The 144179-nt window shown below is 33.5% G+C and overlaps 5 protein-coding genes, 2 long non-coding RNA genes and 1 pseudogene across 9 annotated transcripts in view; 5 read left to right on the forward strand and 3 right to left on the reverse strand.

The window, feature by feature from the left end:
* The first annotated feature begins 598 nt into the window (after positions 1-598).
* LOC111510173 (uncharacterized) lies at positions 599-1203 on the forward strand. Its single transcript, XR_002722739.2, has 2 exons — positions 599-985; positions 1046-1203. It is a non-coding gene; the product is annotated as an uncharacterized lncRNA (long non-coding RNA).
* Positions 1204-2794: 1591 nt separating this feature from the next.
* Positions 2795-68550, reverse strand: LOC111511176 (tRNA (cytosine(72)-C(5))-methyltransferase NSUN6). 2 transcript variants are annotated; one of them, XM_074185131.1, is made up of 7 exons: positions 68418-68550; positions 68225-68356; positions 66898-67087; positions 56485-56641; positions 50218-50425; positions 44181-44480; positions 2795-4296 (listed from the first exon to the last, which is right to left on the reverse strand). In XM_074185131.1, exons 1-7 carry the CDS (start codon positions 68499-68501, stop codon positions 4036-4038), a joined length of 1332 nt encoding a protein of 443 aa, XP_074041232.1. In that variant the 5' UTR covers positions 68502-68550; the 3' UTR covers positions 2795-4035. The 2 variants fall into 2 exon arrangements, with proteins under 2 accessions (XP_074041232.1, XP_074041233.1); XM_074185132.1 differs by lacking the exon at positions 2795-4296 and adding an exon at positions 41044-41197.
* Positions 10221-34507, reverse strand: LOC111511178 (uncharacterized). The gene is made up of 3 exons (XM_074185135.1): positions 34264-34507; positions 18946-19032; positions 10221-10433 (listed from the first exon to the last, which is right to left on the reverse strand). The coding sequence occupies exons 1-3, from the start codon at positions 34409-34411 to the stop codon at positions 10348-10350; spliced, it is 321 nt and encodes a 106-aa protein (XP_074041236.1). The 5' UTR covers positions 34412-34507; the 3' UTR covers positions 10221-10347.
* Positions 68551-68654: 104 nt separating the features above from the next.
* Positions 68655-75830, forward strand: Arf79F (ADP-ribosylation factor 1). 2 transcript variants are annotated; one of them, XM_074185133.1, is made up of 4 exons: positions 68655-68793; positions 69208-69371; positions 69545-69654; positions 74462-75830. In XM_074185133.1, exons 2-4 carry the CDS (start codon positions 69224-69226, stop codon positions 74750-74752), a joined length of 549 nt encoding a protein of 182 aa, XP_074041234.1. In that variant the 5' UTR covers positions 68655-68793; positions 69208-69223; the 3' UTR covers positions 74753-75830. The 2 variants fall into 2 exon arrangements, with proteins under 2 accessions (XP_074041234.1, XP_023022958.1); XM_023167190.2 differs by lacking the exon at positions 68655-68793 and adding an exon at positions 68861-68975.
* An 11484-nt stretch (positions 75831-87314) lies between these two features.
* LOC111511180 (uncharacterized) lies at positions 87315-91202 on the forward strand. The gene is made up of 2 exons (XR_012467993.1): positions 87315-87419; positions 90495-91202. It is a non-coding gene; the product is annotated as an uncharacterized lncRNA (long non-coding RNA).
* A 1781-nt stretch (positions 91203-92983) lies between these two features.
* Positions 92984-94315, reverse strand: LOC111511179 (L-2-hydroxyglutarate dehydrogenase, mitochondrial-like). The gene has a single exon (XM_023167191.2). The coding sequence runs from the start codon at positions 94313-94315 to the stop codon at positions 92984-92986; it is 1332 nt and encodes a 443-aa protein (XP_023022959.2).
* Positions 94316-98823: 4508 nt separating this feature from the next.
* LOC141486689 (uncharacterized) lies at positions 98824-113322 on the forward strand (annotated as a pseudogene).
* A 212-nt stretch (positions 113323-113534) lies between these two features.
* Positions 113535-144179, forward strand: part of LOC111517160 (uncharacterized) — a 55679-nt gene continuing 25034 nt past the window's right edge. The window contains exons 1-10 of the mRNA XM_074185136.1: positions 113535-114054; positions 114104-114324; positions 116108-116303; positions 117673-117973; positions 122726-122898; positions 122949-123056; positions 136290-136441; positions 140763-141048; positions 142807-142987; positions 143042-144179. The exon at positions 143042-144179 is cut by the window's right edge and continues 2546 nt beyond it. Coding sequence (XP_074041237.1) covers positions 113689-114054; positions 114104-114324; positions 116108-116303; positions 117673-117973; positions 122726-122898; positions 122949-123056; positions 136290-136441; positions 140763-141048; positions 142807-142987; positions 143042-144179 — 3122 coding nt within the window. The 5' untranslated portion in view covers positions 113535-113688. The remainder of the gene's footprint in view (positions 114055-114103; positions 114325-116107; positions 116304-117672; positions 117974-122725; positions 122899-122948; positions 123057-136289; positions 136442-140762; positions 141049-142806; positions 142988-143041) is intronic.

A 144179-nucleotide genomic window follows, 5' to 3' on the forward strand; every position in this document is an offset into this window, starting at 1 on the left:
TTCCAAAATTTTGAAAATTTTCTGAGATATTAAGAAGAAACTAAAGCCCCATTTTTTTTCACTTAATTGTTTATAACTTTTGTAATTTTCATCGGCGCGTTTTCGGACCTTTCCTTAAACATTCTAGGCAAAAATACGAATCGAATGACACCTTGGTCGTAATTTTTAAACAGGGCTGAAAAATGTCACCAAAAAGAGCTAAATTGAGTATACATGTGAACCAGACTAGTTTCTATCTTGTAATACATGATCAATTGCGATTTTTATCGTTTGATTTATATCTTGTACATTATGATGCATTAGGTGTCCCCGTATAAATAGTATCAAAAAAATGTGTAACTCATACTTTTTGAGTTCGTTTACTTCAATATAACTATTTAGTGTTTCATTCAGTAATGAACTATTTGTTTAATTGCGAATGGTTTGTTTTATTCAAAGTTTAATGATTATTATCGGTATTATCGGAATACACCAGTAACATCAGATGTGGCATCGAATTATAGTTTATACCACAAAATTTTCTCAGATATGTTTATTTTGATGTAAAAGCATAACTCATTTCCTTAATGTAAATACATATTTCAAAATATTATGCAAAACGTATAAGATAACCCCGAAAATATGTTCTGAATTTCTGATAACAAAATGTACTTACTTTAATTTTTTCACTACCCATTTGATAAATTATCATTATTGTTGATTTCGGTAATTGCTTTATAAATAGTTCTTGCACCGGCATACAGAAGGTTAATAACTGCTCCGTTATGGCAAAAGGTTTTTCATTTGTTTTTGTGTTCATTGTAACATTCATTACATACATTGCTATTGCAAGATCATTTCCTTATACGTGTGATGATCCAATAGTTTGTGATAGATGGGGAAATTCTATGTGTCCAGGAATCGTACTGGAATGTCAACCAGATCAGAAACTTCTACCCACCGGGTACTGTAATTGTTGCCAAGCCTGCTTCAATCTCTAAAACTGGTGAGTTACATTTGTTTTAAATGGAAAGAGCAGTTGATAAAAATGTTATTTGTGTTCCAGGTTTTTAACTGATGAAACTCCTGTCATATCTGTACAAAATCCACAAATCGATATATGAGAACAATGCATTCTTTACAATTTGGAAATTAATAATCACGTCCAATAGAATTGTATCTCTGGTAAAATAAATATTTCTTTCCACTTTTCGTACAAACTAATGATGAAGAATATTTTTTTAAACGTGCATCGAATGATATTTGTTTTGTAGAGATGCCTACAATGAAGATTTTTCACGGAAAAAACGTATCATGATAGTGATAACAAGCTAGAACATGAACTGCAGAATTGATAGACAAATTTCTTCAAAGTTAAAAAATACAAAAACATTGAAAACTACATGATGATACATATATATACAATAGACTATACTTCCAATAAACGATTATAAGATCTTCATCCATTCCAATAAACCCGAATGTTTATAATAGATAAATATCTCAATACTGCTCAATCATGTATTCATATGAAGCATTAATAAAACTGGTCCCAAAATAGATCCTTGTTGAATTCCGTAAGTCATAGAATTGAATAAATTGGCATTTTTTCATAGCCTCACAAAATGTTTTCTATCAAGAGGTGGTCCATTAAAGTGAGTAAGATGAAAATTGCTCTTTTTCGTGTAGTTGTGTAGTCATATAAATATTCATTTTCATCGAATTAAAGTACTTTCGAAAGAACTTTCATATAAACATCAAATTATGTCGGTCAGTCGGTAGCCGGGCGGTTCGACGTGAGTGCTTTATTAACTCAGTCAATCGGCCGATGTGTGAGTCGATGGTTCAAGCCCCAGGCTGAACGCTCGATTTTCACTCGCTATCGTCCAACCCGTGTTAGGAGTCACACTTTAAAAGGTAAGACCTCGTTAGTCCTTAGCTCGCACACTTCTGAGGGTTGTCGTTCGTAGGGGTGCGATAGTTGATTAACGAAAAATAACCTATTTTAAACAAACACATATCTGATAGTAACTTCTATGCATCTTTGTGAACAGTTTATTTCAAACTCAATAGCTTTCTTCCATTGTTGGACAGTTAACCACAATTTTTTATACGAAGATGGAGTAATGAAAGCTAAAAAGCTTATATCTTATTTACATAAGAAATATTCATACATAGGTAATTTCAGAATTAGTCTAATTAATAACAAATATTATTATGTAAATTGATGAAACAAATTGTTCTTCATTGTTATTTTGATTTTTTCTCTGTTGAAAAATTGTTTAACGTCATTTAGTAATTCATTATATGCAATTATTCCTTTGTGAAATATAGATTTTCTGGAAAATGCAGATTTGAGATTTTTTTCAATAGATTATTGAGCTGTCTTGGTAGATGATTATGTGAGTTTCTATGTTCTATAAATTTCATAGTGGAATGTTTTTTATTTTTTCAGAGTGATATCAAAAAAACGCTTTGGTTTATATATATATATATATATATATATATATATATATATATATATATATATATATATATATATATATATATATATATATATATATATATATATATATATATATATATATATATATATATATATTCTCTGTCGGTTCTAAGAAAGGTAGATGAAAAATACATTTAATGGTTTCATTCTTTGAACTTCTCAATGGTTTCAGAGTTGTATTTGAAGCAGTTCCCCATATACTTAATAAATACTTCAGTGTTCTTTAAGTAACAAGCCCTGAGTTTGAAATTGAGGAAGTTTGGATAGATATGGTATTGTGGGCAAGAATTTTCATGATTATCAATACAATACAATACAATATCTTTATTCCTAAAAATGATCACTTCACAATGATATAGGAGTCGTCAATGGTAAAAAACCTGAAATGTATATAAACATTAGTACAACAGTATTACAAAATGCATAAATTTAATACATGAAAGTGCTTGTTTAAAATAAACAATCAAAAGTGTTTATACATGTACATAATAGTTGAAATAGATAATGCCGGACATAATATTAATTGTTGATTGGCAAATGTGGATATTCAAAATATTTATTGATATTGTAAAAACAACCATCTACGAGATATTCTCTGATTCTCCGTTCAAATACTAAAATTGATTCTACACTTTATAGGCCGGAAGGTAGATAATTGAAAAATTTGGAACCTGCTAGAGATGGCGTCTTTTCGAAAAATTTTGTACGATGTTGTAGTTTGATTAAATTCTCGTTCCTTGTTGCGTAATTATGACATTGGGAGTTAGTTTCTAATTCGAGATCGCGTTTTTTCACCAAAGAGCAGACAGTTATAAATATAGAGAGAAAGTACAGTTAATATCTTCCTTTGCTTGAAAACAGGTCTACATGAATCAGTACTACGTAGATTGTGAGGCATACGAATTATTCGTTTCTGAGCAACAAAGACCGTGTTAATATTTGTTGCTTCTCCCCATAAGACCAAATTATAAGATATAACAGAATTCACAAGAGCATAATAAGTATCTAACAGTTGTTCTTCACTCAGTATGTTTTTTAAGCTGCATTTTTTAAAGCTGCATTAAGGCATAGAAACTGCTATTAAGTCTTTTACTCACATAGTCGACTTGAAATTGCCAATTCAATGAGTGGTCGATGTGAACACCTAAAAACTTTGTGGATTCTGAAGGGTATATATTCGTGTTATTTATGATAACGTATATGGAATGTTTCACAGATTTTCTTGGCGAAAACTGTACCAATACTGTTTTTTCTGCATTGACCATAAGTCGATTTCTTTGACACTATATATCACTATTCTGTTCAAAGAGGGTTTGTCTACAAAAGACGTGTAGTATTTAGTCTGATTACCTTAAAAAAAGGTTGTTTTCTAATAAAAAAATATTGGTATTCAAAAGAAGAGACTGAATTCTAACTGAAACAAAGATAATTAAAATTAATTTTTCTAAATCTACATTTTTATAAAATAATATATAATTTTCATCCTCAACAAATTGAAGAATAATAAAAGCACAGCTATTGAAATGCACTTGCTGAAGAATCGAACATTTTCATTTCTTCACGAAGCATGCGAAAAAAAATCCAACAGAATCTACTTCTTGATCTGGACCAAACCGTTGAACTTTTTTCCTTTCCTCCTCAGTTAAAGACGTTCCGATCCATCCCGGTCCACCAAGACACAAATTTGGTTCCACCAGTTCAAGGCAGTCGAACTTCTTCAGAGCCCAAGCAACCATTCCTTCGTTCTCAGACAATGTTATTGTGCATGTACTGTACACCAAAGTTCCGTTGTGTTTGAGGAGTTGAACAGCCTGTATAACAAAATTTACTTGTTACAACAAAATTTACTTTACAGTTACATCAACATATAGAGGAGTAATAGAGATAGCCAGAAGTTTATAATACAACTACTATCAAAAATATTGATCTTGTCTACGTCGATTTAATTGAAACTATTTCTGTCATCGTTCAATCAATGCATTGAAGAACGGAAAATGTATTTTCAGTCTCATATTTCACCGGATAAGTTAAGGATATGTAGTTACTGAAGCAGTTATCAATGTCACATTGAACCATGTAGACGAAGATATTAGTTTTATCAATTTCATTTATTCTTGTGTTACTTATTGCTACATTTTTCTAATACAAGTACATTTTTTATTTACCTGCTTCAATGATGAAATGAAAACAATTACAATGGGGATGGTAATATATAAGCAGAGATGATCGCCCAATGTCTGAGGCCTCAAGTATATTACGCCACGGAAGCAAACAGTACAAAAGTGGACTAAGCACACTAAGCACAGACTGGAGTAGCTTCAGAATTTTACAATATTCTTACAGAACAGGCTGATATCAAGCAAAAAGTCAATGAAACCATTTCCTAAACGGACAGATGGATTCATTTGGGTAGAACCTCAAGGGTGACACAAACAGTACTGCCTTGATAGGATACGAATGCTAGTATAGTCTTGAAATATGGTCTAGTGAGCTGAGTTGGAACTAACGTGAAAAAATTTAAATTCTAGTCGATTTGCCCATTTCAAAATCAGCCAAGTGCTGTTTGTAATTTACTAAGCGTTGGTCAGGCAGAATCCTTCTGGAAGAACGTGTGTGACAATCAGTGATCAATAAAACCAAAGACGTACCAGCTTGAAGCTATCTGAATAGAATGAAACTGCGCAACTCGATTGTCCCAAATGAAGTTTCAAAGTCATTGGTCGAAATATTTTCCCTTATTGTACGGGTACCGAATAACTCAGTGAAAGTCAGAGACTTCGGAAGACCGCTTTCTTTGAGGTCAATTTCAGCAGAATCAAAATTAAGGATTGTGAAGTGTTGAACAGAGATGGGAGAATACCCACTTGGCTTCCGGAAACCTGATCACAGTCGAAATTTTTATAGAGATTTTTAAAAGTACCCAGATGTCAATTTCGTGGTGAAGAGAATTAATTCTTAAATGTAGTTCAGAAAAATATTTGAACTGCCAGTGACATCTTTGAATCGGGTATGCAACAAGTGAAATGAAATAAATAGAACACTCCTCAGTATCGAATGAAAGTATATGCATTGTGTATCTGGTTACAATATCTAAATAGGCGCTAGATGAACAAAATTGAAAATGCTGAGAAAAAGTTTGAATTTTCTTATTTACTTCGGTGTCACTACGGATTCTGATGATGAAATCAGAGTTAATAATGACATTTATAAAATAAGTATCATTTATAAAATAATCAATTTTTCATAAAAAAATTTTTTATATCTGTATAAAGTTTTTTATTGAAATTTTATTATTTTAAATTCCGCCATAGTTGGGAATTCAAAAAGTCTCTCACAAACATTGATTTCGTTACAAAGATGACTTCCATTGAATATTTTATGAAATTTACATGAGTTTTTGAATGTAGAAACGGGCTACATGTAATGTGCAGATCACAATGTAGGTACTATTGAAATTAATTCAGAATTTTTTATTTTTGGAACATCTAGTAAGTTGGTTTGATAGGTTTTCAGGTAGTGTACAATAATTGTAGTTCATTGATAACTCCTATTTCCAGATGGCTTTCACTTGGCTAGCGAAACGCGAGTCGAGAGCCAGTATTTTTGTTCTAGTGTGGGAAAGTTTTCAATAGATCTATTTTACATATCACCAAATTATGTTGGAGTTCCACGTTTAGAAGCATACAGGGTCCCAAATAATAATGTTTTTAAATTGAAAGGGTTATATTATTAGGAATACCTAATTGGGAAAGAAAATGTTTGGCTTTCTACTACTCCATCTTGATACAAAAAATGTGGGAATCTTCCAAAGAAAGAAAGGAAATAATCAATTTTAAAAGAAGTAACTCTATACATAGCTGTGTAGGTCATGAAAAGAATTAACTTTCACAAACTGGAAAAAAAGCCCTCCTGAAACAGCTGCTTCGTTATAAACATAAACGAAAGAAAAATTCTTTCGGAACAAATACTTTGATAAAAAGACTTAACTATACAAAAAACACTTTTCTCTATATGTATGGAATGTTTGGAATACAAACGTTTGTCTACGAAAAAGATATGAAATTTGACCTACTGTCATCCTTGATGGTAAACATTTTTTGAAAGTGCTTTTTTTTTCTTGTAATTTGATGTCCATATGAAAATTGTTGTTTCCAGAATACTTTTTCTTCCAGTTTATATTTGAAAGTATTTCATATGCATGATATACACATCTTTGTAAAGGGTTCATTTTGAACTCAACTGTTTTCTTCCTCCCTTAGGAAGTTTCCCAGAATTTTTTATGAAGATGAAGAAGTAAAAGCCAAAAACTTTTATCTCAAGAACCATTAAATATGAAAGGGTTATATTTTCAGGAGTGACTGATTTTTGGGTAAGAAATTTTTTGGCTTCTTACTACTCCATCTTGATACAGAAAAAAGTGAGAATCTTCCAAAGACAGGAAGGAAGAAATCAATTTTAAAAGAAGAAACTGTATACATAGATGTGTAGGTCATGTAAAGAAGTAACTTTCAGACACAAATCTGGAAAAAAACCTTCCTGACACAGATTCTTTCATATAAACATTGAATTACATGAAAGAAAAATTCTTTCGAAACAAATACTTTTATATGAATTATACAGAAAACACTTTTTTCTACTCAGTTTGTATTCCAAATATAATATCTGATTTAATTTCATAACGAATGTTTGAAATACAAGCTGAATAGCAAAAAGTGTAATTCAATGTTTACATTAAAGTATACAGTTACTTCTTTTAAAATTGATTCATTTTTTCCTTTCTTTGAAAGATTCCCAGAGTTGTAGAAAGCCTTTCCCAAAAAAAACCATTAAATACTTCTGCATGCAGTGGCGGATCCAGAAAATCATTTTGAGGAGGCCCAGTTTACAAGGGAGGGGTGTATAACCCCTTCATGAAGCACTAAGTCCTTGAGGGTTTTTTATTGATGTTCAGTAGTATGCGTTCAGGAACAAATATTTGAAAAAAACATTGTTTAGTTTTGAATATTGTATTACAACTAACTATAAGAAGAATATGTATATTAAAATTAACCCTTACCATCATTGCCATTGAGCGAAGAATTGTTCGGGGTACAAGCATAATGAATTAAAAAGTAGATTATAATGAATATAATTGTTTTTCTGATTGACTCGGCCGTTACTTGATGAAGATCCATAGTAATTTCAAAAACTACACCTCACCCCTAGTTTATAAAAACGCAAGGTAACGAGGCAAGGTAAGGTAAGAAAGTTCAAGTATTGAGAAAACCCACTTGCGTTCTAGATAAAAAGTAAAGTAAGGTAACATCGGTAAGACAAGGTAACGCAAAGTAAAAAGTTAGCTGATTTCAACTTTCTGCGTTGCGTTCTTACCTCCGACTAATCAGAAAGCGCCATACTAGGAACTTTGACGGATATATCCTAATGGTGTAAAGGTAATGTCACCAGATAAACTTAAACGTCACATTGTGAAATTTGATTTTTCTTTTGATTGGATATAAATACAAAAATTGCTGCGATCATGTCAATGGTAAGTGTGTATCTTTTACTCAAAAGATAGAAACGAAAAAGGAGGAGGTTTAATGTCAGACCCATTCTGAGAAGCCGAAAGACTCAGGGGCAATTTCAGTTATTTAAAAGAATGAAAAATGTCAATACTTGTTTATGCATTCCTGTCAACCCAAAAATTACCAAAACCTTACCTTGCATTATTATAAACTAGGGGTCACGATTTGATCTTCAAAATAAAATTTGTGAAGATCAAATCGTGAGGTGCAGTTTTTGATGATGAATATAATTTTGTATACAATCAAGGACAAGTAGCTAGATCTTATTAATGTTCAAATGTTCATTGCCTCTTTCTTTCTATTGAAATTATTCCTGTGCGTCTGTGTTTCTATTACCTCTTTATATATTCTTGGATAGAAATTATGAGTTTTACCGAGTATTTCTTCTTCTTCGGATGAGATAATGTGAGTGCCTTTGTTGCCGGCTACGATTTCTCTTATATTCGTGGTATTTCGTGGTTCCAATGTAGACCGACACGCAGCTACAAGGAATGCGGTACACCCTGGGTGTTTTGCTGAAAAAACCTCTCTAGTAGGTTCTCTAGTATCCTTAGCTGATCTTAGACTCTCTCTGATTGTTTTCATTGCCCCAAATATTGGTTTCACATCGTGTTCCTCTAAAATTTTTTCCTATCCATACTGTAACATTTTTAATATAGGGACAAAAAACTTTTTGCTTAACGGGCCTAGCTGGGGTTACTTTGGCGTTATCTCTTCTGGGTCGTATAGACCGCTCGATTTTTACTTCGCTAGACCCATTCCCTTTGAAGGCAGTTTTTGGTGATTGTGTATCTCAGGAAGACTCTCAGGTTGACAAATACGTCGTGCTCTAAAGAGAGCACGACGTTGGTAAAGACCAACGTTTTAATTACCCCTCTCTTTTATTGTGACTGGTGGTGAAAGTTTTTGTTCGGATACCTGTGTGTGTATATTGGTTTTCTGTACACTCTATGGCTCACGTACCATCTTCACCTCTGTTCACAAAAACATAAGGACTATAGTCCCTTGGGTTTTTCGCTGTATTGTGAATTGAATTTTTTGGTTGAGGAAGTTTAGATGTAATAAAAAATTGTTTAGTGTCTCTTCACCACGTTGTCATACCACGAACATGTCATCAACATAACGCAGCCAACAATGTGGTTTCACGGTCGCTTACTCTAAGGCTTGTTGTTCAAAAATTTACATAAAAAAGTTCACCGCCGCCGGGCCTAATGGACTGCCCTTGTGTTACCATCTGTTTGCTCGTAAAAAACCCCATCCCACTGAAAATAAACTGATGACGAACAATGAGCGAAGAGGGCAGTTTTATCTGCTGGAAAGTCTTTCTTATCAAATATCAAATATCTCATCAATTTGTTTTGGCGACAGGCTGAGTTAAGGTATGTTTCATAGAGATTGGAAAGAATTATTGAAATTTCATTTCAACTTTTAAAATACGCTGTTTTCCCAAATGTTGAGGAATTCCACATTTCAACAATTCAAAACGAACAAAGTAGACTGCAAAAAACAATGGAATGTTGTTTCAGGATCCAGAATATCACTGGCAGTTTTATAAAAATAGGAAAAAGAAGCTTTCCTTCAGTTTTGCAATTCTCAAATATACATCTGCAGTTTTGTCTTATAATTTCTGTAATCGCTATACATTGTGGTCGTACAAAATTTTACTTTCCTTCAAATCTTCAATGAGACGAGATATTAACTTCACAATAGATTTTCCAATTTTCCACATTAACATGTACGTGACGTCACTCATTACAGAGAAAGCGGTGTTAATTTTTCTTCAAATGAACGCAGGAGTCTTCTGATAGTGTATCAATTTTTTTTTCGTCTTGTCTAACGATAACCTTATTAACTCGTTACGCTTTTATGATCACTAGTTCATACTGAAGGAAAACACATAAATGTATCGTTAGCCTACAATCTTTAAAAAATAAAATCGAAGTACTGTCGAAAACTATCTGAAAAACGTGTTACATCTTTACAAATTAAAGATTCTTCATCAATCATCAGAAGACGATCTGGGTAGAGGATTGCAATTTCATGCGGCCATCATTACTGATAATAGCAGTAATACCTATTACATCAATTACTCTGGTAGTAGTGAAGAATGTACTTTTCTTATAAGGAACAATAAGGAATAAATTATATACCACAATATAAACATTACAAGATTTAGAATATTATAAGATAAAAGTAATTTATTAGAAAAGTTCAACACTCTGTAGCTTAAAAATAATGCTTTTACGAACACCCTGTATACTTTTTGGTTTTGCCGTTCATATAGAATAATAGCATTATTTACAAGCATTTACTATTTATACAGAAAAACTGTGGAGCACAAACTGCATACGGAGTTGCCGGGTCGTCACAGGTTTGTCCTTTATCTGCAAAAAAATGGAACACACATTATTAGAAAAAATATAATTCAATATTTGGAATTGTTCACTCCTTACACATCAAGAATAAAATGTTTAAGTCTACAGTACTATGATAGCAGATGATTTCACTACATTTATATGTAATAGACATGACCGATTCTCGATGAAAATTCATAATAAATGTATTTTTGTAATCACTGTGATTTTTTTACAAAACGCAAAGCAATAGCTTCTTCAGCTGAACAACGCAGGGTATTTCCATTTTCTCTTGGAGTTGTTATACAATCTTTTCAGCGACTCTCGATGTTCATTATTTATAGGGGTTCCTTATTTTTTCAAAAATCTAGGGTATGGTCAATTGAGCATTATCATAACAGAAGTTCAATCTTCAAGGTCATTATACGAATAGCTGTCATTAATTAGGTACTCTATTTTCATGTACAGTGTGGCCTCAGCAATTTAGAAAGCCACTATCAGAATCGTTGACAATGACAGGATGAATACTATCTCATATTCACTGAATACAAATCCTCTTGACTAATTTCACAAGGACTTTCAAAGTTCAACATATTGTACGCCAAACCAAAGTGAAAAGTTGCCAATCGAATTGACTCCAAATCCAAATGATCAAACTTGTTGCAAGACTACATCACAAGGAACAATACTTTTTGCGCTTCATGGACACCTACTTCAAAAACTTCAAGTTATTTCTCCAAAAATAATATGAATTCCATAAAAATGTTTAGCCGTTTCATCTAATACAAACCTGCGTAGTTCTCTCATCATCAAAATTATTCTGGTATTCTTCCTATAGAAGTATTTTAAAAATCGGGTACTTAGTAAATGCTCAAAAACATTTCAATGATTTTTTATAAACTTAAGATTTCAGATAACCTCATAGAGATTTCAAAATTAAATTGAATAGGTTTTATTATGGACATTCAAGGGTTCTCTATAAAGCGATAATAGTGCAATCGTGCCGTAACATTCAATTTTTACACTTTTCATTTTTTACTGTTTGAAAGACAAGCTAACCAAAAAGAAACCCTTTTTGCCAGTTCTGAATTGTAGATTGAAACATACCAATGATTTAAATTTCTATTTTCTATTCCCACAAATCTGGGATACCCACTCGTAGTAGTACTACAAATGAATCATAGTTAGAATTATGAAACATATTCTAAGCCCATATGGTTTATTTCGATTATTTCTATTCTTTTCACAGTTAGGTAAACAAATTGACGTAAAGAAGTACTCTTCTTCTTCTGTTCAGTCATAGACTTGTTTTTCCTACCGATTAGAATGAGAAGTGAGGTAGAAACAGAGATATCTACTTTCAGTGATGTCATATTCAGAATCGGTGGGCTCCGTATATATGTTTGACGGAACTGATAAAACAGGTGGTACCATTGCCTGGGTTCTGAGTTGAAATCGATTTCATGAGTGAAACATGAAATTTTGTTCTGCAAAACCACTTGAATCAAATACCACAATTCATTTTAAAGGTAATCGTTGAATATGTGCTCAAAGTAGGTATTCCCTGGTCCAAATGTACAGATGCGGCAGAAGCTGTGTAAGGTAGATTGACAGCACTAGAGAATCATTAGCTGCTAGAGGTTATATCAGATGATGTGAAAATTATTAACTTCACAAAGACTAGGGCTCCAAACAAAAGACTATTCCCAAAAAGTCAAAGGACCTAAAAAATTTAATGAACTATACCTTACGATTTGATCATTACAAATTTTATTTGTAGAAATATGTCACGACATGTTTCTACAAATTTTATTTGCAGAAATATGTCACAACATGTTTCGCTAACACAGTAGTTTTTTCCTAATGAATTACGTAGGTACTATAAGTTCATTCTTGCTCTGATATCTATATACCCTAAGTAATCACAATTGAGACTATATACCTACATAGGTACTAACTCGATTAAATTACCTAAAACATCTACAACTTTTATGTACCTAAGGTACATCTTCAATAATACTTCATCGGTTTCTATGGCTTCCAAATGATTCAGCTTTAAACTTTTATTTTCTATGTGAAAAATTTTAAAATCTTTGTTGAAGATATGATTTTTTCTAAAAGATGATTTGAATATGTTGAATTTGTTTTCTTATTTACATAGGTAATTGATGTTCCTGAATACGATTCCCAAATGTTCTGCCAGTTTGACCAATATATACCTCAGCACACGTTCCGCATTTCAATGTATATTGAACTGCTGATTTCTCGAATTTGGATGTTTTGTCTTTTATATTTTTAACTAACCTTCCCAACCTATTACCTGTTCTACAAGCAATTTTAATATCTTCTTTATTCAAACATGAAGCCACTTTTTCTGTTGTTTGTCCAAAATATATTAAAGCTCTATAATTTTGATATTGATTATTTAACTTATCAATAGAAGAAACGTTTCGAATCGTTTTAGCGTAGACTTTTTTGGAAAGAATTTTGTCTATTATTTCCAGCTTCAAATCGGTTGTTTATTGCAATTTGCTCGATGCTATCAATTTCTTTATTGAACTTATCTATTGAAAGAGGAACATTGACTAATCTGTGAATCATGATATTTTAAGATGCTACTTTGTGTTGATATGGATGGGTTAAAACTGAATAATTTGGAAGCAATGGAAATTAATGAACTTAAAAATTCAAACATTCTAATGAATAAACAACTGGATTCAAACAGATCACCATAATTGAAATTGTTTTCTTTAAAAGAGATGAAGTATTATTATTGATGTAGAATTGATTTAATAGGCTTTAGGTGATCATAATTGAAGATGTACCTAAGGTATATAAAAGTTGTAGATGTTTTAGATAATTTGATCGAGTGAGTACCTAAATAGGTAGTCTCAATTGTGATTGCGTAGGGTCTATAAATGTCAGGAGTAAAAATGAATTCATAGTACCCAATTCACAACGAAAAAACTGTGTTAGCGTAACATTGTACATCCTCTCGAGGAGTTGTCCCTTTCCAGGAAGGTGAACAGGTCACTAGGAGACATCTCCTTTGTGTTGGCAGGTGTAGGCCAAGACTCACCAAACACACCTCTCTCATTAATGATAACTCCGGACTGTCGTATAAGACATGCCTGACACTTTCATCTTCCTATTCACACATCCTGCATAGAGGTGTGTCCACTAGCCACATATTAAAGAGGTGTATCCTTAGTTAACACTGGCTAGTCAGAAATCTAACTGTTAAGCGTATCGCCAGATATTTCTTCGGCGCCAGCTTCCCAAGGTCGCCCAGGGTGATCCTGGCAAGATTGCATCCTTTGATTCCATCTCATCTCTTGATGAGATGAGATGGAATCACCTATTGAGCATAGGTGTGACGTTTGACTAGTTTCGCAATTGTCGAATTCATCAGGCCGTAGGTGCTACTGGGTCCTAAACTTCTCTGTCCAGCCGCTTCCTTGGCTGGAGAGTCGATAATGCGATTACCTTTACTCCTGTCGTGCCATTTAACCCACCTCAGTTTATTTTCATCTACCGAGGCTTTGGCTAAATCTTGGTGGCACTCTAGTACTAGCCATGAGGTAACACGTTGTCTGTTGAAGGATAATACGGCTTGTCTGCTATCAGTGCAGTATGTTATGTTTTCGCCAGAAATTTCTTTCCTGGTTATTTCTTTTGTGGCGATTGAGATACCAGCCAGTTCTGTTTGAACTACGCTGGTATTTTTTCCCATTCTCCATTCAATTCTTAGACTTAGTGATCCGGTGTACACTCCACATCCTGAGCTTTCTTTGGTTTTTGAGCCGTCTGTATATATGCGTATTGCATTTGTAATATCTGACTCTGTGTTATATTTTATTTGTATTTTGTAGGATTTATTGAACTCAAACCTGGGTTCGATTGCATCACTGGTTGCCTGCAGCAGAGGTTGCGCAGTAAGCACTTCTCACCATAGGCTCAGCCTCAATTTACCCATTTCTACTTTGAGGTTCACACCAGCCGTGCGCAATCGAAACAAGGCCATTAACGCAACCTCCTCAAAGTACAGGTCCAGAGGGGTCAGATCCGTAACTGATTCCATTGATGGATTGATGACATAATTTTTGGATGGCCGTTGCTTGTAGAACTTCAGTTCCCCATGCAATGGCTCCGTATTGTAGGTGAGAGTTCCATGTTAGCTTCCTGTTGAGGATATTACTAAGGTATTTCACCTCTTCAGCGAAGTTCAATTTGCTTTTAATTATTTCGGGAGGTTTTAAGCCCGATAAACTTTTTTTCCTGGTGGAAAAGACCATCTCAATCTTCTTGAGGTTGATCGACAGTGAGTGTTCCTTACACCATGTTTCTATTAATTTGAGCCCATCCTGCGCTCTATCGCACAGTGTGTTCACAAATTTGCCGGTCTGCAAGATAACTGTCATCCACATATACAATTGTGTAGAATTCATTATTGTTTAGGGATATGAGGTAGATTAAACAAAGGGTACATCAACTATTCACAGTAGTCGTTCATATTTCTTTCATATTTCTGATGGGTTTGAGTTGAATGATCCCTTGGTGAACAGTTGCAGAAGTATGGTCAAAGTGATTCTCAAAATAATCTTCTCATCTCCGGTTCTAGGTCAGCTACAAGTATTGTTTGTGGAAATCAAAACATTCATCATTGATTTACAATGATTTGATTTACTAATGGTCTAGAGTTGAGAAGAGTTGTCTTCTAAAAGAAAGAAAAACCTTTTTTTGTGGTATAACATGAAAAGACTATAAAACCTATTGTTGTAATTTTAGGTAGATTATTCAGCAAGAAAACTTTTTTCATCTGTCTCTAATGAAATTTTTAGCAACAGTCTTAGTCATTGACTGGAAAGATTCAGATCTAAACGCTCTGTTGTTAAGGTGATAGTTACATTTTTCTTTTTGTAACAAATATACTACAACCCACATAACTATGAACACAACAGATAATTACTACTATGGTTACCTGAAGATGAGTCAAGTACGGAGTCTACAACTTCAATTGATTCTCATGAAAATATATGCTTCCTTTAGATTAGGTAAACTGAGTGAGTTACAGACCTTGTTCAGGTAAATAGTAGGAAGTTCTGAAGTTCTCATATTATGACTGCAATATATGATATGAAAATATTTATATCGAATCAACTGCACATATAAAAACAACTGATTCAAGTTATCACACTAAATGATTTTGTATTCATTTTTAAAGATAAAAATGTCTGCTCAACGTCATGTGGCCTCATTATTCAAAGTGGTATTATTGCACATTAATTCGTAACTATTTTACTTTGTTACAAAATTGGCAATAACAACATTTCAGGAAAATGTTCAATAAATGGGATGCCAACTAAAATATCTAAAGTTTATCAATAAGTTCTTCAAATTATGACATTATTATTATAACTGAAAGTTAGTTTTATGAGGACATCTATTCAGAGGAACTATATTGCAACATACAATATATTTATACTGAAAAACACGAATTGCAAAGATGGTTAGAGGGGGTGGCGTAATGAATCTGGTGAGAAATCATATAAATACTTCCAATATCATAAAGACTGAGACAAACCATACATGGACCACTGTCAGACAATAGATTAAATTTGTGCTGAGTGTCCCAATTCTGAGCCGAACACTTGGACACTATTAAAGAAAACCCCTGTTCTCAAAATAGATAGAGGAAAACTGATGGTTTTGTCTGGGGGTCGAATGGTGAAAACAGCTTATTGATATCTATCATCGTTTCTTATTAGTCAGTGCGCTATGCTTGAAGAGAGGCAGTAAATAAATCTAAAGAAATGAACTTCAAATGTTTAAGCCAGTCTCGGAAATACCTACACAGTACATATATCAGTCCATTCAACCTACTGTGTAGGTATATCCGAGACTGGCTTGAACAGTTCATTTCTTTAGATATCTATAATCGTTTCTGATTTACAGCGTGTTTTTCGAAAAGTTGCTGTATGTTTTTTTCTGTCAGGTTGCTATGAAAAAAATTTCAAACCATTTTTTACGAAGAGCTCAATGGTGTAGAAAACTTATGTTTTCAAATGAGATATCAATTGTTATTGATGAATAACAATGTTTTAATGATACACTCTGTATATTCCTGCACATTTCTATAGAGCTGAACTTGAAATAACCTTTCCAAAAATGTAGCACACTTGATGTTTTGATCTTTGATTTTCAGAGCTTTAAGGTTTTTTCATGTAGACTTTGAAACGCACACTTTGATCAAGTAGATTTTGGACGAAGTTCAATTTTTTTCGATACTGAAATCAATAATTTTTAAGTGAGTTCGTGCGAAAATCGAGTCAATATTCATTACATCTTCTTTTTCAGTCAGCCTATTCATACAGGCCGTTAATTCGTTAGGTGATCCCACTATATATCGGAAACGCTAAGACCAAGGTCGTTTGAATCTGACGAAAGTTTCCTATTTTGGCGAACTAGAATAATTCCTTTTCAGATGGAGAATATCGGTGGTTGTTTTTAAAGTATTTGCTAAAAAGTGGAATTGTCAAATTTCGTTTTTTGGCTCTACCGCCCCCATTTTGAATGCTATAAAAAAGCAAAGGCACTTTCAACACTGTTTCATATTTGTTATAATTTCATATGAACCAATTTGCAATGCGACATTTCGTTCATTTGATTTCATCATTAACTTCATTTTTTCAAATACGGACCTCTATTTTTTTCATCGATTTTGTAGCCACTGTAATGACAAATTCATCTATGTATTACAATACAGGTCCGTGTTGAAAAAATGAAGTTGGTGATGAAATCCAATGAACGAAACGTTATTGAAAGTTCCTTTGCCTTTTTTTATATCATTTGAAATGGAGGCGTTGAAGCCAAAAAATTTGACAATTTTAGTTTTTGGCGAATATTCCAAAAATAACCATTGTAGATATTCTCAATCTGGAAAAACTTATTTCAGTTTTACAAAATAGAAAACTTTTGTCCAATTTAACTGACATTGTAGGTTTTTTCCGTTCCCGAGATAGCAATAGTAAGATTAGACTAAAAAACAGCTTGCCTAATTGTTATTGAATGTTAGTAATCAAGTCCCTAATTGATGAAAGTGATTATAGTTCCATTTATTAACATATTTGTTCAATATTAGATACTTCCAAAGAAGTTGAACACATGTTGGGGTTTTGTTAATTATTGTGTGATAACCTCACAATAAATGTCATTGAACAAAGATCCATTAGATATTTTTCTCGGAAATTGCTTTGTAAAAACTTGAACCCCTCACGGGGGGTGCCCCTTGTGGGGATAAAAGGGGTGTATCTATGTTCGTTTTATGTTGTAGATGTGCAATAAAAAAATATTCTGAGGCGCCCCTTGTGGGGCTAAGAAGGGAGCGTTTTCATATATTTTCGGAGGCTAAAATGTTGTAGGTGTGTAGATTCGTTTTATGTTGTAGATGTGCAATGAGAAAGGATTTTCAAATATTCCAACTGAGGGACCCCTACTGGGGATAGAAGGGGAGTGTTTACATATGAAAATTACCTTGTCATCACTGTTTCTCCATACCGGTATATTTTTGGAGGCTGAAATTATGTATTGTTAGTTCCTTTTATATTTTAGATGTGCAATAAAAAATGATTTTTTTGAAATTTCGACTGAAGCGACATCAGCGGGAAAAACGTGCGCCCATAAAACAAAATTATCGTTTCATCACTATTTCTCCATGCCCGTGAATGTCTGGTGGGTGAATTTATATTTTGAATCATCATTGCACCCGTGCGGAGCCGAGGTGGGTCGCTAGTCCTCTATATACAGAAATCTAAATTTTAAATGATCTACCTGATGGAATGAAATAACTTTTACACAAAAATTAAATATGAACTGAAAAAATAGTTGCTGATTCATCCGTTCGATAATATTGAAAATTTTTCCTGTAGTGAATTTGATTGAGTGAATTATATACTCCAGTTGATATTTCTCTCTTTACCCAAGCATCGAGCGGTTGATGTTTAATGGAACCTGGGAATGATCCAGTATCGATGGAAAAAAAATTGTTATATTGTAAAAAATATCGTTCATTACTGGCAGTGATTTGACTCAGGATGTTGAAATTCGGGAACACGTTCTCAATATCAGGAATCGATGATAATTTTTCCGATGTCTGAAAATGATAGCAGGTGAGCATATATTCTTCATTTGATGATAAATATTATCAAAATATTAGGTTTGATAAGATAACGGAGAAGTTGTTTTTCATCAACTTGTTTTGAAAATATTCGAACGAATAACTGTAAGTAAAAGTATTACAATTGGGAATCAAAGCCCAAACACAAGGCATTTATGATTCAATATTAGCCTTGTTCATCTTCAATTTCGAAGGATTGAATTCTCTGTCGACCTTACTCACAAATGCATTAGAAATTGAATTATTTTCTTCAAATTCAAATGTATGGATTCAATAAAGAAAATTCAAAAATATAATTAAAAGGACGATTAAAGTTTGACTAGTATAATAAGAAAAATCTTATTTTAATTGAAAAGTTCAACTCACCTAGGATTGTGTAGCAGATATCACAACAATCTTTAGGTCCACCTTGTCTCAGTTCTTCATTAGGCTCTTGACAGTCTCCAGTGTTAACTAAAAAATGATAAATATGAAATCTGTTCAGTTGTTCAAAATGAACTGGTAGATGCGATTCCAATGGAACTGATTCAAAATAGTTTATTATCAACGACCAACAGACTACAACGTTAAAAATGTGAATCAAGATATAACAAGTTGTATTTTCAGTATCGATACCACATGTTCACGAGCTCTTAGCAAGTTTACATAAATTATCTATTCACTCATCATCAACCTATTCCAGCCTTACAAAAAAACACAAATTGTGTGTAGATTTCTATATAAACAAAAAATAAATTATCCAAGAGCCACTAAAGAAGAATGTTACCCAGAGAAGTTCAAATAGATAAAGAGAAGTTTTGAGTTTTCTCTTAAGATATACCATACAAATATCCTACCGAAACTAATTAATGTGGTGATCTATTGAAAACATTAGACTCAATAGAGCAGGAGTCAAAAAATTAATTACTCTTTTTAGACATGAAGGTGATAACCAACAAATGGAAAATATATTTCTACAGTAATCGAAGAAATTAGGTCAATTTTCGCCGGGTTCATTCAACGTTCTCCATTCAACGTTCCATGTTGAAATTAGGCCAGCTTGGTACAAAATGCATGGAAGCAGTAGATTTACACAATTTGCACATCTTTTATGAATAAGTGTCGATAATTTATTACTGTTTTGTGATTGATGTTCAAAGTTCTTACCTACTTAGTTCTAGTTTGCTTATTGTTTTTTTAGTGAATATTTATTGTAACGAAATGTTTGAATATTTTTGTTTTGAAATATTAATGAAACCTACTAGAAATCTTGAAGGACACAAACCATTTCAAATAATAGGTTGCGATATATCATTGAATTCCTTTTGAAAAGTTCTATCAAATATCTTCAATTATTGGAAAAGAAAGTTTTTGGCTTTCTACTATTCCATCTTGATACAAAAAAAAATGGATGAGAGAACTTTCCAAAGAAAGGAAGGAATCAATTTGAAAATAAGTAACTCTATACATGGATGTGTAGATCATGCAAAGAAGTAACTTTCAAGACACAAACTGAAAGAAAGTCCTCCTGAAACAGCTACTTTCATATAAACATTAAATTACACGAAAGAAAAAAATTCTTTCGAAACAAATACTTCTATATGAACACTGAATTATACAGAAGATACTTTTCTTTACTCAGTTTGTATTTCAAACATTCGTTGTGGAATAAAATCAGATATCAATCACAGGAGTTCTACTTTAAATCATCGGTAACAATTTGCATTTACGTGGAACACCGTCATCCTCACTGGTATACATCGATGTTTCGCCTTTAGGACACTTGCCCTAAGGCTCTTCAATACCAGTTTGGATAACATGTAAGTGAAATTTGTTACCATTCATTTAAAGTAGAACTCACGTGAATGATTTTATTCCACAACGAATGTTTGAAATACAAACTGAGTAAAGAAAAGTATCTTCTGTATAATTCAGTGTGCATATAGAAGTATTTGTTTCGAATGATTTTTTTTCTTTCGTGTAATTCAATGTTTATATGAAAGTAGCTGTTTCAGGAGGACTTTCTTTCAGTTTGTGTCTGAAAGTTACTTCTTTGCATGATCTACACATCCATGTATAGAGTTACTTATTTTCAAATTGATTACTTCCTTCCTTCTTTTGGAAGATTCCCTCATCTTTTTTTGTATCGAGATAGAGTAGTAGAAAGCCAAAAACTTTCTTTCCCAAAAGTTGATCAGTCCTGAAAATATAACCCCTTCAATTCAAATCTTTAATTATATCGATCCATATATTAAAAAAAAGCTGATGATGGTTTCTTACGAATGAAACTTCGGATTCAAAATATGAGCACTGCGTGTTATAGAAAGCAAAAAATTTGCAAACATTGCCGTTTAGAAAAAAATGTACATTCGTCACTAAAACAAATATTGTAGAGATAGGTAGGATGCCTTGCAATGGTTTCCGTCATGATTTCGCAGAATTCTGTTCTTCGATCAGGGTTATCTTCAGTTAAATTGGTGTATCATTTTAATTATGTATGGATGATACCAATTCCTTTTCAAAAGTCTCCACACAGTAGAAGGAGATACCTCAAAAACATTCGCGACGGAATAAGTAGACTGTTCAGGATTTTCTACCATCTCACCAATTATTTGCACTTGCTGTTCTTCCGAAATGGAGGGATGATCTGGGAGCTTTTTGTTGATAAAAACGAATGAGTTGCCAGTTCGGAATAGAATGTTTTATTTCATTTCCTTTTCTATGACACATTATCCTATTACATATTTCAATCACCAGATGGCGGTAATGTAAAGTAAATCAGTAATATTTTGATATTAATGAACACTTACACCACCACTTATCAAGATAATCTGATATCAATAACAAAATTAAGAACAATAATTCAACCTTGACGTTTTCAACATTTTGAACTCCTAATAATTTTACAAAATAGTTATGTTTGGCACCACTTAAACTTTTTGTTAATATATCGGCAAGCATCTCAGATGTTGACAGAGAAACAATTTTTACAAGACCATTAGAAACTGCTTCTCGTATAAAATGGTAGCGCACATCTATATACTTAGTTCATTTGTGAAATAAAGGGTTTTCCGTCAACTTTTGAGCTCCCTGGTTATCATTGTAAATTACTACGGTATAATTACAATCAACAAAATCTGATAAAAGACTTTTTGAATACATTGCCTCTTTGAATGCCTCAGCAATGGCCATGTATTCGGCTTCAGTACTTGATAATGCTACTGTTTGTTGCTTCCTGCATTCATAGGATACTACACAGCCTGCCAGTTTGAAGCAAAAACCTGTGTAGGATTTCCTATCTAGAGTTTTGAAGCCCAATAAGCATCTACGAAACCTTCTAAATTACAAGTGTCTTTAGTGAACTTCAAACCATAAGACTTAGTTTTTTGCAAATATTTTAACATTCTTTTTGCATGATGCCAATGAACTGAACTAAAAGAATTATTGAATTGGCTAAGATAGCTCACACTATATGATATATCTGGACGTGTTAATACTGACAAATACATAAGGTTTCCTATGAGCTGTTGATAGGGAAACTGTTTATCGACACATTCTGCCTTATCTAATTTCAAATTACATTCCATTGGAGTCACTTTAGTATTACAATCATTCATATAAAACTTTTTAAAAATTTGTCTTGCAAATTGTTCCTGATCTATTGAGATACTATTATTATCATATTTCACTCGCATGCCTAAACAACTTTTTATTCTACCTAGGTCTTCAATTTTAAAATTTGACATGGGCTTTTTCTTAAAATCATTAGTCATAGTCTTACTATTAAAAAAAAATGGAAAAATCATCAACAAATATTGCAATGATAGTTTGCTCATTTTTACATTTTTTTAATATACAAACATGGTTCTGAAACTGATTTTACATAATCCATATCTATCAAACAATCATTTATTCCGACATTCCATGCCCTAGCAGACAGCTTCAAGCCATCAACAGCTTTTTTAAGTTTGAGAACACAATTACTTGGACAATTTAAACTAGGAGGTGCCTGCATGTACACTTTTTCTGTTAAAAATCCATTTGAAAATGCAGTGACTACATCAAGATGAGTGATTTCAAAATGTAATTTCACACTCAATGCAAATAGAAGTCTAATTGTAGAGTACCTTAGAACTGGTGAGTAAGTTAAAAAATCTACTCCATGCTGCTGAGTGTAACCTTTCGCAACAAGCCTAGTTCTATACCTAATACTGTTATTGTCTTCTGGCTTTTTCTTGAATACCCATTTGCACTGTACTACTCTATTTGCTTCTTCTTGGCTAACAATCTCCCACGCTTGGTTGTCTTCATACGCTTGAAGTTCATCGGACATCGCCAGCTGCCAGACTTTCTCCAGACCATTGATAACTTCATCATAAGTTATATCTTCAGCCCAAGAATCTGGTTCAACTAAAACACAAAGATTTATAAAACCATATCTTTCAGGAGGTTTCCTGATACGCTTTTCCACTTATCGAGGCTCTTCAATTTCAGATAGATCTTCTTCAGACAATATCGGATAAGACTCTCCTTCAGTTGAAGTTGCCCTGATTCGTCAATGTTATTTCACTTTCTTCCATAGAACGTTCCTCTTGTATGGATTGCTGTTTTTCTATCTTTCCTTCGTTTATTTATATATGAGCGGTATTTTGTTCCATTACAATGACATCTCTGCTAGTACATATCTTTCTAGTATCTGGATTATACAATCTGTAACCTTTCACGTTCTTGGAGTATCCTACAAATATGAATTGAACTGCTTTCTTGTCCCATTTGAATCTTTTATTTTTAGGAACATGCATCATCACTTGGCTCCCAAATATTCTGATATGACTGAGATCAGGCTTTCGTCCTGTCCATACTTCAATCGGTGTCTTTTGGTCCAAACCTGAAGCTGGCGATCTGTTTTTAGGTATACTGCCGTGTTAACTGCTTCTGCCCAAAAATTTTTATCTGATTTGGCCACGAACAATAAACATCTTGCACGTTCAACTATAGTCCTATTGAAACGCTCGCTAAAACCATTCTGCTCCAGAGTGTATGGGTTCGTCTTTTGATGGATAATTCCACTATCTTTCAGATAATTTTCCATCATATCTGAACAAAACTCCCCTTCATTGTCAGTTCTTGATGTTTTTATCTTTGTTCCTTTTTGATTCTCAACTATTCTTTGAAATTCCTTGAAATACTGTAGAGTCTGATTTTTCATAAAATATACAAATGCCATCTTGCTAGCATCATCAACAAACAATAGAAAAGATCTTGCCTGTCCAATCGATCGAACCTCCATAGGCCCACAAAGATCTGAGTGAACTAAATCTAGCACTTCTGTACTTCTATGGTTTCGTAATTGGAATGGTACACGACTCTGTTTTCCTTCACAACATACTTGACAGTTGGATTTTTGAATATCTACCTTCATATCAAATGATATTCCATCTACAGCACCATTTTTCATCTTCTGCAAATCATTACTATTAATGTGTCCTAATCTTCTATGCCACTGTTTTGCATATGTAGTTTGAACTGCTGCTGCCAACACTTTCTCTGACTTCATGGTATTCAACTTATACACACCATTCTGTAAATTTGCTATTCCAATAAGCTCATTTTGTTGATTGTGTATATAACACACATCACTTTTGAAAGTAACTTTGTTTCCTCTTTGCTATCAACTGGCTTACTGATAATAAGGGTAAATTTTTGTTTTGAGGACACCCGGCGATTTTGAAAAAATTTTTGCGTGTACTTACTTATTCTGATGCGTAGATTACGAATCCGAAAGAAAAAAGCGGCGCGCTCCCTTATTCACAAAGTTACGGCCCTTCAAAGTTCTGAAAAGGGCAACTTTTCAGCCTTCTTTTTCACAAAATAAACTATTTAAAAACACAAGCATCTATTCACTAGGTCACCTTTACACCTTATTCCTTCTTTTTTGACACTTTCTACTTCAATAATCAACATTTTTCCCATAAAAATGTTAAAAATGTACGGAGCTGCTTTCTGGTTATATATCTCTGTATTTTATGTTTATAAGGTTAATGGCATGGTTGGTACGACTGATGCAGTGCATATTCCTAAAGTAAGTCAAATGTTTTTTACCTTCATTCTTTAGATCGTAAATTGGTTTTTGGTGGTGTATTACGAATTTGAAATAGTAGGCGGTGGCAAATACCAACCGCTTTTTTCTGAAATGTCACTAACCTAAAAATAGAATAATGTCACCAGGAGAAGCATTCGTTTTCAAATTGAGTTTTTTATAAGAAAAATGTTAATTATTGAAGTGAAAAGTGTCAAGGAATGAGGAATAAGGTGCAAAGGTGACCCAGTGAATGAATTCTTGTGTTTTTGAATAGTTTATTTTGTGAAAAAGAAGGCTGAAAAGTTGCCCGTTTCAGAACTTTGAAGGGCCGTAACTTTGTAATTAAGGGAGAGCGCCGCTTTTTTCTTTCGGATTCGTAATCTAAGCATCAAAATACGAAAGTACACACAAACATTTTTTCAAAATCGCCGGGTGTCCTCAAAACGGCCTCAATTTACCATAATAAGTTTGTGGTTAGATTAGGTATGTACAGAATGTTGTTTACTTTAATGTCAAACTGAGAATTATTTACAATCGTAGTAATCTGTGTATCTCCGGTACACAACTGGCACAGTCACATTATTTGCAACAATAATTTCCTTCATATTATGTTCTTTTCTCACTTGCAATAAGTTTTCTTCGCATGATGTCATAAGAGCACTAGCCCCTGAGTCGATATACCAGTCTACCTTATTAAAATCACTATTGAAAAATGCAGCACTGAATGCGTTAACTTGCTTTTCTTTCAATTCGGGACACTGGTTCTTGAAGTGGCCAATTTTCTTGCACTTATAACATTTTATAACCTTTTTGACATTTGACGTATAATTTGATGTTTGTTTCGCCCCTTTTGTGTTGAAATTTTGACTAGCCTTACTTTTTAGCTTTGACCATAATGCAACTTCCGAGTCATGGTCACCGATCTCAGAACTCATATCAAGCAATTTTGTTTTAATGACATCAGAATTTATGACAATGCCGGAATGTTCTATTGTCATAATCATTGGGGAGAACTTTTCTGGCAGCCCCGCCAACAGCAATGAATCCAGTCCATTCCTTATTAATTTCAAACCCTGTACCTTTTAATCTTTGTGCAGTTTCCACTATCTGACTCACATAACTTGTCATGGATTCACAATTATCATATCATTTGTTATGTACACTACCGGTAGTTGTGAATTTGGATACAAGTTCCCTCAAATATTTTTTACACATAGGACGATTCGGAAAACGTTCATTGAAAATCCTTTCGGTCTCGTAAAAGTTACGCGTTGCTCCGTAAATAAAAATGGCTTAAATTTTTTCTTCCGATGGACAATAATTGACTATTTTAGAGATTGTTGACGTGGTACCTTTCTACTAGTAAAACCGAAAACTAAATGAGAATATTCTAACTGAACAATAATGTTCATTGTCGTAGTGACATTTTTTGTCGTTTTTATAAATAAAAAATAATTGAACAAACCTTATCTGGTTGTTGGAATTGCCATATGGCAGATAAAAAGGAATATTTCTAGAAATATCGATATTAATGCGTTTGTCTTCAGGATACTAATGAATGTTCTGCCATTTTGCAGTGGGTGAAGATATTGACTTCATATTCTGGGGTTGTGAAGTATTCGTCAGAAGCTTCAAAATGATGTATCACAAGACCCCCCTTTCCTTTAAATTTTTTTTCCCAGTTGGTGCCCAGTCGCCATCTTGAAAGTTTCATCTGTCAATTTCACTTCACAATGAAGTATTCATGCATCAATTTCATTATCCCAAATTTCAATTTTTTGAGTGTACCCGTTCTAAAAATAAAAGAGAGGACATTAAAGAAATGCACTGTGAATGTATTTCAGGCAAGATCATGTATACTAAACATCACATGCTACTTTTGAAAAATTGTCAAGAAAATAACTTTTCCAAATGGCTTTTATCAAAATTCACTGAAAAATTCCATTCATTGAATAAAATGTCGAGTTCAATAGGAAACGAATGGTATATAGGAAAATGAATCTGATTTAAAGCAAAAACAAACTCAATAATTTTGAAGTATAAAAAGAACTCTTAACAAAGATGTGTAGATCATGTAAACAAGTTACTTTCAGATACGAACTGGACTAAAAAGGTTTCCAAAAACAACTACTGTCATTTGAACATTGTCTACGTGATCAGGACTGCGTAAATTTGACCATATTTTCATTTCAGAAAAATATTTTCACAAAAAATACAACATCCGACAATGAATTGTTGCGGTGATTGAGTATCTGGCACCGCAACACCGATGCCCTGAGTTCAAACCCGCGCTTGACCCGATATTTACCTCACAAGAATGTATCATTTGCGGAAAGATCAATTATGTTACGGTACAAAACTGATAAAACTGTTGATAGATATAAACTACCCTAGATGGTTCAGGGGATTATTAACATAGCGTACCCAGAATACGAGCCATAGTAGTCGATGCCGTTGACATCAAAAAAACTATTTTTTTTAGTTCACCTTTAAACATATTCAAATGTAAGTACCCAATTATCTTCTTCACAAATGATATCACTATCAGAAGTTTGATATTCAAACTTGCGTCACTGCTATATTAACAGCGAGGTTATTTTGTGTATTGATAATAGGTAATTACGTATTTCACATCATAAAAAAATAGACACATTTTTGGGGGTTATGAGTCGTTCACGATATCAACGATGAAAAATTTCTAAAATACAATCACAATGAAGTTCTTAAACTACACCTTACGTGTCTCCACAAACTTTATTTTTGAAAAATATCACGACATGTGACTATATGATGAAATTGGCCGATACTTGATGAAAATCCATAACTATCATATTCAAAACACTTTATTGTGAGATTTTCACTAAACAGTTTTACAAAAATTCAACACGCGTTTCGCCATACAATGGCTTCTTCGAGCGTGTTCAGTAAAGACGTGTCTGTAATGAAGACATGCTCACAATGAAGTGTTTTTGAATATTGAGGACTTGTCTTTAGCAATCTGAGTGTTTTCAATAAAAGTTTCAGTTATCTCGTTCAGATTTTCGATGGAATTGGACTGAAGACCACCGAGAAGTGGTACGAGCTCAACTCGTCCACCACCGTCAGGTCAAAGAGATGTCTTACGTTTTTGTTTATCACAAGATCTATTTTAGATGGTGATGCGACGTTCCAAGGATATTGAGTTACCTCAACAATATTATTATCGAGCGAATACTCCCATAAGGTCTTTCCGTTAGCGTATGGATGATTGAAACAGTTCCACTCGCATCTCCTGGCGTTCAGGTCTCCTACAAGGAAGATCAAAATCGCGCGAGGTATGCCCATTCGACAGTGGATTGTAAACAGCATACATACAGGTACCATCAGCGAGCCTTATGCCAGCATGTTCAATGCTGCTAGGTCACTGTGGTATTTGTGTAATGCCGTACTTGTTCATTCTTTACTCTAATATTTATATACCTCATGTAATCACAACTGAAACTACCTAGTCAGGTACTCTTCTCGATCATAATTACCTAAATCGATCATAATCACCCCAAGCATATTATTTCAATTCTCTATCAATAATAATACTTCATCGGTTTCTAAGACATTCAAATATAAAGTTTTTGGAGAAAAGGTGTAGTTTAGGAAAACAATTACACTTATCATAGAATAGCCAGTTAGAAAACAATGAAACAGACCCGTATTTGGAAGATGAGCAAATAAAGCTATGTCGACTTTTTTAATGGATATGGGTTATTGTGCTTAAGGTCGCCTCTTGCTTTAGTTAGCACAAGTCTCGATATGTATGAAGTTGTTGACACCCGTTGCAACAATCTTGTCCCCGATACTACTTGGTTCAGGTTCTCTTCAGTCATCTATTTCTGGATATAATTTGGGTTTCCGTAATGCTTACCTCCTATAATCCGGTACCACACATTCGCATAAAACAAGAGAAGTTGCCTCTGTCCCTTTGTTGTACTGTATGCATCTAAGGTTCGGGTTTCCTGTTGTAATGCAGTATTTCTTTAAAACTTCTTTCAGTATTTCTATGTTTCTTGCCGCCCTGATTCCTAATCTAGTCCCGTAATAGAGCTGGTTCGGGGCCAATATGTGGATCTACCTAGTGTTGACAGCAAGACTAGAGATTTTTGTTTGGTTTTGTCCCATTTTGAACAGGATAAGTCGTATTCAAAAAACACACTTTGATGTGAGAATTCCACTTGAAAGTTTACAAAACTGCAACACTTTCGCTATAGAATAACATCTTCTGACGTTACAATACTCCGTATGCAATACCTAGTATTGTGCGGAAATGTTGAATGATGTCAACGTCCATCCAGATTTGCTTAAAAGAACGAATCATAGGTATATGGTTATGACACAGGCAAAGTCCAAGTGTCCCAATCGAAGAGCTTAGGAGATCCAAGACCAAAAAAATTCGCCAAGTTCGATCTTCATCAGAAGATCTTGCCATATGGTCGTATTGTAAATAAGGAGTATTGTCTTATGCGCCGTTTGCGAGAAGCAATACAAAGAAAATGTCCGGTATTGTGGAAGAACAACACCGTAATCATGCCACCGTTTCCACCAGATTTGACCACTGCGACTTTTCTCTGGTCCCAAGAATGAAGAGGCTTATGGAAGGACGCATTTTGCAACGATTAAGGAGAAAAATACCAAATTGCTGACAGATCTCAAAGACATATCAAAAAGTGCATATTAGAACTGCTTCGAGAATTAGAGAAAACGATGAGGGGGACTACGTTCAAGGAAACAAAATGGAAATTGATGAATGAATAAATATTTTTCAAGAAAAATTAAATTTTACCTTATTTTTCCGAACTGGCAGGGTACATATACCTACACATCATCAATATCTGCATCACTATTTATTAGCAACTATTATTACTATTACTAGTATTATCATCATAATAATCATATTAGGCATCCATTCGAAAAATTTCAATTGATAATAAGAAGTTCTCAGTTGATCAGATTCAGTGAAAATAATTTACTAGGGTTATTGGAAATTGTCCTAGTTACCAGTAGAGTGAATCCTTTTAATTGCTGCGGTTGCCGTAATTGTATTAAGGGACAGAAATTCTTCGAATCATTAAGAAACTCAGTAGGACAAGGACAATTGGGAAGGTAATATATGCGCAAACTATTTCTGTTGAGAAATTAGAAAGATCGGATTTGACTATATTATCGTGTGAATAGTTGAGATGTTGGATAATGAAAATATAGGAATAAAATTATAGTAACAATAATAATAGAGTTCATTGACACAAACTACAATATAAAACCAGTTAGACGGCAAAAAAAAGAGTCCGGTTTTGACGGTAACGGCTCTTCCACACACTAATGAATGTTAACTTTTACTACTTGATAAAATAAAACTTTCATTCCATTCCATTGTATACATTTGAATACAATCTTTATTGCCAAAAAACTTCACCATTCGTAAATACCTGCCACAAGACTTAACTAAATTTTGAGGACAAAATTTGAAAATAGAAAGGTTTTTTCGTTGGAAAATGAAAAGACTTGAATTTGATTCAATTTAAATCAAAGATTCAATTTCAAAAATCAATCCATTCCCTACTTTTCATGCATATGATACCAACAAAAATCCACTTCATAACACACTATACAATAGAACTAAACGCTCCTAAAAAAATGAAATAAAAAACAAACTATCATTCCTTTCCGAGTTAAAAAAAAATGTCTAATAAATTGCTCGAATTATGTAATACCAAAGTCAACTACGAACTGCCTCATAAACTACTGTTCCCGGGTAGAGAGAACTTGATCCTCCGGGAGAAGGAAATAGTTGTTGGTTCACAGATGAATCAAAAACACCTTTCGTTTCCGGTGCAGGTGTTTTAAGTCGCAGACCCAGGACAGAGATATCAACCTGCCTAGAAACCTATGCGACTCTATTTCAAGCGGAAATTTATGCTATTGAATTGTGTGCGGAAAAATTGGAAAAATCCAACCTCATACACAAGTCAATAAAAATATTTTCGGACAGTCAAGCGGCGTTGGAAGCTCTTGTCTCCTACCGAGAAACTCTAAATTGGTAGCAAATTGCCAAAAACGACTATCCTTGATATGAAGACTTAACAGATTGTTTCTGGTCTGGATTCCTGGCCATACTGGCCTGGAAGGCAATTAGGCTGCTGACTCCCTTGCAAAGGAGGGTACTGCAAGCAGCTCCATCGGACCAGAACCTGTCATTGGCATCGCTTTAGGCTTTGCCAAACGAAGATTGATCACCTGGATGGCAAAAAGATTTATGGACTTCTGGCAGAATCTTCCAGGATTGGCTCAGTCCAAGGCTTTTATTCACCCTTCGAAGCTTTATACTAAACAGTTGTTGGAGTACAGTAGGGATGAACGACGATGTCCAACAGGTCTTATTACAGGTCACTGTCATTTGAGGGTCGAATAGACCCACTCACTTTGGACCTAACCTAACCTAACTGAACACAAGAAAAATTGTCGACTTGAATGAACCGACAAATCAGCAGCAGCCGAACATGCTCTCAACAAAGAAAGTACTCACATATTCTCATTCGAAGATACACAGAATCACTATACAAGAGTATATTGAGAGACATTAAACATTCAAAAACACAGGGATAATTTCAGTAGGGAAGAAGAGGCAATGAACATTAATAAAATCTGGCTACCTGTCCTCAAAGATACACAAACAAGGTTAAATAATCCAATTAATAGAAACTGCGTTCGGAACAACGAGAACAACAACTCGAACACCAACTCGGGCACTGCGACCGTTGCCACATCGCATTTGATAATATCTACCGCAGTAGTGAAGGAAACGTCAGGCATAAGAACCTGCATTGAACAATTTAACAATTTTCACAAACTTTTTTATTTCTAGTCGCGTTTTGCTAACACCTTAGTTTCCTCGGTAGCTACCGAAGCGTGGATAATAACACTAATACCTACAAACCACATATACAGGAAATCATGAGATAAAAAAATCAGACTGATCAGACTACCAACATAAAAGAACATTAACATAGTATATAATACTGGTAATTTCTTGAGTAGACTTAATAAGGAACAAGTCAAATATGGACAAAGGTGACAGTGGCTTACAAACTGGATTGTGGATCGTGAATTAAAAAGTTATACAGAAAGGACGTTTGAAAGGAAATAAGAAAACAAAAATAAAAATGAAACATAAAAACCGCTGAAAAAATACAAAAATTACTTGATATTCCTACTGCGAAAAAAATATGTCCAATACTAAAAGTGCAAAAATTTATGACATGAATATTATACACATATAATGTATATCATACAGTGCATTTCTCTAATGTCCCCCCTTTTATTTTGAACGGATCAACTCAAAAAATTGAAATTTGGGATAGTGATATTAATACATGAATACTTTACTTTGACGTGAAATTGACACATGCAACTTTCAAGATGGCGATTGGGCGCCATCTGGGAAAAAAATATATGGAAAGGGAGATCTTGTGACACATCATTTTGAATCTCCTGACGAATACTTCACAACTCTAGAATATAAAGTCAATATCGTAACCTACTACGCAGTCCTGATGACGTGGACAATGTTCAATTGAAAGTAGTTGTTTTTGTAAATCTTTTTAGTCCAGTTCGTATCTGGAAGTAACTTGTTTACATGATCTACACATCTTTGTTAAGAGTTTTTTTTATACTTCAAAATTATTGAGTTTGTTTTTGCCTTAAATCAGATTCATTTTCCTATATACCATTCGTTTCCTATTGGACTCGACATTTTATTCAATGAATGGAATTTTTCACTGAATTTTGATAAAAGCCATTTGGAAAAGTTATTTTCTTGACAATTTTTCAAAAGTAGCATGTGATGTTTAGTATACATGATATCGCCTGAAATACATTTACAGTGCATTTCTTTAATGTCCCCCCTTTTATTTTTAGAACGGGTCAACTCAAAAAATTGAAATTTGGGATAATGAAATTGATGCATGAATACTTCATTGTGAAGTGAAATTGACAGATGAAAGTTTCAAGATGGCGACTGGGCACCATCTGGGAAAAAAATTTAAAGGAAAGGGGGGTCTTGTGATACATCATTTTGAAGCTTCTGACGAATACTTCACAACCAAAGAATATGAAGTCAATATCTTCACCCACTGCAAAATGGCGGAACATTCAATACTATCCTGAAGACAAATACATTAATATCGATATTTCTAGAAATATTCCTTTTTATCTGCCATATGGCAATTCCAACAACTCTATATAGTTTGTTAAGTTGTTTTGTTTATAAAAACGTAAAAAAATGTCAGTATGACAATGAACATCATTGTTTGGTAAGAATATTCTTATTTAGTCAACAATATCTAAAATGGTCAATTCTCGTCCATTGGGAAAAAAATTTAAGCGACTTTTATTTACGGTGCGACGCGTAACTTTCACGAGACCGAAAGGATTTTCAATGAAAACAATGGAGCACCACCACATTACTCCAAACAAGTAATAAACTATTTGGATACTACTTTTCCCGGTCGCTGAATTGGCCGTCGAGTTCCTACAGAATGGTCAGCCCGCTTGCCAGATTTGACACCTTTGGACTTTTTTTATGGGGCTATTTGAAGCAAAAGGTGTACGAAACTGAACCTGCTTCAATATTGGATATACGGCAGAGAATAATAAATATTTGTAGAGATATTGACGTTACTGTGTTCGAAAATGTTCGGCGTGAAATATCGATCTTCTGAACTGACCTCAAGGTTATTACCTCATATTATGTAGTTGAATGTCAATGTATTCAGGCAATTATTAAAAGTTCCGCCATTTTGTAGTAGTTGAAAATATTGATATTATATTCTAGGGTTGTGAAGTATTTGTCAGGAGCTTCAAAAAGATGTGTCACAAGACCCCCCCCTTTCCATTCAATTTTTTTCCCAAATGGCGCCCAGTCGCCATCTTGAAAGTTTCATCTGTCAATTTCACTTCAAAATAAAGTATTCATGCATTATTTTCATTATCCCAAATTTCAATTTTTTGAGTTGACCCGTTCAAAAAATAAAAGGGGGTGGGGGACATTAAAGAAATGCATTCGAGAACTAAAATGTATTATTGTTATTTTTATCTGGAATCCAATTTTCCGTTGTGTGGAAGTTATCCACCACTGAACAAACTCAAAAAATAGAAATATTACTCGTATTTTGGTAAAAAGTACAAAAAAGAACCAAGCAGCATTCAGAACTGCAACTAACAAATACGCTATTGTGGTGAAGATACTGAAAACAATAAATTGTAGTCGTTACTATGTGGTATCAGATCATCATGAGAAATGAGAAATAAAACTTGTTTTTTAATTTTTCACTTGTATTTGTAACTAACTTTACTGCAGTTTCGCTCTATTAGGACATTTTCAAACTGATATAATAAACCACATTATGTCCTTATAGCATGAATCTGCAGTAACGTTGGTTACAAATACGAGTGGTGAAAACATAGAAAGTTTTATTTCTCATTTTTCATACTAAAAACATTTCAATAAATTCGAGTACAAGACTATCTTGATTTTGAGCACTCACCACAAATAAAATTAATAAAAGTTTTATCAATAAGCATCAATTTTTTCTCACCTGGACATTCTGCCAAATCTTCATCGGAACATCTTGGAGTTGTTTTTTCTACGTGTTCCCTTGGCCTCCAAAAGAACTTGAATGCACAACTTTCGCTAAGCACCAACAACAGAACAATCGATGATATCACAATCTTCTGAGCACGCATCGTATTAGTTCAATTATATCCTTCGTTGTGGCCCAAATTTGTTCTACTCACCGGTTCGGCGTTTTAATTATATTTATCGTTGGAAAACACGTGACCTTGTTGAAATGAACACAATGTCGTAATGATTATGTTTCATACAGACTGAATATAACTGCAAAATTCATTATCTGATTAGGTGATCAATTAATGGTAAAATTAGAATGATTTATACCAGTTGATTACTGTGCTGTCAGGATAATGGAAATAATTTTCAGAAATGTTATAAACTGAAGGCGGATTTCCACCAAACGGACGAAACGACAACAAAACAGCAACCGAATCGATTTCGACCAAACAAAAACTTGAGTTGTCAAAATAAAAAACATTTTCATCAGTTCGGACTTCCATTATCTAATATAATATAAATTGATTTGATAACCCTGAATAAATCAAAAAAGATTAACCGAAAATAACCATTTTATTAAACAAAAAACTGAAATTACAAAGAAATAACATACATCAACAACCAAACAAATAAAAATTGAAATATTAATAAAGGCTGAAAAAATTGAAAAATTAAAAATATTATTAACAAAAAATAAAGAAATAGGAATTAAAAGATTTCGAACCAATTTATGTCACAACGGTTCGATTGTTAGTATCCACAATCGTCTTCGGGTGATAACTGGACTTATTCCTCCAAGATCTGACTAGTTATAGGTCATTCGAGTGCTTTCACCTATAAATAGTCAGATCTCGGAAGAATACGTCCAGTTATCACCCGAAGACGATTGTGGATACTAACAATCGAAACGTTGTGAGATAACTTGGATTGAAATCTCCTAATTTTTATTTTTTCATTTTTGTTAATAATATTTTTAATTTTTCATTTTTTTCAGCTTTTAATTATATTCCAATTTTTATTTGTTTGGTTGTTGTTGTATGTTATTTCTTTGTAATTTCAGTTTTTTGGTTATTTTCGGTAAATCTTTTTTGATTTTTTCAGGGTTATCAAATCAATTTATATAATATTAGACAATGGAAGTCCGAACTGATGAAATACACCACGAAACATTGTCAACCACCTTCAAACAAAAGAAACATTTTGAAGACTTTTTGTCGAGGGCGACTGTTTTTATCAACAACGAAATGTCCAGTCGGCAGGCGGAAAGATGAAAAGGTTTCGGTGTTTTGTTACTCTGTTTTTGTAGACATAATTCGCGACAAAAACAAGCAACTATTGATTTCACTATTTTGTTTCAATATGTGAATTCATGTGTCATCATTACTTTGTTTAAAGTGTTAATCTATGGTGGGTATGAATTTCGATGATCCCAGTTCTCCATTCGATTCTATGTCGTCATTTATCAAATCTGCCAGAATAATTGTATCTGTTCCATAATTAATTCGTCCTTTCAACAATGATCTTATCCAGTATCTTGGTTTTCTCGCTTCCATTTCTTTCGTCCATTCGCTCAAAAGATTCGATTATAAGACAATCGCAGGTCAATATAAAAACATCGTCTAGAAAAAGAGTGATGAAAACTGTTCGTATAGTGGAAACAACAAAAAGCACGCGACTCAGACTTGTTTTTTTATTTGTTTAGTGGAATTTTACTTTCTTCTTTGTTTTCGAAACTAAAACAATTTTTTCAATTCTGTTTTTGAAAACGAAACTAGTCGCAAGCATGTACGCCTACTTAACAAGTACGATCGAATGGCTAGGATTAAAATAAAAAACCGCAGATTTGTCTCATCCGTGACATTAAAGTTGTAATGATATGCAAGAAACGCATATGATTTTCATTATTAGTTTGAGTAAGTGCTGAAACTGGCGGGTTGGCTGTCCTTGTTCATATTTCACTGCCTGAATCACTGTGCATGCTGTTTTTGGCGAGTGCATTGGCTTGGGATGTGAGGTTGAGCAAACCGGCCATCGGATGCCTGCTTCAACGTAGCCCCGCTGGATACGGGAATGACAGAATCACTTGTGGTTCTCCCTAACTGAATGGCATCCAACGATGGCCTAATCCAAAGGTGTGTGTATCCTTGTCGAGACGACGAATGACACTGAGCCTATCAGCTGTCTCCACGGAACCTTCGAGATACCGAGCGCCTTCTCGTCATAGCATCGCCTTGTCACGGTAATGCGGGGCGCTGCCGTGATTGACCTTCATTCCCTAGCTACTCGTGGGACTTTTATGGACAGAGTAAACTTGAAAATTCTTTCTGACACTGAGTCTACAGAGAAGATGGATGTGGAGCTTACGACTTCAACTGACCTCCCTGTAAATTTAGATCAGGAGCGAGAGCTTCTCAACTCTCCAACTCCTGATCCAACAACTGAACCTAAAAAAACGGGTTGATGATGCAGCCAGGAAATGACTGAGTCATCTCCTCAAGAGCGGAGTACCTTATGAAACCACCTTGCACCAAATTCTTGAGCGGCGTACGCAGAATCTGTCTCAGGTGGAGGAACCAACCGCTCATGATCTGGTTAGCAAACATTTACGCTCAAGTGATGATTCACCAACACCAGAGGCGAAAATGCCCTGCACGGATGAATCTAAGGCATCGTCAGGTGCAGCTGACTTGCAAAAACCCTCATATGGGAAGGTTGTCGCGGGTATCAAGGTGAGAATCTTGCACATTGACTATCCGACTACCGCATTAACGATGAAACACATACGCACAAACATATACTTTGTGCCTGCCCCGCTGGGGACCAAATCAGGTTTTAGAGTTCGGCAGAGCCGTACTCTTACCATCTGACCTGAAAGACCACTCACCATACAAACTAATCGGCTTCGTTGAGAAACTGGGTTTATTTGGTCGAGTGTGAATAGGTGTAAGCCACAATGAACCCTTGCGGGTTGCGATGGAGGATTGAATAGACCCACTCACTTTGAACCTAACCTAAGTGTAAGTGAAATCAATAGGCGCTCTTTTCATCAATCACGTTTTCCAGTTTCGATTGCATAATGTTTGGAAAACAGACTAAATAGAAAAGTGTTTTCGTGTAATTCAATGTTCACATGAAAGTAGTTGTTTGGAAAAGACTTCTTCTTTCGACTAATTTAAGGTTCAATTAAAATAAGTTGTTTCGAAAGAACTTTTTCTTTCAGTTTGTATCTGAAATGAAATTCAGATAATTTCAAACTAAATGGCTTTCTTCGTTTTTTGGAGTTTTTCCACATTTTTTATATAAAGGTGAATAAGTAGAAAGCCAAAGAATGTTTTTCCCAAAAACTAATTCTCCTTACAATATATGTCTTTTCAAAAAAAACCTGTTAGTAATTGCTAATGGGATATACAATAGATGCGACATAATGTAATCCAGAAAAATATTTGGAAGTATCAGACCCGCACATAAAGCTGCGCTATAAATAGTCAACAATTTGTAATGTGAGGGTCTAAATTTTTTCAAATTACTCAAAAAGTATTAATGAAATTCAATGAGAATAAAAACGGTTTTTGTAGTGGAGAAATTGTTTTATTTTTTGATATTTCAATATTGGCCATTCCAAAAAATATTTCATTTTATTGTATTCATTATCAATTTAGGAATTCAAAAAAATCATTATCAATCTAGAGACGAGAAAAAAAAAGTCAAAATACTCATTTGTCATACGGACTACTGAAACTCAATAACACAAATATTAAAAATAGTTTAAAAAAAATTTTGAGCCGTCACGGGACCACCGGCAGATTTCAAACATCAATAATGATATTTTGTGACCCCTGTGATGATTGTTATATAGGTATTGAAATATTTATAAAAATATGTAATTGAAATATACATAAAAAAATTTCAATGTGGCTTTAATGTACTAGTGAACTTAAGAATCTTAGCTAGTTATTGCAATATGTAACTGAAGATCTTGAATTATTAATATCAATAAAAAATGTTTTAATATAAACCTCACCATCATTAGAAAATTATGTAATTAATAAATGAAATTGAAATCATTAATTAATCAAAAAATAGTATATGCTATGAAAATTGTGTAAATTTGAATCTACTAAGAGAGTAGATTGTACATTTACTGATCCTGGAGATAGACCAAATATACGTGGGCTCAATGCACAAATAATTGCTCACTTCAATTATAAAATATAATATAAACTCACTAATGACTTGATAGTGTTCGTAGTATGATTTTGCTGTCTTTGCAGGAGGCTGCTCATTTTCACTTTCTGAAATATCACTGTTAGACATATGTCATTTTTAATCATGTAATTATTTATAAAAATTAGTTATTTAGTAAAACACAGGTAATACACACTCTAGTAAACACAACTGTATACTCTATAGGTGTCCAAGCTCAATGTGGCGAGAGAGAAAGCGTAACGCCCAACCAATGGAAAGAGAATTGCACAGTGGCTCGTGCATGGCGACCCGTCGCCACGACATGCGTCGCCACTCCAGCAATCTGTTTTACATGCGGCTATAAATGTTTCACATCAAAATTTCTTCTATGTTATTACGAGCTCTGGGATCCCCTGTTAGGTTGTTGAATAAGAAAAACGAATGATCATTTTAATGGAAACGTGTGGATCGCATTCTTGAATGCTTCTATACTTAGACATCTGCCAATATTATTGCAGGTGGATCTACCCATTAGCATATGAAAATCGTGCGGTCTATTTCATAATTGATGCCAAGTAATTCAATGGTCCCTCACAAAACAAATTGCTTCCAACAACGCTTGCGATGTGATTATTACTGATTTCACTCTTTTTTTTAATCTACATTCAGAAAAAAGCTATAAATCAGGTCTATCTAACGTCAAAAAACGCTTACGAGTGTAAGCCCAAGAGTAATAGTAAACTCAGTTCTCTTCACAAATAAGCTGAACAAATTACTGTGGACGAAGTCTATCCAACTTTAAAATACGACAATAAGTGTCACATGTTATTGACTGATTTACTTTGGTGAACTCAACAATATTATCCTACAAGAAGAAATACTCCAACTTAGGCCACAAGTAAGTCGCCAGTAGTAAGCATAGTTCACTTGCCTTACACAAACAAAGTCACGGAGTGAATTACTGTTCAAACGTCACAACATCATAATCCAACTAATCAACTACGCAACAACCCTATTCCTGGGGCCCAGTTTATACCGAAACAACCAAACTCATCATCAACACTAGGATACAAGAACACAAGAATTACTAATGCCTCATTCAACAGGAGAAATTTGCATTCACAGAATATATACTAGCAGAAATAGACCACGTGATTAAGTACGAAGAAACCGCTGTCGTATCTAATTCGAGACGTTACCACGCACGACTTCATTAGAAGGCCATTGAGACCTATAAGAATTCCAACAATTTCAAAAAATAAGAAAGAGGTATACGGGTCAACAGAATATTGTAGCTAGAATTCCAGAAGGCCAGAAATATACTCGAATAGAACTCAGATCGACATTTTACCATGCCTGTCAACAACGTGAATCAATCAGAATAACCTAGTAACAGTGCGGACCAATCGGGAGTGACTCTTTGTCACGCCCCAGCATCATCCCCACCATTCTCTGAAATTATAAATACGAGTAAACACGGAGCTTGCCAGTCGGTCGTTGCTGGGACCGAAACGTTCGGTACTATAAGTTCCATTAGGTCTCGGCCTACCAGCATTTTGTAATATCGCTAGTTTGTTTTTAGAGAGGCTTGTTCGTAAAACCAATGATATTTCAGGCAAATTCATTAGTAACGACAGTGACTGAACTTCAATATCGAATAGATCAGTACTTGTTCTTGTAACAAACTTCAAAATGGCCAAACGGGGAAAATTTTCAAATGATTTACAACAATATCTTGATAGTGATCGAACATCATTCATCCCTCACCTTTGGATTAATGCCACCAGAGTTAATTTATGAAAGGGGTTTCTTTCCTTTGGAAGATCCCCCACATGTTTCTGTTTAATGATGCAAAAGTAGGAAACAATGAAGTTTTTTCCACAAAAAACTCTCCTAAAAACATTTCCTTTTCAATTAAAATGAAATTCCTATGTCTTGTAATGTTGTCCAAAACGGTGCCGATGAGGTGATGAGACAAATATCTTATCCCGAAACTTTAAAATATTGGGGATGATAGTGTTGCAACCAAGTGACATTTTATATAAATACTAATTAATATATCATATTGTGTAGAATTCCTATAAATGATATATATTTCGATTCCATAACTAATGTTATAAGTACGAACTGAATAGGAAATAGTGACTTTTTTGTAATTCAATGTCCATATAAAAGTAGTTGTCGAGAAAGGTCTTATTCCTTTCTTGTACTAAAATACTCAGGTGGAAGTACTTGTTTCGAAAGAGTTTTTGCTTACACTTTGCAACTGAAAAAAAAGCTTTGATGTGTTCTCTATATATCTTGTTAGGGAGTGCGTTAGGATCAGAGCTCCGGACAGCCCTGGACATTATCTTGTTGGGAGTACTGGATGGGACAGCCCTGAATATCACCTGATAAGTTTACATAAGAGGATGATACATTCCTTTGTGTGTTGAAATATGTTTAAGTGGGGCAGTCTGAAACTGACATTGTTGTTGAATAGACTAATAAATGTTATAAAGTTGGTGGTGTTATAAGTGTTTCAATATCGTTGTTAGCCAGTGAGGCATTCCTAACAATCTTCATGTACGTCATTATTGTACTTATTTTTCTCCATTCTTTGGAAGTTTTCCACATTTTTTGTTCAATGATGGATAAGTGGTAAGCCAAAAAGCTTCATTCCCAAAAAACTAATATCTTATGCTCTTCTCGATTCAAATAATGATTTTTCTCTTTGCCTAAAATAAAACACCGGGTAAGGGTCTTCACACTGCAAGTATTATTCAACCGTCCCATATCTCATAGTGTGAAGTGTGAGGGTGGCATAGGTATATCTAAAAATATATTTCAGATCTTTCAGATCGATTTGAATAATATGTAAAATATCTGAGGATTGAGTTGAAACAGTTGTAAATAATAAAGTTTTCAGAATATTCGTTACTACTAAATTCCCATCTGTCCTAATTGATGTAATAATGTAGATTCACCAGAATTTAGGTACGAAAGGCGATTAAATTTTCATGTTTCTGTGAGATATTTCATTATTAATTTTGATAAGATTAGAATGCATCACAATATAGCTCACTCAAATATTGAGTTATCAACAATCATGTTATATAAGTACGTAATTGTTCTTTTTAGATTTCTGCGTTAGCAACGTTTCAAGTAGAATTTTCGATAAAAAATATCAGCTAATATTGAAGGTAACTGTAAGTATATAAATTATCTCAAAACAATCAGCTTTCATTAAAAAAAATTCTTGGGTAGAAAAATGTTCTCCACTCATCTGAATATTCTAAATCTCCCTCTAACCCACTAACATTCCAAGAGATTTCTATGACAACCCAATCAGCTGGTGGTATGTTCAGGTGGGATGTATCTGTCGTCGACCGAAGTTGTGCTATGTTGAGCTCAGTGGAAAATGGTATCACTTAATATGACATGAAAGTTAACGTTGATAAGAAAGTTAACAGTGAAGAAAAAATTAGACATGAAAAATGCAAACATTTTACTGCCCAGAATATTTTGAGAACCGGAAAACTGACCCTGAATACTTCCTCAGACGTTCCTGATAATTTACATACAACAATGTGTGTCAAAAAATAACTGAAATGTGGACTGAATGAAAATACATTATCAAACAACACTTCTGGTGTCAACTCAAAAAAACAATCTTCTTGTATTTTTCCCCTCAGTTTCATTCCCATCTAACGATAGTAGTACTGAAAAACTTTTTGAGTGGTGACTTACATCAACACAACTCAATTATTATGTGTACTGCAACTAGTTTTTTATATACTGTAAACGAAAGAAAAAGCATAAAAATGAACTATTTTGTTCAAATAATAATAATGATGGTATTTATTGGGTGAAATAGGATATAACAACTAACAGGCGACGTTCAAAACTGCAGTGTAGAACACTACACAACCACTTAACCTCCACAGCCAGCTACGGGAACTGACAACAAAATATTAAAAAAAAATACATTATAAACTTGATATCGACCAGCATTCGAATAACAGCAAAAAAGAAATATACATATGGATAAATGAGTAGTCAAGTTTGTTTACCTAGTTGTAAAATTTTATTTTAAAATTTTGACTGAAAATACCAATTTTAAAATGTTATGAATGGGGTAGAAGTTTATTGTAAACGTTGCATATCTGATACGTAAATGATCACTTGAAAAATTCGTGAGTGTGTATCTGAAGAGTTAATAACCCTTTGTGCCGTACACTCAAGTTGTGTAAGTCAGTCCGAAATGTAATTTTATTATATAGATAAGTCGAAATTTTATTACAGATAACCTTATGATAGATACACGCAGAGTGTAGCGACTTTCGGTTTTCCATATTGAGCCAACAAGTTCTTGTCAGCTTTGATAGGATTCTGTTCCTTCTACGTATCCCATTTTTTGCAGTTTTCTCTTGTTCCTAATTGTGAGGCTTGGTCCATAGAGTACATCTGCATAGTTCAAAGAGGAAAGAACGAGATTGTCAAATAGAGAAATTCTTGTGTTTTCTGGGAAGGAATTTATGATTTCCATAAATTATCTTGAGTGAGAGCTGAGCTTTCTATCTTAGTTTATTCACATGGGAATCAAATCGGAGATCACTGACTAGAGTCACCTCAAGATTTTTTGCTTTCTTCACAATTTTCAATACATTAGAGCCTATAGTATTATTGACATATTGTTATACAATATCTCTGTGACTTTCTGGACAAAAATAATAGTATTTTCGACTTGGATGTATTATATATTCATTAGGCACATATTTTCAGCAAGGGATGAGAATGTGTCGAGATCATGACTGATCCGCCTATCAGCGTTACCTACCCTGTGTGGTTCAAAATAATGATAGATTTGCGTATCATCGGCATAGATATGTAAACTGCAATACTGAAGGTATTTCACCAATTGACTGATGTATATCGTAAAAAGGAGAGGGCCAAGAATTGATCCCTGAGGAACGCCCGTCTTTAAACTCAGACGTGTGAAATGTACTTCATCAAGAACAACTTCTGGCGTCTGTTGTGTAGATAGTTTCAAAAAGTGAATTATCTGATAAGTAAATATAATAACAGCTCATGATTGATAAAGTCAAATGGCGTGCTAAAATCTAGAAGAGCCAGGACGGTACATTGATTTCGGTCACTCGCTTTGAAAATATCATCGGTTACCTTCAGTAGAGCTGTATTACAGCAGTGACCACTCCTAGAACCCTACTGTACTGTTGGTAGTATTTTATTACTATCTAAGTGTGAGAAGAGCTGTTGTTCTATGATTTTTTCTATTATGCCTTCTGTCCCTCCTTTACTATTGATTGTGGAAACACATGAGTCACACAAGATTAACGATGAAACACCATTTCGAAGTAAGTCGTAAAAGTGACTTTTCTTGTTTTTCAAGATGGCAGACAACGTAAAAGGAGGAGGATGGCGAAAACCCTCGATTTAATCAATGATTGCGCTTCTTTTTACCCGTCTGGTGACAGGACTCGTGATGGTATGTCAAAGAACCTGTGTTATACTCACTTATTATGCTGAAATGAAAACAGATGAAGTGGATTCATGTACCTATTACTTTTTCAGATAGCGTGAATGATAGAATATTGGCACCATCATGTGAACCATTTCTTCATAGCTGTTCAGTTTTTTCCAACATCACTTCACATTCAGCAATGAATCTCGAAATAAAAAAAAAACAGAAAATCTCACCGTCTCAAACAGTTTCCTCTGCAGTGGAACGTATGACTTTATTTCATTTTTCGATAATCTATTTACTATCTGAGGCCTCTTCCCAAGAACACTACAAGGGGCATCTAGAAGCACCCTGTCGAACGATTCCGGTGAAAATGGAGGTCCATCAGTGACACGTTTCCGCGTAAAGAGGTTTGTCGGAGTAACAATGTTTCTTGAATCAGCCTCATAAATTTGTACTTTGGCGTCGAATTCTTCACAACGATTTTCCAGTTGGGTTACTTTCTTCGCAGTTTTATCAATTGCAACCAGTAGACCCTAGAAGAGGAAAAATTATTTGAAGGTGATTGACAATGTTTCGTGATGAATTTCACTAGTTCGGACTTCCATTGTCTACTATATAAAATGATTTGAAATCCCTGAAACAAGTAAAAAAGAATAATTAAAAAAGAATAGTTGAAAATAACAATTATATTAAGCAACAATAAACCTGAAATGAAATGATAGTGAAATAACCTACAAGTAAAAATATAATAATTGAATAAATAAATTCTAAAGGAATGAAAAAAGAAAATAATAAAAAAATAAAAAAGTGTAGAGATTCCAAGTCACGTTAGTTCACGACGTTTCGATTGTTGGTATCTACAATCGTCTTCGGGTGATGACTGGGTGATGACAGTCATCACCCGAAGACGATTGTAGATACCAACAATCGAAACGTTGTGAACTAACGTGACTTGGAATCTCTACACTTTTTTATTTTTTTTATTATTTTCTTTTTTCATTCCTTTAATATTTATTTATTCAATTATTATATTTTTACTTGTAGGTTATTTCACTATCATTTCATTTCAGGTTTATTGTTGCTTAATATAATTGTTATTTTCAACTATTCTTTTCTAATTATTCTTTTTTACTTGTTTCAGGGATTTCAAATCATTTTATATAGTAGACAATGGAAGTCCGAACTAGTGAAATTCAAGGAAAAATTATGTTTTCGTCAAACATTACTTCAACAATTACATAACGTATTTCCTTTTAAATGCGTCTCCAACCCTATTCAAGAAAAATTCAATTGAACTAGAAACTCTGGTGAAGTTAATGTGTTTTTACTTTTTCTCGCTTTTTATAAAAGAGCTGACATATTTAGGGAAAGAGAGAATACGTTGATATGAACAAAAAAGTACATTAATCTGCTTTGTTGGATAGTGAAGGCACACTCGATAATAATTTATTAGAATCAACTCAAGTGATCAAATGGAAAAAGGATCCATGACCCAATATATGTGTTGATAGACTGCATTCTCGGAGAAAAATTGGTAAACGACCATTATGATGAAAAACTGTAATTGTACGATCAACAAGGGGCTATCCTCGGATGCAACTTAGTCCTTACTCTTAAGGAACCTTGTAATTCGCAAGCTACTGGATTGAGATGATGACTTATTCACTATGGAGAATCAAGAGCTGTTGCGCTTGATATTCTTAAGGCCTTTGACCGTGTGTGGCATGAGGGTTTGCTGGCCGAACTGGGATGCTATGGCTTGTCGGATCATTTTCGTGTATGGCTCTTCAGCTTCCTGAAAGAACTTCCCTGCAAGTGGCCATCGATGAATATCTTTCGAATACTTTTACCATCAACGCTGGTGTTCCCCAGAGATTCATATTGTGTCCAACCCTCTTTTAATTGTATATCAACGACTTATGGGAAAAAACCAAGAATCCATTATATTGCTTTGCTGACAACAGTACACTTCTCTCGTCATTTCATTTGGATTCCAAGACATCGGCTACGAAGGCATATCTTCACCGGCAGCAGGACGTTGCATATCTTAATGAGGATCTAGAAGTCATTTCGAAAAAACCAGAAATCCAAGAAGATAAATGTCTCAGAACCGGATATAATAATGTAAGGTCAGACAATTCCGCTATCTGCTTCGATAAGTTTGTTGGGGGTTAAAATGGACACAAATATGTCTTGGCACAATCATGTCGATGGAATTGTGAAGGCTGCTTCTCAAAAGCTTGGAACACTGTTCCGAATCAGAAAACTGTACACACCTCAGCAACTTTTGTTGCTTTATAAAGCTCAGATCAGACCTTCTTTAGAATATTGTTCTCATGTATGGAGCTCTGTTCCCAAACATACCCTGAAGTTGCTGAATTCCATCCAGAAAAGAGCCATCCGCCTGATTGGAGACGCGAACATCACCTGCAACTTCGATAGCCTGGAATATTGAAGAAAGGTTGGAGATTTGTTTCTCTTCTATAGATACTTTCACGGGAAGTGTTCAAGTGACTTGGCACATTTGATTCCACCAAGAGCGGTACATATCAGAACTACGCGACAAACTGCGGCTGCTCCTCGTTTTGAGGTTCAACTCTGTATACCTCGAACTTCACTGTTCAAGAACTCTTTCATCTGGAGGACTGCGTTTATGTGAAATAAACTTCCTGAGAACTTTTTCCAAATGGATTTAATGTCCAGCGATTCAAATCCAATGTGAATCGCTACTTTCGCACAGGCAACGCTCTGAGAGCGTCTTGAGGATTTTCCTGTAGTTCTTGTGTTTTGTCCTTGAAAAAAATCCAAACCAATTTAATGTAACGTCGCCGGCTATTGCGTGCCGCCGCACAGTGGAAAATATGACCGACTTAGGTGAAAAAAATTGTAAAACGAAAAAATAATACAAAAAATTTAATTATCGGCTCGAAGTGGCGTAAACCTGTTAATAGATGTATTTTAAATCATTTGGGAAACTCTTCTTCCAGAGCGTCCTGAGCGTTGAAAAGTAGGTTGGATAACTGAAATACTAAATTATGGGTCATCTGAATCAAACCAACTACAGTATTTATTGGAAAAACCAGATTTTTTTTCGAAATTTTGTCAGAAAGACGGGAAATTTCAAAGGCCCAATATCCACATCTTCTTGATTATTAATTTGAGCGGAAGTAAGAATACATTTCAGCAAGTGGTCTTGGCGGTTACCTTTGGAAAACTTAAACCGCTCTTCAAAAAATGTCTTCCTCGTGATTCAGAGTTTTGTGTTTAAAAAACGTCAAAAATTGCAAAAATCTTTGCAAGTCATGAAGAACAAATCCTTGCGGTAACTGGAGGTTATATAGTTTTTCGTTATTGAATAGAAGCATACATTTACAAATTGCTAAATTAACTCTGCAGGTAGATTGCAATGTATATTCAATAACTAGTGCGGAAATATAATGTCTTAACTGTCTCAGTAATGTCCATTATTGAATGAAAGCAAAAAGACTTTGTGCTACGTACGTCGACGAAACGCAAGATCTACAGAAAACATCACTGCTGTCAGTGAGAGTGTGCAGGAGAATCCAAGGCAGTCGATTTCGCGTTTTTTACAAGAACTTGGCCTTTCGGAGACCACAAATTGGCGAATTTTGCATCATGACTTGGGCCAGCACTTGTACAAAATTCAACTGACCCAGGAACTGAAGGTAATTGGTGATTTTGGACTGGCGGCGTCATTGGTCCATATTTCTTTGAGAACGACTTTGGCCAGGCCATCGCTATCAACAGCGAGCACTATAGGTCATTGATTACCATCTTATATGATATTGATATTCTTTACGAATAACTTGAGGGCATGTCATCTCACGTGGAGGTGATGCGAACTTCCCGCTGAGATTGTGCGATTTCACTCCGTTAGACTTCTTCTTGTGGGGTTTTCTTGAGTCGCAGGTGTATGCGAATGAGCCACAAACCACAGCGGTCCTCAAAGCCAATATAACCCGTGCCATCAGTCAAATTTTAGCATGATTTATGTGCCAGAGTCATAGAAAATTGGACATTCCAGATGCCCTCCCCCTAGAGAAGCCGTGGCGGACATTTGAACGGACATCGCACACTTTGTTTTATTTAAATTCAAAGCTAGAAAGCGGCCTAATGAATGACCCCATTCAACGAAGATTTTAGCTACACCATGAATAATTTGCGAAATAAATCACTAAAGGCAAGCCAATCATGGGCAACCAAAACTCAGTTCAGACGAATATCAGCTGTGAAAATTGGTAAAGATTGTTAGAATGTTTGTCATGAAAATATAGAACGCAATAATCCTCGGGGTATTGGAAGGAATAGAAAAGTCATAAGTCTATCAATCAGTAAAAAAATTGATTACAGTAAGTAAAAATCCATTTTTCCATTGATATTCACAACACATGAAAAGGATATAATAAAGTGTATTCCTGTTTATGAGTAAATAAACATATAATAATAGGGGAGCCCAAGCGGGGTTTTCGGGATTTACTAAAGCGCGGCAGATTAATATACAGGGGGATACCTGTTAAGTACCTCCACCAAATATGAGCCCTATATATAAGGCCGCCGCCAGTGAGGGATGAAGGATCAGATCACTAAAAAAAAAATTGATCATCAGAAATTCTCGAGTGCGTCAGATTAAGGTAGGGTGAGTTAATTACCAGCTAAAAAGTGTATATTCCAGTAATCTGACAATTTGAGAGTGACGTAAAGAAAGGTGAGGGCACCAAAGTTGTAAAAAAAATAACGTCATTTCGACATTCTCGAGCGTAGCAATTTTTTTTTATTTTGAGGGAAATAATTCAAGAATAACGAAAAATAAATAATCTGACGATTTCCGCAAGTCGAAATAACAAGAATTCGTCGATAAAGTTTAATGCGTGCAGCTGTGTGATACCTATATTTCCCTCTCCGAGTTTCTATTCCTCTATTCTCTATTAACTTTTTCTCTATCTATTACTCTCTCACTCCGCCCCCACTCTGAATTCTGTTGCCATGACGCCATGACTCGATAGTGATGAAGATGAAGATGATGATTAATTATTCAATTAATTGATGGATGTAGCCGTTTCTACGTGGTAGGAAATCATAATGAAGAAAAGAGAAATAGAATTTTCTATGTTTTTTACCACTTTTATTTGTAACTAACGTTACTGCAGTTCCGTCTTATAAGGACATTTTCAAACTTATATATTGTGTAAGTTTGAAAATGTCCTTATATATCCTTACACATAAAAATGGTAAAAAACATAGAAGGTTCCATTTCTCTTTTATTCATTGATTAATCAATTGATTATAAATAATTAAATTTTTTTGAGCATTTTTTAAAATGATTTTCTTATAAATATAAGTATTCTACTTGAAAAACATACACTAATTTATTTGCATGCTATTTCCTGAGCTTTTCAATTAAGTTCAATGAATTAAAAAAAAATTGTTTTTGTCAGATTGAGCGAATCCCTCTAGATAATTGTCAGATTATGAGACAGCACGTCTAAAACATAAAGATGAACCATATATATCTTAATCTGACGCGCTTGAGTATTTCGAAATGACGAATTATAATGATGGCCGCGAGTTTGCGTCAGATCGAAATCGTCAGATTATTGAATGAGAGCTTTTTTTTGTTGCACTTAATACCCCCTTAGAAAATCTGACGGGCTCGATTGAATTTTTTTTTCTTTTCACTTTTAACCTTTACGAACAACCACCCACATAATGCAAACGATCAGATTAACATACCAACATTATTAAACATACGTAGGACATTGATGCTATCAATATCTGACGTGCTCGAGTATGTCCATGCAACAGTTTTTTTTACATATTTAAAAATCTATAGCCGCTTCCCCCACCGATGAAAATGTATATATTATATAACATTTTTTTCTTCTTATCATCTAAACTTTTCAACATAATATGTCTCAATGACGCTGGAGTAAATCCCCATTTTGCATCATGGGCTCCCCTGCTATAATGGAATTTGCTTCACTATCCCGTAACTTGCACAAGTTTCTTGAAAACTGGATGAGCAGCTGGTTAACGATTTATAAATATAGCATCAAACCTGATTGGTTTATCCCTCTCATTGAGTATTATTCCCATTGAATGACTAACTTTTTGTATTCAATCTCTCAGCTTACTTTCAATTAACCACCACATTTAAAGGACTTGATGGGCGACTGTTCAACTCACTTGAAACATCAATCTTCACGAACCTTTTCAATAATATTTCAATATGATTTCGTTCAAATACATTACCGTATTTTGCATGAGCTCCGCAATGTGAGTAGTTTTGTTGCCTGGTGAAGCGCACATGTCTATAACTATTTCATTCGGTTTTGGATTGAGTGCAAGCACACATAACACAGACGGTAAATTTTGGAGTAGCGCCCAACCCGAAGGGATAAAATCGTCTTTCAAAGGAGGGCATCCGGATATCGTCTCTGTTACCTGAACAGCTATGCCACTGAAAATATGGATTATTTTCATAAAATTCTAAAAATATGAAAAGTGTTGAAATTTATTCAAATATTTATACACTTAGTAAGTAATGAAAAAAGTTGTAAATACCAAATAAGTTAACAGTATGACCGTATCATATGAATTTTTATTGATGGCTTCATTGGAAATTTAAACCAACTTCTGCGTCGATTAGGATGAAACTTTACCAAAATTATAGTAGTCAGATGGGTCGCATTAAATGGCAAATGTCAAGTTTTTATAAATAAGTTCCTTATCGAAGGTTATGGGCGGTAAGAAGCTACACTGAGTTCTCAATCTGTCATCTCCTTAGGTAATGACACATTTTAGGGTTTTGTGACCCGACCTGCCTATTCCTTGGGTCTCGTTATTGGTCTTAGCCAGGGTCTCAACCTACCCAAACGAGGACTGATGGTCCACAGGCTCTCATTCAATTCAGTGTAGAAGCTTCATTAATTAATTATGTACATTATAACAGATGGTAAGTCAGGTGGTACCTGGGGGCCCTGCTATAGACTTATGCCTTTTCAGGGTCAAGATTACTTCACAATTGGCGTCTTGGGTTTTGGCTTCTCAATGTTTTCCTTAATCTATGTTGGTACTTCTCGATGTGATAGTGGTTAGTTTTTCCAAGTTTCTAAAAAATGGCAATGCTCTCAATTCTGTGTTAGTAGGGTTAGTTGGTTTCTTCTTGGTCCTTGGGCAATGTGATTCTAAGTGTTCATGGTATGGCGTAGTGATTTTCCTTCTTAGTGGTTGAGTAGAGTTGTCTGGGTACCATAGCTAAAGGTCGATTTTCGATCAGAGTTATGGTTCAGGCACGGCTTGAGGTACAATTTGAGTTGGGATTTGAACTCTAGAATAGCTCCAGACTGTGGGGCTGTCGACCTCCTGATCGCCAGCTAAAACTCGTCGAGGGTATCCTGGAATCGCTGGGATGTCCTCTAGGGCTCCTAAGAGTCTGACTAGGAAAAATGGGGGCTTTTTTCCTCAGAATCCTTCTAATGCTCGCACATGGCTTCCAAAGGGTGACCAGCGTGTCTATGGCTGCCCTGTTGCTGCTGTTCATTGTCCTGTTGACATATCGGCCTCGGAGTTCTTGAAATCTCAGGTTAATGGGTATGAGTTTCACGATATCGTAAAGTTCATTGAAGGAGAAATGGTAGAGGAGGTTGTGGATGTTTTGTAGGATTCTCCACTGTTAATATAAAGTGAGTTAGTTTCGGAGTAGATCATGGCTTCATAGTTCAGGGTCGATGTCATGAACATTTCATATCTGTGTAGTAGAGTCTTACTGGTGCATTTCCGAGCTTGCCTCTGAGTGCTTGTAGGATTTTTTTTTCCGGACTCTGTCCAGGGGTTCACGTAGGTAGCTTCCTAGTTGAGAGACCTCGTGAGGCCTCAGGCTCTCATTTCGTATTCAACGATGTTTATTATGTGGCCTGTTTCAAGATGGTGCTTGAAAAGAGATGATTTAGGGACAACTAGCTTATGTTTATGAATTATTTCGTAAACTGTTTGGTTTGGACGATGGACGTTCTGGAGCATATCGAACATGGTATTTCGTATACCTATGCCCTGTGCCTGATTGGGTGTCGTGTCCTTGGATGTTTGTAAAAATGTGTAGATTTTAAGGCAGAAAAGCTTTTGGATGGTCAATCTGGTCGTCAACCAGTTTGTAGTGTGAGAAAAGGGTATGCTAAAGTTAGATGAACCTTCGGATTTGGGAGTCAGGACAGTTGTTCAGGACATAGTTCTTCATGGATGGAATCACATACTCAAGTGTTATCCCGATGTACACCCGTTTCGTATTTCACATTATGACGACATTTTGGAAAGATCTCACCATATTCATGTGCTCTGCTTAGTAGCTGAACTTGAAACTCACTCGATGAGAAGAAAATGTCTCTCGAGGAATATTATCTCAAGGAAAAAATTTGAAAACTGTCAGTCAACTGACAAACTGGTTACATGTCGTTCAAATGAATAAATGTAAGTCACAAAAAATATCCCATTTTCTAATGAAGTGTGAAATTCGTTACTTGTCTTCTAATCAAACTTTCATAAATTTGTGTTGACATGTCCCAGCTCCCGTTAACATGCATTAGCAAACATCAAACAAAGCACTGCATTCAGCTCTAATCATTTATTTGCGTAAGGATTTATTATGACGATATTCATTAATCCTTAACCCAACCATTATTAACCACCATAGGAAAAATGGTGAATCTGAAATGCTAAGTTTCACACTGGAAATCCTGAAATATATATATTTTTATTGTGATATAATAACAAATTATAATTATGAGTCTAATAATACAGGCCGTTTTTTAGCCACGAAAACGGTAAGACCCACAAGGTCGGTTGAATTGAACAAAAGTTTTATATTTTGGTGAACTATACTAATTTCTTTTCAGATCGGAAATATCAGTAGTTGTTTTTTCAATATTTGCCAAAAACTAGAATTGTCGAATTTCGTGTTTGTACTCTACCGCCCTCATTTCGAATGATATAAAAAAAGGGAGAGCGACTTTCAATACTGTTTCATATTTGTTATAAAATGATATGAAACTCTAGATTTTTTCATCGATTTTTGTAGCCACTGTAATAACACATTCAGTTATGTAGGTATTACAATACAGATGTTTTCCAACGTTTGCAAATATACATCATCAATATTTGTGTAGTTTCAAAAAGGTAAAAACCAATATTTCAGAACTCAAAGTAATATCAACTCCACACATATTTTGAAACTTTGCAAGTAGAGGTGAAGGCCCATGCATTTCAGGGCTTTTGAATAAATATGGAAAAACTATTCAGGAGCCACATGTAACCCATTGTACTTCCTTCCGAGGAGTTGTCCTCCTAGGTCATCGTCCATCCTGTCCTTTCCAGGAAGGTGGACAGGTCACTAGGAGACATCTCCTTTATATCGGCAGGTGTAGGCTAGTACTTGCCGAACACACACTCTCTAATTGACGATAACTCCAGACACTCGCAAAAGACATGGCTGACAGTGTCAACTAGCCCCTTTAATATGGAGGTGTTTCCTTAGTTGACAGTGGCCAGTCAAAAATCTTACTGCTGAGCGTAGGTTTTTCCTGGTCATCGCCAGATATTTTTTCGGTGCCAGCTTTCCAGGGTCGCCCAGGGTGGCAAGACTGCATCCTTTGATTCCATCCCATCTCTTTAGGGATTGAGCATGGGTATGACGTTTGGCTAGTTCCGCAATTGTCGTAGTCGATATAGCATAATGCTATATATATATATATATATATATATATATATATATATATATATATATATATATATATATAGCAAAATGCTATATCGACTATGTCAGTTCGAAAAATTTCAAGAATAAATGAATTTGGACCTCATAAAGTCAGAAAAATCCACCATTTACGTTTAACGGACTATCATGGGAGAAAAAAAATGTAGATAGCTTCTCAAACAACACCGTCTGGATAATGAAATCTGTAATAAAATGTTATGGTGTGATGAGAGAATATTCACGAGTATCGGATGGTTTGACAGAAATATTCATTTTCACTGGATACAAGAACATTATTTTCTACATAAAGCTAATTTCCACAAGAGACTTGGGCTTAATGAAATGAATTTGAACCTCATAAAGTCAGAAAAATCCACCATTTACGTTTAACGGACTATCATAGGAGAAAAAAAATGTAGATAGCTACTCAGACAACACCAGCGTCTGGATACTGAAATCTGTAATGAAATTTCATGGTGTGATGAGAGAACATTCACGAGTATCGGATGGTTTAACCGAAATATTCATTTTCACTGGAGACAAAAAAATTATTTTCTACATAAAGCTACAAATTTCCACAAAAGACTTGGGCTTAATGAAATGAATTTGGACTTCATAAAGTCAGAAAAATCCACCATTTACGTTTAATGGACTATCATAGGAGAAAAAAAAATGTATATAGCTTCTCAAACAACACCGTCTGGATAATGAAATCTGTAATAAAATTTTATGGTGTGATGAGAGAATATTCACGAGTATCGGATGGTTTAACCGAAATATTCATTTTCACTGGAAACAAGAAAATTATTTTCTACATAAAGCTACAAATTTCCACAAGAGACTTGGGCTTAATGAAATGAAGTTGGACCTCATAAAGTCAGAAAAATCCACCATTTACGTTTAATGGACTATTATAGGAGAAAAAAAAAATGTAGATAGCTTCTCAAACAACACCGTCTGGATAATGAAATCTGTAATAAAATGTTATGGTGTGATGAGAGAATATTCACGAGTATCGGATGGTTTGACAGAAATATTCATTTTCACTGGAGACAAGAAACTTATTTTCTACATAAAGCTAATTTCCACAAGAGACTTGGGCTTAATGAAATGAATTTGGACCTCATAAAGTCAGAAAAATCCACCATTTACGTTTAACGGACTATCATAGGAGGAAAAAAATGTAGATAGCTACTCAGACAACACCACCGTCTGGATACTGAAATCTGTAATACAATTTTATGGTGTGATGAGAGAACATTCACGAGTATCGGATGGTTTAACCGAAATATTCATTTTCACTGGAGACAAGAAAATTATTTTCCATATAAAGCTACAAATTTCCACAAGAGACTTGGGCTTAATGTTTGGTTTGGTGTGCTATACACCAAGATTATAGGTAGGGAGATTGTTTTTTAATATTCTGAGAAAACTATTTGCAGAGATTTCCTTAGTGCGACAATGCCAGAAAGATGGATAGGAAACAATGATCCTATCAAATAGTCACAACGTCCACCTGACCCTTCTGGACCATAAAGACAAGGTAATTCAGCTTAACTTTTGGCAATATTGAAGAATTGAAAGAAACAATCAAGAGAGCTTGCATGGCGATAACGCTACAAATGATGGAAAATTGACATAAAAATACTAGTGCAAGAGCGAATACGTGTTTGAGGGATTATGGTTGAGAGTATTTTGACATTATGTTTGTTGCTTGGTTTATTACATGTTTTTCCGATATGTAGAGTTCATGTATATCTTTGAGTTCTAGACCCAAAACATATTGGTCCCTACTTTTTTGAGGTAGCTCTGACCGGGAATTGTATGACCATATAGTGGTGATGAGAAACACGTGTACTGTAACACATAGCTTGAATTGCTATTACAGTGGCTACAAAAATAGATGAAACAGGTCCGTAATTAGGTAAAAAATAAAGTTGATGATGAAATCTATTGAAAGAAACGTCGCATTGCAAATTGGTTTATTATAAGATTATAAAAAATATTAACGAAAGTTCATCTGCCTTTTTTATATCATTCGGCCTGTATATCGTCACTCGAGAAAGTACTGTATAGGATTATATACCTAGTTTTAGTTTCAACCCAATTACTTCGGGTTGAGGTATCAAACCAAGCGAGAAATAAGCTTTTTGACTTTCTATTTGTCTTTATACAAAAAGATAGAATTCTTCCAAAGAAGGAAAGAAAGCAATTAAGTTTTAAATAAATCACAAAGAAGTAATGTAGATCATTCACATGAAGGAAAAATTACTTTTGAAACAACTACTTTCACATGAACATTGAATTATACGAGAAAAAAATCTGGTCGAGACTACATTCATATGAGCATTGCATTACCCGAGAATCTCTTTTCTCCATTTATTTTGTACTCTAAACATTCGTTATGGAATTGAAACAGATATCTTTCACATGAAGAATATTTTGAACTAGATTGCTTCTTTTCTTCGGAAATTACCCAAATTTTTCTTTTCTTATGAAATTTGTGGAGTAGAAGGCGAAATGATTTTTTCCCCAAAACAGAAGTATAAGCATATCGTCTACATTTCAATTACAAATCACTCTGCATCCAAACCTTCCTGAATTTTTCGTCCTAAATGCCTATAACTTTATTGATACACTTTTAATTATGACGAGAAATTTGAATTTATCCTGAAGATTTTTCGAAATACTACAGTTCTCAATAATTAAAATGACTCGAACCCTGATATTTGTCCCTTTTTAATAAATATAGCTTTCAAAGAAAAACTTACGTTGGTATAACATTTTCTCCGAACAATTGATGCCTCCGCATCTTCACAATTCCATTTCCGATGAAAATCTTTTGTTCCTCAAACTTTTTCTGAAGTCCTTTTTTGCATTTTTTCAATGTGTCGGCATATATACTGACCTTATCATTCAATTGTGAACCTACAATGATAATAATTTATAATATTTCAAAATTAAATCACTATATACAACTTTGAAATGAGAAAATGTTCTGTCGCAGAAATTTGAAACTGAAAGTTAATTTTTCACATACATTTTTTTGTAATGATGCAAAGTTGAAAAATCAACCATAGTTTCATCTAACATTCTAGTTTCGAGTATATGAGTATGAATTACACAGTGAAAGAGAAGCATTTTGGTTTAGTTTAAAGAAAACGAACTAATGGAAATATGTATATACAGTGCGGTCCATATGTATGGAATAAATTCATTTTTAGCGTTATTATGTACTATGTGAAAAAAACCTGAAACAGGTCGATTTTTATTCTTAGAGTGACAATTTACAGTATGCAAATATTATCCCCATCCAGCACCCCTTCTGAATTATATGCGCCCCCTGGAAAATTTTAAATAGCAAAGGGGGTCGTGTGGCACCTTGTTGGAAAGGGATTTTAGTCCTCTGTTCAGCAATATAAAGTTTGGTGCAATCATAACTGAGAAAATTGATTTTTGGGATGTAAAATTTTGATAATGTCTCTGGGTATCACAAAACTTTACGTAGAATGAAGATAATAATGCCACATAATATTTAGAATGTTTTTTTCAATGTACTTTACAATTAAATTAAATGTTCAAAATGACCACCATTAACTTCTTGACAATAACCGAGGCGATTTTGGAATTCTCGTACAACATTTTGTATGACTTCGGGGGTTATTTTCTTAATTTCTTCCGTTATCAGCAATATTGTTTGGTCTATTAAAATATACTTTTAATTTTAAATAACCCCATAAGAAGTAATCGAGAGGAGTCAAATCGGGGAATCTATATAAACCTCACCATTAACAGTGCCCTCAAAAAAATAAGGGCCAATAATTTTATTATTAATGATACCAGCCCAAACGTTAACTTTATTAGGATATTGAGTGTGAGTCGCACACATCCAGTGAGGATTTTCTCTGCTCCAATATCTACAGTTCTGTCTGTTAACTGTTCCGTTTAAATGAAACGTCGCTTCATCATAAAACACAATTTTGTTTATGAACTGCAAATCTGCGTTCATTCTGTCCACCATCAATTCACAGAATTCTTCCTTCTATCAGGATCATCTTCATTTAACTTCTGAACCAACTGAACTTTGTAAGGGTGGTATTTTTCTTTATGCAAAACTCTCAAAATAGATGATTTACTCACATCATTATCGGCGGCAAGTTCTCGAGTTGTCTTATGCGGATTTTCCTCAATCTCTAGAAGTATATCTAACTTTTTTTCATCAGTAAATTGAACATTTCTACCTGGTTTTCCAATATTTTTTACATGTCCAGTTTCACGAAATTTTTTTCAATTTTGCTAACTGTAGACTGCGACACGTGTTGACCAGGGTATTTATTATTAAAAATTTCACAAACCTCCTTTTGAGTTCTTGTTTTACCACCACAACCAATCATAATTGAAATGTCTATTCTTTGAGTCTCGGACAAATGAGCCATATTTAAATTTAATACGCCCACAAATATTATAATGACGTCTTTTAGTAACTTTAAATACCTAAATGACAGCAGCCTACTAAATTCATATCAATTGTTTATTTGGCTTTTTGTCTAATATTTTAGTATCTTCAAAGATTTTTTCCAGGATTCAAGGTTAGTAAGGAGCGTGTTACAGGGATGGTATGTTTAATAGATCAGGTTATTGTCAAGAAGTGAATAATGGTGGTCATTTTGAACATTTAATTTAATTGTAAAAATTAATTTTCTCAGTTATGATTGCACCAAACTTTATATTGCTGAACAGATGAACAAAATCCCTTTCCAACAAGGTGCCACACGACCCCTTTGCTATTTAAAATTTTCGAGGGGGTGCTTATAATGCAGAAGGGGTGCTGGAGGGGGATGATATATTCATTCTGTAAATTGTCAATTTAAGAATAAAAATCGACCTGTTTCAGGTTTTTTTCACATAGTACATAATAACGCTAAAAATGAATTTATTCCATACATATGGACCGCAATGTATATAACTATTATAAAAATTTTTAGCATTATTGAATTTTCAAAATATTAGAAAACTAGGTATCGAATTGTAAATAATTTTCGAGAATATTTTATTTCAAGTCTCATACAATAAAACAAAACGAATAATAAATCCTCCACCGCTTTTTCTTTCTTTGATAATATCGACACCCCCAACGAACAAGGTTGTAACTCAACTTAAGGTACTTTTGAGTTTTAACGATAGGCATACTCAGCACAAAAAGACGCATCTGGCAATATTAAAGACGTATGTCTGCATACAATAGTTTCGCTAATACGTAGTTGAACATGGTTGTATGAGATATTACATTTTGTGATTCAACGTTAAAAAGAATGTAATAAATAATACGTCTTTCTTCAAATCTGATATTATTATCGAATATTTGGAAACAAAGATGTTAAAATAGATACAACTTTGTTCTTCGCATAATTTTTGGGACTATTTTTGAAAAACAAAATACAAATCGGGTCACAACCTTATTGCATGAATTTCTCCTTCAAATTCTTGGATGCTTGCGGAGTTACTGCTTTGTTCTCACCAGACCAACATTCGTTTACCTGTTGACAGCGTGTGTGATATTAGTTTTTTCTGTTCGTTTTTGGAATTGTGATTAAATAATATTTACAAAATGCATTGCGGTGGGCAGCTCAGTAAGAAACTATTAGAAATGGCTCTAAAGGACAGTGAAAAAACAAGTTATTCGACAAGTAAGTAGTTTTTCTCATTCTTAACCTCACTTTTTTCATTTTATGTTCACACTTTTTATTTTAATATCGTATCGTGAATGCATACATTGTCATATTTATTTTTGTTTTTCAGAAGTGAGTTTCGGTGCCGATGACCAATCGTATTCAGATAGAAGTTCAGTTATAGACCCCGAAACAATCATTCAAAATGGCGAGGAACTATTTCAATTTAAATAAAATCTACGACCACGCCGCAGTAACTTTCTATCTGCATATTGCGAATCGGCATCTAGCCGGGAGAAAGAACCTTTTTCCCCAGATGTGTCAGAGTATGTTCCGTCCCATGATGGTAAGACAATAATTATTTTATTCTTCCACTTCAGCTGATTGATCTATTGGTTTTCAGAAAATGGTGGTTCCGAAAAAGACTGCTGGCAAGAAGAAGAGGAATTAAATGACATTCCCGCAGAAAGTGTTCGTGATATTATTCAGCCAAGTACAAGTTCGCCTTTGAATGCAGTGGCGTTCACTACTACACAAGATGACGATGCGAAAAAGAATACTAAGAGGAATATGTCAAAAAAATCTAATCCTGGGCGTAAGAGAAAGAGAAATCCTGAAAATTGGAAAACTAATATACAAAAGAGAAAGAAACATGCAGGAGAGGAATTCATAAATAAGGGTGGTAAATTAAAAAATGTGCGGCAAATGAAGCAAGGCTGTAATGAGAAATGTAAAAAAAAATGCTCTGAAAATGTGTCTGTTGCAATGAGAACTAAAATATTCACTGATTTTTGGGCCCTTGGTGATCATAACAAACAAGTGGAATTTGTAAGCAGAAATGTAGAAAAAATGTCCAAAAAGTATGTTCTGCTGCAGAAAATTGAAACATCCAGGCGTCACTGGACTTATAGGTACTCATTTTGTATCGATGGCAAAAAAATTCAGATATGTAAAAAGATGTTTGTCGATACTTTAGATATAACTGATAAATGGATCACTACTATTCACACTATGATTTGTTATCTGAAATTTCCTACCAAATTGATTTAGAAAAAAAAACAAGGCAAAAAATCCTCCAGGAACTTGGCAAAAACACAGAACTTACCTGATGCTACCACTATTATCCCCTCAGCCTACAAAGGTCCCCTACCTATTTCCAAAGCTAAGTACAAAGATTTAAACAGCCTTTGCAATTCAAAAGCCATTCCAGAATTGTACCACAATTATTACAAGAATTTAAAATATATTGATGGAGTTGCCCAAGACCCTTCTTCAGATTCAGAATAATGTTGTTGTACTTTAAGTAAATGTTAGAGTTTAAGATTTTGTTTTTCCCAGAAGAATGTTTTGTTTTTGTCTGAATTTGTTGGTTTTTAATAAAACATCATAAAAACAGTTTTACCTTCTATCTAAACCAAAATTTGTGAAAATTATATCGCACGAGCCAGAGTTATTTCAAAGAATACAATGTTTAAATAAAACATACAACCTTTTAAATAGTCAAATTTGAAAACACAGATAAAAATGCTTTTAGAAAGGTTGTATCAATGAGTTACAACCTTATTCCTCAAAAAATCATGAAAACAGTGAGGGTTGTATGTCTGTGAATTTCGCTTTTCTAATGACTTGAGAAATATTGAAAAATATACAAACACTTGGAAATAATCCATCTAAATAATATACGGTTGTTCCAAAGCGTTAAAATTAAACATTTTTTTATTATAATTTTTACAAAATATTTTTTACGGTTTTTTGCCTTTCCTCGAAAGTTGTTGAATATGAGTTACAACCTTGTTCTTTGGGGTGTCGATATAAACCTAACTCTAGAAATATATAATTCATCTCACACTATGCAATTCACAATCAAGAGAGTTGTATAGTAAGTTGCCTATATTTTTGAGTGTATGGTGTTCCTGTAATTTGTTCATTCATATTCATGCGGTTATTCAACTATTCAACGTTACTCTTGTGTTCACATTAACGACCTTACATTCAAATATTCTACAGGGTATGTACAAGATGTTCCAGGTAGCTTCAGGCTGGGGTCATCCAATTGAATAATAGACGAGAATAACCTGAGCATACATTTTGAATTTTTGTTATGATTCATTCCAATGCAGAAGAAAACGCATTTAGATAACACATGGGCGGAAAAGTCCCGGGCCTAAGAGAGAAAACGCGTTTTGTTTGTTCAAAATTGGCTTTATTCATCAACGTAATGTCTATCATGAGCCACACAATCATTCCAGCTCCGCTTTAACATTTCAATACCACTTTTGTAGAACGATTCATCTTTTGCCTCAAAATAGGCCACAGTTTCAGCAATAACCTCTTCATTCGAGCGAAATTTCTTACCGTTGAGCATTTTTTTAGGTCGACGAACAGCCATGGCAGTAGTCGCTGGGAGCCAAATCTGGCGAACACGGTGGATGAGGGAGCAATTCAAAGTTCAATTCATGTAGTTTTGCCATTGTTTTGATTGATTTGTGACACGGTGCGTTGTCTTCATGAAACAAAATGTTTTTCTTTGCCGTATGCGGTCGTTTCTTTGCAATTTCGGCTTTTAAACGCTCCAATAACGCTATATAATATTCACTGTTCATGGTATTTCCCTTCTCAAGATAGTCGATGAATATTACACCACGCACATCCACAAATACCGAGGTTATAACCTTTCCAGCCGATTGTTGTGCTTTCGGGCGCTTTGGACGGGGTTCACCAGATGATCTCCACTCAGATGACGATCGTTTTGATTAAGGAGTGAACTGATAGATATCAAGGAAATTATTTTGTAATATTACAAACTTTCTCTCGTTCATTGGTGGCGATTCAGGATACATTTGATTGAATTTTCTGCAAGTTCTGACAATGATTTGATCACTTTCTCCATGTGTAGTAAATAAATTCACAAGAACTTCGTTTGAATAATCGATATTTGCATTAATTTCGAAAGATGTTTTGAAACACCGTCGTCGATAATTATTTGTGAATTACTTATAAAAGTAATCAAACCCTATACCTGCTACCTAAAACCAAATTCTTAACAAAACAATGTTTCCAGAAGAAGTGACTGTATTAGGAAAATTTCATGATTTAGGTATAGGGACATGATATATCATCTTGAAATATTTTTCATCATCTTTCAATTTATCGAGTAATATACAGGGGGTTTCGTTTGAAAAATGAAATGTTGACCACTTTTATGCATAATGGAAATAATAGTAATTTTAGCAAGCCCTGTATGATATGGAGTAGATTTTTGGTGTTGATTAAATATTTCGAGTTTGTCCATACTATCATCAAAATACTAACTTTTCATCAGTTGATAATACTGATATTCTTGAGTACAATTAGGGCTATGTTTTGGACTATATTTAGCACAATTTTTTTTATCTCGAAAACCGATAAAGATAGGTATAGGACATTATTAACAAAAAATTATTATAATAAAAGAGCGATTACAAAAATGTTTAATATACGAGGTGTTCTATTTAAAAACATCGAAGACTTTTTGATGGAAGTAGCAACGCCGCAATGCTGAAAATATTTTAGATCGATAGAACACACTGGTAAAAAAATTTCCACCGGTACCGGTGGCAATTTAATTACCGCCCATATTAGCAAGAAATTACTTTCGTGTGTGATCTCACATTCCATGCGGAATATTATTTTGTAATTCTACCCCGAAGACAAGTGTGGAATTTTTCAGTGTAATTTTTCATTTTGAGTGTACCTTTGTGTTGAAATAAAACTTTATAGGGTAAATTTGCGATATAAATTTATATCGAGATATTACACTCTTGACAGAATTTTACAGTAGAATTTTACACTCTTATATAATGTCACAGTGGAATTCTATACTCTGATAAAATTTCACGGTGTAATTTTTCATTTATGGGTTATATTACCTTGGGATATTCCGTTCTAAGAAGGTGCGTATTCAGATTAGTTTTGAAGACCATGATACCTCAGTCGTATGTTGACTCTTGACTCTTAAGTGGCCATTTTTCCTTATAACTTAGATAATTGAATGCACAAGACATATTACACAATGATATATTAAAGAAAATATGGATAGATAAGATAAGTTCATGTACATTCTTGAAATGAAATTCTACAAAAATTTTTTTTTTCATTTTTTCAAAAAAATCAAATAACAGTACAAAATATAAAACCATTTTCTTCAAATTAACACATTTTCTTTCTTGCTCATGGTGGTGCTCATGGTGGAAAGAGAAATGAAAGTAATATTTCTTTTTCTTTTTTCCTCAATTGCCGTTATTATCCTGAAAGAGAAATCAAATATCATCTAATGAATAGGTTTAGAAATCTAAAAGATTTTTTAAACATTTAACAATTCTAAGTCATCTCAAAAACACAGTGAGTTGACGAACACACATTCCGAGAGAAAAACTACTATATACAAAAATACAGTTATACTTACTTTGGTAATAAACTCTGCAAATTTCTTCAAAAACTTTGTCACGCTATTTTTGTTCGTTCCAGAAGTTCTGACTTTGGTCCCGGTGCTAGGATGTGTTTTCTTGAAATATCTATCAATGAAATATGCAGAAATTCCATTGTTGATAAAGCTCTCTCGGGGTATTTCATATTGAATATATAAAAACATCCATAGCACTGCTTCAGTGCATCAATCAAATTGGTGGTACCATCATTAACAGTGAGTTTCTCTATGACAATGTATATATGCATATAGAAAGTTTTGTATGAATTGAAGCGTCTATAACAGCCCTCCTCGCAATTTTGTAAGAACAATTCGATAAGAATCTATGAAGTCTTGATGGACATTGTAGTTACTCAACAGTTGACATTTTTCTGAGCAAGTTTCACAACTATATTCATGTAGTGCAGACATATCTGGAAAAAAAAGATATACATCTTATCATCTCCGTTATTTCTCACCAAAGTTTCCAGAAATCCAAACAACACCTCCCTTTTTTATTATTTCATTATTATTACCAAATTCATGAAAATAGGAAATATTTCATTTATTCCTCATACACTTTTTCTGGGTATTCAAATGAAGCAGCTATCACAAAACTGTGTTCAAATGTTCTGTTTATTGGGAGCAATAAAAAAGCACTATGTGTCTCTTCGAAATATCCAGTTTTAAGTTTAACTTGTTTCCGGTTGATGAAATTTTTCAGATCAATTAAAAATTTTGAGACAATTCTTATTGAATTCCTCGATTTTGAAGTATTTCGAAAATAATTTCTGATTCATGGAATTCACAAAAAAAAAAACTTTTTAGTTTGTCTTATGAAAGCATACAAAAAATGTTCCAAAAGATCTTCCATCGCCGAAGCTTTTCAAAGTTGATTACATTTTCAGTCTATTGAGCATTTTGAGACAATAACTTCCAATTTTCTCAGTTTCTGACCAACATGTCCCGAACAAATATGGTAAAATTGTGAATCGTATTATGTTCATTTATTTGTGTCAATAAAAACATGTTTTTAGTTCCAACTTGTTTCCCGTAACCGAAAAAGTTTCAAAGAGGATGAAAAATTAAATTTTAATTTAGAAAGTATTCCCACCTTTGCAAAAAAGACTCATATTGACCTCTTTCAATAATAATGGTCTTTGTTAGATGAAATATAAAATAACAGCCAAAAAGCGAAGTTCCAAACCAGTGCAGAGCACTACAGGTTGGCTCTTCCACTAACCTCCAAAACCAATAATGGGAAATGACAATAAGAATACAAAATAAAAACTTGCAAACAAATGACAATGTTCTATTGGGACTCGTTCAGAAAAACATAAATGATCTATAAAAATTCTTTTTAGGTACGCAAAATGGAATTTTTTCAATTTTACAATTTTTAAGCAATATTCCCTGAACTGTAGCATTATGTTATTCTCATTCTCAATAGCAAAAAAATGTGTATGAGTATTTTCGATATTTTTAGTTTTAAGTACCAACTTGACCTTTTCCGATCTCACGCAGAAAGCATTTCGAGGCAATAATTCCTGAACTATGCATTTGACGTATGACCTTTCTCATGGATATCATAGACTTCAATATTAATATTTCTCAAAAAATGTTGATACATATTCAACCGTTTGAATACAAAATTAGATTTTCCAAATGTTTTGCAACATTTTCTGAAATATAGCAAATATGACTATAATGCTATGGTATGAAGTGGTGATGAAGTGTTTTGTTCACCTTTTCAACAGAAACAGAAAGGTCCTAAAGTGTTTCTCGATTCTTTCAATTTTGAGTTCCAACTTGCCTCCTATCGCAAAAATGTTTTCAAGTTCAATAATAAGAATCACAAATCCTCAAATTTATCCAAAATTATGAGAGATACGAATAAAACGTTCAGATATTTTTTAGGTGAATGAAATTACGATTTAACATTGTCCGATATTTACAACCACCAATACGAAACTTTACTCCTCATCGAAATTCATTTTTAAAATGGATCGTGCATAAGGCGTCACTGATGAGTCACGCCTCACTATCGAGTATATCTCTTTTTCTCAATACCATTCAGTAATTATCACAAACATTTTCAAATATATCTTCTGTAATATATTTTATTAAAACAACGATAAAAATTAAATAAAATCATTTAAAATATGTTGTACTATTCCATGCAGTATAAAATAATTCGCGATGTGAGGTTAGGATATACTTATAATAAAAAACACTCTATAATGCATAACGAAAAAACTCAATGAATTCATCTGTTTATTGGACTAGTTATTGAAATTTTACAAAAAATGTACTCACCTTTACTTATTTTCACCAACAACAAAAATATTCTAATGCACACGTCAGACAAACCGATGCGCTTCTGTAGACAAGAATGAACAATACAATAATCGCTCACAAATACAAGCGTAATTTTACATTCGATAAAGAGATGGCGAAAATTTACATTTCACTAAGGGGGAATACCCATCGTCCAGTTAGTAATTCTCTTCACAAGAAATAATACGTTATGATTTCACACATATATTAGATGAATATTTAATTCTCAATGAAAAGTACATTGCCTACTGAAATTACACTCGGGGATGTGAATTATTCAATAGAGAAAGTATATTTTCAATAAAACTGAAGTAATTTTTTTCGTTCGAAATGAAAATTCCGAAGTAAATTTCAATCATTTTTCCTGGTGCAGGTGAGGAAATGTAAGATGTGAAATTTTCAGAAAAATCCTGAGTTGAGTTTTCAAGAATCGTCCAACTTACTACCGACCATGAGTCACCCTGTATAATCAAGAACAACTGGTAGTTTGAAATATTTGAACTATACTAGATACAAATTTTAGGTCTAACTTTGTACAACAGTGCTTTGTTATCAGTATTTCAAATTTCAAATCTTAGCTCATAACGCAAAAATAATAAAGATTTCACTAGGGAGTAGTGTATTTCACGAGTGCAATAAGTATGAAAAACTATTAAAGGAATATGTAAATATCAGTATTTGTTAAATAAATAAGATTCACCTGAAAAACCAATAAATGAATTGAATAATTCTACCTGACAGCATTCCTATTACTCCTGGTGCATATATGTGAGCCCCTCTTAATACAGCAGAAGCACAATCAGTATCAATGATGACTTCGTTCTCGTGTTTCTCGATGATACTTTCGTTAGGGTCACTATGAATAATAATAATAACGTTTGAAAGTGAAGGATGAATTTCCACTTTGGGTTGTTTGTCCAGTTCCTATTGAAAAAATGCAATTTTCAAATAATTTAAACTTGCTGTATACTTGTGTGACTCACTTTTCTAATAAAAACAAACTATCGCACAGACACGTTGAATCTTTGCAATATGAAATCAACTCATGAAAAACTGAAAATGTAGCACGAATAAAAAGTTGATTTCTAAGCATATATATTTCATCCATGTGAATAAATGAATCGATACATGTTTTGTGATATGAAAAGAATAAAAACCTCTGGCATAAAATTAATTCAGCATTTAACAACACGCAATTCATTAAAAAAGCTCTGAGAACCGCAACACAAAGTATGTTAGTCGGACTAAACAAGACGCTAAAAGTCATTCTAACATGTAGCTTATATATTCAATTTCATAGACCAGAAAAGCCTAGTGTTGCTCAACATCCTTGGAGTGCGGTGATTGGATAAAAGTTATTGCTTGAAACTGAGACCGATACATGCCACTAAAGTCTTGAACGCTTACGAAAATCATGAAGAAGCAAAGTGTACCTATCATGATCAATGATAAAGGTTCCATTTCAAACACCCTAAAAATCGAAAGGTCGTTTCTTTTATCATGGATTTGAGAGCTCCTATAATTGCAGCATAATTTTTATTGTGAGTAGGTATATTTACTGTACTCTATATCCATCATTGCTTACTGAAAAACTTTTACAATAAAGTGGGAGAATCAGTTCTCACAAAATCAATTATATATTCAATGATTTCTTTCATCCTTGTTCTTGGTACAGATAACTGCAGAAGAACTGGTTTAAATTTCATACTGGAGGTACCAAAAAAATTGTAACAAAATATAATTAAATCAACATCTTATTTATTTTTGATTAGAAAAAATGACACTTATCATACAAATAAAATCTGTCAGATGAAGTCTTCGAAGACACGATTTTATAAAAATCGTTGCTGATTCAATAATCCTCAAAAAAAAGTTTAAAAGAGCATTTTGTTTTGAGTAATAGGATAGAACGCGAGGCGAGAGTACATGAAATGGTGAGAAATTTAATATTGCATTTTTTCCTTTACCCCCAACAAATACTTTAGTGGATCCGCCCCTGTCAATAGAAAGTGAGTCACACAGTATAGTTTGACAGTGTAGTGTATACGTGAATGTATTTACCTCTTCACAATATTTATTGATCAAGTCCAAAACATCTTTAGGTATGCACTTCAAAGTATTCACCCTGTACGAACTGATTTTTGGAAAAGAGCACAACCATTTCAAAATTTTCTGTAACTCTTCATTTGAAATCTGGAAAGATCCCGCTAAGTTCCGATGACCAGTTCTGCCAACATATAAGAAAATAACTTACCGTCGTTCCACATTTCTTTTCAGATGAATGAGTAATCAACTCTGATTCGAATATTTCTTGAAAAGGAGATTCTGGATAAGGCATGGTATTATTTGACGAGACACTGTTCACTAAAATGTTATTACGGAACACAAACAAAGCTTTAAAATCATTACACTTTCATGCAATTTTTTAGGTTAGGTTAAGCGTAAAGTTGGTAGAGTTGGTACATGGTCACGTGCCATGCGCTGACCAATGCGACATGCTGGTTCCCAAGACGTGGCACGAACTGCGATTCTCTTCCACGTCCGCCATATTGACATTCGACAATTTTTGGGAGGACAGGTGAATGTGTTAACGTTACTCGAAAGTGTGAAGTGTTTTTGGAAAAAAAGAGGTATGTACCAATATACAAATGAAATATTGGCGTCTTAGTATTTTTGTATTAATTCTTGCTTTATCTATAAATCAAAATTTGCTTTGAGAGGACTTGGGGTTCAGTTGTAAAAGTGACAACAAGTCAGAAGTCGGCATTTTAAGTTTTTTAACGATCAGTTGGTGTTGGAAATTGAGGACAGCGTTAGTTTTTTTATCGCATTATAGTTATAAACCTGCTTTAATTCTCTAAAATTCTGAACGGATAATCTTTGAAGTGATAAGTCAAATATTTAATCAATATGTCAACTTTCTGCAGATAATAACCTTATTTTTGCAATTTCTTCTTTGTTCTAAATTTAGATGTCTAATTCACAATAATATGTGAGCAAAAAACATGATCCAGTATTAACATTTGTTTATGTATTCTTTACAGGTTATAAGCAATCACTATGGGGAATGTGTTTGCAAATTTATTCAAAGGCCTTTTTGGCAAAAAAGAGATGAGGATATTGATGGTAGGATTAGATGCTGCTGGTAAAACTACTATTTTATATAAACTTAAACTAGGAGAAATTGTTACAACTATACCTACAATTGGTGAGTATTTTCATTTAATCATTTGAAAATGACCAAAAAGTATATTATTGCATTCCTCCTGCTTTGAATTTTCTCCATTTCAAAGTAATCAAAATGTAATGATATGAGTCATGGTTCAATGGCCTTGAAATGATTCAGTGCAAAATTGATCATAAATGTTATTTTCATTACAGGATTCAATGTGGAAACTGTAGAATATAAGAACATCAGCTTTACAGTGTGGGATGTTGGTGGTCAGGATAAAATTAGGCCATTATGGAGACACTATTTCCAAAATACACAGGTAAATAAATGATTATGTTTATATCTACAGCTTCAATACCATTTAACAATGAATTGGGAGCCCATTTCTGTTTTTTCAAACATTCAAATCGATAGCTTTGATTTCCTTGAAATGAGAATTGAAACTATTTGTCATTGTTCAATTTAAACATTTAAGAAAGATTTATATATCTGTAATATTATTTCGAACAGGTCAACACTGTCAACATAAATGTAGACCATAACATATGTCAATTTATGAAATTTCTCTAATAAATGTATCTGAAAAAGTCCATGAACAAATGTCAAAATATTGGTAAAAGTATTCACTTCAACCAGATTATTGACGAGGTACCAAATATGTTGTTAAAGGAAGTAACAAACACTTTATTAAGAAGTGTTAGTATACCAATCCTAGAAATATAACTTTTCTTTGGGATCATCACCAGTTCCTTAGTACTGGTACTCATTTTAATTGAATAAAACAAAATCTTTTTTGACTTTATTTCAGTAAAGGTTTGGTAGAATATAAATGTACCAATAGATACTGTTCAGAATATTAACTGTCAAAAAACTTTAGCTCAAAGCAGCTGCTTCTCTCAAAGGGAAATGGGGAAATAATGTTAGTTAAGACATAAATGTGAACACAAACATTTGAGATGGGTATCTCACAATGAACCTTTTTCCTGAAGTACGAAAAATCACTCACTGGCAGCGCTAGTAGTTAGGTAGGGACAAACACTGCCTAATCCTCATATAAACATATGGTAAAGTACAATTTAAAAACAATGTTTTTAACACAAGAAGATGTTCCTGGAGCAAAACTAAAATTTGCAACTGTAAAGGATAACAATGTTGTAACATTATAACGTTGGCTTGCATGCCGTAATTTAAAAGTAACTGGAAAAAGAAGTGAATTAATAGAGAGGTTAGTATACAGACTCTAGTAAAAGGGGAGCGGTAGATTCAAACTAATAAAAGAAATTTAAAGCAATTATGAATTTCAGATTTATTTCCGAGTGAAATATGAATGAAAATAATTTAATAAATGAATATAAATTTAATTGAATATAATGAATATAATTTAATAAACGATTGAGGTTATATCTCATTCTAATCAATGGTAATTACCTATGAAAAATTTACTATTCATTTCATGTTTAGAGCATACATATGAATATTTATTTATTTTTTGCACTGTTAAATTCACTCTTCTCGAAGCATGTATCCATTTCTTACATCTAACCTCATTATTATGAGGTTTTATAAATGGTATAAAAAACACTTTCTTCAGGTTATCGAATATCCGACGTACAATTCGCAAAACAGCAATGCTTTATTGGCATTATACTAGCACAAAATAATTTTTTATATCAGATTTATATTTTTAAATAATAAATTAATATTACGTAAATAACACTGTTTTACATGTGAATAGTTTATTGTTTGTCCTTACTACTAGTGCTGCCTCTCTTGACACGTTTGCTGTACTATTCTCAGGAAAAGGGTTCATTGTATTAGGTATATTTTTTGTTTCCAAAAACTTAATGCCTTCATGGATATAGGTACTTCTCTGGGATGTTAACTCATTATTCAAACATACACTGACAAATTTTAAGTTTTTTTTTTAGTTTCGAATTTCGTAGATTGTGAATTGTTGTAAATTGAAACACAGCAGTAAAAACAATCCAAATAATGGCTGGTGACATAATTTCATGTGTATATTTTGTTATTACCGAAGTTGTCTATTAGTGGAACTTTAGTTCATTTTGCTTCGTAATTTGTGTAAAAAAAATTATCCAGAACTTTTCTGATGAAAATTGAGTTTCTTAAAAGAATGAATAAAGAATTCTTTTCAATAATATTTTTTTCATTAATTTGTCTATTTTATCAGTACAATTTCTAAATCCATTTTAGTTGTTGACATTTAGATTGCTATCAATTTGATTTCATTGCTGTTTGGATAAAAAGAGTTAACTCATATGTCTTGTATAAGCAATCAAATCTGTTTAAATAAAAAAAAAATAGTTTTTCATTTAGAAATCATCAAAACATGTGTTTAACCCTTTTTGCTCATACACAAAAAATTATCAATATTTTTGAACAGTTTTCTCTTATTGTCTGGATAAATATAATTCAATATATTCCTGTTTATAATATTTCCACCAAACATTTATGTTTTATTAATTTTTTCCAGTCTCTTTATTGATCAGAATCAGAAATAATAAGTTTCAGATGTATACAGTAAATACTAAAAAAAAGTGTTGAAATTATTTTGTGTATAATAAATACTCCCTTCTTTGATTTAAAATAAATAGTTGGGAAAGGTGTCTTCTCACATTATACTCTGACTTATATTACTCATCCAGACTTTATCTATTGAATGATTCAAGATAAGCAAGTACTAATAACTTTTTTATTTCACTAAAAAATTTTCGTAATAATTGTTTCACATTTTTATATTGAGATTTGTTTTAAGGTTTCACCGATAATTGAAATAAACTTGTACATGTGAATGAAAATTAAAAGTACCTTCTCAAAAATCTAATGACTCTCTTCAACCACTTGAACTTTGAGCTTACTAACAATTGTAATACTGGATGTTGCAAAAAGCCAGTATCCACTGATTTTTGTCTAAGTATTTAAGATATTTAGTAGATACAAAACTGGTATGATTTGCCAGAATTTTTTGTCAGACAAAATTTATACCATCATCAGCTTGATTATTCTATTGCTCAGTAACATTTATTTCAATTAATTCCTAAAGAGCTCTTTCATGCTCTGGTGCAAAAGAGTTGATGTTATTTTCAATTGATGTCTATAAATAGATTGAAATGAACTGATTACATTCAACTTATTCAACAGCTCATTAAACTAGGCGAATGAATTCTTGTGTATTGATGATCTGTTTGTTCTCAGTGTTCTACTTTTTCATTTGTGTTCGTTCATCTTTTCAAACATAGTTTTCATTTTTTTAAATGTGTCAATATATTTGGAAAATTATCTTTCAAAATCTTTTGTTTTCAATTAACTCCAGTTCTCTCTTCATTAGTAAAGAATTTGACATATCGGCAATAATTGCAAATTTAAAAAAAAATCACTAATATTTATGTTTAAGCATGGTTGTAAATAAATATGATAGGACCATAGGAGAAAGACTTGGTGATTTATAGAATTTTACATAATTGGGTTGAAAAATATTGCAGATTCTTTGACATAACTTATTTAAGTGATTGTATGTGTAGTGTACTTATGAATGTAATATGACATACTGCAATCTTTATGAATTGTATATGAACTGTCATCGTGACAAAAGCAGATTTGCCTCTTCCGGTGACACAATGTTATGGTATAAATAAGTGATTCGTTTAGTAACGTTATTCAAAACGGTGCTGAGGAGCTGATGAGAAAAGTGTCTTGTCCTGAAGCTTCAAAAGGTGACGGTGTTCCATTCAAGTAACATTTTATTTCAATACTTTTTCATATATCACATTGTGTAGTGTTCCTGTGAATGATATCTTTTCAATTCCATATTGAATGATTGTTCTACAAATTGAGTGGAAAAAAGTTATTTTCATGTAATTCATTGTTCACATGAAAGTAAGGTTTTTTTCCAGTTTGTATCTAAAAGAAACTGTGGATGCACTGTAATATTATTTTTTTTCTTCCCTAACAGTCCTATGACCAGCTCTTTCAGAGTTTTTAATATTTGCTCCTGGGGGTTCTTCAATGTTGACCTTTCGTGAATGCTCTTGTTAATTTTTAAAATAGATATATGTCTCTCCGGCATCCAGAAGTGATATGGCCGCTCCCCACGTCCTAAGCGAATTCAGATTACCAATTATGACAGGTAAGAATTCTGTGTTTTGAAGCAAGCAGTATCTCCAGGTTCCCAAATAGGAAGTGCATCAGTCCACTAATAAATCTTATAATGAAAACAACAAGAAAGTGGTATATGGTTTACTAAATTGGATGATATCCCTATAGCTGGGCGCATTGTGATAAAAATGGTTGTACTTTGATGATCGTAGGAAACTATCAGGCTTATTAGCTTGTAGCAATATTTCCGATAAATTCAGCATCTCTCATTCCCCATAAAACATTCAAGATCCTGGAGTGTAGGGTCTTAGCATAGGTGTTTTAGCAATACTGTGAAAATGACGATGGCGGTAATCAATTAATTGAAAGGCAAGTTAATGCCAATGTTTATATCATTATCATTCTTTGGAAAAAGTTTAAAGAATAAAGTGTTGGGAAAAAACAAAATAATACTCACTAATGAAATATATTTAACATGTACTATAAATGTACCGTGAGGTTATATAATATTAGAGTATTTGTTATTCCAGCAGTTTCATTTTATCCAACTGAAATTTTTTCAAATGCAAACTCAGATAAAGACATGTTTCTTTTAAATGGTGTCTTCATTAATATTTTCAGATAAAACATTTCTGTTGTGGCACAACTTTTGGGGGCAGAATCGCAGAAGTTATTTCACATTTCTGACCGTTCATGTCAATAATAATATTCAAGTTACACTTTGAGATTTTCTCTGAACAGTGAAAATGTCACTATGAAGTGTTACTATGTTATGTTATATGTTATGCATTTTCATCAAGTATTAGCCAATTACATCATATATTCATTCATTGAAGAAAATTTGTTGATAGCTATATCCTCCTGCATTTAAATAAAAATAGTTCTGGGACACCCTGTATGAAAAGGTGGTTTTTATTTATATTTGTATCTCATCATAATTCTCTCCTCGTCACTCATTTTTTCATGCCCAGTCTTGAGGAGTTAAATCGAAATTAGATTGTTTGTTATAGGGTCTAATATTCGTAGTTGACAGCAATGATAGGGAGCGTATCACAGAAGCCAAAGACGAACTGATGCGCATGTTGGCTGAAGACGAACTACGAGACGCTGTACTTCTCATCTTCGCCAACAAACAGGATTTGCCAAATGCCATGAATGCAGCTGAAATAACAGACAAGCTGGGACTTCATTCACTACGTAACCGCAACTGGTACATCCAAGCAACATGCGCGACGAGCGGGGATGGTTTATATGAAGGTCTGGATTGGTTGTCTAATCAACTGAAGAACGCCAACCGTTAAGTGCAAGTGAATCGCAGTTGAAGAACTGTGTCTGTTCATGTACTGTCGTGTTGATGATACCATATGTTGCAATTAAGGGTTTTTCTGTTGTATTGGCCTTGAGGTCATATTCTAGATTTGTTCTGGTTATTTTCGAATTGTTAAGAGTCATAACCACAAAACCGCCACAAGTTTATAATTAAATGGAAATCATGAATAGTTTAACTGCTGTTACCTGAAAGCTTAATAGTAATATTGAATTTCTATGAAGTGATGACATACATTCGAAAATGATGAGGGGAAAACTACTCCACGAAATACCCTTAAGAATGTATACCCTAAAATGGTATGCTCAGCGTTTAAATCTCATTCTATATATATATGTCACTTTTATTTATTTCTTTCAGGTGAAAAACTGATTATTTTGTAACATAACTGTTTTTGTAATAGGTTTAAATGTACAGTAGACGTTTGTATTTAAATAAATATTTTTTGGATAAAAATTACTGTGAAAGGTATCGTTGTAACATATGGTAAGGCTGTTCGTATTTAAAATAAAAAAGAACATGTTTTTAAATATCTTGGGCCTGGCTCAAAGTATTTTATTATTTCAATTAGGGTACATACAATGGGGCTCACCCGCAATGGACGAAAAAATTATTTGAATTTGACCTTGTGCTGGGACTATTCTAACGAGCTCTTGTATGGTCAGTTTAACAATAATTCGAGAGGAAATGCGATGTTTTATTATTCATTTTAACCCTACTTACTTCTAGGATGAAGGGTAAGTCTAGTTGCTTGATTGGAAAGACTCGAGTCCCGCAGCTTTCCACATCCAAAACTTGAATGAGATTAAATATTTGAAAACTAAATCAATTCATTATCTGTCCATTCTGTGTGTGTTGCAGTGTATATATTCGTTCCTTCTCAATTTGTAATTTCTACTTGCGATCAGTTATAAAAATCTTGAGGCGTAATTTTATTTGACAAACAGTGGAGTAAGGATACATTGTAAGTGATTATTTAAAGGTTATGTTTCATTTTTCGTGGACATTCCCCGTTTGTCAGCTGTATTATCAAATAAATTTATACTATTAAACTGTTATTTTATTGTTTCATAGATGCCAGTGAAACCCTTTGCCTTAAAAGTCATAACTGAATTTCATGAAACCAAAATCTTCGTCAAAAAAAAAATAGAAATCTGAAAGTGAGGAAAACGGTTACATTTTATAATGAATGTTTTACTTGACCTTTATAGTGATGAACATCCCCCAATTATCTACTGGTCTTTCTTGAAAAATTAACCCTTTCTCAAATATTCAAACCAAGAATTTCATGTGTGTGTAAATATATATATATATATATATATATATATATATATATACAGGACTATTCAAATTTGTTTCTGTACATGGGGATCTCGTAAACAATAAGAGGTAGAGTGTCGGTTAAATTATGGCAAAGTTGCGTATTTTAGAGACCTATTCAATGATGTTAAGAAATCGAATATAACTCTTTTGCTTCTGGAGATATACAGGAAAAACCAAAAAATCTCAAATTATTTTTTTGCCTATATCTTCTTTATTCGCAGACATATTGAAATCTGTCTACATTTTGCTATTGGCACTTGATGTGTGCTCTCAGAATATATTCATTAATTTTTTATGCAGGGTGTCATCTGACTTGGGCCACCCTCATCTTTGAATTTTTTAATACGGACCTGTAATTCATACAATTATAATCGAATATTACCGAAAAATAAAATTGAAATTAATTTCAATTTTATTTTTCGGTAATATTCGATTATAATTGTATGAATTATTCCCTTTTAAATTACGGCCCTGAAAATTCGTTTACCGAGTTGAATAAAAACGCAATAGCAACTTTCACGTCTCCCTATGTATCGTATAGTTTTTTTTAATTTTTAGGTACCTATTCATATTTTTCCATTGCTCTGAGCGTTTTCTACTATGAACTTCGAATAAGAAAACCTTGTATGATTATCTACAACACAAATATATGTGTTTTGATGAGCAGAAAAAAAATGGTAGCAATAATAACATCCTAAACACTATAATTATAATGAAAATTGAAATGAAGTAAGTAATTTATATACACAAAAAAATTAATTGTGCAATAAATGTTCGAATTGAAGTCCTTCCATTTCGAGACAAATAATGGGACAATAAGATGGTCTGCAAGATCACCAGATCTTATTATTTTGAACTATTTTCTATGGGGGACATTGAAAAATAGGATTTACGCTGGCAGAGAGATAGAAAATGTGGAAGACTCGAGATTGAGGATTTTGGATGATTTCACAACAATGCAAATAAGTGTATTAAGGGCAATAAATAATATGAAAAACCGAGTTTAAAAATGTCTCGAAATGGAAGGATTCCAATTGCGCCAATAATTTTTTTGGGTACCTATATAAATTACTTCATTTCAATTTTCATTACAATTATAGTGTTCGTTTTGGATATTATTATTGCTATCATTTCTTTTTCTGCTCATCAAAACACATGTAATATATTTTTGTTGTAGATATGTTTCAGATAATCATAAAAGGTTTTCTTATTCGAAGTTAATTTTAGAAAACGCTCAGAGCAATGGAAATATGAAAAAATATGAATAGGTACTTAAAAGTTAAAAAAAACTTTACGATACATAGGGAGACGTGAAAGTTGCTATTATGGCTTTATTCAACTCAGTCAACCAATTTCCAGGGCCGTAATTTCAAAGGGAATAATTCACACAATTATAATCGAATATTACCGAAACATCTCAAAATATAAAATTGAATTTAATTTCTCAGTATGGAGTGAACGTCTACGATCCTGAAACTACAACAAAAAATACAGGTCCGTATTTAAAAATTCAAAGATGGGGGTGGCCCAAGAACCAAAAGAGCTATATTCGATTACTTTACATCATTGAATAGGTCTTTAAAATACACAACTTTGCCACAATTTAACCGACACTCTATCTCTTGAATATTACTGGAGTTTTTTCCCAACACCAAATCGTTATTTTTAACACCTCGACGAGTGTTTTGATCACCAAGTGATCATCTTCAAAGAGAAAGATTAAACTAGAAACTAACGCAAATCCAACGCTATTTATGCTATATAGATATCCCATACAGGTAAACCATCCAGGTGTACCACCCATACAGGTATACCAACCTAAATTAATTTTACAATTTTTGCCTTATCTATTATTTTACAATATATGTAATTTTATATACAGCTATAACAGTTAAACATATATTGTAAAATAATAGATAAGGCAAAATTGTAAAATTAATTTAGGTTGGTATATCTGTATGGGATGGTTTACCTGCATGGGATATCTATACAGGGTGTTCCTTAAACACATGCTAATATTTAAGGAGGTAATTCTTAGACCCATTTTAAGAAAAAAACTTCCTATGGACGTATGTTCTAAACGCCTTAACTTTTGAGATACAGGGTGGCAAAGTTTTCAAAAATAATCAGTTTTTTAATAATAACTGAGATAATTTTGTAGACATCTTTGGCATATTTGGTACATATGTTCCATGCCTCAAGGCACATTTTCTGATGTACACAAATTTGTATTTTTTCAAACAGTGGCATCCCTACGGGTTTCGCATTGAATATTTTTGGGGAAAAAGTACTACGCCAATGCTTTCTTTTCAAAATAAATTCATTTTTAAAATCCTCATTTATTTTTGAGAAAATTTGATCTCCTGGTATTTCTTTGTCCGACGCATGATTTTCACTCAAAAAAATAAAAATCGACAGAAAGCAAATTAAGAAATTAGATCAATTCTAAAATGAATGAGAATCTGAAAATTGCTTCATAACGCATTACCAATTCTCCAATAATATTTGAAAACATAATCTGCAAAAAAATAAATTTTTCACAAAAACGAGTTTTATTTTATTTTGTGACAGTAAGTCTAAACGAATAGCACAAATTTGTTAATTAGTAATAATACCAACACTGATTATAAAAATTGTTGGAAGTGGCCACCTGCACTTAGTATGCATGCTTCCGCCCTTCTACGCATGGAATTACGCACCCGTTCAAATATTCCCGGCGTATTTCATATAGTTTCACACGAGGCAACTATTCGCTATCTTAAATCTTCTAAAGTATTAACGGCAGTTTTATACACAAGAGTTTCAAGGTAACCCAAAAAAAAAAATCTAAACTGTTGAGATCGGGGGATCTTGCTGGCCATTGCTGAGGTCCTCCGCGACCTATCCAATGATTAGAATAAACTGTATTTAAATGGTTTCCGACAATTACACTGAAATGAGCAGGGGCGCCATCGTGCATGTACCATATTCGATTCCTTAACGCAAGTGGCACATCTTCCAATAACCCAGGTAAGTCTTCTTCGAGAAAGTGTAAATAAGAACGACCATCAAGGCATCCTGGTAGAAAAAATGGGCCTATTAGATGATCACCTATAATTCCTGCCCATACATTAACCGAAAATTGGTGTTGGAAATGGGTTTCGGTTATTGCATGAGGATTTTCTTCAGCCCACATATGATTGTTATGGAAATTTTGAATGTCATTCCGAGAAAAATTTGCTTCGTCTGTGAACAAAATTTGTGTCTCAAACTGCGGATTTAGTGCAATACTTCGTAGATACCACTGACTGAAGTTCACACGCTGTGGAAAATCTCTGGGGAGTTATGCCTGCACTCTTGAAATATGGTATGGGTATAACAAAAAATCAACCAAAATACCAGTGCTGCCGCAACGTCAATTCAAAAAGTACCGAAATTTACAAGAAAATAGTACCCAAAATGTACTGCGCAAGACTAGGCATGGCACATGCGCATAAGTCATTTCAGAGCAAATGCCAGTAATGCCAAACGTGTAATAATGTTATCCATTTAAATTCGGAAAATATATGGAGTAAAAAATTTGCTGAAAACTAAGAAATGTTCCTTAAGAGAAAGATCATAATCAGAACATTTGATAAAAAGGTGTCTTTTTCCTTCTTCAAATTGCTCTTTCACGATTGCAAATGTGTTTTGTTTTAAATAGGTTTCTGTCACAATAGAATGAACAATACTAAAGACGTTTTCAAGTAGCTAGATTCGAGAATTTATTTTTACCTGTCCATATTCCTATTTATTTTGACAAAACAATAAAACCAATTTCTCAAGGTGAGGTGTGAGGTTAGAAGTTGAAACTGCTGTTTTGCTGACTGACTGACAGATGACAGAACCACAGTTCACAGGCACAATACAGAACACAGGATTAAATAATGCAGAGTTATGATGATAGCTCGCAATTTTGACACAAGTACGGTATTTGCTGATCTGGAACTTGAAACACGGAATTGCATTGTTGCCATACATATTGTTGTTATTTTTTACTGTACTCGATGGGAGTCAACGTGAAAATGTAAAAAATTGGGATTATAGTAAATAGTACCGAATAGTCTACATATTGATTCGGGTAGTATCTTCGTATCAAAATCATGGAATAGTACCGAATGCGGTACAATAGTACCTTAACGGCAGCACTGCAAAATACGCCAAACAATTTGAAGACAAATATCCAGAGTTCTAGCGATCTTCCTCGTACTCGTCTCAGGATGTTCCTCAATTTCTTGCATCACCGCTTCCTCAATTTCAGGAGTTCTTACTACACGAGGTCTACCTTACGGAGTCCCTTTCTTGAAACTACCAGTTTCCCCAAGTCGACGATGAATATTTGAAAAGGTTCGGCTATCTGGTAAGGCACGATTAGGATATCTTTCCTGATAAATGCGCCTGGCTTCTGTTGCATTACCATCGGAAAGGCCATATACGTAATGCATTTGCGCCATTTCCGCATTCGTATAATTTACCATATTTACTGATATTCAGAAAAACAGGGACTACCAAAATAACTTCAATAACACTTCAAAATCAATCAAAACGCGCTGTGACAGTTTTTAACACCAACACCTTACTTTAAACCAACATCAATATTAGCTACTGTCGTTTGTACATACAGAGAATTCGTTTTTTATTGCTATGGTGGGCACGCTGTTTTTTCTGCTTTTAATCTTTAAAAGAAATCACATATCGACAAACTCCATATTTATATCCAAGAGGTGCAGTAAATAAATTCTGCTACACGTCATTTACTCCAAGATAACTAAATTTATGTTTTCAAAAATTATTAAGCGGTGCTGCGTTATGACGTAATTTTAATTGAGAACAGTGCATCTGACAACAAACAAATACCTTTTAGATCCTCAATTATTTTGCAACAAATCTGATCTCTTAATTTGCTTTCAGTCGATGCACGATACCGCATCAGATTTTTAAGGAATGTATCCTTAAGTAAAGCGATTTTTAATTTTTTGAGCGAAAACCATGCGTCGGACAAAGAAAACCCAGCAAATCAAATGTGCTCAAAAATGTATGGAGATTAAAAAAAAAATTAATTCAAGATAAAGCAGTGGCGTAGTATTTTTTCGCCAAAAATATACATTTCAAAACTCGTACGTACGCCACTGGCAGAGAAAATTAAGAAAATTGTACATCAGAAAATGCGCTTTGAGGCATGGAACATATGTACCAAATATGCCAAAGATGTTTACAAAATTATCACAGTTATTATTAAAAAACTGATTATTTTTGAAAACTTTGCCACCCTGTATCTCAAAAGTTAAGGCGTTTAGGACATACGTCCATAGGACGTTTTTTCCTTAAAATGGGTCTAAGAATAACCTCCTTAAATATTAGCATGTGTTTAAGGAACACCCTGTATAGCACAAAAAGCGTTAGTTTCTAGTTTTATCTTCCTGTTTGAAGATGATTACTTGGTGATCGAAACACGTGTCGAGGTGTTAACAATAACGATTTGGTGTTGGGAAAAAACTCCAGTAATATTCATTATACTCCAAAGGTTCCAAACAGTGCATCATAAGTACCTCCTCTATCTCTTATCGTTTGCGAAATCCCCATGTATAGCCCTGTATATAAAAATTGAAACATCTGGAGAACTACCACAACTGTAATTATGAAATATTAGCTATTGATGACAACAAACTTCGAGTAAAATTTTTCGTAGTCACGATTTCCAAAATGAAGGCATTTGAATTCATAGTATAGACCATATGATTGAAATATCTTCAAAACTATCAAAGATATGCTAATTGATACACAGTGTGTTTATAAAGTCGGAAATTGATTCAGTATCTTAGGAGTTGAATCATTTTCAGAGGTAGAGCTGGTAACAGGTCTAATTTTTTTTATTTTAGTTTTACACTTTTTCAAAAACATGTATTGCTCCACCATCTTACAAGATTGACGCCATCGTCATTTTTTTATATTAAAAGGGTATGTTTTCATAACAAAAACTGAAAATTCAACCATAACATTTGAAATTACTACCAAGTATAAAATAATTTCTGAATTCGTTTTATATTGAAAACATAAACAGTAAAAAATTAACAAATGTTCTAACTGAGCTCCATGGGTTTACAATATCCAAAACGTCTGGTAAATTTTTAGGTTACTTTGAATTTCAGTTCGAATTCTCTTTTTAAAATGTTCCACATTTGTAATGTTCATTTTTACTAATGCTATTTTCATTGTTGACGGAATAAATATAAAAAATATCACTTTATTATAAACTTTGTTACATATATTGCGAATGTGTTGAGATTTGACTCTGAAATATGAAAATATATACCCTAAATTGAAAAAAAACAGATGGTCCTAATCATTTTGAGGCTCCGAGTAGCAGACCTTTACGAGGCCCTTAAAAATAAATATTTCTGATGCGTCTTGAGAAATGAAATTTTTATGTGAATTAACAGAGAGCTTTAAAATACTACTGTAATATTTAACAAAAATGAAAGGATGATATTTTTAGGAGTGATTGATTTTTGGGAAAGAAAGTTTATGGCTTTCTACTACCCCATCTATATAGGGGACGGTAGGGTAAAGTGGCCACCCACGCCAACCGAATAAATGTCAACTTTTAGTTACTAATCTATAGAGTATAAGTAACAACCTCTTCATTTGTATTTGTTAATTCATAATCGAACCTAATAGAAAATATTCTTAGGAACAAAATTCACAATGAAAGTTATCATCGTTGAAATCACAACCCTGGCACGCTTCATGGGCCCATCGCATACAACTAGAACACTGTATCCAACCATCTTCATGTTTTGATTTAGACCAAACTTCGCCACAGTGAAAGCATTCAGGGTCATCATCGTCGTCAGTATATTTGTTACTTTTTTTTTTTAGCAACGTTCGTGTCACGTTTTTTTATTTTAGTTTTAAGTTTTTTGTCAGTTTTAGTTAAGGTTGGTTCAATAGTAGCTTTTTTACTCTCCTTGTAGCCTTCTTTGGTTCTTACTGTACTGTTTCTTCTTGCAACTCATTTTTATATGAGCTGCTGGTTAAAATTACCGTACAACCTCTTTTTCTATTCACATTTCTAGGCTTAGGCAATGCTTTGGGAATCGGAAATATGTTGCAAAGCGATACTGCGAAGGATGTTGTGTGTTTAAGTAGGGGAGACCGGGTACAAAAGTAACAGCGGGTCGAAAGTAATAAATGCTCTCTAGATTTATCCAATGGACAAACTTCGCTTTACCGCCGCCAGAGCCCCCCTCAATTGCATTCAGTCGCTGCTTGCGCCATGCGTTGTTAGGCTGTGTGACAGGACATTAAGTGTTTTCATAAATCAAAAATAAGTTTTTAGACGTATTTTTATTGAATGTTCACGAAGTCTCAAAAGGATGATAATAATCTGAATTTTTGCATCTCCATTCTTGATTAGAGTGATTACATTATGCTTAAATTCATTTTTGTATAAAACGTTTCGTTTGAAGATTATGTTGGACGTTTTGACAAAAATGTGGACGGGTACAAAAGTAAGTTACTTTTGTACCCGTAATGATTTAATTATCCATCATATTTTTATGTGTGTCTTTACTTCAACAGAATGCCGCGACAAATGATAAGAACTATATGAGGAACTACCGACACGGAAGTGTATCGAAAAGCAGCTGAAGAGCATTTTAAAGGTGGTGCAGAAATTGGAGGCCTGGCAAAAAATATAATGTTTGTCATGTAACGCAGTTGAGAGTTACCGTTGCGTCAACCGAGTTTTTATTAATAATGAGGAAAGTAATCTACGCGACTATTTAATTGAGTGCTCTGCAGTGTATTTTGGGTTCCGTCTGAAGTACGTAAACTGACCTACAAGTTAGCGATCAAAAATGGAAAAACATTTCCTGAAAAGTGGCACGGTAGTCCAATGGCGGGTAAGGAATGGTTGACGGGATTTTTAAAACGACACCCGAGCCTGTCTTTGAGATGTCCTCAAGCAACAAGTCTGTCGCGGGCTTCAAGTTTCAACGAGCATAATGTGAGTAAATTTTTTGATAACTTTGCTGAGGTAATGGATAGGTACTAATTGGAGCCAAAAGATATCTGGAATATAGACGAGACAGGTATGAGCACTGTCCAAAAACCTAGCAAAATTGTAGCTCAAAAAGGAAATAAACAAGTGGGTGCAGTAACCTCAGTAGAGCGTGGAAGATTAGTAACTGTTGCTGTTGCCATCAATGCTCAAGGAGGACACATCCCGCCTTTTTTCGTATTCTCACTGAAACGATTCCAAGACCACATGATACGCGAGGGTCCTGTTGGTTGTGCTGGAGCCGGCAATGCTAGTGGATAGGTGCAGGATGCAGAATTTTGACTGTTTTTACAACATTTTAAGAGACAAGTCAAGCCCACAGTTGATTAAAAATGCTTGTTACTGCTCGACAACCATGCATCGCATATATCGATTCAAGCTCTAGATTTTTGTAAAGGAAATGGAATAATACTGCTATCATTCCCACCCCATTGCACACACAAACTTTAGCCTTTCGATAGAAGTATTTGGGCCATAAAATGATAAACACCGCTACAGACAACTGGATGCGAAATCATCCTGGTCGAATGATGACTATTCATTACATTCCTGGGATTGAATTTCACTAGTTCGGACTTCCATTGTCTACTATATAAAATGATTTGAAATTCCTGAAACAACTAAAAAAGAAGAATTGAAAATGAATACCTGAAAATAACAATTATATTAACCAAAATAAACCTGAAATGAAATAATAGTGAAATAAAATACAAGTAAAAATAGAACAATTGAATAAATAAAAATAAAAATTGGAGAGATTCCAAGTCACGTTAGTTCACGACGTTTCGATTGTTAGTATCTACAATCGTCTTCGAGTGATGACTGGACTGATTCCTCCGAGAGATGACTATTTATAGGTCGTTCGAGTACTTTCACTTATCCCCGCTTTCCATTTTCCGCTTCACTGGTTCCGTGGGAGATGACCGTTTTGGCAGGAGTTGGCTATTTTTCGCTTGATGATGGGTTTCCATATGTTGCGTATTTCTACGCTAGCTTGGCTGAATACGTTGTTGGACAACATGTATGCGGCTTCCTTGAATTTTCTCCTAAACCAATGTTCCTCTCTGTGCAAGATCTCAGCTTGGGACCACTCGATGTTGTGTTAATGGGTCCAAACATGGTCTGCTATTCCTGATTTGCTGGTTTCCCCTCTTTCTGTCACTAATAGAAATGCAATTGCTGGATTCACCTGTACCGGCATAAGTCCATTTAATAAGAAAATTTTTACTGCTATTGACTACGCGCCATCATCTGTGACTGACCGGCCGTTACAAGTTAACAAACAAATTCCGCCAAATGATATTTTGACTAGTTCTGACGCAATATCATCCATTCAAGTTGATCTAAGTACTACAGCTGGTGATCTTCCAACATCAATTGACCTTATCTGTTCACCATACAGATAGCAATGATTTGTCAAACAATAATGACCAACCACCGGCTGTTCAAAATATACCGGACCCAATCTCTGCTGACACTGATCTTCTGTTAGCTAACTCAATTTTTGATCAAAGATCTACTGCCACTAGTGGCAGGACCTAGCGAGCTGCAATATACAAATTCTACCCACCCGTTTAATTTCTCACCTAAAGATCTTAGACCTTTACCACAAGCGGGTCCGAAGACTGAAACAAATAAAGGTCTTAAAAAACGTAAGACTGCCATTCTGACGGATTCTCCCGAAAAAAACTTAATTGAATAAGAACACCAACAACGAAATAAAGCCAAGAAAATGGTACTGCAAACTAATACTGGAGAAGGTGAGAGAAAATTGATATGTGCAAAAAAAAAGGGAAAAGGAAAAAAGACAAAGAAGGCACCAAATGAACAGTGGATACAATGTATGGAATGTAAAATGTGGTCCCATGTGGAATGCGTGGGTGATGATAAGAATTATGTGTGCCATAATTGCGACTCTGAGTGAGAGAATAATGACTGAGTTATAAAAGTCTGATTATAAAAGAATGATTAACATCATACTAAATTGATCTCATTATTTAAACTAAGAATACTTTTTATTGATTTGTTTTTTCAAATATATAATTTTTGAACATTTAAAATACAGAAGTTGATTTGTGTTATTATTACGAAGTCTTCAAATAAATAATTTGTTAATTTGCCATGTAGAATATGGTATTTATTCATTACCAATCCCTGGACTTGTTACTTTCGACCCACAACGTGTTACTTTCGACCTACCTACGTGGTCGAAAATAACAACTAACGACTTTTTAAAATTAATGTCATTCATATAAAACACATCATAATATAATAAATCGAGTTACTAGTGTAAATAACATAAACAGAATTTATACATGGTTATATTAATTTAAAAACAACAGTAACACCCAACCAGAAATCAAAGTAAAAGTACAAAGTGTTACTTTTGTACCGGTATCCCCTTAGGGATCAAATGTTGGTGGACTAACTGCAGCTGGTGTACTTATATTAATATCCTGATTCAATGTTTTCCAGTTCTAAAATATGTTGCACCAATTCTTCCTCTCGTTTTGGACTAAAAATTGGACGACGAGACACCAGTATTTTTATATTTTCAACGGCGTCTTCGTTTATTCCATTTAGACGTCGTTTGAGCGTTGTTCGAGGAACACTGAAGGTATCGCTTGCTTTCAATAAGCCATTTCACCTTTTCGTACAGCTTGTATATCTTTATACATTACCTCTGAACTGCATTCATGCTGCTGTGACGTCCGTGTGAATTTATTTGGCATACCTAAAATAACACAAAACATTATTTGTTTGCAGATAAAATTAGCACTAAGGAGGTAAAGTAGCCCACCAGGTTACTTTACTTTACCTATTGGTGGGCAATTCTATCCGATTTAGCATGCAGTGAGAAAAATAAATAAAAAATGACAAATGAGGTTAAATTGATCTACTTTGCAGCAAAATGAATAGCTCCATTATTCCACCAAATCGATGAGATCGTGCATTGTCTTCAAATCACTCACCTCAGATCAGATACCACAAAACACAATTTTCATATTTCTTCAGATTTTATGGTGAATTAAATTCACCATAAAATCTGAAGACGAGCACTGACCCGGTCGATGTTTACGGGGACAATATGGCGTCAACCAATGAATTATTTCCATATGTATTTGACAGATAGCCATTATTGGTTCGTCCGAAAAAAGAAGGTGACCACTTTATCTGCCTGGGCCACTTTATCCATCCTTCCCCTACAAAAGAAAAAGTGGGAATCTTCCAATGAAAGGTAAGAAGCAAACAATGTTGAAAGTAGTAACTATACATAGATGTGTAGATCGTGCAAAGAAGTAACTTTCAGACATAAACTGGAAGAAAAAAACCTTCTCAGTGTCATCGATGACATAAGTAGATCAAACTTATTCCGTGACATAAAAAATCGTGATTTATTAATCAATTGTGTAGCTTGTGTAAGTGAAATTTTACCATTTTTAGTATATTGCATAGAAATCCTTTGAATGATATCTGATATCATTGCATAACGAATGCAGGTGCTGATCATATAATTGAAGGTAGAGGTTTAGGTAATTTGTGTGTCATTGTGTAAAGACTGGTGGAGTGATGCTGTATCCACACTTCTTATGCTATATCGGGCCTTGGTTCGTTCATATCTAAACAATGGATATTTTTTTCTGGGTAGGTGTTTCCAACAATTGTTTTTAAACTTGATATGAAACTTTGAGGAGGATAGTACTATAGCTGCTATCCAATCTATTTCCACAAATATTAGGTATTCTTTCAAGAAGTGTTGAATATTCTTCAGCAATTAGACACATAGGTTAGTCACAAATTATGTTTCAAAACTGATATCTTGTCAGAATCTATATCTTACATCCTCATGTAGCACGATTCCCAGTTTTTGACGAACAAAAAATCTACCTTCAATCATAACATATCTTTCCATTTGGACAATATTCTCCTGCTTCCTAATTTTCTTGCCAAATCACCAGTTTGGGTACTATAGCTGACCTTCACAGAATTTGACCTCTCTAAAAAATATTTACATTTTTTTCACAGATGGATCAATGGATTTCTCTATAAAAATTGGATATGGGATCTATTCACCAAATTTGTCAGTGGTAATCTTTCTTCGTATTTTTCGATCTGCACTACCAAAGTTTGAGCAATAGGAAAAGCAGTTAAACTAATTAAAGAGTCGGATATGTGACCAAAGCTGCAATATTCAGCAATTCGAAAAGTACTTCGTCCAAAATAGCTTGTAAATATTTCTGACAAATTACACTAGCCAACAAATAAGAAAAAAAATTGCGTGTGACATTATAGTGGCTATACATGAGAGTTTAAAGCATCCTGTCTGCGACTTCAACATTAAAAATTTTCCATCGCGTAAATATTTTGAGTTATAGGTACTTATTTTTATTTTATACAATAATTTTCACGTATTATAGGGAAATATAAGATCAAAACAAGAAAAAAACAATATATTTTGAGGATAACAGACTTTATTCACAACACACATGAAAAAACATTCAAATGAAGTCTTTTGTGCATAATAACCATTTTGCAAATGTTGACTTTCGTTTATATGTATTATCATTTTCCCTCATAAGGAACCAACAATAATTCCTCATCATTGCTGCATCCCATCTGACTTGGTAACGTTACTCTATTGTCAGTATGTCTTGGTGGAACCTTTCCCCTTGTTCGTCACTGACAGCACCCAAATTTTCTGGGAATAAATTCAAATGGGAGTGCAAGAAATGGATTTTGAGAGACATGCGACATTCCATTCTACAGTAGTTTTCAAGTAGTTCTTCTAAGTGTTTCGTAATTTTCTACTTTCTTGTTCCCTAAAAACTCCGAAACAATTTTTTTGAAAGAACTCCACGCAGCTAATTCAACATTACTTAATTTTTGATCAAACTGTTGATCACTTAGTAATTTTCACTTAGTAGTTTTCTAATTTGTGGTCCAACAAATACACCTTTCTTGAGCTTTGCATCACTCAATTTTGGAAAAACGTATTTGAGATATTTAAACGCATAACGCATCACCTTCTTCGTCTAATGCTTTCACAAAATTTTTCATTAACCCCAGTTTAATGTGTAATAGAGGTAACAAAACGTTTTTGGGATAAACAAGAGGTATATTCTTCACGTTAGCTTAACCTGGAATATATTTATCTCTCGCAGGCCATTCTTTTAGTTGATATTGGCTCTGTGTTGCCCTACTGTTTCAAAGGCAAAGAAAACAACAAAAATTCGTAAATCCACCCTGAAGACCTAGTAATAGTCCTATGACTTTTAGGTCACCACATATTTTCCACTTAAACGTATATATTATAACTTATTGCATTTAGAATAAGTGACATACTTTCGTGTGTTTCCTTCATGGCAACTGCAGGTGTAAGAGGAATAGAGGATCTTTTGTTACCATTATGGAGCAGAACGGCTAATAAACTTGTATTAGACGAATCTATAAATAAACGTCATTCGTCCGGTTTATGTGCAAATCCTAATTTTTTCATCACACCATTCAGATTTACACAAACACACATTTCACCCTGGATAGTAAAAAACGAGGAAAGCTCAAGGTTACGGTTCCTAAATATTGTGAATTTGGGGGCTGGTAAATTCCATTGTTGGAATCTAGACCCTAATAGTTCTGCATAGTCTCTTTGGACAAGTGGAGGTCCCGAACTAGGTCATTTAATTCAGGCTGTTCGACTAAATGGGGTGTTCTTCCTTCACTCTCGGGAAAATAAGGTCTGTCTTTTCTGGCACATCAAGGAAACCTGCCTGGTCATCATACATTTCCAAATCTTCCTCCCAACTTGCCGGAGTTGATGGAACTGGTGAACCTTCTCCATGAAGAACCGTCCTTCTTGCAGAAGGAATATCCAGATATACAATTTTGTGTTTGCTCTTTTTTGAAAAACCAGACACGTTTGTCATGCAAAAGTAACAGTACCTAATGATTTGTTGTTTCTCGCCAAATCATTGGAACTGCAAAAGGCATAGAAGAGCGTTTGCCATTTAACCAGTTACTTAGATTTGCTGCACAGGTTTGGCAACATACGTGAGGAGCCCAATCCCGATCTTGATCACCAACAACACATCCAAAGTACTTATGGTAAGCTACTTTGATCATTTGATTAATTGGACGTTTCTGCGATTTAGGAGTAAACTGGCCACATATATAACACAGCCTCTTTTCTGTACTTTGGATATTTTTGTATTGTTGCGTACGTCGAGTTTCGCGTGTTTACTCACCTCACTTCCACTACTACTCGCGTTAAACCAATATTGATGATTCGATTGTCAACCTACTACTTTTATTGCAGTTCTATATTTCTGGTATTTTCTGGAAAGTTCAAGAAGCGGTGTTACAAGTCTCCTATACAGTGGAAGCAGATTCGAATACTAGACAGAGCCGCTGTGTTGCCAGATTTTAAACAATTTACTCAATTAAAGGAAAAAGCCAATTCGGAATGTCGTGTTAATTACATTTTTGTGAAAAAAACTATCAACTCAAAAGGAAGTTTTTACTATCATTTTCGCATTTTGGGATCAAAAATGAACAAAGAACTGCCTTTGGCATTACAGTGGTAAATTGGCTGGAAACTAGTGTTATTATAACAGACCCTTCTCTTTATATTATCTTTATATTTGTACTCGGTAGCAGTTATTATTCTCGATCATTTAGGCAAATGATGTATCATAGGCAAGGCAAATCAATTCATATACCACATGCTGAAAATAATGTAACGGATGAATTTCTGAATATATCGGGACTCAAAATATTGAACAGTCGTAAGTAATGAAGTCTTTCCTATCAAAAAGTTGTTTTTGTTTTTCATCATATAGTACTCACTGACAATATTATACCATACTTCACTCCTATGTGTAATCGTGTAATGTATAATATGTATATTGTAACTTTTTTTCTCTACTTTAGTGATTGTGATATATATTATACAATTATGTAATGGGCTTGTTTCACGATTTTTGATCTACAGTTCATTTGATAGTAATTATAAATTGAAAAACAGTGCGCTTTATTTCAGTTCTCAAAATACCGTTGCTTTTCCGTAATTAATTATTGAAAATCTGATTTTCTATGCATTGGAAAGCAGAATTAGTTATACATGGAATCTAAATGAAACAAAACGCAATAAAAAGATATTTTAAAAATATCTCCGGCAGTAGACATTTTCATGTTGATATCACAGAAATTTTAATGATGGTGTATATGAACTCGTTAACGTTTGAATAAATGAAAAAATTATACACATGAAATAAAATGTACACGAATATGGTTGTAACCATTAGTAGGTACACAAAATTGAAAGATTACAAAATATTTACCTAAACTATGATTTTGTACATTACTTAATAATGTACAGTTATGGAACTCAAAAAATTACAACATTACAACAATTTATAGTTAGTATATAAGTTTATACATAAGAAAGAAGATTTAGTTCAAATTAGTTCAACTGCAATTTACTATTATAAAAAAAATTTATTGGCCAACACAAATATTGGCTTCGGTAAAATAAATTGATTTGCCAATATTTGATATAACATTTGTTAATAATATGCACAATGCGTTCGTCTTCACTCACTCACTCACGCACGCACCTATGCATACCTTTTCCTAATATTGCTACTAAATTCAAGCATTATAGGCTCGCTTGGGTAATTTGTTGAATCTTCTATAACTTGAGAGGAAAGTTGAATGAGGTCCAGTGTAACAATAGTCAATTTTACTGTTTGAGTTTCTTCAAGTATGGACAGAACTGATTTTTCTAAAACTGATCGACAAAAAGCTTCTGAGGTAATACCTTTAATTATATGATAAAACTTAATGAAGTTAAATAAAAATAAGCATTTGATTTTTTGCGAAAATATTGATTCGTTTTGTTTCACACCTTCTGCCACAGTATTATCTCCAGATAATACTTTCTGTTGAGAATATTTGAAGTTGAAATCAAAAACTGTTACATCAAATTTAATATTTTCGTTTCCTTTTATTTATGTAAAAGTCGCTTTTTTTAAATGATTTATACAAAGTTTTGCTAGAGTAGAAGGATAGTAGTAAATTCTTTCCACCACTTTCACCCAGTTTTTCTTTATTTCATTCTTTGGGAACCTAAACTCATAGTATGAAATATATTATTAATAAATATAATCAAGATTAAACGAAACCTAAGTCTCCTATGAAATTCTAATACGCTTTCTGTTTCTTTGTACCTTTCTCCACAATAAAAAGCAGCATAAGAATGCACCATATCCATATAGTGGAATATATCTTAAAAACACTTTTGAAACATACACAAACTATTCTCGATGAAAAAATGTAAACTGATGACACGGTATGTGCAGCAAAATAGACACCCGCCGAAACCTACCTTTTATAAAAGAAAACGTTCTTTAATTATAAAATTGTAATAAACAAATCGGATCATAACAGTCGTATTCACACCGAGTTGACAACAATAACGGCAAAGATGACGTCTGTCAAATTGAATCACTATAATTTAGTTCTGTGATTGGATATTAAAAACCAATGAGTATATTGCCAAGTATGGCAACATCGCTGTAGACACGATCAATTTTATTAGTAAACAGACACGCGGCAATTTAAACTCTTGCTTCTCGAATTGTTCTTTATTCTGCAAATATTAGGCTTGATAAATATAATATACTATAACTCGATCAGTTTGTCAGCAAACCAGTATCATTTTAAATAGCATGAAACAAGTCCATTGTCTTCAATGTTTTTATTATTTTCATTATTGGTATTTTTCGTTAACATATATTAATAAAATCAATGTGAATACGCTCCAAAAAATTGTTCAGCGACGTGCTCTGCAATAGCCAGTGAGGAAGTGGCTGCTGGGTTTGGAGTGAATATGCAATTTATAATTCTCCTTTGTATACCTTCTCCTTTAAAGAATTCAAAAACAAAATCTTCCTCAAATGTTCCATCTTTGTTCACAAGTTGAACTTGAACTGCTGTAGGACCAGGGACAATTTCATCTACTGATACAGAGGCTAGTTTCTGCAACTCTTTGATCTGAATTCCTGGAAGCATTTGTCTTGTAATTTGATCTACACATTTAGTAAAATGTCTTTTCGTCATATTTTTAAAATTGTCTGATGTAAGTGTGTTTTTGAGGTATGTGAGATTCAATTCGTCAGCTTTGTAGCCCTCAATATTGTAAGCCGGAACAGCTGTAGGTCCTAAAAGTATATCTCCATTAATGAGGGGACTTAGATGTACTCCTAAAAATGGCAAGTCGAGCACAGGTGCTGCGAAGATGTTTCTTGAAATTGTTGAATTTTTCAATAGTTGATAGGTCACCCTGAAAGATATGAATACACGAGTTTCAGTAGGCTCGCTATCTATCAAATCTAATATGGGTCCAGATTGTAGACCGCCACAAATAATGAGATACTTCGTTTTCAAGTATAAATTTTCATTACATTTCAGTACTATTGGGTATTCACAATCGGAAGAGGCTTGAATACTCTTGACTTGATTATTGAACAAAATGTCTCCACCACATTCCCGGAAATCGTTTCCTAAACTATCAGTCAAGATCTTGAAATCAACATTTCCCGTGTTTGGACACCACAAGGCCTGACATCCTTTGCATTGCGGCTCAATGTCTTTAATTTGTTCTATGGTGTCTAGTATTTTTAAATCTGTTACGCCATTTTCCAAACCCCTGTTGAATAGTACCTCGATAATTTCGCCGTCTCTATAATTGTTACCTATTATGAGTTCACCAGACGATTTATATGGAACTTTCTTTTTCTCACAGTAATCAAACAAGAGGTTTCTTCCTTTGACACAAAATTCTGCTTTGAGAGATCCAGGTTTATAATACACTCCCGAGTGAATAACACCACTGTTGTGACTGCTTTGATGTTTTCCTAAATCGCTCTCTTTTTCTATAAGGATCGTTTTTGTATCGAGACTTTTCTTCTTGATTTCTCTTGATATGGCCGTTCCAATAATTCCCCCGCCAAGAACAGCCAAGTCATAACAAATTCCTTCTTCAAGAGATTTAATGATGTTGCTTTGAACCAAATGTAAACTTAAAGATCTGAAAAGTTGAGTACTAGTTTTTGATTTAGCGAAATTCTGAAACATTATCAGTGACATTGACAGTTACAGTGCTTATTGTTATAGTTATTTAATTTCTACTGATATCTAAGAATCCTGTACATTCTCAGATCATACCTCGATTTTTCATTTGACTAGTTGTGAGAAATTAGAATAGAATGAGATTTCAATTTGGAATTTTAGACACACTCATCATCATATTGAATAGCGAAAGATCAATCAATCAATCAATCAAAATATACTTTATTGTCGAAAAAACTCTTGTTTAGTTGACAAAGTAGAATATACACGCACAGAAAAAAATTTAGGCAAAATACACACAATTATGTAAAATATAAATAAAATAGAATGAAAATAAAAATAAAATTGTTATATATACAAGCAGTATATAAACATATACATTTATCAATTATACATTTTATTCAATAGAATAAGTGTCAATGAATAAATAAAATATCAATCATGAAATGTTATTTTAACATTTTGTCAATTTTACGACTCATAATTTAACAGTCTAATCGAGTATGCGGTACAGTACCCGCAATAAATTACAATTTCACTGGAAGTTGTCATTGTACAATTCTTGCAAACTATAATAGGGTCTGTTCGCGAGAAGTTTTTTGTGTATTTTCTGAAGCTGTCAATACTATCGTAGCTATTTCTAAAATGAGACGGTAAGTGATTATACATTTTAACACCGTTATAGAAAATGGAGTCCTTTACTAGGGATAAAGAAGGCAATGGTAATTTAAAATTATTTTTAGATTTTAGGCGAGTGCTATGACACGAAGAAATATATTCAAATTTTGACCTATGTTTGTGTATAAGACACGCAGTTTCCATCACAAAGAGAGCCACAACTGTCAATATTTTTTTTTCTGCAAATAACTGCCTACATGAATTGCGCGGTCCTAGTTTGAACACATATCTAATGGCTCTCTTTTGCAGTTTAAGTACTGAATCTAGCAGAGTAGAGTTACATACCCCCCAGAAAGGAATGGCATATCTCAGTTGAGATTCAATTAATGCATAATATGCGTTCATAGCCGTGGCAGTACCAAGTTCCCTTGAAATAATTCTCATTGCATAGCACCCTGAGGAGATTTTATTCTTCAATTGGTTGACGTTGTGCTTCAAACTTCAATTTACTGTCAATATATAGGCCCAAAAATTTTGTGCAGTCTTTATTTTCAATCTTCTCATTTTCTAGAGGCATATCTTCTAAAGTACATTTGAAAGTTAATATATTTGTTTTTTTTATATTAAAACAGAGAAGATTCGAGTCGCACCAAGACTTGATTACATTAATATCTCTGCTTATCTTATTATTCAAATCTTCAACAGTTTTACTATGCCATAAAATGGTGGAGTCGTCAGCAAATAAGGTAATTTTTCCAGAAGTATTTATACACAGTAAATCATTGATATATACAAGAAAAAGAGTGGGTCCCAATACCGATCATTGTGGCACTCCATAATCTATATTAATATATTTTGAAGGTATATCACCTTTAACGACTTGACTGCGCCCATTTAGGTACGATTCGAACCAATCCAAAGTAACTCCCTCACAGCCGTAGCAATGTAGTTTCCGCAAAAGTATTTTGTGGTCTACACAGTCAAAAGCCTTTTTTAGGTCACAAAATACTGCTGCAGCTACATCTCCGGCATTTATATCTGAATATATCTCATACAGGAAGGAAAAAATTGCATCTTGGGTGTTCTATTTAGCCTGAATCCGAATTGATTTTCTTTGATGATTTTATGAGCAATAAGGAATTCATTGAGCCTTTTTTTCACTAGTTTTTCAATTATTTTTGCTAGGGTCGGTATAAGTGATATTGGACGATAGTTAGAATGATCATCTAAGTTTCCGCCTTCGTGCAAGAGAATTATCACAGTCTTTTCTAAGAATGGAGGAAATTTACCGTTGCGAAACGAAAGATTAATTAATGCGACAAGAGTTTCAAGCGCTAGTCTTGGAAGATTCTGAAATATATTCATGGAGATGTCATCGTATCCAGATGATTTTTTATTCCTAATATATCCACAGTATTTCTGTATACAGTAGTTTCACTCAGCGTCGGTCCCTTTGATGTCGGTGTCCAGGAGTTTCATTTTTTATAATGATGACGTATTTGACACTAATGACATTTCTCCCTACTACAATCTCAACCAAAGCGTGTATACTGCTCAACATAACAACTATTCATATAAACTGCTCAAAAAAAAAACAGTCTATGAAAACCATGTTGGGCACCTGAGAAAATTGTACAAATGATAATTTTGCATTTGTGTAATATTGAAGTAACCCAGATCATTTGGGCAATGATGAACTAAGTTTCAAGTAGATTTTAAAAATTCATGGAATCGGCAGATGTTCATATTCGAATGTGACAAAATATATTTTCATTTCAACAAGAAAAAAGACAAGATAAAGAACGTGTTTTGTTATTCATGAACCATGGTACGAATCCATGCGAAATTTCTTTGTAGTGATTTTTGGGGCCAAATATAGCATATTCATTTATTGATTGGAGAATTCAAGATGGCGGACGAGTTTGCCGATTCGATTATATTAAGGACCAATTATTAAAAATATTCCTAATCGAATTCATCACTCAAGATTAAGGAATCTGTAGAGCCTATTCTTTCTGAATTATGTAGTTACTATTCAGGACTTGAAGAAGTAAAAAAGTAATTAAGTATGTAATGTTCAATCATACAAAAATAATTTTTTTGTATGTATGTACTAACTATAAATGTATGTGAGAGTTTTCGGGAGTCGGAAGTTATGAATTATTTACACTGTAAGATAATAGGTTGTTTTGCTGCTTCCAGCTTTTATCCAAGAAAAAATTGATAATAAAATCACTGACTAGTCCAAATGCATTTTGACTATACCATTATATATGTTTTCCGACAGAAAACAACTACTTCTTTAGCTAATAACTCGACATATATTGACAAATGTTGATATTTGAATCTATACAAGTCTAGATGTCTAATCAACCCCGAAAAGTTGCTGCGTAGATTAAAAACAGTTATTCTAAATGAAACATGTCCTATTAGTCAACAACTTCTTATATAATGTGAATTTGACTATCAAAAATACCTTACGACTGTTAACGTTTCGGAATCCAAGTCTCCTCAGACATAAGTGCAAAGCTTCTCACTTTGGAGAAACAACTTTGCAAATAGTGGGACTTCGCCTGATTCGAACAAGGACCCAACTTTTTGAAGTGTTCCTTATCAATGCAGACCATGCTATCACGGTTGTATACACACAGGGACTCGGTATTCCTCCTAGAGAGCTCTTGCACAGTACCATGGTTCATGAATAACAAAACTCGTTCTTCATCTTGTCTTTTCTCTTGTTGAAATTAAAATATATTTTGTCACATCCGATCCCATGAATTTTTAAAATCTACTTGAAACATCGTTGTCGTTTATTTGGCAACAAAGGCGCTGGAATATTCTTTGGAATTCCATCGAAGCCGCTAGCATTATTCTCGACACCTCTAGAATGGCAGCGAACATTAAACATTCGCGCACTCTTAGCTACGTCACAATTAGTTTATGGCTACCAGTGGCGCCGGTGTTATTTCCATTAGGGCATGATATTCAATAATATATAAAATTGAGGTTTTTTTTCGATAACAAGGATGGTATGATGACGCTTCGCTTAAGGTGTGATTTGAGCAGAGGTAAATAAAAAAATTTTTGAGTCAATATAGCAAAAAAAAACAGCACATATGGAAAGTTTGATGAACTATTTGGAAGTTGACTGTAGAAAATATTTTTCTCACAGAATAATGCAACATGCTGATCTCAAAACAGGTACCATATTTGATACAGGATTATCCTGAAGTTTCTATGACACGCAGAACATATCGTGGAAATTCTTGCATCATATGTTAATTTTTCTCTCGCACTAACCATTTTGAAGCTAACGTATTATTAAACAATCTTCAAATAAAAACTTTTGACGTAAGACGGCCCACATGCATGATATATAGGTGTAATGTGAACCATAATCAAAGGTATGGCAGGAACCTCTGGCGTAGAATAAATCCAAAACAAGCACCTTTCCTATGCATCAAGACTGTAATACTCTTCCCGACGCGCGTTCCACCAAGTTTGCGTCTTGCCAACTTATTTGGTGGATGGCGCGTCGAGAAGAGTATTGCAGTTATGGTGTTTGGTAAAAGTTTTGGATAATGTGGACCGTCAACCAAAAATTCAAAACAGTGATAGCTTGTGAGTTGAGATTGAAAAGTGAAGAAAAAGACATAGTGCCTCATTTTCGAAGCAAGACAAAAATGCATTTCTATATGATACAAAAAGTGGAATTACTTATTCAATTTTGTCAGAGTTTTACTAATTATCACTCAAATTTTATAACTTTCCTGAATTTTACATTTAAGCCGACCTTTATATTATTTCAAATTTATACAAGTCCCTTTGGAAATCGTGATACGCCACTGACAAATTCCTTCAAATGAGTCTCGACAGGTCTGGACACACCTTTCACCACAAATAAGTTCATATTTCAACTGAGGCTATGCAACACAGCGTACACAGGGGAGTTACATTATATATTTACAGAAGGATCTGAGAGAGGTTGGTTTCTAATCAATAAAGAACAGAAAATATATATTATTTTTTAGCAATATGCACTGAAACTGAAGGCATGTGGCAGGTTAAGGATACTAACAAAAGAGAGAAAATGAAAGAAGATATTCTTCATAAACTAAAAATCCCCGACTCCCTATCAGACTATGTGCAAGTTGTTTGACAATGCAGAGTTCGTCAAAGTTGTAAAAAGGTAAACAGTCAGTATGGGAAATATATTAACAAAGTTATTCGGATGGCCTTTCGGGAAAGCAAATATGAAAATTCTAATGTTGGGATTAGATGGTGCTGGCAAAACTACCATTCTATATAAACTTAAATTAGGGGGAAATATTTCAACGATACCGACAATTGGTGAGTATTCTTTTTTTTTTGAGTGACGAACTGATGTTTAGACCAAGCTTGAAAATGAATTTCACTTTCTACGTATTCGGGTGAATTGATAATGGGGTTGCTGAGCTATGCAAGGCAGTAAAACAAATATAGGTATCTTTGGTTGTGGTACGAAAAACAGTAGAAAGTAGAACACTTTTTCTTAAGTATGCCAACTCAGAAAGTGTCTACCGAAAGCACTCGTGTACTTAGTTTCTTTTAGGTTGAAACGAAATATGTTCGAACAAAATCGTAAATATATTTCAAATAATGTCAGTAATGAGCATATTCTATATGATGCGAAAATAGGAGTGATCTAAAGATGAAATAATACGCGTGCGCCAAAGCAAGGATACCTATAAGTTGGATTTATAGTTCAAGTAACGCAACATAAGACGTACCGTAACGTAATCATTAACGCAAGGTCATCTTGAATTTAGACAGGTTGGAGCCTGGCTCCCCTACCCTTTGGACTGATGATCATTAACGCAAAAGAACAAATATTCGTTTTATAGCTGACGCACCGCAACGCAAAACTGTAGCATGCGCATATCGAATTTACTCTGTCAAATCATGTTGTGTTGGTTTTCTATTCATAAAACCAGTACGGTTGGATATGTTTCTATTCTTCACTCATGCTAATGAATTGAAAAAGAATAGAAAATTATCCGCCTATTTATTATTATTGGCAAGTGCGCTGATAAAAAAAAGGAAATCTAGGAAATTTAAGACAAGACCTTTAAATGTAGACCAAATAATTCGCGGATTCTACACAACCACATTTTTGCCAGTGAAAAATGATCCAGAACAATTTTTTAAATATACAAGAATGAGTGTTCTACTTTTTGAACGTTTGTTGGCACAAATTGCTCCAAAAATCCGGAAATGAACAATTTCTGACAGTAAGGTATTAGGATATTTAAATGTTTCAACAATTCAAATATTTACCTTTTCAAGGTATTTGTCACAAGGTGTTTCAATGCAGAGTTTGGCATGGTCACACAAAATGGGAATAACAACAGTTCACATATTAATAAATGAAGTGATTCGAGTTATATGGGATGTTCTCTCCCCTACATATTTGAAGAACCCCCACTCCAGAGGATTGGTTGAAAATAGCTTCAGACTTTTATAGAAAATGGAATTTTCCAAATGTTATTGGTGGCAGTAGATGGAAAGCACATACAAATTGAAGCTCCCGCGAATAGTGGATCCTTGTATTTCAATTATGAAAAAACATTTAGTATAGTACTCCTGGCAGCCTGTGATGCTAATTATTTATTCACAATGGTTATGGTGCTTATGGTTCACAAAGTGATGGGGGGTATTTAAAGAAAGTGTGTTTGCAAGGTTATTGGATAGTGGAGGATTAAATATTCCTGAAGATTCTGTTATACCACAATCAAATATAAACATGCCCTATGTATTAGTTGCTGATGAAGCTTTTCCTTTGAAATATCATATTATGAGGCCATACCCAGGAAGATTTATTCCCAATCAACAACTCATATTCAATTATCGTTTATCGAGAGCACAAATGTGTATTGAAAACACTTTTGGAATTTTTGGTTGCTCGGTGGCAGTTTTTAAAAAAACCTATCCAGGCAAAAGTTGAAACTATAGATAATTTTGTTAAAGCTGCCTTGGTCCTCCATAATTATTGTAAAGCAAATGCCAGCAAGCTATATTGCCCTAACGATTTTACTGATCAAAATGCTTGAATCTGTAGGAAGATTAGCAGCCAATACTTCCACAAGACAAAATTTCAACCTGAGAAATACATTGGCAGAATACTTCATAACAAATGGCAGTGTACTATGGCAAATTAAAAAAGTATTATTTGGCCGTGAACCCCAAATTTAGTTATATACTAATTCAAACTTTTTCATTTCCTATTGAATAACAAACATGTAGTTAATTTAATTTTGTTCCTTTGCTTATTGCCATGAATTATCATTTGTTAGGAAGTCAAAATACACTTGATATTTATGTAAAAATATATGTGATTTGTATTTTTTTTAGAATTTTTGTCATTTTCTATTATTTTCAATAAAACATAAAAAACAAATATGGAAAATATCATTTATTGAAAAATGAAAACATTCAAAATATTTTCAAAATCTCGTTCTATCACAACTACTTTTGCATTAACAAAAAGTTAACTTGAAGTGCATAACATGTGTTATAGAAACCACATAACACATGTTACGTTATGATTTTAAACAAATCGTTTGAGTTTGACATGCAGAATTAATAATGATATTTTGTTTTGTCATGATGTCGATTAATATCGGTGTACATCAACAAAAATTCAAACTTTTACTATTATAGATGTTCAAAGTATGTTTTTTTTGGTACTAGCGAATCTAATGACTACATTGCTCATACATCTGAAGTGTTCTGTTAGTGTAAGTCACAGATGGATCAAAAACACCTTCCGGTTCTGGTTTTCAGTACCAGGACAGAGTTACATACCTGCCTAGGAACTTATGCGACTGTATTTCAAGCGGAAATTTACACTATTGAATTGTGTGCGGAAAGATTAGATAAATCCAACCTCATTCACAATCAATAAAAATATTCTCGGACAGTCAAGCGGCGTTGGAAGTTCTTGGCTCCTGCCGAGCAACGTCTAAATTGGTAGGAAACTGCCAAAAAAGACTCCTCGATAGGAAGATCAAACAGATTGTCTCTGGTCTGGATTCCTGGCCTGGAAGGCAATGAAGCTGCTGACTCTCTTGCAAAGGAGGGTGCTGCAATCGGCTTCATTGGCATCGCTTTGGGCTTTGCCAAACAAATACTGAACACCTGGATGGCAAGAAGAGTTATGGACTTCTGACAGAATCTTCCAGGGTTGGCTCACTTCAAGGCGTTTATTCACCCTTCGAAGCTTGATTCCAAACAGTTGTTGGACTACAGTAGGGATGAACTATGATGTCTAACAGGCCTTCTTACAGGTCACTGTCATTTGAATCATCACATGCAGAGACTTAGACTGTCGGGAGGCAGTGTGTGTCGCCTCTGTCTGGAAAATGATGAAACTGCAGAGCATATACTTTGTGCCTGCCGCGCTGGGGACCGAATCAGGTTCTTTGACTGCGGCAGATCCGTACTCTCACCATCTGACCTGAAATACCACTCACCATACAAACTAATCGGCTTCGTTAAGAAGCCGAGTGTGAATAGGCGTGAGCCACAATAAACCCTTATGGGTTGCGGTGGAGGGTCGAATAGACCCTCACTTTAGACTTACCTACCTACCTAGTGTAAGTAATTGTTGCTTTTGGATTCATTCCATATTAGAAAGGAAATCGACAGGTAAGTGAATAATGTCTTAAGTAAAATAATTCTGCATGTTATGATTTCCATGAGAAAAACACTTAAGACTGCTAAATTATTTATTTTATATTGTATAGCAGGTTTATAATGTAACAGTACACTAAACCCGAGAATACCTACCACAGAGAAGCGACATTAACGTCGGATCCTTTGATGTTCGGTGTCTTAACTCCAAACCGAAGATTTTGAGTGATAGACAACCTGGTTCACTGAGAAAAATGACCTCTCAGTGATATACACTAATAAAAATACCTACATACTCTTACGTTCTAGTTCTACGTGGGCTCACTGTGAAATTTAAAATTATAGTGTGAAGGGCATCTTACTCCATTCAATTTTTATATTGCTAATTGAACAACTTTCGCATTAATAATAGAGAATATTCAACTATGTGGCCAATTTATTATTATTTATGATGAATTGGCTTTTAAGAAATAAAGTAAATTACTTTATTTTGTAAATCCAATTCATTAGATTAAAATAAAAATACGATAATAGAATAATGCTTATATTATATAATCATTTTATATCCTCTGAAATAAATAAGTCTACTAAGGATGAAATGAATAGAAGTGACTTTTGTTATTTTATGTAATCTTAACTTAAACTTTCATTAACAATATCAATACAATCTGAGGGTTCTAATTAAGTAAGGTTCCAAATGAAAAAATAATAAAACAAGATATTTTACCAAAACCTCTCAATTTAAAAATGTGACAGAATCTTAAGTTTCCTTTTTAAAGTTTCACCTTTGGTATTATTGATATCTCTATTAGTATATTTGATACTATAATTTTTTTTATTCTTATGAATAGCTAAATTATGTATATCTTTTGAAAATTTTCACAAGGATGAAGAAAATCTACATCCTTCTTCAGGTTGAATAATATATTCGAAACATCTCCCCCAGTAGAAAATTCTGTAAATCGATTGTTGAATAAACATTCTAACTGATATACAGGGTGATTCAAAAGTACTTTGACGAACTTCAGGAGGTGATTCCTTACAATATTCTAATATGAATTGTCCAAATAAATGAATGTCCGGAAACGCTTCGTATCCAAGATACAGGATGTTGAAGTTTTATTTTTATTTTCGTTTTTTTCAAATAACTTTTGAAATACTGAACTTAATTGAACGAAACTTGGTAATAGGAGGTTTTTGAGGTGTCGAATTCGAACCTGATGTTCTTATTGCTCTTACTCGTAGGGGGCGCCACCTTCACGTCTTTTTCTTTTTTAAAGATTCATAACTGTTTTGGGCGTACTTCTAGCACATTTTTCAGTAAAAAAATCGATTCCTCTATCATATCTACGTAAATAAGCTACCCTTGTTACTAGTCGCTGTAAGCAACCGTTTTCTAAATATTTGGACTTGAAAACTTCAAGTCGATTATTTGATAATCGATGCATGTTGAAGTTATTACGAATATTTTGCATTTTTCACAAGAATGCTTTGGAAATGAATTTGACGTTTGTGAGTAGTTTTGGTAATTAAATATTTTGTGACAGTTAGACGTTTTGTTAAAGTTTCCGTAAGTAGAAGTAGAAAACACTTATTTTGAAAAAATGGATTATTCAAACAATAATGCTCATTTAGCCGATATTCATTTCGTTTATGGCCTTGCGGATGGCAATGCGCGCGAAGCAAGACGTATTTACCAGGAGCGATTTCCTAATCGAGTACTGTCTTCAGCTCCAATATTTGCTAGTCTCCACGGTCGTTTGGCAGAAACAGGTAGCTTTAAGAGGGCAGCTGATATTATTGGAAGACCACGAGCAGTCCGAACCCCAGAATTGGAAGAAGCTGTTTTGAACGCTCTCGAGGAGAATCCAGAAACAAGCACAAGAGTAATTGCTGAAGCTGTCAATTCTACTCAGTCCACAGTTTGGAGAATTATCCACGATCAACAGTTTTATCCATACCATATTCAAAGGGTACAAGCTCTTTTGCCACGAGACTTTCCCCAACGCAGTACTATGTGTCAATGGTTTTTGAGAAAATTGGCTGGAAATCCTCAATATTTCAGATATGTACTCTTCACGGACGAGGCAAACTTCTCCCGAAATGCTATCACAAACTTTCATAACAACCATGTTTGGGCTCTCGAAAATCCGCACGCAGTTAGTGAAAGGCATTATCAGTATCAATTTTCTGTAAATGTATGGGCGGCAATAATTGATAATTACTTGATAGGTCCTTTCTTTCTTCCGCTCCGACTGAATGGCGCAACTTACAGACACTTTTAAAAAATCTGTTTAAAATCTGTTTTTCCGTTAATCAGCTGCCGCCCTCATACGAACGACAACTCTCAGGAAACTTGTGCGAGCTAAGGACTAACGAGGTCTTACCTTTAGAAAATGGATTGCCGGGACTGCTTCAGAATGTACCATTATAAATTCGTATCCGCATGTGGTTTATGCACGATGAGGCTCCGGCCCATTTTAGCGTTGTAGCCAGGGGATTACTCAACACAGTCTATCCAAATCGATGGATCGGTAGGGGTGTAGAAGAACCTAACCAGGCGTGGGCACCAAGGTCCCCAGATCTAAACCCGATAGATTTTTATTTTTGGGGACATTTGAAGTCACTAGTTTATAAGACTCCAGTAGTGAACGAGGAAGATCTAAGAAACCGAATAGTAGACGCCTTTGAAACAATAAGAAACACACCAATAATTTTTGAGCGGGTACGAGATTCAATGACTAGACGACTGACTGCCTGTATCTTCGCTGAAGGTGGACATTTCCAACAATTTATTTGAATACAATTTAGTTTCGTTTATTTTAGTTTATTCTACATATTCAAAATTTCCTGAAATAAAATGTTGACATTTCTTGCAAATTTTATTAAAACAAATACTAATTATGCACCCTTGATACAAAAATAACTATTTCGCTTAAGGATGTCATAAAGGAACGTACCCAACAGTAATGACCTCTTCAAACGAGTAAAACGTTAAATTCATTTCCAAAGCATTCTTGTGAAAAAAGCAAAATATTCGTAATAACTTCAACATGCATCGATTATCAAATATAATCGACTTGAAGTTTTCAAGTCCAAATATTTAGAAAACGGTTGCTTACAGCGACTAGTAACAAGGGTAGCTTATTTACGTAGATATGATAGAGGAATCGATTTTTCTACTGAAAAATGTGCTAGAAGTACGCCCAAAAAAGTTATGAATCTTTAAAAAAGAAAAAGACGTGTAGGTGGCGCCCCCTACAAGTAAGAGCAATAAGAACATCAGGTTCGAATTCGACACCTCAAAAACCTTCTACTACCAAGTTTCGTTTAATTAAGTTCAGTATTTCAAAAGTTATTTGAAAAAAACGAAAATAAAAATAAAACTTCAACATCCTGTATCTTGGAAACGAAGCGTTTCCGGACATTTATTTATTTAGACAATTCATATTAGAATATTGTGAGGAATCACCTTCTGAAGTTTGTCAAAGTACTTTTGAATCACCCTGTATAAAATTAATGAATTCATCTGGTGGTGAGCGCAAATTTCCAAACATGTTTTTTTTCGTAGTATAAGCTTTAAAATAGCTTAACAGACGATTTACATCCAAAGTCCTGCACTTCGTGCTGAAAGAGTGACACACATAACATGTATGAACTTGAAGAGCTTTTTTTAAAATGTATCCACAAACATAACTGAATGAATTCTGAGTACATACATCTTCATTTTTATAATCATAATCCGGAACGGCAAGGGCTGGAGAAAAGTGATTCTCATCTGATATAAATATATCATTTACGTTTGTGGATTGTATACTCATTAATAAATCATCTAAATCATTCTTACAATTGGAATGAAAATAATTTTGGCAAAACAACCTCCGGAATGCCCTATGAAATTGTATGGGGGTCGGATTAACATTATTTCCGCATTGTTGTCTTACAGCACCAAAATCTGAATTGAGTCGTTTCGTTTTTAAATATTTATAATTTGGAAAGCTTATCCCATATTTTAATTACACTATTCATGGAAATAATCCAGCATTTTCTAAATTTGACTCTATTTGTGGCATTTTTGTCCTCTGAATTGAAAATTTCAAGATTTTTCAAAAACGTTAGAACCTCTTCAAAAAAATCTAATTGGAATTTCGAAGCTTCAAAAACGTTTTTGTATTTATAGGGATGTCGTAAAGAACACGAATTCAACAAATCAAAAAGGTTATTGAATGTCTCTATATTACTTGAATTGTACCAAAAGAAGAAGCAGGAAGTAAGTTCATTGCCACGAATGCATTCATTCCACTGGCAACTGTACGGCTTAGAACTTGTGTTGCTAGCTTCCAACCAAACTTTTGCCCTGTAGGAAGAAATAATATATCAGTTTTGAAGTTGTTCTTTTGTATTCTTCTTTTATAAACAGATCTATTTAATTTTAATTATTTGATTGAAAGTATATTCAAGATTCCCATTCATCGTCACATATTTCGAAAATGGAACTTTGAAAATAGTCAGTAATTTACTTTTAAAATATAGCAAATTTGAATATTTCTCATTACTATCAGTTTAGATATACATTTCAAAAACATATTTCCCAAGATGTATAAAAATATTTACCTTTCACAGTCTTGGGGAAATCTGAAAATACTCGTTCCTTCACCGGTTCTAGCTGAACAACCGCGGAAAACATAATAGTAACCATGCATTTCGATTTGCACTTCTTATAAATACACACAAAATCTAGTTTTATGTTGATATTAGCTCAACTCGTAGAATTTTCACTCGAAGATTTTCACTAGTGTCGATTCAAAAACACACAACTACTGTTTCTCTCACGATGGATTCTTCAAAACTAATTATCTCCTGAAAACTCTTGCTTAAATAGCATAATTTTAATGTATACAGAGTTAGGTAGGTACCTTTTGTAACTAACTCAAAATCAAAAATACTCTATTATACATTTCTCTTTGTCAAATATAAGGTCTACTGTACAGAATATTTACAATATTTATATCTACAAAATTGGGGTCAGGTTGCTTCGAAGTGAGATCTGCTTGTACCTGTTCAGAGTTTCGTGTTTTCATTTTTTGTGTCGCAAAAGTTATATTCCCAAGTATTTCCTTGTGCGTTTTGGGTTTGGTAAAAACTTTAGATATTTTCTGGATTTTTGGAGATATCTTTTTCTCTTTACTGCTGCTATGCTCGCCTAGTGAAGAGGTGTCACTTAGTAGACTCTCTCTGTCACCATCAGGGCTTTAAAGGTAAGTTAGTTTTTGTCCTGGTGTCTGGGGTCTAGTGGTCTAGCCTTTTTTACCTTCACAGGATTTTTGATGGGATCCTTTTTTGGTGAGATTCCGGGGTCCGGCCCCGGAATAGTTTTTCCCTGTTTCGTAGACACTCCCTAAAGTGAGATATACCAACACTCGCGGGAATTGTGTTGCCTTCTATTTAACTCACACTTTCTATCGGAGAGTGTGTTGAAAAAACTTTCGTTCGAAACAGCAATCGAAAATTCAGTGAATTTTTGACTTAGTCAAGACGTTGTTCGGAAAGTTCTTTTCAGCACTTTCAGAAAATAAATAAATTTTTCCCCTCACGGAAAGGGTTTACAACTTACCACAACTTATTCAAGTTATTTATAAGTGTGGTGGAAATTGGATTCACAAAGAAAGATCGTAGAAATACTTGTAAATAAAACACAAGGTCACTTTTTAGTTGCTATCAGAGCTAAACGACTGTACTCGGCGGCTGCCAGCAGCGAACTACCTGTTTCTCGCACGATGGATTCTTCAAAATTAATTATCTCCTGAAAACTCTTGCTTAAATAGCATAATTTTAATGTATACAGAGCTAGGTAGGTACCTTTTGTAACTAACTACCTCATTATGTTTGCTCAGTGCTCACAGACTAATGGAGACAACTAGCCCGAGAATGACGTGAGACAACCAAGTCGACGCATGCGTCTACGAAAAAGGGACACAAGATGGCCGTCTTTGTCGCTTCTGTGTGGTAGGTATTCTCGGACTAAACCCAATAACTAGTAAGTAAAACCTTTGTATATAGACTAACTTTACCTAATAAAAGTGACCTGTTTATTTACAGGTAAACGATAACCTCAAAATTTTCATTCTAAAAAAAATAATGTCAACATTATTAAGACCAGTGAATTTTTCATAACTTGTTTGATTGTTACCCTACTTTCTACAATACCCTAGATTATTGAAAGACAGATGACTATTGAAAACACTATCTAAATACTTGATGAGTCAATTGCATCAAATGTTCCATCTGAGGTAAGGGAAAGAAGACAAAAACATTTTCAAGAGTTTTAACCTACAAGGACGTTTTTCTCCAGGTGAAAGAGTTTTCAAAAAGTATGTTTTGAGTGTACTGGGCTGAACTACGAAGCAATAAGCAGCTGTAGTTTGCTGAGTACTTACTTTTGACCTTCAATGCTCATATCACACCTTCTATAGTCATGCTATACCTATAATATCCAATTTAGTCGGGAAAAAAATGGAAAAACTTCAATTAAAGCTCAATAAAATTATGATTGAATTATTGCAGGTAACTTATGAATTCAAGTTGAATTTATGTTTTGAAATCATTTTTTTAAAATGTCAAGAAGAAATGTTTTTTTGCAAAATATTACTATTAGTGAAGTGGAAAATAATCAAATTTCGGTTTTGGGTTTCCCACGATAGAAACTGAGAAAGATTACGAAAAATCATGCAAACATAAAATCATGTAGAAGTGGAATGCAGATATTTTACAATTTTTTTATAATTCATAATGTAGTAAAATACAGATTTTCAATATTTTCATAACTATTTTTCTTACCTATTTGTGGTTAACGTTGGGATCAGTTAGTATTACAAGATAAAAGAGGAGTCGATTTCAAAGAAATAGTTTTGGTGAATTTGCAGGTCGTCTGCCAACATATATGCTTTATTATTGGCCTCTTAAGGTTTTTTATTATCTTTGCACTGAATAGCACTGATCCAGAGTGTGACGGAATTTGCCGAGCTTCCTGTTCTGGAGCCGGCTGCTGGCCACATTAAATGTATATACTCAGGCCATGATTGTACAACCAACATAGGGCCAGTGTTTCTCAGAATGTCAATTTTTCAATGGTCTAACAATTTGCCGCTAGCGGAATTTGCCGAGCTTCCTGTTCTGGAGCCGGCTGCTGGCCACATTAAATGTATATACTCAGGCCATAATTGTACAACCAACATAGGGCCAGTGTTTCTCAGAATGTCAATTTTTCAATGGTCTAACAATTTGCCGCTAAAAAATGTTTACTGGGTCAGGCAAAATCAAACCTATATCCATCTCAATATAAATCTCGAAAAAGTTTACCCTTATGTAAGGATGACTTTGTGCATAAGTTTATGTTTCTTACAAATAGTATTCTACAATTTGAAAACGAAAAATACGTGAAGGTGACTTTTTTTCATTGTTCAGAGGTAATTAATTTATCGGTGGTCTATAAAAAAGATTATCAGTAAAGCTTATGCTGGTGAGACATTTCAATATTGAAATTCTTGTACAACCGTTTGTATTCCAGGATGTAATATCGAAACCATAGAGTAAATGAACACCAGTCTCAACCTTTTTGATGTTAGTAGTCAAGAGAAAATTAGACCTTTATGGAGATATTATTTCGCTAACACACAGGTGAGTTGATGCCTTGTGAAAATTTTTAAATATTCACATCATTATTTAACAAATTGGTTGATCTGAAGTCCCTATATATATATATATATATATATATATATATATATATATATATATATATATATATATATATATGCGCCTCTGGTCTGCCAGGTCGTTAGGGGCTATGAGGGATGATTCCTCAATAGTCTTGAGGGGCTGAGAGAAAACTGCGGCAAAGTAATAAGATATATATATATATATATATATATATATATATATATATATATATATATATATATATATCTGAATTTCTTCCAACATTTTACTGATAAAAGATTAATATATTTATATATATATATATATATATATATATATATATATATATATATATATATATATATATATATATATATATATATATATATATATATATATATATATATATAAACATATATATATATATATATATATATATATATATATAGAAACAGAAGTTAATATCGGACATAACACTCATGAAAGTGGCAAACCATAGACACGTGTTTCGGGCTTTTGGCCCATCATCAGTATGGTGCAGCCAACTGTAAGGATGGGCAACACTTGGTTACCAAAAGATAGAAATATAGAAATACAAATGCACGGAGCCACCAACAGGAGCCAACCGCACATTTGGTGGCTCCGTGCATTTGTATTTCTATATTTCTATCTTTTGGTAACCAAGTGTTGCCCATCCTTACACTTGGCTGCACCATACTGATGATGGGCCAAAAGCCCGAAACACGTGTCTATGGTTTGCCACTTTCATGAGTGTTATGTCCGATATTAACTTCTGTTTCTATATCAAGACACTCAATAACTTTCATATTTGTATATATATATATATATATATATATATATATATATATATATATATATATATATATATATATATATATATATACAGAGATATATATTTGTCCATTAGAAAAAAACCCTGATTGCATTGGATGCCATCGTAGTTCCGTAGTTGCTTGGTTGGATGGTCGAATATTTCATAATGATATTACTTTTCTTCATGAGGCTTTTTCAAAATAACAAAAAATTCATTGACAGTATGCATTTTGATGACTTGATTATTATAGGGTGTGATCTTTGTGATTGACAGCAATGATAGAGAACGTATTGGAATTGTCAGGGACGAATTGAGGAACGTTATGAATGATGACGAACTCCGAAAAGTCTGCCTTCTCATTTTTGCTAACAAACAAGATATTCCGAATTCTATGAACACTACAGAGATAACAGAAGTACTGAAATTACATTTACTGCATCACCATTGGTTTATTCAAGGAACTTGTGCGACAAGTGGAATTGGTTTATGTGAAGGATTGAATTGGCTAGTCAGATAATTGGGAACTATCGATTAATAGATACAAGAGAAGTGCAGTTTCCTCATGGACGTAATCACAGAAAATATTTGAATTATGAATAAAAAAAATTCATTCACGTATAGTCAGTGGGCATACTTGAAGACTGGCTATAAATCAAATCATCTAAAAGAACAATTCGTTCAGGCCAGTCTCAACACCCTACACAGTAGGTTGATGGACTGACACCTATCAGAAAACAACTACTCCCCTGGCTAATACCACGAAGGGCGTTGGATTATATCCGACAGGTGTCAGTGCAGGATTCTTCACTGAAGTTATTCCTGCATATGCTGTTGGCGATACAACTGCCGCAATAGATTTTCAATTATTGGAACACACTTGCAGACCGGTTTCGGGCTGTTTGGCCACTCGTCAGTGCAAGGTAGTGTATATCATCAACATAAAGTCGATGACAAACCTGTTGTTTGTTGTAGTCTTCAGCTTAGTTCGAGGAATGATACTCTGACGGAATTCGATTTTCAATTATCGGAAATCATCGACTTTATGTTGATGATATACACTACCTTGCACTGACGAGTGGCCAAACAGCCCGAAACCGGTCTGCAAGTGTGTTCCAATAATTGAAAATCTATTGCGGCAGTTGTATCGCCAACAGCATATGCAGGAATAACTTCAGTGAAGAATCCTGCACTGACACCTGTCGGATATAATCCAACGCCCTTCGTGGTATTAGCCAGGGGAGTAGTTGTTTTCTGATAGGTGTCAGTCCATTAACCTACTGTGTAGGGTGTTGAGACTGGCCTGAACGAATTGTTCTTTCAGATGATTTGAAAAAAAATTCATTTTCTACACGAATGAACAAAAATTGTGTATTCTTAATAAATACATTCATGTGAATTTGAATGTTGAGAATTATTTTATCCATACAAAAATTCAGTAAATTTCCGAAACATTGAACACTTTCTTCACGAGTCATGTTCTGTTGAACAATTTAGGTACAGTCATGCATATTCGAATTTTCCCATTATTGGTTCGATGATATGGCTGCCTCAAATATCATAAGAGCAATTATTCCTCTGGGATCAGGCGCATACTGAGATTTTTTTTACTGTTGTTGATGAAGACATAGAGGTTTGAAGTAAGTATTCAAATTGATGTTTCAAATCTTGGGTTTTAATTTTTAAAGGAATTTGTTTCTAATTCACATATTGGCAACAGCGCCTATATCAAGTACATAGATATTCTACTTTAAAAAAGGAAAATGATCTTTATAAATCAACAATTGAGGCAAAATATAAATTATAGTTCAATACCACCTCCACAAGCCACATAAACAACAGTTGTTTTGTTATTTATATAGAGGAAGATAGGTTATCATACATGTAACAGATTCATTGTCCTTTATTAGCTATAACCGATGTTGCCAAATGGTGAAATAGAAACGAATCCCTCTAAATGTTGAATGCATTATCACAGCTTAAGTAAGCTGTGGCATTATTTCATTCCTCTTTTTTAAGTATTCAAATAATTTTTTAAAGAAGGTTGAAATGATGAGTTTGAAATGCGTTGTTTTAGAGCTCTTTCATGAAAACTACTTGATTTTCGTCGAATCTAGTTTAAATTGTAGACTTCTTTCAAATTTATATATTTTGTGAAAATGACCATTACAAAATATTTTTTACTTTTAAGACTTACAAGGCACACATCAATTACTGAAAATAAAACGACTGTTTAGCTTCGATCTGTGGCATAATGCCTTGATGTCTCTTTCTTTCTCTCTCTATGTTATTGGATTGGCTTTTGCTTCCATTCAGCCGCATTAAGCTCTGCCTTGATGTCAATAAAAAGTTATCTGTTCTGTCATTTGTCATAAGTTGGAATGGAATGACATTTGACTTTATCTTTTATTGAATTCCCGCGTTAATTTTTATTAAATGACCGAATCACATACCAAATAATGATATTTAATAAACCTATTGGGCAATAAATATTAAAAGTAACGGAGTAGGATATAGAAGTGCTGTTTGTTTTATTAATATGCGATAGTCCAATCTTGCAAACATGAACACAAAAGAAAGGCAAAAAATGTACAAAGAAACACAATCCTCAATAACAAAAATGTTGGAGAAAGGTAAAATTGTGGATAGGAAATTAATAGAAAATCAACTCACACTAATAAATAAGGATGTCCTATCGAATGATGAGTCTCTTAAAAATAGTGCATTGGCTATGATGGAATTCTTGGTGAATATCAATTGTGAACATATTCAGACTGAAATCATAAAAGAATTGAACGACAATGCAGATAATAAGTTTATTCAATCCCTTTTTATGAAGTCCATCAGGCACAAGATATCTGAGAATATTGGCAAATGCCAGGATTTTTGTGAAATTATCCAGCCTTGGCAGGACCAAGATCCTACAATGGTAAGTCTGCTTCTGGTTTGTAACACTATATTTATATAAATTTTTCTAGCTGATCAATATTTTGCAAGAAGTATGCTTGAATATTGTACCTAGGGAAAAATGTAAATCCTTTTTTATGAACCAAGTAATACCACCACTGATGTCAACCAATACTAATGAAAATGTTAGGAACATCCTTTCCGAAATGGCCTTTATGCTATCTAGTGTAATTCCTATAGCAGATTTAACTTCTGAAGAACTTGCACTCTTTCTTGAAGAAGTCAGTAACAAGTAAGCAAATCAACAGTGTTTCAATATTTGATGGAATTTAAAGTTCCTTTTATTAATTATGGAAGGTGTTGGGTATTCTGACAAGAAGGCAAATTATAGCATTTATTTGGATTACTTGCCAGTATTTAAGTTCCGGTGAATTATTCTCTATAAAACAAATAAAACAAAAATTGTTTTTCCAAATGAATATAATCTACAATATATCATTTCAAATATATGTTATAATGTTAACAATAACAAAAAAAAAATACAAAATATAGTTTCACCACCACAAAAATATATTTTTCATGAGGGAGTTAATTTGTATAATAAAATAAATAACGAAATAAAAAAATTGAATTACAAAACATAATATATAGGTATATAAATAGTATATTTTGAAATAGATTCAAAATTTTGTAGTTTTAAATCTTTTGATTTGTCGTATTATTCTAAGTAGGTATCTTATTTTTTTTTTTCAAAGTGAATCTTATGTTGTCCCTACTATATACATGTGATGTTTCTTTAATAAATTTATTCTTATTATTTACAAAAATCATGTAAACTACTACTTAAGCAGACGTATCACTCTTGGAGACCTTTAAGGATTTTCCTGTAGTGCTTTTGCTTTTTTATAAAAATCGTTTTGAAGTAATAGGAATGATTTCTGTTGAACAAACACTGGATATTTTTGAACTGCATTGTGATGCAAAAGATTTGCTTTTGCCAGTGTCAAATATTTGAAAGCTTGGGTATTATTGAATCATCATACTGCTGCCCAAATACGGCTGAGGATTTGAAACACAGTTTTAACAATATTCTTTCATTATTATGTTTTGTGGATATAATTTGTTTATTTCTAATATGCATTTTGGTATACAGATTACTGAAAGTAATTTTTCTATAATTCAATAGCCATAAGGGGAGTTCTTAGGAGTGGGAGTTGTTTAAGATATATTAATTAGTCTTGTTTGTATCAGAAAAAAATATCAAAATTTTCGAGTGTATTCATGTGCAACACAGTTGTCTTGCAAACTAACAGGGTTATTTTTGAAACATAAATGGGAATGGTAATCGATGATTGTCAGATCTGACCCTGACTTTTTTATTTGACTAAATAGATTTGTAGGTGCTTGTGATAGATAATTTTTTATGGAAAAATGAAGTTGTTTGAGAAAATTATATTTTCTGTATTTCTGCCTGAGCCTCTTGTAGTTGAAAATCTTTTAAATGAAACGAAATATCACTTATTTTTAGTCGTGAACCAATTTTTCTGTAATTTTGTTAGTATATCCAACACTACTTATCAAAAATAAGTGAAGAAACCAACACATCTTTTTCAAAGCTAAGCGTTGATATGGACCGCCGAATGGAAAAAGTAGATACAATTTTAGCACCACATTTTCAGTGCACTATACACACACTTTCTAAAATGCTGATACATGTGAATTTCAACAATTTGATTACGAATTTTAAATTTCTGTCTTTCATGTACATGAAATCTTTATAAGGAGAGTCGTAATGCCTACTTCTTACTTAGGATTGTCTTTTTTGAAATCAGAAGAATTTTGTAGTTGCAATTCATGGGCCTTGTACTACTCATATCTTTGTCAGTTCAAAACAGCATTATGATTTTTTTATCTCTGATGTTATCTAAGATTTTGATTTATGATGTCTACAGTTTTAGTATTCATAGTCTTGCTAGTCTCAGTTATTTTCGTATGTAAAACTAATAGCATCAAATCGAGATCTTCAAAGTATTGTGACTTCTACTTTTTCTATTAACATATGTTGGCTGTTCCAGGTACATTACAGATATAATTAACCTTCGTGATAAGGAATACTCAAACTGGCACAAACTATGGATTTTTTTGGTTAGATTCTTGCATAAAAAAATCCATAATAAAATGGATCTCACTAATCGCCTGTTGAGAGTTGTAGAATTTGCTTTTAGAAGTCCGTCTGTCCAACAGAGACTCCGAGGATATGACTGCTGGAAGGTAAGAACTTGATGAAATATGGATTTTCAGAAGGCTTATTTGAGTTCACAAAAAAAACAACTGATTCATGTGGGAAATGAATTAGTGGGTTCACAGGAAAACTATATTTTCTGTCAATGTATCTATTTAGATTTTATTCTTTTCAGAACTCTATAAAGAAATAAAAAAAATTGCTACCGCACCAACACTCTAATTATAACTATAAAAATAACAACAAACTTAGCTTGGTAGTTATCATACTAGGTGCTTTCCTTTCGAGAGTATGCTGAATTGGAGCTTCTAATTCTATACAATGAAATTATATGTCCCTGCAGCTCATTTTCACAAAGAAAGTTTGTATGCATGTATCTTTGGCTGATAGTTGCTACAAATATTTTTACAGTTCAACATGTGGAAGAGAGACTCTAATTTCACACAAGCTCATCGAATCTTTCTGAGGTTTCTGAACTATAATTTGGGTAAAAAAGGAGATATCCTGTACATGATGGAAAACTTGAAAATATAATGTTGTTTTCCATTTATGTGTTTTAAGAAACTTACAAATTTACATACATTTTAATTTTTTTAAATGTAAAGGGGTAATTTTGAATTTCAAGAGTATACCTTTTTTCATTTTCTATTTCAGTAGCTTTGATTTTATTTTTTTCACTGGAACATAAAATTAAACCACTTGTTATATACAGTTTTTTTTAAGGAAAAGAGGTATTCTTTGATATTAAATTGTTAGATCATTGATTCAGAAAAATATACAGAGTTTCATTCAAAATTCTTCACTTGGTACAATAAGAATTGAACTGAAACAAATATTTAGTTGATTTATTGTTGAGAATATCGATCTCATTGAAATATATCTATATTTCAAATATAAAATTTCCAACCTTACAAACAGTTGAATGTTTCCAAGTACAATGATCTCGTTGTCACCCAGTATAGGAAAGAAAATTCAAATGCATACATAATTAAGAATATTACATGTTAGGGAGATCAATTGATAATAGTTTGCAAAAATTTAATAATGTATCTAAACTCTTCCAGGTAATATTCTGACCAAAATAAGTTTTGAATTCACACAAATTATGATTTTTCTAATTGATTGCTTGGTTTATAAACCTTATCAACTAGTGGAGAAAGTGTTATGAATCGAAATACATGTGAAGTATCTAATTCTCGTGTTTGCCAGACAAGATAATTTTTTTTGAGATCAATATTTTTAACATAATTGGGGTTTTGTGTATACCGAGCTATTTTCGTGTATATTGACGGTTCATTCTTAAAATTTTTCACAGTCAAGTAATCATTAAAGTTAGTCCACCGAGATTCATCAATGAATCTTATGTAGGGTTTTAAGTAATTTGGAATTTACTTTCAGGAATTAATAGACAATGCAAGCCTGGATGTTAATCACATATGTAGCTCAAAGCAAATCAAATTGCTGGTAACACCACTTAGGGCAAAGTTTTCCAAACAAGAAGTAGTGATAAGTAAACGTTTTGATGTTTTCACTTATTTGTTGGAAAAACTAAAACACAAAGCTGTGCTCTGTCTGAAAGATTTTCTAGAATTTTGTTTCGGTCCGGTAGGAGATAATAAAGATGAGTCTAGAACTGGCCAAGGAAAGAGTGTTCTTGAAGTTCGGGTGAAAAGCACCAAGGTGTTGATAGAAATTATAGGTGAGTTGGAATAAAGTATATATTGTGTCCTGTTCAAGATTTTTATATTGTAGTGTTTTATCGACGATTAGTATGAGAATTGTACGATCATGAATATCAAAAGCAATAATGATTCGTCACAGAGTGACTGATCTGTACCAGAAAGTGACGGACCTATGACAAAAAATCTCATTTTTGTCCTGAATTATTAAATTACATGGTTTCATCATTGTACATCACTACATAGTATAAAACAAAGTCGCTTCCCGCTGTCTGTCCTTATGTATGCTCAGATCTTTAAAACTATGCAGCTGATTTTGATGCGTTTTTTTAAATAAATAGAGTGACTCAAGAGGAAGGTTTATATCTTTATGCGTGCATAATATATTAGAGAAACACTGATAATTTGATGTTTCTAATGTGATGTCGTAAATAAACACTTTTTTTGTGCTCACATTGCTAGCGTTGACTGAACCCTACGAGATAGATAAAAAATATACTACCTTAAAAAGGTTTACAAAAAAGTCTGTGATGGTGTATGTCTATCTCTTAGGTATAACCCACAATAACCATTTTTTGTCTTCGAGAAATAATGGCTTATTTACGAAGCGATTTTAAGCAATACAGCATTAATCCTTATCCAATTAAGTACCTTATATATGTTGTGCATTTATTATAGATTAATATAGACCTCTACAGTATGAAATTTGAATGAATATTTTCGAAGATATTACAGATTGAAAAAGCAGGGATACAGCTGTTGCGGCGTTACCAGCCAAGCTTTTAAGGCCGTGCTTCGCTCTATAGCACTTTATGATTAGCAGCGACCGCACGCTTTTATATGTATATTTAGTATCAGAATTGCACCCGTGCGAAGTCAGGGAGGATCACTAGTTCTTTCTGATATTTTTGGAATGGTATTTAACTCGGCTTCTTTAGCTTTATATGTACATTTTGCGAATGGATCTATATTTTCAGAAGCAATTTACAAAATGATTTAATTAAAAAAAAACGAAGCATATTGAATAGTTAACATTTGTTAGTACTTATTACACGCCTGATGATATGCAAACGCTTTTTGCAGTCCAGGTGTTGTTTTTTTTTTGGAAAAGTCTAAAGCGTGTAAGATATAAGATAGGGCATTGCCTTCTGGGGATTATGCAGCAAAAGCATGCTCCAGACTGTTTTCTTTTACAGAAGCGAGCTGTCCGGTATTGTGTACGGGCCAAAGTTCATTATTTATTGAACACACACACACACACACATATATATATATATATATATATATATATATATATATATATATATATATATATATATATATATATATATATATTATTTAATGAATAATATTCCGTGTATTATGGCATGCTCAAGGTTGCCCTTTCCTCTCATACAGATCTGTGACTTTATAGGTACGTGTGGCAGATACCCAACCGAAAAAACAACAACTAACCCAGATAATGCCGCACAGATGGTTGAAATAAAACCATCAGGCACCTGTGTAATGTCTTCGACTTGGAAGATTTGTCGCAAGTTATTTCCCACTATTGGTCGATCCGACCAACCGATAGACCGGTTTCGAAATGTTTGCCTTATAATCAGTACCGGGCATGGTCTCTTCAGAACGGTGTGAACCGTTTGAGTATCATGACCAAACAAATATAATTCCAGCTAATCATGGAATCTCTCTGCAGTTGATTTAGTGGGATGTCCACTGCGCCATCTGTAGACAGAGCCGGAAAAACAACTCCACAAGCATACTCCACAATTATATTCCGGAGAGGTGCATTATGACATGCTCAAGGTTGCCTCGTTTCTCTAATGCAGACCTACGATTTTGTAGGTACGTGTGGCACACGTACCTACAGTAGTGGAGTCAGTAGTTTTATTATCTTTCAGGACAGTGTGGTCAGAAATCCAAATCGGAGATGATTTGTTGAGTCTTTCTATTGAGGAGAGTCTTTTTTGGCAGTTCATCACCAACTTAGATGTCTCATCAAAGAGATCAAGCCTAGACAATGAGCTCTAACAACCAAGGAACATCACAATAGATCTGGAAAGGTCGCATTTGCTAGATGTTGCTCGAGGGCCAAGAACTTTCAAAGCCACTTGGCTGCTGATACTACAAAATCAAAGAATTGGATTCAATCTTATAACGCTCTTCAAACTGACCAATAATTATATTTCCTGTCCAGAATTTTTGGGAATTGATCAGTTTTTGAGTACCAACCAAAACAAGTGGTAATGTTGAATTATTTAAAGTACCATATCACAGCACAAATTATGACTTTTATTATTCTTTTCATTGAATACTGGGAATGGACAATTTATATAATAATAATAATCGTCTTAATGTTACCCAGCTATAGTTACATACAAATATTTGAATAAATTAGAGAGCTAGTTGCTGACATAACAGAAGGCGAAGTTCAACTCAGCACAAGTGCTTCTGAGTTGTTCTTCCACTCAACCTCAAAAAGATTCTACCTAAGCTGAAACAAAAAATAAAAAGTAATACATAAAAAAAAATTGGGATTGTTCCAATATCTATTAGGATGCTGGAGAGGACGTCCATTACTAAGACATATTCTGGTCTCATAATGATGAAAATTTTATAGGGTTGGGCAGTTTATATTTGAAGTTGGCTTTCGAACAGGAGTTTGAATCTTTTCCGTAAAACAGAAAGTTCTGAATTTCTTATTTCTTTTGGTAACAGGTTGATCACTCGGCAAATATTATAGCTGAAAGATCGCTTGAAAAATTCAGTTTTAAAACTAGGTGTGGTAAGAGTACCCTTAAATCTGATGTTCAGATTGTGAACATCAGTACGAAAAGTGATTTTTCTGTACAGATAAGGCGGCGTTTTGGTTTGTTTAATTTTGTTATATAAATTAGGAGCATTCAATATCCGTCTATTTTCCATTGTGATTCACCCCCTATCCCGTAACTTATAGGATATTCTTTGATATTTTCTAATTCCGTGAATGAACCGTAGACACGAGTTTTGTACTTTCTGTATTTTCTGAGCATACTGTTTGGTTAAACATGGCCCATATAAAGTATCCGAGTAGTTGAAGCGTGATAAAATCAGTGCATCACAGAGAGTTGTTTTCATCTGCTTCGTGAGTATGTGTCTGTGTCCATAAACAAGTTTCAACGAAGAATATGCAAACAATATTCAATCTTTCTTTATCCATGGGAACCTTTTTGGAATTCTAGAAGCAACGTTTTCTATCTCCAATCCACAAATCTGGAGATAGAGAAAACATAAAAAATTCCCGTTTCTGGACTGTTTGATAACTAAAATACTTACATTTGATATGAAAAACATAATAAATGAACACCAACATGGCTTCATATCTGGTAGATCTACTACTATGAATGTATTGCTCTATCAACATTTCTTTTGAACAGCCTAGGGGAAAAACACCAGGTTTAATCTATTTATACTGATTTCTCTAAAGCCTTTGAAAGGGCAAATCATAATTTTCTCACGGCTAAGCTCCTAGCATTAGGCATCAATGGGAACATGTCAAAATGGATAAACAGTTATTTGGGGAATAGAATTCATTATTTCAAATATGCTGGTTCCATATCATCACAAATTTCAGTAACGTCTAGTGTTCCTCAAGGATCGCATACAGGGCCAATTCTCTTCCTTCTTTTTGTTACTGATGTGTTGGATTTCATACACCACAGCTTTTACTCAATGTTTGCAGACGATCCTAAACTTTATAGGATAGTAGATAACTTTTGTGATGCAGAACTGTTATAGCTAGACTTAACTTATCTTGTTGGCGGGATATGAACATGCTTCTTTTAAATATAAATAAATGTTATCAAATAACTTTTTCAAGAACTGTGAAACCTATTGTGTGTCCATACAAAATCAAAAACATTAATCTAATGTTGACCAACAGCGTTTGGGAATTCGGAGTTGTGTTTGATAACAAAGTAACCCTCAAAGAACAACAGACAACTTTTCTATAAATACCTTGAAAATATATTGTTTTTTGGTACGCTCGATCTTGGAAAGTAATTGCGTGACATGGAGTCCTCTATATCAGACAGATATATCTAGGATTGAGAAAGTACAAAACAAATTTCTGAGATCCTATGTATTTAAACTCAGATATCAGAGGTCCAATTATGATATTCTGCTCTTTTGAATTTATCTACTTTGGAGCACCGCTGAGCTGAAATTGATTTGAGACTGCTTCATAAAGTTATAAATGGTCCATATGTAACACAACTGATTCACTTTAATGTAAATTCAAGAAGAACCAGAGTGTCGGAGTTGTTTCAAGTTCTTTACCATTCTACTAGCTATGGCTTAAATGAATCCATTACTAGAATACTTAGGCCAGTAAATAAGAATAGCATTTATATTGGTTCACTTCACTTCACTTGATTCATCCTTATATTCTTTCAAAAATGATAAATGTATTGACTTACGAAGAAACTGCTGATTATTATTATTAATAATTATTTGATATTTTGTATTCTTATTCTATATTTTTGTCCAATTGTTTATTGTTTTCTCACACTATTTATATATTTACTGTAAAATGGCAAGTCCGTAAATAAGTAAATAAATAAATTGATGGTGATTGGGTCAAGGTGTTATGGATCATTGCCTATTTTATCCAGCAAGAAATGGTCATATAATTGAAGCTTTTAATTGTATCTATATATTTCATTCCATATGTGTGAATTACCTTTTAAGTTTACCGCGTGAATTGCCATACGATAAATGAAATTTTATTTCAGGGCATAGTCATGGAAAAAATGTAGATTGTTTGGCAACAGATAACATAATACACCTAGAAAAACCAGTAATAAATCACAGTAATTTTCCAATATTTCATCAGTTTATCATCAATTCCGTCGCACAGTGTTGTGTCCTTTTAATGGAAACTGATGTAGAACCCAAAAGAACGCATGTAAGTTTGTTTTCAGTTGAGGTGAATATATTCATACTTTGTTTTTTCAGGGTATAAAGTGCATGTGGATAAGTGTTTTCAGTTTTATGGTTCCTCCATCAGAAATGAGGTTGAAATATTTCCAGTTGTTAGGAAGTATTTTGAACGATTATATAAGTGTAAGTAAAGAAGTTTTTTGCTCCCATATCATAAATTAAAGATCCCCGTCATGCCTCTCTGTCTGTCTGAATGTGATAAACTCGTAAACTATAGAAAAGATTTTCATAAAGTATTCACCAATGGGTGGACTAATTGAAGAGGTTTGTGTGGATAATGTATTGATGCTTTGTGTGAATTGCTTGAAATATGACTATATTAGCTGTGATTAGTGAAGAGGGTGTTGTTACTTGGGAGGAAGCTTTCAACGAAAACGGGGCTGACCCTCTTTGAGACATAACAAAACAATTCACTACACATTCTTCTTTTATAAGTATACAAAAAATCCGTGACTGTACATATATGTGTATATATATATATATATATATATATATATATATATATATATATATATATATATATATATATTACAATGTAGGTTTTCACGGATGGTAGAATATGATGTGTTGTTTTTCCGGGTGTTCATCCGTTGTGTACTATTCGATAGTCGACGTTTCGCCATCATCTCAGATGGCATTATCAAGACGAGTTACTGCTTCGCTTCGAGAGGTGTAACTGATGTCAGGTTCTTCTTGTGGTGTTTTTATATGGTTTCGCTTGGGTAAGTTGTATGGATTTGTTACCTGTTTTTCTACCTGAGGGTTGTTGATGGCTTTTGGTAGTTCTCCTACCTGTTTTTCTACCTGAGGGTTGTTAATGGCTTCTGGCGGTTCTCCTACCTGCGATGGTTCATTATCAATTTGTGGTTGTCTTTGGTGGTTGTTTTTAATTATTGTTTTCCAAATCCTTGGGATGTTTAGTGAGTCATCCCTTTTGTTGATGAGGCCTTGCTTTTCGATTTCGATAGCTTCCCTGATTTGTCGTATTCTTGGGTTTTGCACCTGTGCTATCTGTTTTGTGGACTCAAAATTAATCTTGTGACCTGTATGTAGATGGTGTTGAAAGAGGGCAGAGGAGGTTTGTTTAGTTCTTATCGAATTTTTGTGCTCCTGGGTTCTGGCAGATATACGTCTGTTGGTCTGACCGATATATTGTTGTCTACAGTCCTCGCATGTGATGCTATATACTCCTTGGTTTTCTAGGGAAATTCTCTCTTTCGGTCTGGGCAGCCAACTGGATATCGTTTTGTGTGGTTTGTAGGTTGTCCGAATGTTTTACGTCTTAGTATTCTCCCGATTTTGTCGGTCACACCTTTGATATAAGGTAGTGTCACAGATTGTCTATCGTGTGGAGAGTCTTCTGTCGATCTAGTGGATGTTTTGTTGGTTCTTCTTTGTCTGTCGATGGCCTTTTGAATGATCTTTGGTCCGTAGCCATTTTGTCGCAGAGCCTTTGTTGTCTCCCCCAATTCTGTTGCCCTGTTTGTTGGTTCTGTTAGGCGGAAACTGCGGGATATTAACGTGTTGGCTACGGATTGTAGCTGGGTAGGGTGGTGGTGTGATGTTGCTTGTAGGTAGCGGTTGGTGTGTGTGGGTTTTCGGGTTATACAGTTTACAACTAAAAGAATATTTTTGGAAATGATACATATCAATAATGAAGAACATTCAATGAATAAAAGAACTGATACTGATAGTCTCAGCAAAATTTACACATACCTACTGAAATATGATATAGAAAATAAAAGATCTAGTAATTCGAGTATTATTCAGAATTTTCTCACTTGAAATTGTCAGTCAAATTTTTTAAAACTATCATTTCATGTTTTTTCTATCTGTTTTTGAACCATTTTATATTTTATTCTCACGTTAGTGAGTTCTCCATATTTATATATTTTTACAAGATATATAATCTTATTATTGTAGTTGTCCTGATGAAGGTGTGAAATATACCGAAAGCTTGACATATAACAAAGAGTTTTCTTTGTAACAGCCCAGCTATTGACTGCAACCTCACAAATTGGACCGATATTTATACAGGGTGTTTCAGAATTCGACGGACAAACTTATACCACGTCATTCCTCTTGCAAAATGATGAAAAATGAGGTAGGACATGTGTATCCGGAAATGAGCCGTTTCAGAAATACAGGGCGTTGAAGTTGCAAAATAAAAAGACCCTTTTCGTCGTAGCTCCCGGACTAAAAGGAATAAATTAATGAAACTCAGCAAATCGATTAAGAGCTAGAATGTGCTTCCTCCAGTGGTATGTTTGCTTCAGTATCAGTAGCCAGTGGCGTTCCAGCGGGGTAATAGCTTATATTTCCCCCCTTATTTTTTACGCCACTGACTTTATATCCACAACCGTCTTTTTTTTTAATTCCTTGATCAATTTTACGTAAAAACCAAATAAACATTCACTATGAAAAAACCAGTAGTTTTCGAGAAAAATTGAGTTGAACTGATACGTGCATTCTTATATGGGAATAATCGATTAAAATGATCGAAATTCCAAAACCAAAATTATTTGAACTCTTTTATGATTTTACTATCAATTTAGCGCTTGCAAGTGATGGTAATTATTGTGGGTTTTCTATCATCGTACCAATTTTTGTTATGTTTAGCATATTGTAATGACAAATCATAACTCTTGAGGCTTATTTTCGTGCTTGTCAATAGATTCCATTGTTGAAATGTTTTCATTGTTCTCAGATCATCGAGTGACTTTGTGATCTGAAAAAAAGTGACCCCAAATAAAATTTGCGATCATTCGGAATCTCGACTGAGTTAGGCTCCAATAATCCTAAAATAACACCATTATTCTGGATTTTGGGAAAATTATTTTTTGTTCACAATTATCCTGTCTTTCCCATTCGTGAAATCACACTTCTCTTTGTAGAATCGTAAATATCTTGAAGAATATTCATTAATAAGAAAATGAAAAACATTCTCAAAGTATACAGTGTTTTCAAATTTTCACAGATGAAGCCGAAAAACAAAATTTTACCAGTAGACTCTAATTATACGCCTGAAAAAAAGAAATTTGGAAGAAGTCAATTTATTTGAATAACCATCTGATAAGATCTTCGCTAACTCTAGTCAGTAAATGAAGTTTTTTAAATAAATGAAGAAATAGAAGTTGTCTATTTACAGCTAATTACATAGCTCTTAGTTGGATGTCGGTACTCATAATTCATCTTTGAGTAGAAATATCATGTTCAAAATATACCTTCTCTACACATATTTTAGATAATGTGATAAAAAACAATACTGTTGAAATTCTAGAACAGTGAGTCATAAACACGAATTTCTTTTTGAAATTTACATTGAAAATTCAAATGTGCTTTTGAATAATAATGAGAACATCTGATGAATAATCAATAGGGTAATTGTTCGAAATTTTTTCCGTCAACACTTATACACGATCTGCAACGGCGCAACATAGAAAATCGCACTTTTTCAAATGATTCTAAATTTTCGGCAATCGTTATCAATGCAGCTTGAATGCGGGCGACTAATTCTTCTTGGCTTTTTGGTTCTGTTTCATAAACCAGTGACTTCATATGACCCCAAAGAAAATAGTCAACAGGATTCAAATCTGGTGATCTGGCAGGCCATTTGTGGGGTCCACCTCGACCAATCCAATTGTCACCGAATTTCCGATTTAGGTACTCTCTAGCAGCTAACGAAAAATGAACAGAAGCACCGTCGTGCTGAAACCACATTCCATTCCGGATATTCAGAGGAACATCTTCTAACAATTCAGGCAATACTTCTCCCAAGAAAGTGCTATAATTGTCCCATTCAAATTATCTGGTAAAAGATAAGGACCAACTAAACGGTTTTCTACTATTCCTGCCCAAACATTCAATGAAAATTTTGTTTGATGGCCATGAGGATGAATAGCAAAAGGATTTTCCTCGGCCCAAATATGGCTATTGCGAGAATTGAAAAATTGAAAATACCTTCCCTTGTGAATTTTGCCTCATCAGTGTATAACACTTGCTTGATAAATTCCGGATTATTTCTCCACATACTTGAAAACCATCGAGAAAATTCAATTCGATCTGGATAGTCCTCTGGTTTCAGTGCCTGAACTTTTCTCAGTCGATATGGGTATAACTGCTGTTCATGCAAAGTCCTCCAAACTGATGATGAAGACACATGCAGCACTCTAGCTATAGATCTACTACTTTCAGACGGATGTTCAGCAGCATAGTTCAATATCTCCTCTTCTGTGATATAATTTCTTACAGTTCTCTGTATACCTGCATTCCTTCTGGTAATTAAAAAACTTCCTGTTTCCCTGAGTCTTCTGTCCACGTTTTCGAACGTTTTCCAATTAGGAATTCTATTTCTTCCAGGAAAATTTTCACGATACATTCTTTGTGCCAACCTTCCATTTCGTCCCGATTTTCCATAAATAAGGTGCATGTCCGCTAACTCTTCGAATGTAAAATTCATTTTTATTATACGAAATACACAATCAAACACTTTCTGACAGCTACGTTAACTTGGAAGTGTCATACGAATCTCATTTCATTTCCACAGCCCCCTAACAAATTTATTGTTGTCAATGAATAAAGTAATCCTCATTGCTTAGGTGGATCAAAGATTGTTATAAGTTACGTGAATGTATTCTGAAAATATTCAACCAGTGGCTGTTATCTAACAAAACTATAATAGATATGCCCAGGAAACATTGTAGATGGCTAAGGTTGAAACAAGTAATGGTATTTTGGTTAATCGATAAAACTTGGATTTTTACCCAGTGAGAGAAGATAATTCGATAAAATATTCTGAGTTCAGTTTTGCCAACTATTCGTAATTGTCTTTGAAAATCGTTTGGATGGAAAATTTTATTAAAAAATAAATCTCGAGGTAAAGCCATTCAGTAGGTCTGCGGGCTCACAACATATCTGCAAAAAAAGTTGGTAAAATGGTAGAAAATCCGCAATATGTTGCCGAAGTGAATAATTTTTCAAGCACACAATGAATGGTAGAATGATGAAAGAGTTCAAATAATTTCGGTTTTGGAATTTCGATTATTTTACTCGATTATTAATATTCCCATATGAGAATGCACCTATCAGTTCAACTCAATTTTTCTCGAAAACTACTGGTTTTTTCATAGTGAATGTTTATTTGGTTTTTACGTAAAATTGATCAAGGAATTCAAAAAAAAGACGGTTGTGGATATAAAGTCAGTGGCGTAAAAAATAAGGGGGGAAATATAAGCTATTACCCCGCTGGAACGCCACTGGCTACTGATACTGAAGCAAACATACCACTGGAGGACGCACATTCTAGCTCGTAATCGATTTGCTGAGTTTCATTAATTTATTCCTTTTAGTCCGGGAGCTACGACGAAAAGGGTCTTTTTATTTTGCAACTTCAACGCCCTGTATTTCTGAAACGGCTCATTTCCGGACACACATGTCCTACCTCATTTTTCATCATTTTGCAAGAGGAATGACGTGGTATAAGTTTGTCCGTCGAATTCTGAAACACCCTGTATATATATATATATATACATCCCGATATCAATATGGCATCCATACATTGAATGCGCTGATAGGGCGTCCATCATAATTTGAAGAATTTACCGAATATATTTCATGGTAAGTACTAGAAAACTGATTTCTGTAGGCTGGCATGACATTTTTACCACCATAAAAAAATTGAGTTCACTATTGATTCGATAGTAGAGCGTCCGTCCGTCAAACATTCATAAGAACTCCTCAGTATACACCATCATCAGACATCTGATTGATAATAGGGAGTCCAATAAGTATATTTTCATACATGAAATAGATTATTGGGAATCCTTACAACGTTGCCAATATTTACCGCATTAAATGTAGGCAGCAAGTGGGTTTTAATTTCTCAACATCTGTTTTTCAACAAGCGTTGTGCCAACGACAAATTGCGTATGGATTTCAGGTAGCCGGTATGTATTTCATTTTTACATAGGTACCAAGTGATATTGACTGATCATGAAAAGTTTATTCCATAACGAAATTTTCAATATCATTCGATAATTTTTGTCTTGGTTGGCATATTTCCATTTTAACACTGTATGATATTTAAGCGAGCCGAATATAATGATAGGAGAAGTGAAACCGACACATGCATGGTGTGATTATTGAAAGTTCAACTTTAATTACAAAAAGTTCATTGTATATTTCCATTAGAAAACAGCAAGAATTCAAAGTATTCAAACTAGTTGAAGACGCCAAAATGACAGACGATAGGATAAATAATATGAATTACCAAAGAATGTAAATATTCACGGCCGTAGATGACAGTGTAAAATCTGTTTTCAGCGTTTGCGTGGTTTGCAGGTTTTTATGCCTGACGTTTCGTCTACTACTGCGGTATACATTATCAGAGGCGATGTGGTAACGGTTGCAAAGCCCGAGTTCGTGGTCGAGTTGTTGTTCCCGTTAACTGAGTTATTGAGCATTGAAAAATTTGGTTGTTGAAAATTGGACGTGCCTGAGTGTTTTGTTGAGCACAGTCATATTTACTCAGTGTCATATTTATTCCATTTGGCTGATACACACTACACAGGATAGCCATCTAGAAGGCATCAAGACCTGTCAAGATTCATTTCCGTGTATGGTATACGATTTTTCGAGTCATGCATTTTTCAATATTTCTTTAAGGACTGACCTAAATATTTTTTAATTTTTTCTAGAGTTTTTCGTTTTTAATACGCTTTTATTAGGTCGACCTGTATGAATGTATGTAACTATGTAGTCAAATCTAAGAAAACTAATTTAACCATCTTTTAAAGATCGTAGCGTTATGAAAATTGGCAGTTTTATGTGATTTTGATGACAATATGGTAGGTACTCTGGAGCTGATCTGATGATGGAGCCGGAAGATAGGCACTAGGATTCCATGATGAAATATCGTATCATAGTCGTGTTTGGTCTTGTAATGAACGTGAATCTCTTTTTATCAATGTGCTCCACAAGATCACATTATAAAAGTTCAAAAACATTATATTTTGTTCATTATGATTTTTTTTAGTAACATAACATATTGTTTTAATTTTTCTATATATTTATCATTATATCCTGTTTCTGTATCAAATAAAGACATTCGGTAAGTTGAACAAACTGTTTTAGCGCAATTTGTTTATAAATTGTGTATGACCGTATGGGAATTCAAAAAATTTTTATCTTCATAATATGATATTCAGAAAAAAATACGATTTTTAATTGTTTATGAACGTTTTTTTATATATCTCGAATGTTCAAATGATTATTCGGAGAATGTTTTCTATTTTGAAAATCATAATTGACATTTCTCTACAAATTGACAGAAACATTTTTCATAATTAATTTTATCATTTATTACCAAAACAATTTATTATTAACGCATTCTTAACCGTCAGAGTTAGTATCTGAGTTTGATACGTAGAATGCCTGAATCAGTTTTCGATATACTGGATGGTTAGTATTTTGTTGATCAACAATCATGCCGTACTCGAAGTTGAAATTGTCATCATCCCAACAACATCGGATGCACTCATCACTGTTTTTCTACTGCTTTAAGTTTTACTGCAGTTAGATACCTACTATGCAACTACAATGAACTAGTTTCAGTAATTCTAAACCTGCCAATGATTATGGTGTTTTCATGGGCAAAAACAGAGTCTCTGTTTTTTCTCATCCCCAATCTGTAGCTGTTGAAAGATTGTTAAGCTATGTTTGAACTTGACTAATCTGATCAAGAAGTGCTTTTTTCCGAACTTTCTTCAGCAGTCTCCGAAAATTATGGTTGAGGTGTCATTCGATTCGGAATAGCGTCTAGAAAGTTTTTGAAAACGGACGACTTCCGAAAATGAAAATAGCAAAAGTTATAAACAATTTAGAGAATAATAAAGAATGGATTTAATTTTTTGAAAATATTTCTAAAACTAATTGAGATTTTCAAAATCGAAAATTCGAAAATAGGAAGAAATTTCCTATAAAAAAGTTTCAACTCCCGGAACTGTAGGACCAATATATATAATTTTCCCGAAGCCCTGAAAATGAGCTCGAAATCGGCTGTCTGGCCGCGCGTGAGCCGTGCCTGTTTGGGCCATTTTTACTAAAAAAAATTTCAGCATTTAAAATATATAAATTAAGGAATGAAAGAATTCAGGCATATACTCAAATGATAAATGAACAATAATCTGTCGGTAAAAAATGTTTATTGCAGTTATTCGATTTATTACGCTATTGTTAATTAACAATTTTCTATCGCTCGATCATCAACAAATCAGAAGTTAGATGAACATATTTCTTTAAAATTTTTATCACTCATTGTTTAAAAATTTATTATAAACAAATGCATTGTTTATAACATGATTGAATTTTTTTTGGATCTTAATTTTTGATAAAAATCATGATTTTTTTCAATTGTCTCTTGAAGAAATTTTTACAATGCAAAAAAACGCATTTGTTGAGTAACAATTTTTTTACCACCAATTAATAATATTAAGAAACCAATTTTTTAAAATAATTATTCATCTTGTTTTTAATTCGGAACAAAAACAATTTAATTTTTAAAATTCTCCATTGTGTATTGAATAAACAATTTGTTATAAACAAATGAATGTTTTCATTTCATTTTTGTTCCAGTTGCAATTGATGAATGAAAAAAACCATGCATTTTTTTATTCACTCCATTTTTTTATCGAATTTATAACAAAGTTTTAAACAATAAGTGATGAAATAAAAAAAATATTTTTATGTAGCTTCTGATTTAAAAAAAACATATCAGTAATAATGATGAATAAAAAAATTTTTTCGATTATTTATTAAACTTTTTCATTAAAAAATGCAGTAAATGGTTAATAAATAACTGAAAAATAATAATTTTTCAATATTTTGGAAGTAAATCAATTCCTAACCGTTATAATCATAACTCTATGGAAGAAAAAAAATTCCACACTTTTAGTTTGAAAAATATCACACTTGCAATAATGATAATCGAGTGATAAAAAATTGTTAATTAACAATAGCATAATAAATCTAATAATTGCATTAAAAATTTTTTACCGACAGATTACTGTTAATTTATCTTTTGAGTATATGACTGAATTTTTTCATTCCTCAATTTATATATTTTATATGCTATAAATTTTTTTTTGTAAAATTAACCTAAACACGCACGGCCTACACGCGGCTAAACACCCGATTTAGAGCTCTATTTCAGAGCTCCGGGAAAATTATAAATATTGGTCCTACAGTTCCGGTAGTCAGGACTTTTCGATAGGAAATTTCTTCCTCTTTTCGAATTTTTTTTTTCGATTTTGAAAATTCCAATTAGTTTTTGAGATATTTCCAAAATACTGGACCCATTTTTTATTTTTCACTAAATTGTTTATAACTTTCGCAATTTTCATTTCCGAAAGTCATTCCGAAACATTGGCAAATGTTTCTCTGAAAATAGCTCAGCATTCTTGGATTATTCTTTCCTTCAGTGGCTTTATTGAATCAGATTGCGTCGTCTTTAAAACAACCTATTTTAAGTAAGTGGCCCAGAGGAAAAAATCTAGAGGAGATAGGTCCAGGGATGTGAGAGGCCATTCAGTAGAATCTCTTCTTCCAATACATTGATCAGCATAATTATTATCTAACCATTGAATAACTGGAACTACAAAATAATAAGGTTCCCCATTCTGTTGAAAATGTAATACATTTTCTTTCAAAGATAAATTGCCGTGTATGTCTCTGCGATTCTCTAATTCATGAACTATCCGAGGTTCGATAGATCTTTCTAGCATGTGATCATACATTTCGCCATTTACATTTTCTTCTATATACAGTGTGTAACAACGAAAACCTAACAGAGCCGTTTTTGAATATAAAAAGTAAGATTTTCAAAAAAGCTCGGACACGTCGATTTCTAATTGAAGGGGGACACCTTTCAGACTAATCAGATTTTTTGTAGTACGCACCCCCTCAGAGAGGTGCGTCCGACGACCTTTATTTAGATGGGGAAAGTAGGTCGAGTGGCACCTTGTTTTAAAGGTCTTTCGAATACCTTCACAACTCTGTTAAAAGAAAATTTTTGTAACGATTAGTTTTCGAGATAATTTGAAGTTAAAATTGCCATGTTGATAATACATTAGACAGACCACTCGGTAACTTGTATGCCTAAATAAAAAAAATTTTAAGCAGTTCTTCTTATCAATTTTTTGTTAAATAACAACGTTCGATTGTTTTGTTGAAACGGGTCGTGTATTGTTATTTGTTTAAACATTTCTTTCACTACTGCCGAAAGGGTTTCAGTTATTGCTTCATTTTTTGGCAACGACCAAAATGCTAATAAAACATCAATTTTATTTAACGAGCAAAAACCTGGTAAACACCTAAGCAGAAATCACGTTCTGGATTTGGTCACAAAATTCAGGGAGACAGGTTCGGTTTTAAATGAAAAAAGTGATGTTCAGAGAAGGGTAGTGAATGACGATAATGCGATTGTAGTGTTTGGTCAAGTCATCGCCAATCCCAGGTTAAGTACCAGAGGTTTATCCGCAATGGCAGGAATAAGCCATATGATCGCATGGAGAATCCTTAAAAACCACAAATACCATCCTTACAAAATTAAACTTGTTCGTGAACTCAATGAGGATGATTTTGACCGAAGACAGGAGTTTTGTGAGGGCATGAGTGAAATATTAATGCAAAATCCCGAACTGCTTTATAACATCTGTTATTCGGACGAAAGCTCATTTTATTCAAATGGTTGCGTGAACCGTTACAATTGCCGTTATTGGTCGGATGAAAACCCAAGACAATACGCAGAAATACATACCCAACATCCCCAAAAGTTGAATATCTGGGCCGGAATATTAGGCAATCATATTATAGGTTCATTTTTCATTGATGGAAATTCAACCGGTGATTCTCATTAACAACTTCTTGAAGAGGCAATTCAACCTTCATAAGTAGGTGCCACTCAATTTACCTAAAATGTAATGGTGGTAACCAACCCCATCCCCCGGAGAAATCTCCTCGTAATAAACAAATAATTCGACATCAAATGGACACGTATTAGCAGGTTGTCATAAAAAGCAAAAATTTATTTTTTTTATGAGAGTTCTGAACGTAACTTGCACCTTAAAAACAATTTGATTTATTTTAAAAAGAGTTGAACTCAATGCAAATACCTTTAAAACTTCAAATTATCTCGAAAACTAATCGTCACAAAAATTTTCTGTTGACAGAGTAGTAAAGGTATTCGAAAGACCTCTAAAACAAGGTGCCACTCTCCTTCCCTATCTATCCCTATCTATTATCGAGACGAATAAAAAAAAATAGAAGAGGCGTAAAATATTCAAGTCTTAATATTAATGCTACGATGGTAAAAATCATGTTTTTGAAAATTTACTAAATTAATAATAGAAAATAAAATTTATCCTGAATGAATTCTTTTATTTGATGAACCAAAACTTACTGCATCGAATGTAGCTTTGAAGAGTACCATTGAAGAGCATATCTTAAGAGCTTTCAGATAATGTATCACAAGTAGGTGGTTGCCTTTCAAAAATATGAAGTTGTGGTGGCTGGGGGCAAGGGTGTGAGAGAAAAAACAAGTTAGTCATCACATCATTTGTTTCTCCCTTTGTATTATGAAAGTTGTTTTCAGCGATTTCTTATATTTTATTTGGTTGCTCAGAGATAGACCTTGTAAGTTTTCAAATTGTCACCCTGTGTATGAAACCGGCGCCGACCTACAAACATACCAAATCAACGATATTTCTAACAAATCATTGAGACTTCCCTCTCGCAAAAACTATTGCATTGTTGTCAGTTATATGGACGCCTCATAATCGCTCACATGTATGAAAAATATACGGCACAAGTATACGCGTACCTCCCGAGCGCCACCAAAATAAAAAAGACTCAACTAGAATATACGCCAATACATATAATTTTGACAATGAAATTGATAAATAGGCGCCCATCTGAAATTTTGTCAGATGGAAGATAGGGAACCTCTGAACTGCCTGGCATGGTGAAACAATTCGGCGTCCATATATGGACGCCTCATTGAAACCGGACGCCCGATTGATAGAAAATTGTAAATGTACGGAAGCTCTATTGATAGTTGGATATATATATATATATATATATATATATATATATATATATATATATATATATATATATATATATATATATATATATATATATATATATATATATATATAAAGCGATGGGTAGTCTTGACTGACTAGTTAAGGAGAAATACGGAATAATGTTGGGGATGCAGTCAAAAATTGCTGGGCTGTTGTTTAAAGAATACTCTTTGTTATATGGTCGAGCTTTCGAGAATGTTTATTCCCTTTATCAAGACATTAACTTGAGGTTATATTAAAAAGTCGAAAATTTCACTGAGAAACACAAAAAAGTCCTTTTCATTATGTAGAAAAGTGTCACACATTAAAATTTTTTATGGTTTAAAGAATTAAAAAATTTTAATGTGTGACACTTTTCTACATAATGAAAAGGACTTTTTTGTGTTTCTCAGTGAAATTTTCGACTTTTTAATATAACCTCAAGTTAATGTCTTGATAAAGGGAATAAACATTCTCGAAAGCTCGACCATATAACAAAGAGTATTCTTTAAACAACAGCCCAGCAATTTTTGACTGCATCCCCAACATTATTCCGTATTTCTATATATATATATATATATATATATATATATATATATATATATATATTCTCTCTTCTATTTATAAATAAAGAGATAAAGATGTTATTGAGTGTTATGGTATAAATCAAATTGGAACATTTGTGGACAGAACACTCAAAAAATGAAGGCAAACCGCGGACACGTGTTTCTATACATATATATAATATAGAAGAGAAGAGCTTATTGAACCAATTTTAATGTTTACAATAGTGGTTACGTATAATGTGGTAGGAAAGCTATTTAAACGAATACAATATTAATCCTAATCAAATAAATACGATTGTTGCCTTAAACATCAGAGTCACACTTTTTTTTAATTCTCTGTTAAGGTTTGAGTTAATTTTGTAAAAAGTCATTGATATTAGTGAATAGCTTCACTCAGGGAATTGATACGAGATTATGGGTAGTTGAAATGAAAAGATGACTTCGAAATTGAACAGATTGAAAGTTCTTGTTTTATATACACCTACTAATGGGCAATCTAATGACGAGAAAAACATTTTTGGCATATTATGTTTTTTACCCGTGTGAAGTCGGCTGAGTCGCTAGATTGTTCTTATCACTTTATTAATCAAAAAAAACCTGGTGGCTGAAGATATTGTTTATTATATTTTATTCAAAGTATGTTCTTGTTTCATCCTTGATTTTTTTTTCAGCAAAGTAATGAAAAACCGTATTTGGATGACCTTCTTGGTGTTATATTCACAGCTTTAGTATCATTCGACAAAGATTCCAAGCATCAGTTCCACGAATGCATACAGTCAATTTTGCAAGAGCTCATTACCATTTTCTTCAAAATAGGAAATATGTAAGTTTTTTTCATTTATGAGTTCGAAATAAGGGAATAATGTAACATATTCTGTTCTTTCATAAACTACACCTCACGATTTGATCTCCACAAACTTTATTTGAAAAATATATATCACATGGTTACTACAGGTAACCATAATTGAGACTACCTCCAAAAAATTACCTAAACCTCTAGCTAAAGTACCTCTTCAATTATGATCACCTGAAGCACATTACCTCACATCTACATACCACATAAAACATATGTTTTACAGGTACTAAGAGAAAAATAGATACTTTTCATAGGGATATTATCAAAATTCATGATAACATTAAATTCACTATTGAAGTAGAAGTAGACAACTCAATCAATTTCTTGGACTTGACAATTAGCAGAATGAACAACAAACATGATTTTTCAATTCATCACAAACCATCCTTTACGGATATTACTATACATTACGATTCTACTCATCCTTATCAACACAAAGTAGCAGCTTATAATAGCATGATTCACAGATTAGTCAATGTTCTTCTTTCAATAGATAATTTCAATAAAGAACTTGATATCATCAAGCAAATTGCGGTTAACAATGGTTTGAAAGCCGAATTAATAAACAAAATACTTTACAAGAAAGCCTACACAAAAGCAATTCGAGACGTTTTTCCTATTGATAAGGTAGATAATCAAAATTATAGAGCTTTAATGTATTTTGGACCAACAACGGAAAAAGTGGCTTCATTTTTGGGGAAACGAGATGTTAAAATTGCATATAGAACAAGTAATACGTTTGGAAAGTTAGTTAAAAACAATAAAGAGAGAACATCCAAATTCGAGAAATCAGAAATATATAAATTAAAGTGTGGAATGTGTCCTAAGGTCAAACTGACAGAACATTTAGGAATCGAATCCAGGAACATCATATGAGCTATGTAAATAAAAAAACAAATTCAACATATTCAAATCATCTAGAAGAAAATCATATCTTTATCGAAGAGTTCGAAATTTTGCACATAGAAAATGAAGGTTTGAAACTGAATTATTTGGAAGCAATGGAAATTAATAAACTTAGAATATTTGAATTTTTAAGTTTATTAATTCTAACGAATGACCAACTGAATTTGAATAGATCACCATTATTGAACTTGTTTTTTTAAAAACCACGGAAGAATTATTATTGATGTAGATGTGAGGTAATATGCTACATGTGATCATAATTGAAGAGGTACCTTAGGTAGAGATTTAGGTAATTTTTTGGAGGTAATCTCAATTATGGCTATCTTTACTATATAAATATTAGTGTAAGAAGCAACTTGACGTATTCAAATCACTTGATAAAGATAGTGTGTTAGCGAAACATGTTGTGATATATATTTTTCAAATTAAGTTTGTGGAGATCAAATCTTGAGGTGTAGTTTATGAAATTACTATGGATCTTCATTAAGTAATGGCCGAATCAATCAGAAAAATATTCTGTTCTGTATCAGAATCATTTTTATTCATCACAAAAGAATACAGATTGTGTGGTGAAAACTACAGAATATGTAACTTATGGGACTAATCAAAAAGATATTTGTATATGAAGTAGATTGACTAAAATTGATGAAATATAGACAATGAAATATTTAGTGTTATACATATATAAATAATAAAATAAGGATGGACAAATGGAATATAAAGTGGGAATATGGTACAACTGCAACAATGGGACACTATTCAGTGATATAAATATAAAAAAAAGTATAATAAAAACGTACAATTATAACAATTAGACAACGAATTTAGTTGAGGTTTGTACAACTATAATTTTAAAATATAATCAGGAGCCCAGAAACTCTTCTACACTATAGAAAGCTTTATCACTGAGAGATGTAATGAATAAACAGCAAGAACTCCGTAAAACTCTAATAATGTATAATTTCCTGTTAAACTGGCCGAAATTTTATGGGAACTATTTTCTGTCAAAAATTTCAGTAGTACAAGACCTCTGTTTATTGTGGCAGTCAACCCCCGAAAAGTCTGGGTAAATCCCAGTTGATTTTTTTATTGGATGGTGCATAAACTCTTATTACAATAGAAGTTACTGTTTCTTATAAAAATTGGTTTAGTGTTCTTCGTGAAAACCTGTTCCCAAAGTGAACCTGTAACCTCCCCCATCTCTTCTGTTTCTAATTTGAGCCTGTCAATTTCCAAACTGTATGTATTGAATAGTTTGAGGATTTTTGAAGGATCTGGTCCAGATTTTATTCCTCCACTTTTATTAAAGCACTATAGCCTTATTCTGCCACGACCTTTACGTATTACTTTGAATAATTCCATCAAAGTGGGTATTTTTCAGGTTTATGGAAATATAGCTTTGTAACCTCCATATACAATTCTGGCGATAAGTCTGATATTATAAACTATATGCCAATCTGTATCCAAAGTAGCATTCCCAGGGTTATAGATTGTCTTATATCTAAACACCTGACACTGTTCATAAATCTATCACTACATAATCAACGGTTTGGGTTTCTCTCGAGGAAGTCTACTGAGATCAATCTTGTTGTTTATGTTGACTGTCTCTCAATCGGTTTGGATGAAGGTGATCAAGTTCATTCCATTCATACAGATTTTTCCAAGGCGTGTGATACAGTCAATAATACTCGATTAATACAAAAACTCAAACACATGGGGATTTGTATAATATGGATGCAAAGTTGTCTCACAAATCAGATACAGATAACTTGAGTTAACGAATTTAAATTTTCTGGAAGTTTAGTTCCATCCGGTGTACCACAAGGATCCCATCTGAGACCATTGCTGTTCAGGCGTCTTTATGGAGGACATTCAGTGCTGTTTTTCTAATGGTAATATAGCACTTGCAGTGTTGTGTTATGCCAATATATGTCGGCTGTGACCTCACATGCAGGATATGCAGTCAGCAATAGAGTAAGAGTGTCAGGCGCATCGTACACATCATGCACCCGACTATGGTAGACTAAAGTGTTGAAAATACCATCCTGGTGGGACATAACGAACCGGTCCATACTTCAGCCCTCTAGACCTGTGGGAAAAGAAAAGGTCAGATGCTACGATAAGTCAGAGACTTCAATCTTGTTGAAGAAGAACGCCTAAATTCTAGCTCCTTCGTGGTCTCGGACCATGCAAAGAAGGGGATCCGAACTTCTGATAATTTACAGGCTTCTTCTGGTACAATTATGTAGACACTCTAAACTCGAAAATCTACTTCCTCACTGTTGTCGAGGAAAGTATAACTGAAGAAAAGACGATTTGCGATGCAAACTCCTATAGAGATTCATCATCTTTTGGGTCTTAGTTGACTTGATACAGTTCCTCCTGAGTCCACTTCACTATTGCAAAGGAGTATAGTGAGATTGGAACAGCAAGCATATTCGTATCAGCAACTTTTGGCTTGCCGAACAGTTCTGATGACCAGCTCTATAAGAGTTTGTACTAGTACTTGTCGCTTGAAGAGTTTTTTGTTGAGGTTACCTCAGTGGTGTCGGGATCCAGAAAGTGCAGGATGTACATCTCCTCCATAATCCCTGCTTCATCTTCTTTGGAGATGGACTGTTGCACATTTCTATATCTCAAATTTCATACCGATAGCATACATGCACTCTTCTACAATCCTTAAGGACTGAAGGAGATCCTCTTCTCCAGAGGCATAATGTTTATTATTATTATTATTATTATATTGACAATAAGGAGTTAGTGGATGAGTAGTGTTGGTGTTGAATTATTCTGTTGAAAACACTTTTCCCTCATTAGAACAGTCTGGTGATGATCATCACCTGACTGACTGACTGACTAGTCAGTCAGTAAGTAGTAAGAAGAAAGTGTTTTCAATAGAATAGAGAGTTATACTATCTGACCTTCTCTCTTAAAAGTCAGCTTTTCAATTTTTACGGGACTGAATATATTAAGCATTTATTTTTGTATAAATAATTTCACCTTTATGAAACCCCACAGGTTTCATACCATATAACCCCAGTTCTATACCCTTTCCCCCTATAATTATACTCTTTATTTTTTGACATGGATAGCATTTTTGTTCTAGTAAGGAGAAAGTGTTTTCAATAGAATAGAGAGTTATACTATCTGACCTTCTCTCTTAAAAGTCAGCTGGACGCTTTTCAATTTTTATGGGACTGAATATATTAAACATTAATTTTTGTATAAATAATTTCACCTTTATGAAATCCCACAGGTTTCATACCATATAACCCCAGTTCTATGCCCTTCCCTCCTATAATTATAACCTTTATTTTTTGACATGGATATTTCATTCACATCAATAGTTTCACCGGTTTTAAAACATTTATTTCGTTTTTAGCCCCACTGCCACTGCGGAAAATTTTAAGAAAATAGTATCTCATATGTTCTCTCAAATCATGCTCAAAGAAGAGAAAATAAAAATGATGGAAACAATTATGAAGTGTTTTTCAAGTGTTGAGTCAAGAGATGAATGTGCTTCCAATGCCGCAAAAATTTGGCTGTGTTTAGTTAGTGAACTAATAACTGAACTCACTCCTGAGAAAATAGAAGAGTTTGTAAAATTCAGGGAATATTTTTTGTGGCCGGCACACAATTTACATTTCTTGGATGATAAAACAAAGAAGGTATGCCCTTATCAGTCAATATATATTTTCTTAATTTTAATTAATTAATTTAGTTTATATGAAACTTTCCAACCAAACATATGCTAGTCTAAGGACATTAACACGTTGACTGTTAACTACAAGATAACTCATAAACTGCATTCTTTTCTAGGATGACAACTACGAGTTATCTCGTTTTGTGTTTTTGCCATTTTTATGCCATTTTAAACTTGAAATATTTCAGTGCTAATATCGATAGATGGCTTTTGAGAAAATAACAAAACATCAATGCTGGCTTGCATGAGCAGAAATTTTATTTAAAAAAAATATTTATATAAATTAGGTCAAATTCAAGAAACAAAATAATATTTTTTATTTTGTGGAACTTCTCAAAACCATCCTCCTTACAAGGGGTTGGCTTCTCTTTACAGGCTGGACAGAAATAACACGTTTCTTGGCGTTTTTCTGTTTGGGTACAGTTGAAGGACTGTCTTTGCTGACTAGTTAAGAACAAAAGTTGGGAATTTTTTTTTGGGTGATCAGCAGAACGGAAGTGTACTCTTATAACACAAGTTATTCCAATATTTTGATAAAATTTATTATCATCTTCAGGGAAAAGCTACAAAATTTGTATGATGGTAATACACTATGAAATATTATTAATATTATTAAATTATTCTTAAGTTGTGTCCTTTCATATTAACAATTTTTTATAGTGTATTACCATCATACAAATTTTGTAGCTTTTTCCTGAAGATGATAATAAATTTTATCGAAATATTGGAATAACTTGTGTCATAAGTGTACACTTCCGTTCTGCTGATTTCAATTTGCACCGCGCTGATGAGGCCAATAGCCAGAAACACGTGTCCGCGGTTTGCCCCTTTTTTGAGTGTTCAGTCCACAAATTTTTCCTTTATATATATATATATATATATATATATATATATATATATATATATATATATATATATATATATATAATATGTAATGAAACTTTTTTGGGCCATCTGATAGTCTTTAAAGATAACTAGTATGAAATCATTTGATCTGATCGATCAATGCCAGACATTCCATTATAGTAACCTGGAATTATATTTGGTTTCATAGATATTTTTCCATTGCGATTGAGCACCTCTACCATTTCAACAGCAGGCATGTTTGAAATTCTACGGACATCTCGTCTGTCTTTCCATTGCATACAGTAACAGGATTGTTTTGCTGTCAAATACACTCCCCTTTTTTTCAGTTTAAAATTTACCACATCTCTTTCTTTTCTGTTATTTCATATAATTCCACTCACATAAGTTTTTCGTGTATTTATAAGTATAAGATAATTCGTGAGACTTTTTTTTTTAAATACATTTTTTAGGCTTCTTGATGATACCTATGCACTAGAATTAGAGTTTCCAATAATATAATGTTATTATATCAAATTATTATTTTGGCCAGAATTCTGAAAATTGTCGTGGCAATCAATGTGTTAACATATATTTATAAGTGAAACGAACAACAACTGCTGCTAATAAGGAAAACACAAATATTTCATAATTTTTTCATGACCATCATTAAAACAGAAAATTATATTTCTAAATAATGCACGATTAGTAAACATTATCACTATTAACTTTGCAAAAACTATGATTTTCAACTTTAACATGAAATTTGACCTCTTTGGAGGTATACATTTTTTTAATGAAATTTAAAATTATTGTAATAGGTGTGGAACGTATAAACTTTCACAGGCTGAAAAGATGGATTTCATTATTTTTTTTTCAGCAAATTATACTCAATTGGATGAAACTTTATAAAAAATTGAGTGCTGAGGCTGAAGATAAAAAACTATTGACAATGAAACACCTTGATACAATTTTCAAAAACAATCCTCTGCTTGCCTCAGATATTATCTGCCTCCTGAATGTCATGTCACAGGTTGAAATGACCTCTTCCAGAGAATTTGGTGAGTTAGTCGAATATAGCATTTTATATAAGATTTAATTTATTTCCATTTCAGTAATCAAACTCATGGAAGTCACGACTTCTATACTTCTCCTTCCCAACTTGCAATCGGAAGATGAACAGAAAATAACATCACTTATTATTCAGTATCTTCAACCAAGTTTGGAATGTTACAAGTCTGTGGATGATGAAAGGGTCATAAAAGTAATTTGTACCAATATAGAACACATTCTCTGCATACACGAGGGTTTTAAGTTGCTGGAACCTTTGGCAAACTTCATCAGAAATTGTTCCAAGGACATTCGTAGTAAATTTTCTAAACATTTAGAAACTTTACTCATTGATCTATATACAAAAGAAAATGACACAAAGAGTTACAATGCAAAAGAACTTTCTAAGGTGTTGGGCGTTTTCAGTGAGAATGACCCCAAGGAAGACAAGAAAACCTTTGTTATTCCTAGTGGAAGATCTGCTAGAATTGCAAACCTTGCTAAAAGTTCTCCCAAGACGCCATCAAAATGCCAGAAGATAGGTGCAACTGCTTCTCCTACCTCACTGAGGTTGTTCGGCAAAGATCCGGAGACAATGTCACCCTTGCGTGCAAGAGGAAGTCAGCTGAATAATGCCACTCCTAAAAGAAACAAAAAGATTTCCAGTAATACACAAATCAAAGCAAAATCTACACCATCAATTAATGAAGAGGATTCCTCTGATTTTGTTAAAATTGAAACTGAAGTCAAGTTCCAGCCTAGTAAACTAAATGAACATCAGAAAGAGGTGATGAGAAAAAGACGTGAAGATATACCTGCTCTATACCAAGACTTGTCCCAAAGCTTGAGCCAGGATATCTTTAGCTCAAAGTCAAATTCTAAAGAGGCATTGGAGAACAAAGATAAAAAGGAAGCTTCCAATGACAATCCAAAAGTTATTGTGGAGAAAGTTAACTCTTTTATTTATTCTTTTCCAACTGATGAAGGGCTAGAATCTAAGAGTATCCAAATGTCTGAAAGTGATGCAGATATTATGGAAGAAAAATTAATAATTACAAGGGGGTCTGAAAATGAAACAAGAGCTGTTGAAAAAACTCCAAAAATGAACTCTGAGTCTGATCTATTTTCTGAAGACATTAAGAACTTACCATTTGAAAAAGTTATGTCTGACGAAGTTATCAGTGGGTCTTTAGAGGAAAACAT

The sequence above is a fragment of the Leptinotarsa decemlineata genome, unplaced genomic scaffold (genome assembly GCF_025532065.1).
Source record: "Leptinotarsa decemlineata unplaced genomic scaffold, Ldec_3_MD MMD2_tig00026363_RagTag_RagTag, whole genome shotgun sequence".
Taxonomy (NCBI): Eukaryota; Metazoa; Arthropoda; class Insecta; order Coleoptera; family Chrysomelidae; genus Leptinotarsa; species Leptinotarsa decemlineata.

Bases quoted from the DNA above. Each gene is read 5' to 3' on its own strand.
- LOC111511176 (XM_074185131.1), bottom strand. From the start codon at position 68,501: ATGCCTTATCCAGAATCTCCTTTTCAAGAAATATTCGAATCAGAGTTG. The intron at 68,357-68,417 runs GTAAGTTATTTT...GGATCTTTCCAG, and splicing joins AAAAGAAATGTGGAACGACG to ATTTCAAATGAAGAGTTACA. The intron at 44,481-50,217 runs GTAATGTATTTG...TTCCTCTTCTAG, and splicing joins CGGAGCTCATGCAAAATACG to GGTCTACTGGTTGCAATTGA.
- LOC111511178 (XM_074185135.1), bottom strand. From the start codon at position 34,411: ATGCGTGCTCAGAAGATTGTGATATCATCGATTGTTCTGTTGTTGGTG. The intron at 19,033-34,263 runs GTGAGAAAAAAT...ATCATTTTTTAG, and splicing joins AGATTTGGCAGAATGTCCAG to TTAACACTGGAGACTGTCAA. The intron at 10,434-18,945 runs GTGAGTTGAACT...ATTTTTTTGCAG, and splicing joins TATCTGCTACACAATCCTAG to ATAAAGGACAAACCTGTGAC.
- LOC111511179 (XM_023167191.2), bottom strand. From the start codon at position 94,315: ATGTTTCAGAATTTCGCTAAATCAAAAACTAGTACTCAACTTTTCAGA.
- Arf79F (XM_074185133.1), top strand. From the start codon at position 69,224: ATGGGGAATGTGTTTGCAAATTTATTCAAAGGCCTTTTTGGCAAAAAA. The intron at 69,372-69,544 runs GTGAGTATTTTC...TTTTCATTACAG, and splicing joins TACAACTATACCTACAATTG to GATTCAATGTGGAAACTGTA. The intron at 69,655-74,461 runs GTAAATAAATGA...TGTTTGTTATAG, and splicing joins ACTATTTCCAAAATACACAG to GGTCTAATATTCGTAGTTGA.